The sequence below is a fragment of the Arachis stenosperma genome, chromosome 6 (assembly GCF_014773155.1).
Source record: "Arachis stenosperma cultivar V10309 chromosome 6, arast.V10309.gnm1.PFL2, whole genome shotgun sequence".
NCBI lineage: Eukaryota > Viridiplantae > Streptophyta > Magnoliopsida > Fabales > Fabaceae > Arachis > Arachis stenosperma.
Genome location: NC_080382.1, coordinates 45,675,077 through 45,802,596, shown reverse-complemented (window position 1 = coordinate 45,802,596; position 127,520 = coordinate 45,675,077). Strand labels below are relative to the sequence as shown.

At 43.4% G+C, this 127,520-nt stretch overlaps 1 protein-coding gene, 128 non-coding genes and 5 pseudogenes across 129 annotated transcripts; 131 read left to right on the top strand and 3 right to left on the bottom strand.

The window, feature by feature from the left end:
• Positions 1–12,307: 12,307 nt before the first annotated feature.
• On the bottom strand, positions 12,308–12,411 carry LOC130937103 (small nucleolar RNA R71). Its single transcript, XR_009068337.1, has one exon. It is a non-coding gene; the product is annotated as a small nucleolar RNA R71 (small nucleolar RNA).
• Positions 12,412–28,578: 16,167 nt separating this feature from the next.
• Positions 28,579–29,550, top strand: LOC130934006 (uncharacterized). The gene has a single exon (XM_057863595.1). The coding sequence runs from the start codon at positions 28,579–28,581 to the stop codon at positions 29,548–29,550; it is 972 nt and encodes a 323-aa protein (XP_057719578.1).
• Positions 29,551–32,404: 2,854 nt separating this feature from the next.
• On the top strand, positions 32,405–32,523 carry LOC130938875 (5S ribosomal RNA). The gene has a single exon (XR_009070017.1). It is a non-coding gene; the product is annotated as a 5S ribosomal RNA (ribosomal RNA).
• Positions 32,524–32,707: 184 nt separating this feature from the next.
• LOC130938946 (5S ribosomal RNA) lies at positions 32,708–32,826 on the top strand. The gene has a single exon (XR_009070083.1). It is a non-coding gene; the product is annotated as a 5S ribosomal RNA (ribosomal RNA).
• A 192-nt stretch (positions 32,827–33,018) lies between these two features.
• Positions 33,019–33,137, top strand: LOC130937747 (5S ribosomal RNA). The gene has a single exon (XR_009068949.1). It is a non-coding gene; the product is annotated as a 5S ribosomal RNA (ribosomal RNA).
• Positions 33,138–33,316: 179 nt separating this feature from the next.
• On the top strand, positions 33,317–33,435 carry LOC130938846 (5S ribosomal RNA). Its single transcript, XR_009069990.1, has one exon. It is a non-coding gene; the product is annotated as a 5S ribosomal RNA (ribosomal RNA).
• A 194-nt stretch (positions 33,436–33,629) lies between these two features.
• On the top strand, positions 33,630–33,748 carry LOC130939047 (5S ribosomal RNA). The gene has a single exon (XR_009070179.1). It is a non-coding gene; the product is annotated as a 5S ribosomal RNA (ribosomal RNA).
• A 181-nt stretch (positions 33,749–33,929) lies between these two features.
• Positions 33,930–34,048, top strand: LOC130937568 (5S ribosomal RNA). The gene has a single exon (XR_009068782.1). It is a non-coding gene; the product is annotated as a 5S ribosomal RNA (ribosomal RNA).
• A 185-nt stretch (positions 34,049–34,233) lies between these two features.
• LOC130938818 (5S ribosomal RNA) lies at positions 34,234–34,352 on the top strand. The gene has a single exon (XR_009069963.1). It is a non-coding gene; the product is annotated as a 5S ribosomal RNA (ribosomal RNA).
• Positions 34,353–34,532: 180 nt separating this feature from the next.
• Positions 34,533–34,651, top strand: LOC130937191 (5S ribosomal RNA). The gene has a single exon (XR_009068421.1). It is a non-coding gene; the product is annotated as a 5S ribosomal RNA (ribosomal RNA).
• Positions 34,652–34,842: 191 nt separating this feature from the next.
• On the top strand, positions 34,843–34,961 carry LOC130937889 (5S ribosomal RNA). Its single transcript, XR_009069082.1, has one exon. It is a non-coding gene; the product is annotated as a 5S ribosomal RNA (ribosomal RNA).
• A 189-nt stretch (positions 34,962–35,150) lies between these two features.
• Positions 35,151–35,269, top strand: LOC130938802 (5S ribosomal RNA). The gene has a single exon (XR_009069948.1). It is a non-coding gene; the product is annotated as a 5S ribosomal RNA (ribosomal RNA).
• Positions 35,270–35,452: 183 nt separating this feature from the next.
• LOC130938964 (5S ribosomal RNA) lies at positions 35,453–35,571 on the top strand. The gene has a single exon (XR_009070100.1). It is a non-coding gene; the product is annotated as a 5S ribosomal RNA (ribosomal RNA).
• A 188-nt stretch (positions 35,572–35,759) lies between these two features.
• Positions 35,760–35,878, top strand: LOC130938751 (5S ribosomal RNA). Its single transcript, XR_009069901.1, has one exon. It is a non-coding gene; the product is annotated as a 5S ribosomal RNA (ribosomal RNA).
• A 181-nt stretch (positions 35,879–36,059) lies between these two features.
• Positions 36,060–36,178, top strand: LOC130938783 (5S ribosomal RNA). The gene has a single exon (XR_009069931.1). It is a non-coding gene; the product is annotated as a 5S ribosomal RNA (ribosomal RNA).
• A 185-nt stretch (positions 36,179–36,363) lies between these two features.
• On the top strand, positions 36,364–36,482 carry LOC130938955 (5S ribosomal RNA). The gene has a single exon (XR_009070092.1). It is a non-coding gene; the product is annotated as a 5S ribosomal RNA (ribosomal RNA).
• A 184-nt stretch (positions 36,483–36,666) lies between these two features.
• LOC130938711 (5S ribosomal RNA) lies at positions 36,667–36,785 on the top strand. Its single transcript, XR_009069863.1, has one exon. It is a non-coding gene; the product is annotated as a 5S ribosomal RNA (ribosomal RNA).
• A 180-nt stretch (positions 36,786–36,965) lies between these two features.
• Positions 36,966–37,084, top strand: LOC130937030 (5S ribosomal RNA). The gene has a single exon (XR_009068268.1). It is a non-coding gene; the product is annotated as a 5S ribosomal RNA (ribosomal RNA).
• Positions 37,085–37,268: 184 nt separating this feature from the next.
• LOC130938980 (5S ribosomal RNA) lies at positions 37,269–37,387 on the top strand. Its single transcript, XR_009070115.1, has one exon. It is a non-coding gene; the product is annotated as a 5S ribosomal RNA (ribosomal RNA).
• A 186-nt stretch (positions 37,388–37,573) lies between these two features.
• LOC130937345 (5S ribosomal RNA) lies at positions 37,574–37,692 on the top strand. The gene has a single exon (XR_009068567.1). It is a non-coding gene; the product is annotated as a 5S ribosomal RNA (ribosomal RNA).
• A 185-nt stretch (positions 37,693–37,877) lies between these two features.
• Positions 37,878–37,996, top strand: LOC130938055 (5S ribosomal RNA). Its single transcript, XR_009069237.1, has one exon. It is a non-coding gene; the product is annotated as a 5S ribosomal RNA (ribosomal RNA).
• A 182-nt stretch (positions 37,997–38,178) lies between these two features.
• Positions 38,179–38,297, top strand: LOC130937842 (5S ribosomal RNA). Its single transcript, XR_009069037.1, has one exon. It is a non-coding gene; the product is annotated as a 5S ribosomal RNA (ribosomal RNA).
• A 186-nt stretch (positions 38,298–38,483) lies between these two features.
• On the top strand, positions 38,484–38,602 carry LOC130937180 (5S ribosomal RNA). Its single transcript, XR_009068409.1, has one exon. It is a non-coding gene; the product is annotated as a 5S ribosomal RNA (ribosomal RNA).
• Positions 38,603–38,788: 186 nt separating this feature from the next.
• LOC130937239 (5S ribosomal RNA) lies at positions 38,789–38,907 on the top strand. The gene has a single exon (XR_009068465.1). It is a non-coding gene; the product is annotated as a 5S ribosomal RNA (ribosomal RNA).
• Positions 38,908–39,086: 179 nt separating this feature from the next.
• On the top strand, positions 39,087–39,205 carry LOC130938870 (5S ribosomal RNA). The gene has a single exon (XR_009070012.1). It is a non-coding gene; the product is annotated as a 5S ribosomal RNA (ribosomal RNA).
• Positions 39,206–39,542: 337 nt separating this feature from the next.
• On the top strand, positions 39,543–39,661 carry LOC130938358 (5S ribosomal RNA). The gene has a single exon (XR_009069527.1). It is a non-coding gene; the product is annotated as a 5S ribosomal RNA (ribosomal RNA).
• A 181-nt stretch (positions 39,662–39,842) lies between these two features.
• Positions 39,843–39,961, top strand: LOC130938842 (5S ribosomal RNA). The gene has a single exon (XR_009069986.1). It is a non-coding gene; the product is annotated as a 5S ribosomal RNA (ribosomal RNA).
• A 185-nt stretch (positions 39,962–40,146) lies between these two features.
• On the top strand, positions 40,147–40,265 carry LOC130938936 (5S ribosomal RNA). The gene has a single exon (XR_009070074.1). It is a non-coding gene; the product is annotated as a 5S ribosomal RNA (ribosomal RNA).
• Positions 40,266–40,457: 192 nt separating this feature from the next.
• On the top strand, positions 40,458–40,576 carry LOC130937369 (5S ribosomal RNA). Its single transcript, XR_009068590.1, has one exon. It is a non-coding gene; the product is annotated as a 5S ribosomal RNA (ribosomal RNA).
• A 180-nt stretch (positions 40,577–40,756) lies between these two features.
• Positions 40,757–40,875, top strand: LOC130938126 (5S ribosomal RNA). The gene has a single exon (XR_009069304.1). It is a non-coding gene; the product is annotated as a 5S ribosomal RNA (ribosomal RNA).
• A 185-nt stretch (positions 40,876–41,060) lies between these two features.
• On the top strand, positions 41,061–41,179 carry LOC130938911 (5S ribosomal RNA). Its single transcript, XR_009070051.1, has one exon. It is a non-coding gene; the product is annotated as a 5S ribosomal RNA (ribosomal RNA).
• A 190-nt stretch (positions 41,180–41,369) lies between these two features.
• On the top strand, positions 41,370–41,488 carry LOC130938993 (5S ribosomal RNA). The gene has a single exon (XR_009070127.1). It is a non-coding gene; the product is annotated as a 5S ribosomal RNA (ribosomal RNA).
• A 197-nt stretch (positions 41,489–41,685) lies between these two features.
• On the top strand, positions 41,686–41,804 carry LOC130936872 (5S ribosomal RNA). Its single transcript, XR_009068189.1, has one exon. It is a non-coding gene; the product is annotated as a 5S ribosomal RNA (ribosomal RNA).
• A 203-nt stretch (positions 41,805–42,007) lies between these two features.
• LOC130938915 (5S ribosomal RNA) lies at positions 42,008–42,126 on the top strand. Its single transcript, XR_009070054.1, has one exon. It is a non-coding gene; the product is annotated as a 5S ribosomal RNA (ribosomal RNA).
• A 183-nt stretch (positions 42,127–42,309) lies between these two features.
• On the top strand, positions 42,310–42,428 carry LOC130938799 (5S ribosomal RNA). The gene has a single exon (XR_009069946.1). It is a non-coding gene; the product is annotated as a 5S ribosomal RNA (ribosomal RNA).
• Positions 42,429–42,608: 180 nt separating this feature from the next.
• Positions 42,609–42,727, top strand: LOC130937111 (5S ribosomal RNA). The gene has a single exon (XR_009068344.1). It is a non-coding gene; the product is annotated as a 5S ribosomal RNA (ribosomal RNA).
• Positions 42,728–42,916: 189 nt separating this feature from the next.
• LOC130938820 (5S ribosomal RNA) lies at positions 42,917–43,035 on the top strand. The gene has a single exon (XR_009069965.1). It is a non-coding gene; the product is annotated as a 5S ribosomal RNA (ribosomal RNA).
• A 186-nt stretch (positions 43,036–43,221) lies between these two features.
• On the top strand, positions 43,222–43,340 carry LOC130938231 (5S ribosomal RNA). The gene has a single exon (XR_009069404.1). It is a non-coding gene; the product is annotated as a 5S ribosomal RNA (ribosomal RNA).
• Positions 43,341–43,522: 182 nt separating this feature from the next.
• Positions 43,523–43,641, top strand: LOC130937782 (5S ribosomal RNA). Its single transcript, XR_009068982.1, has one exon. It is a non-coding gene; the product is annotated as a 5S ribosomal RNA (ribosomal RNA).
• Positions 43,642–43,828: 187 nt separating this feature from the next.
• LOC130938793 (5S ribosomal RNA) lies at positions 43,829–43,947 on the top strand. The gene has a single exon (XR_009069940.1). It is a non-coding gene; the product is annotated as a 5S ribosomal RNA (ribosomal RNA).
• A 185-nt stretch (positions 43,948–44,132) lies between these two features.
• Positions 44,133–44,251, top strand: LOC130938219 (5S ribosomal RNA). The gene has a single exon (XR_009069393.1). It is a non-coding gene; the product is annotated as a 5S ribosomal RNA (ribosomal RNA).
• A 183-nt stretch (positions 44,252–44,434) lies between these two features.
• On the top strand, positions 44,435–44,553 carry LOC130938786 (5S ribosomal RNA). The gene has a single exon (XR_009069933.1). It is a non-coding gene; the product is annotated as a 5S ribosomal RNA (ribosomal RNA).
• Positions 44,554–44,745: 192 nt separating this feature from the next.
• On the top strand, positions 44,746–44,864 carry LOC130938986 (5S ribosomal RNA). Its single transcript, XR_009070121.1, has one exon. It is a non-coding gene; the product is annotated as a 5S ribosomal RNA (ribosomal RNA).
• A 182-nt stretch (positions 44,865–45,046) lies between these two features.
• LOC130937664 (5S ribosomal RNA) lies at positions 45,047–45,165 on the top strand. The gene has a single exon (XR_009068871.1). It is a non-coding gene; the product is annotated as a 5S ribosomal RNA (ribosomal RNA).
• Positions 45,166–45,343: 178 nt separating this feature from the next.
• Positions 45,344–45,462, top strand: LOC130938785 (5S ribosomal RNA). Its single transcript, XR_009069932.1, has one exon. It is a non-coding gene; the product is annotated as a 5S ribosomal RNA (ribosomal RNA).
• Positions 45,463–45,650: 188 nt separating this feature from the next.
• Positions 45,651–45,769, top strand: LOC130938985 (5S ribosomal RNA). Its single transcript, XR_009070120.1, has one exon. It is a non-coding gene; the product is annotated as a 5S ribosomal RNA (ribosomal RNA).
• A 184-nt stretch (positions 45,770–45,953) lies between these two features.
• LOC130937651 (5S ribosomal RNA) lies at positions 45,954–46,072 on the top strand. The gene has a single exon (XR_009068860.1). It is a non-coding gene; the product is annotated as a 5S ribosomal RNA (ribosomal RNA).
• Positions 46,073–46,250: 178 nt separating this feature from the next.
• On the top strand, positions 46,251–46,369 carry LOC130937276 (5S ribosomal RNA). Its single transcript, XR_009068499.1, has one exon. It is a non-coding gene; the product is annotated as a 5S ribosomal RNA (ribosomal RNA).
• Positions 46,370–46,554: 185 nt separating this feature from the next.
• Positions 46,555–46,673, top strand: LOC130938781 (5S ribosomal RNA). The gene has a single exon (XR_009069929.1). It is a non-coding gene; the product is annotated as a 5S ribosomal RNA (ribosomal RNA).
• A 182-nt stretch (positions 46,674–46,855) lies between these two features.
• On the top strand, positions 46,856–46,974 carry LOC130938416 (5S ribosomal RNA). The gene has a single exon (XR_009069583.1). It is a non-coding gene; the product is annotated as a 5S ribosomal RNA (ribosomal RNA).
• A 184-nt stretch (positions 46,975–47,158) lies between these two features.
• On the top strand, positions 47,159–47,277 carry LOC130938825 (5S ribosomal RNA). The gene has a single exon (XR_009069970.1). It is a non-coding gene; the product is annotated as a 5S ribosomal RNA (ribosomal RNA).
• A 179-nt stretch (positions 47,278–47,456) lies between these two features.
• On the top strand, positions 47,457–47,575 carry LOC130937580 (5S ribosomal RNA). Its single transcript, XR_009068793.1, has one exon. It is a non-coding gene; the product is annotated as a 5S ribosomal RNA (ribosomal RNA).
• Positions 47,576–47,760: 185 nt separating this feature from the next.
• Positions 47,761–47,879, top strand: LOC130938776 (5S ribosomal RNA). The gene has a single exon (XR_009069924.1). It is a non-coding gene; the product is annotated as a 5S ribosomal RNA (ribosomal RNA).
• A 182-nt stretch (positions 47,880–48,061) lies between these two features.
• Positions 48,062–48,180, top strand: LOC130938913 (5S ribosomal RNA). The gene has a single exon (XR_009070052.1). It is a non-coding gene; the product is annotated as a 5S ribosomal RNA (ribosomal RNA).
• A 210-nt stretch (positions 48,181–48,390) lies between these two features.
• On the top strand, positions 48,391–48,509 carry LOC130938817 (5S ribosomal RNA). Its single transcript, XR_009069962.1, has one exon. It is a non-coding gene; the product is annotated as a 5S ribosomal RNA (ribosomal RNA).
• A 184-nt stretch (positions 48,510–48,693) lies between these two features.
• Positions 48,694–48,812, top strand: LOC130938746 (5S ribosomal RNA). The gene has a single exon (XR_009069896.1). It is a non-coding gene; the product is annotated as a 5S ribosomal RNA (ribosomal RNA).
• A 185-nt stretch (positions 48,813–48,997) lies between these two features.
• Positions 48,998–49,116, top strand: LOC130937984 (5S ribosomal RNA). The gene has a single exon (XR_009069170.1). It is a non-coding gene; the product is annotated as a 5S ribosomal RNA (ribosomal RNA).
• Positions 49,117–49,304: 188 nt separating this feature from the next.
• LOC130938790 (5S ribosomal RNA) lies at positions 49,305–49,423 on the top strand. The gene has a single exon (XR_009069937.1). It is a non-coding gene; the product is annotated as a 5S ribosomal RNA (ribosomal RNA).
• Positions 49,424–49,612: 189 nt separating this feature from the next.
• On the top strand, positions 49,613–49,731 carry LOC130938733 (5S ribosomal RNA). The gene has a single exon (XR_009069884.1). It is a non-coding gene; the product is annotated as a 5S ribosomal RNA (ribosomal RNA).
• A 179-nt stretch (positions 49,732–49,910) lies between these two features.
• Positions 49,911–50,029, top strand: LOC130938845 (5S ribosomal RNA). Its single transcript, XR_009069989.1, has one exon. It is a non-coding gene; the product is annotated as a 5S ribosomal RNA (ribosomal RNA).
• Positions 50,030–50,228: 199 nt separating this feature from the next.
• On the top strand, positions 50,229–50,347 carry LOC130939045 (5S ribosomal RNA). Its single transcript, XR_009070177.1, has one exon. It is a non-coding gene; the product is annotated as a 5S ribosomal RNA (ribosomal RNA).
• Positions 50,348–52,696: 2,349 nt separating this feature from the next.
• LOC130938914 (5S ribosomal RNA) lies at positions 52,697–52,815 on the top strand. Its single transcript, XR_009070053.1, has one exon. It is a non-coding gene; the product is annotated as a 5S ribosomal RNA (ribosomal RNA).
• A 184-nt stretch (positions 52,816–52,999) lies between these two features.
• Positions 53,000–53,118, top strand: LOC130937168 (5S ribosomal RNA). Its single transcript, XR_009068398.1, has one exon. It is a non-coding gene; the product is annotated as a 5S ribosomal RNA (ribosomal RNA).
• A 182-nt stretch (positions 53,119–53,300) lies between these two features.
• LOC130937076 (5S ribosomal RNA) lies at positions 53,301–53,419 on the top strand. Its single transcript, XR_009068311.1, has one exon. It is a non-coding gene; the product is annotated as a 5S ribosomal RNA (ribosomal RNA).
• A 182-nt stretch (positions 53,420–53,601) lies between these two features.
• On the top strand, positions 53,602–53,720 carry LOC130938869 (5S ribosomal RNA). The gene has a single exon (XR_009070011.1). It is a non-coding gene; the product is annotated as a 5S ribosomal RNA (ribosomal RNA).
• Positions 53,721–60,055: 6,335 nt separating this feature from the next.
• Positions 60,056–60,163, top strand: LOC130937321 (small nucleolar RNA R71). The gene has a single exon (XR_009068543.1). It is a non-coding gene; the product is annotated as a small nucleolar RNA R71 (small nucleolar RNA).
• A 3,685-nt stretch (positions 60,164–63,848) lies between these two features.
• On the top strand, positions 63,849–63,967 carry LOC130938839 (5S ribosomal RNA). Its single transcript, XR_009069983.1, has one exon. It is a non-coding gene; the product is annotated as a 5S ribosomal RNA (ribosomal RNA).
• A 182-nt stretch (positions 63,968–64,149) lies between these two features.
• LOC130938979 (5S ribosomal RNA) lies at positions 64,150–64,268 on the top strand. The gene has a single exon (XR_009070114.1). It is a non-coding gene; the product is annotated as a 5S ribosomal RNA (ribosomal RNA).
• A 188-nt stretch (positions 64,269–64,456) lies between these two features.
• LOC130938994 (5S ribosomal RNA) lies at positions 64,457–64,575 on the top strand. The gene has a single exon (XR_009070128.1). It is a non-coding gene; the product is annotated as a 5S ribosomal RNA (ribosomal RNA).
• Positions 64,576–64,763: 188 nt separating this feature from the next.
• Positions 64,764–64,882, top strand: LOC130938844 (5S ribosomal RNA). The gene has a single exon (XR_009069988.1). It is a non-coding gene; the product is annotated as a 5S ribosomal RNA (ribosomal RNA).
• Positions 64,883–65,064: 182 nt separating this feature from the next.
• LOC130938696 (5S ribosomal RNA) lies at positions 65,065–65,183 on the top strand. The gene has a single exon (XR_009069851.1). It is a non-coding gene; the product is annotated as a 5S ribosomal RNA (ribosomal RNA).
• Positions 65,184–65,365: 182 nt separating this feature from the next.
• Positions 65,366–65,484, top strand: LOC130938853 (5S ribosomal RNA). Its single transcript, XR_009069996.1, has one exon. It is a non-coding gene; the product is annotated as a 5S ribosomal RNA (ribosomal RNA).
• Positions 65,485–65,669: 185 nt separating this feature from the next.
• Positions 65,670–65,788, top strand: LOC130938889 (5S ribosomal RNA). The gene has a single exon (XR_009070030.1). It is a non-coding gene; the product is annotated as a 5S ribosomal RNA (ribosomal RNA).
• A 180-nt stretch (positions 65,789–65,968) lies between these two features.
• LOC130937099 (5S ribosomal RNA) lies at positions 65,969–66,087 on the top strand. The gene has a single exon (XR_009068333.1). It is a non-coding gene; the product is annotated as a 5S ribosomal RNA (ribosomal RNA).
• A 186-nt stretch (positions 66,088–66,273) lies between these two features.
• On the top strand, positions 66,274–66,392 carry LOC130938773 (5S ribosomal RNA). The gene has a single exon (XR_009069921.1). It is a non-coding gene; the product is annotated as a 5S ribosomal RNA (ribosomal RNA).
• A 187-nt stretch (positions 66,393–66,579) lies between these two features.
• LOC130936976 (5S ribosomal RNA) lies at positions 66,580–66,698 on the top strand (annotated as a pseudogene).
• A 3,731-nt stretch (positions 66,699–70,429) lies between these two features.
• Positions 70,430–70,537, bottom strand: LOC130937763 (small nucleolar RNA R71). Its single transcript, XR_009068964.1, has one exon. It is a non-coding gene; the product is annotated as a small nucleolar RNA R71 (small nucleolar RNA).
• A 6,535-nt stretch (positions 70,538–77,072) lies between these two features.
• On the top strand, positions 77,073–77,191 carry LOC130937806 (5S ribosomal RNA). The gene has a single exon (XR_009069004.1). It is a non-coding gene; the product is annotated as a 5S ribosomal RNA (ribosomal RNA).
• A 338-nt stretch (positions 77,192–77,529) lies between these two features.
• On the top strand, positions 77,530–77,648 carry LOC130937088 (5S ribosomal RNA). The gene has a single exon (XR_009068322.1). It is a non-coding gene; the product is annotated as a 5S ribosomal RNA (ribosomal RNA).
• A 180-nt stretch (positions 77,649–77,828) lies between these two features.
• Positions 77,829–77,947, top strand: LOC130938707 (5S ribosomal RNA). The gene has a single exon (XR_009069859.1). It is a non-coding gene; the product is annotated as a 5S ribosomal RNA (ribosomal RNA).
• A 191-nt stretch (positions 77,948–78,138) lies between these two features.
• On the top strand, positions 78,139–78,257 carry LOC130938428 (5S ribosomal RNA). The gene has a single exon (XR_009069594.1). It is a non-coding gene; the product is annotated as a 5S ribosomal RNA (ribosomal RNA).
• A 183-nt stretch (positions 78,258–78,440) lies between these two features.
• LOC130939012 (5S ribosomal RNA) lies at positions 78,441–78,559 on the top strand. Its single transcript, XR_009070146.1, has one exon. It is a non-coding gene; the product is annotated as a 5S ribosomal RNA (ribosomal RNA).
• A 2,919-nt stretch (positions 78,560–81,478) lies between these two features.
• Positions 81,479–81,582, bottom strand: LOC130937066 (small nucleolar RNA R71). The gene has a single exon (XR_009068302.1). It is a non-coding gene; the product is annotated as a small nucleolar RNA R71 (small nucleolar RNA).
• A 6,092-nt stretch (positions 81,583–87,674) lies between these two features.
• Positions 87,675–87,793, top strand: LOC130938745 (5S ribosomal RNA). Its single transcript, XR_009069895.1, has one exon. It is a non-coding gene; the product is annotated as a 5S ribosomal RNA (ribosomal RNA).
• A 180-nt stretch (positions 87,794–87,973) lies between these two features.
• LOC130936878 (5S ribosomal RNA) lies at positions 87,974–88,092 on the top strand. The gene has a single exon (XR_009068193.1). It is a non-coding gene; the product is annotated as a 5S ribosomal RNA (ribosomal RNA).
• A 187-nt stretch (positions 88,093–88,279) lies between these two features.
• On the top strand, positions 88,280–88,398 carry LOC130938893 (5S ribosomal RNA). Its single transcript, XR_009070034.1, has one exon. It is a non-coding gene; the product is annotated as a 5S ribosomal RNA (ribosomal RNA).
• A 190-nt stretch (positions 88,399–88,588) lies between these two features.
• Positions 88,589–88,707, top strand: LOC130936899 (5S ribosomal RNA). Its single transcript, XR_009068213.1, has one exon. It is a non-coding gene; the product is annotated as a 5S ribosomal RNA (ribosomal RNA).
• A 181-nt stretch (positions 88,708–88,888) lies between these two features.
• On the top strand, positions 88,889–89,007 carry LOC130937616 (5S ribosomal RNA). Its single transcript, XR_009068827.1, has one exon. It is a non-coding gene; the product is annotated as a 5S ribosomal RNA (ribosomal RNA).
• Positions 89,008–89,189: 182 nt separating this feature from the next.
• Positions 89,190–89,308, top strand: LOC130938370 (5S ribosomal RNA). Its single transcript, XR_009069538.1, has one exon. It is a non-coding gene; the product is annotated as a 5S ribosomal RNA (ribosomal RNA).
• A 180-nt stretch (positions 89,309–89,488) lies between these two features.
• LOC130938534 (5S ribosomal RNA) lies at positions 89,489–89,607 on the top strand. Its single transcript, XR_009069697.1, has one exon. It is a non-coding gene; the product is annotated as a 5S ribosomal RNA (ribosomal RNA).
• Positions 89,608–89,816: 209 nt separating this feature from the next.
• Positions 89,817–89,935, top strand: LOC130938883 (5S ribosomal RNA). Its single transcript, XR_009070024.1, has one exon. It is a non-coding gene; the product is annotated as a 5S ribosomal RNA (ribosomal RNA).
• Positions 89,936–90,117: 182 nt separating this feature from the next.
• On the top strand, positions 90,118–90,236 carry LOC130938933 (5S ribosomal RNA). The gene has a single exon (XR_009070071.1). It is a non-coding gene; the product is annotated as a 5S ribosomal RNA (ribosomal RNA).
• Positions 90,237–90,416: 180 nt separating this feature from the next.
• LOC130938932 (5S ribosomal RNA) lies at positions 90,417–90,535 on the top strand. The gene has a single exon (XR_009070070.1). It is a non-coding gene; the product is annotated as a 5S ribosomal RNA (ribosomal RNA).
• A 185-nt stretch (positions 90,536–90,720) lies between these two features.
• On the top strand, positions 90,721–90,839 carry LOC130938876 (5S ribosomal RNA). Its single transcript, XR_009070018.1, has one exon. It is a non-coding gene; the product is annotated as a 5S ribosomal RNA (ribosomal RNA).
• A 181-nt stretch (positions 90,840–91,020) lies between these two features.
• LOC130938855 (5S ribosomal RNA) lies at positions 91,021–91,139 on the top strand. The gene has a single exon (XR_009069998.1). It is a non-coding gene; the product is annotated as a 5S ribosomal RNA (ribosomal RNA).
• A 190-nt stretch (positions 91,140–91,329) lies between these two features.
• LOC130938836 (5S ribosomal RNA) lies at positions 91,330–91,448 on the top strand. The gene has a single exon (XR_009069980.1). It is a non-coding gene; the product is annotated as a 5S ribosomal RNA (ribosomal RNA).
• A 181-nt stretch (positions 91,449–91,629) lies between these two features.
• Positions 91,630–91,748, top strand: LOC130938874 (5S ribosomal RNA). The gene has a single exon (XR_009070016.1). It is a non-coding gene; the product is annotated as a 5S ribosomal RNA (ribosomal RNA).
• Positions 91,749–91,936: 188 nt separating this feature from the next.
• Positions 91,937–92,055, top strand: LOC130936869 (5S ribosomal RNA). Its single transcript, XR_009068186.1, has one exon. It is a non-coding gene; the product is annotated as a 5S ribosomal RNA (ribosomal RNA).
• Positions 92,056–92,245: 190 nt separating this feature from the next.
• Positions 92,246–92,364, top strand: LOC130938885 (5S ribosomal RNA). Its single transcript, XR_009070026.1, has one exon. It is a non-coding gene; the product is annotated as a 5S ribosomal RNA (ribosomal RNA).
• Positions 92,365–92,549: 185 nt separating this feature from the next.
• LOC130938954 (5S ribosomal RNA) lies at positions 92,550–92,668 on the top strand. Its single transcript, XR_009070091.1, has one exon. It is a non-coding gene; the product is annotated as a 5S ribosomal RNA (ribosomal RNA).
• Positions 92,669–92,857: 189 nt separating this feature from the next.
• LOC130937711 (5S ribosomal RNA) lies at positions 92,858–92,976 on the top strand. Its single transcript, XR_009068915.1, has one exon. It is a non-coding gene; the product is annotated as a 5S ribosomal RNA (ribosomal RNA).
• A 190-nt stretch (positions 92,977–93,166) lies between these two features.
• LOC130938909 (5S ribosomal RNA) lies at positions 93,167–93,285 on the top strand. Its single transcript, XR_009070049.1, has one exon. It is a non-coding gene; the product is annotated as a 5S ribosomal RNA (ribosomal RNA).
• Positions 93,286–93,471: 186 nt separating this feature from the next.
• Positions 93,472–93,590, top strand: LOC130938951 (5S ribosomal RNA). The gene has a single exon (XR_009070088.1). It is a non-coding gene; the product is annotated as a 5S ribosomal RNA (ribosomal RNA).
• Positions 93,591–93,778: 188 nt separating this feature from the next.
• LOC130937699 (5S ribosomal RNA) lies at positions 93,779–93,897 on the top strand. The gene has a single exon (XR_009068904.1). It is a non-coding gene; the product is annotated as a 5S ribosomal RNA (ribosomal RNA).
• A 190-nt stretch (positions 93,898–94,087) lies between these two features.
• LOC130938935 (5S ribosomal RNA) lies at positions 94,088–94,206 on the top strand. The gene has a single exon (XR_009070073.1). It is a non-coding gene; the product is annotated as a 5S ribosomal RNA (ribosomal RNA).
• A 186-nt stretch (positions 94,207–94,392) lies between these two features.
• Positions 94,393–94,511, top strand: LOC130938917 (5S ribosomal RNA). Its single transcript, XR_009070056.1, has one exon. It is a non-coding gene; the product is annotated as a 5S ribosomal RNA (ribosomal RNA).
• A 188-nt stretch (positions 94,512–94,699) lies between these two features.
• Positions 94,700–94,818, top strand: LOC130938774 (5S ribosomal RNA). Its single transcript, XR_009069922.1, has one exon. It is a non-coding gene; the product is annotated as a 5S ribosomal RNA (ribosomal RNA).
• Positions 94,819–95,008: 190 nt separating this feature from the next.
• LOC130936933 (5S ribosomal RNA) lies at positions 95,009–95,127 on the top strand (annotated as a pseudogene).
• Positions 95,128–95,316: 189 nt separating this feature from the next.
• Positions 95,317–95,435, top strand: LOC130938685 (5S ribosomal RNA). Its single transcript, XR_009069841.1, has one exon. It is a non-coding gene; the product is annotated as a 5S ribosomal RNA (ribosomal RNA).
• Positions 95,436–95,625: 190 nt separating this feature from the next.
• On the top strand, positions 95,626–95,744 carry LOC130938393 (5S ribosomal RNA). The gene has a single exon (XR_009069560.1). It is a non-coding gene; the product is annotated as a 5S ribosomal RNA (ribosomal RNA).
• A 5,257-nt stretch (positions 95,745–101,001) lies between these two features.
• Positions 101,002–101,120, top strand: LOC130938996 (5S ribosomal RNA). Its single transcript, XR_009070130.1, has one exon. It is a non-coding gene; the product is annotated as a 5S ribosomal RNA (ribosomal RNA).
• Positions 101,121–101,311: 191 nt separating this feature from the next.
• LOC130936912 (5S ribosomal RNA) lies at positions 101,312–101,430 on the top strand (annotated as a pseudogene).
• A 483-nt stretch (positions 101,431–101,913) lies between these two features.
• LOC130938981 (5S ribosomal RNA) lies at positions 101,914–102,032 on the top strand. Its single transcript, XR_009070116.1, has one exon. It is a non-coding gene; the product is annotated as a 5S ribosomal RNA (ribosomal RNA).
• Positions 102,033–102,222: 190 nt separating this feature from the next.
• On the top strand, positions 102,223–102,341 carry LOC130938195 (5S ribosomal RNA). The gene has a single exon (XR_009069370.1). It is a non-coding gene; the product is annotated as a 5S ribosomal RNA (ribosomal RNA).
• Positions 102,342–102,531: 190 nt separating this feature from the next.
• On the top strand, positions 102,532–102,650 carry LOC130937156 (5S ribosomal RNA). The gene has a single exon (XR_009068387.1). It is a non-coding gene; the product is annotated as a 5S ribosomal RNA (ribosomal RNA).
• A 170-nt stretch (positions 102,651–102,820) lies between these two features.
• On the top strand, positions 102,821–102,939 carry LOC130938743 (5S ribosomal RNA). Its single transcript, XR_009069893.1, has one exon. It is a non-coding gene; the product is annotated as a 5S ribosomal RNA (ribosomal RNA).
• A 190-nt stretch (positions 102,940–103,129) lies between these two features.
• On the top strand, positions 103,130–103,248 carry LOC130938750 (5S ribosomal RNA). The gene has a single exon (XR_009069900.1). It is a non-coding gene; the product is annotated as a 5S ribosomal RNA (ribosomal RNA).
• A 186-nt stretch (positions 103,249–103,434) lies between these two features.
• LOC130938311 (5S ribosomal RNA) lies at positions 103,435–103,553 on the top strand. Its single transcript, XR_009069481.1, has one exon. It is a non-coding gene; the product is annotated as a 5S ribosomal RNA (ribosomal RNA).
• A 184-nt stretch (positions 103,554–103,737) lies between these two features.
• Positions 103,738–103,856, top strand: LOC130938824 (5S ribosomal RNA). Its single transcript, XR_009069969.1, has one exon. It is a non-coding gene; the product is annotated as a 5S ribosomal RNA (ribosomal RNA).
• Positions 103,857–104,046: 190 nt separating this feature from the next.
• On the top strand, positions 104,047–104,165 carry LOC130938796 (5S ribosomal RNA). Its single transcript, XR_009069943.1, has one exon. It is a non-coding gene; the product is annotated as a 5S ribosomal RNA (ribosomal RNA).
• A 191-nt stretch (positions 104,166–104,356) lies between these two features.
• On the top strand, positions 104,357–104,475 carry LOC130938904 (5S ribosomal RNA). Its single transcript, XR_009070044.1, has one exon. It is a non-coding gene; the product is annotated as a 5S ribosomal RNA (ribosomal RNA).
• A 184-nt stretch (positions 104,476–104,659) lies between these two features.
• Positions 104,660–104,778, top strand: LOC130938860 (5S ribosomal RNA). Its single transcript, XR_009070003.1, has one exon. It is a non-coding gene; the product is annotated as a 5S ribosomal RNA (ribosomal RNA).
• Positions 104,779–104,957: 179 nt separating this feature from the next.
• Positions 104,958–105,076, top strand: LOC130939007 (5S ribosomal RNA). The gene has a single exon (XR_009070141.1). It is a non-coding gene; the product is annotated as a 5S ribosomal RNA (ribosomal RNA).
• A 191-nt stretch (positions 105,077–105,267) lies between these two features.
• Positions 105,268–105,386, top strand: LOC130938953 (5S ribosomal RNA). Its single transcript, XR_009070090.1, has one exon. It is a non-coding gene; the product is annotated as a 5S ribosomal RNA (ribosomal RNA).
• Positions 105,387–105,568: 182 nt separating this feature from the next.
• LOC130936932 (5S ribosomal RNA) lies at positions 105,569–105,687 on the top strand (annotated as a pseudogene).
• A 191-nt stretch (positions 105,688–105,878) lies between these two features.
• LOC130938998 (5S ribosomal RNA) lies at positions 105,879–105,997 on the top strand. The gene has a single exon (XR_009070133.1). It is a non-coding gene; the product is annotated as a 5S ribosomal RNA (ribosomal RNA).
• Positions 105,998–106,173: 176 nt separating this feature from the next.
• Positions 106,174–106,292, top strand: LOC130938921 (5S ribosomal RNA). Its single transcript, XR_009070060.1, has one exon. It is a non-coding gene; the product is annotated as a 5S ribosomal RNA (ribosomal RNA).
• Positions 106,293–106,482: 190 nt separating this feature from the next.
• LOC130938317 (5S ribosomal RNA) lies at positions 106,483–106,601 on the top strand. The gene has a single exon (XR_009069487.1). It is a non-coding gene; the product is annotated as a 5S ribosomal RNA (ribosomal RNA).
• Positions 106,602–106,787: 186 nt separating this feature from the next.
• LOC130938749 (5S ribosomal RNA) lies at positions 106,788–106,906 on the top strand. Its single transcript, XR_009069899.1, has one exon. It is a non-coding gene; the product is annotated as a 5S ribosomal RNA (ribosomal RNA).
• A 174-nt stretch (positions 106,907–107,080) lies between these two features.
• On the top strand, positions 107,081–107,199 carry LOC130938734 (5S ribosomal RNA). The gene has a single exon (XR_009069885.1). It is a non-coding gene; the product is annotated as a 5S ribosomal RNA (ribosomal RNA).
• Positions 107,200–107,391: 192 nt separating this feature from the next.
• Positions 107,392–107,510, top strand: LOC130938899 (5S ribosomal RNA). The gene has a single exon (XR_009070039.1). It is a non-coding gene; the product is annotated as a 5S ribosomal RNA (ribosomal RNA).
• Positions 107,511–107,704: 194 nt separating this feature from the next.
• On the top strand, positions 107,705–107,823 carry LOC130936903 (5S ribosomal RNA). Its single transcript, XR_009068217.1, has one exon. It is a non-coding gene; the product is annotated as a 5S ribosomal RNA (ribosomal RNA).
• Positions 107,824–108,004: 181 nt separating this feature from the next.
• On the top strand, positions 108,005–108,123 carry LOC130937428 (5S ribosomal RNA). Its single transcript, XR_009068649.1, has one exon. It is a non-coding gene; the product is annotated as a 5S ribosomal RNA (ribosomal RNA).
• Positions 108,124–108,308: 185 nt separating this feature from the next.
• LOC130936968 (5S ribosomal RNA) lies at positions 108,309–108,427 on the top strand (annotated as a pseudogene).
• Positions 108,428–127,520: the final 19,093 nt, after the last annotated feature.

Genomic DNA, 127,520 nt, shown 5'->3' with positions numbered 1-127,520 from the left:
ATGATCTAAGGCTAGCTATCTTGATTCTTGCAGGAGAAAAAGATCAAGATAAACGCAAGGAGGGGCCACGGCTAGGAGAAGCTATGTGAGGGAGGTCACATGTGCCTAGGAGAACGCGCTCATGGGGAACAAAATCTGCATGCATGCAACATTGAACACCTAAATGCATGCAACCAATGGAAGAAGGATCCTCGTCAAGCCTCAACAAAGCATGCAGACCGTCCACTCCATGAGTCCTCTAGATGAACAATTCAATCTCAGCCCTTCATGAGCACAAACGGATTCTTCATACATTCATTCATTGTGGTTTCGTTGGGAAGCTTGAAGACTTGGCCTATAAGTAGCCGTTGGCACCAACACGGCATACACATTCTCATTCAAGCCACTTTCATATGAAAACCATACTCTCTTCCACTTTCAAAGCCAACATAACTCCCTCACCTCACAACAGAACCGAACCAAAAACTCTTCCCAAACACAACACACATTTCTTCTACTCTCATTTTTTCTTTCTTCTTACCTCAAATCTGATGGCCTCTTCAAGTTCAAAAAGAAGGCCGGGAAAGGAACCTATGGTAACCGAACCTCCATCCTTTGATGCAACCAAGTTTAGATCCCAATTCCATGAAGGGAGATATCATAGGTTCATGGAGGCAAAGAATGTCATCTATGAGAAAGGTCTTGATTTAAGGAAAGAAGAATACCCCATCATGGGGCAGATTACTAAAGAAAGAAGGTGGGAGCTCTTGTGTGCTCCTCTAACTGACATCAGTGCAGTTATGATTAGGGAGTTCTATGCTAATGCTGTGAAGGAAAATAAAGATAGTGCTCCTTACACAAGTTATGTCAGAGGAGTCGAAGTAAGCTTTAGCCCAGCAGCCATCACAAGAGCCCTCAAGTTGAGAACCATTACCTATGCAGAGCCTAGTTATGAAGCTAGATTGCAAAGGGAAAATAATCCTGATGAAATTTTGCAAGGGTTATGTGTGGAGAACACTGATTGGGAAAGAGATTCAAAGGGAGTTCCAAGTCACATAAGGAGGATAAATCTCACTCCTGTGGCTAAGGGATGGTATGAAATAGTGAGAAGATCTATCCTTCCTACTGGAAATGCTTCTTGGGTCACAATCAAACGAGCACTCTTGACATACTGCATCTTGCATGGAGGTGAGATCAACCTCGCACAACTCATAGCTGACAGTATTCAAGAAATGGCCGATAACACAAGCAAATCAAAGGGTCTTGGACATCCAAGTACCATCCTCAGGCTATGTGACAAAGCTGGAGTAATCTTTGAAGATGAGGGTACAGAAAAAGTGAAAAAGGGAAAATGGATTACCAAGAAGAGCATGGAGGGAACGAATGAAGAAGAAAATCAAGAAGGGGTAGTAGCTCCTAGACAAAGGAGATCACAAAGAGAGGAAGGACGAAATCAAGCTTATGACGCCATAGATATGAGCTAATTGCAAAGATCAATTGAAGAACTATCTCAGCAACTCATGCAGGCTCAACAAGGTCAAAATCAACTCATGCAGGCCCAACAAGGCCAAAATCAGGAGGGCCAAGAGAAATATCTAAAGCCCCATCCTGAACTTATGGAGCAATTTTTGAAAGAAAAAGAGGAACGAGAAGCTTGGCAGCATCAAATGGAGGAAAAACAAGAGAGATGGCAACAACAAATGATGACTCAGCAGCAAGAATTTCAAGCACAGATTCTTGAAGGACAAAAAGAGCAATACAAAGAATTCAAAGAATCATATGATAAGCTGTATTTTAGTCAAGCTAAAGCAGAGGAATATAGTCACAACCTGTATCAATGGAAGAATGTTCATCATACCATGGGAGAAGTTAGACACGTACAAAGAATGGAGTATGATGAAAACATGCAAGCAAGGTTGGAGTACTTGACCCACAGTTTGCCAACACTCAATCCTGAGATCAAGCCATTTGAGCAATGCCCTGAATTTTTAGCCAAGCAACAAGCAAGATCTCATCACTACACTGAGTCAACCTTTAAAAGATTGGAAGATTTTGGGCTCAAAGGACTCTTAGATTCTGTTTGGGGTAGAAGATGTCCTAGTGAAGAGATCCGAGATTATTCCAAGACAGAAAAGAGGAAGAAAAGAAAGGGAGAATCAAGCAGCAGCCATGACCATTAGAAGGTGGCAAAGTTCTTTCATATTTCCTCTTTCATGTCTTTAATAAGGAGATGCATGTCTGAAACATGATATGCCTCCATCAATTATTACTTTTATTCTATGCAATTTTTGTTCTTTGCTTTTCATTTTAGTTAGTTAATAAATAGCTTGTTAAAAATGCTAAACCTGCATATTGCTTGTATCCATCACTTAGCTTTAAATATTGTTTTGTTTCCCATATGCTTAAATAAAAGAGTTTGGTTTGAATTGAAAAGTAAAATATCCAATGTTGCATAAGTATGAATGGAAGTTGGTGGTGGTATATGTGTTTGATTAAATGCATAACTCATGAAATAATTGTTGCATAATATCATTCTCATTCAATTGTGAGTTAGCTTGCTGCTACAAAGACTCTTATCAAGAATAAAACAACCCTTGGTAACAAAAACAGAAAGAAAAGGAAGAAAGAAAAAGCCAAAATGGCAAAGAAAACAAAGAATAAAGGTTGGACACCAATAGCTTGAACCTTAGGACATATGCCTGTGGTGTTCTTGTACTAAGATCTGCTTGGATGAGTAAATTCTAAGGGGTATTTTAAAACCCGGTCACTTAGATCAACTGATTTGGGATGGCCAATTGAAAATCCACAATAAAGAGCAACTTAGATACAAAACATTTAGTTATCCAAAGAGATGCTGGGCATCAATGATCCTAGGAAGAATTAATGAGCCATGTGTCTGTGGTGGAAAGATGTTGAGCAAAAGAAAAGAAAATAAAGCCAAAGGCTATGCTGCAGCATTTGACACCCAACCTCTAAAAGAATAATAAGCTTGTTAAAGCATTAAAAGCCAAGAAAAGTTAGCAAGGGAGTGAGTAAAAAGTGAGTCTTATAACAGCAAGTTTAGCAAACCTTTGATGCAAAATATATATTATGTAACAGCAACAACAATAAATGAGTTGTCATTGTCTGCATAAATGCCCCATGGATCAAGTTCTGCTATCTGCATAATAAGGATAATATCCTTTTCTTATTCATTTCATGTACTCTTAGTTTTTATGCTTGCTTGGGGACAAGCAAGATTTAAGTTTGGTGTTGTGATGACAAGTCATCATATACCCATTTTTCAAGCTAATTTTACTTGTTTTGTTAGCATTTATGCACTTTCTTGTATCCTAAGTAAGTGATTTGGAGTGAAAATGCATAACTTCTTTAAATCAAGCAACCACCATGAAATTAATGTTAATCCATGAGGTTTGAGCTAATTTTAATTGAATTTTAATTGATTTATAAGCCTCTTGAATTTAGTGATACTTGGAGTGGTTGTTTTGGTTTATTGTAGGTGAAGAAAAGAAAAGAAAAGGAAAAGCGTGGCCTAAGAAGTGTAGCCTAAGGAAAGGAAAGCGTGGTCAAAGCCCAAGGAAGTGTGCCGCATGCAAAGGGGGAGGCAACATTGCCCTCCACAAGGGCACACTGCCCTTTAGGAGGGCAACATAAAGGAACCAACCAAGGAAGGCAACTCTGCCCTGCCCACTACAAGGGCAGAGCACAAAATGTGCCTTGAGACCAAGAGGAAGAGAACATTGCCCTGCCCTTGTGGAGGGCAGAATCGGGCTCTCCAAGGAAGAAATTCAAGGGAAAAATGTCACCCATGCATGCCACAAGACTCGAACAAGGAACCATGAGGAAGCCAAGAACTAAGGTTGATTGCCGTGCGAAGAAACCAAGGAAATTATTGTAGCGTGTGCCTCCTCCGTGTTTCGAACACGGGACAAGCAATGTGAGAACTCTGCCCTGCCCTTGGCGCGGGCAGGGCAGCATTTGGATTGGCGCACGATCCTGGCACGCCACACACAAATCTGGCGCACCAAATCCTTCCCTGGCAGCACCAGCGCGCACCACGATCCTCTCCTGGCAGCACCAATTTTTCTGCCCTGCCCTCCGCGAGGGCAGGGCAGCATCCTATGCACCAAGCTCAATTCTGGCGCACCAACTTTTGATTCTGGCGCACCAATTCCTGATTCTGGCAGCACCAAGGAAATTCTGGCGCACCAACTTTTCCTGCCCTGCCCTTGGCGCGGGCAGGGCAGCACCTTGCGCACCAAGGCCGCGCCCAGCTCGCACCAACCGTCCGCACCATGCATCAATTTTCTGCCCTGCCCTCCATAAGGGCAGGGCAGCCTCCTGGGAGTGACTTTTAATGGGCCAAAAATTCAAATTAAAAATCCATTTGAATTCATTTCTTCACCAAATCAAAAGCCCATCCAAATCCCAAAATCTAAGAATAGAAAGTGTATAAATAGAAGCTAGTTTGATGTAATTAGGACTTTTGAACTGGGAACCTTTACACACACACTTTTACCTTCACTTTTAAATTTTACTTTCCTTTTGAGCTTTGGCACTTGTTCTTGGTGACTTCACTGAGATTTCTGAGAATTGGGGAGGAGAATTGATCTCTCTTCTTCCTCATTCTTGCCTAAGCATTTCTAATCTTCTGTTTTTGAGTTTTGGGTGTGAGAAATTGAGGAAATTCTGTCTCAATTCCCATTCAAACTCTCTTTAAATCTTCTCTGCATAATTCAATTCAATTTCAATTTCCCTTATTGCTTCTTCTTTAATTTTCTGTCAATTGCTTTGTTAACTTGGATCTAGGAAGGCAAATAGAGATCTAGGCTCTGCTACCTAGTCTCTTGAGACCTGAGACCCAATTTTACTTTTGGCTCCTCTGTGAACCTCTGCTGCACCTTATTTCTTTTCTGTTTGAATGCTCATTGCTTCTAATTCAATTTCTGCTCAATCAATTGTTGCAATTTACTTTCTCTTTGTTTAGATTCTGCAATCCCATTCCTCAAACCCCTTTTACATTCAAGCAATTTATCTTTCTTGCCATTTAAGTTACTGCAGTTTAAGTTTCTTGCACTTTAAGTTTCAGTCATTTATTTTCTTGTTCTTTAAGTTTCTGCAAATTTACTTTCCTGTTCTTTAATTTACTGCACTTCCCCCTTCCCCCTTTACATTTACTGTCATTTACTTCTTGTTAAACACAAATCACTCAACCAAAACTTGATTCGCTTGACTAAATCACCCACTAAACTAAAATTGCTTAATCCTTCAATCCCTGTGGGATCGACCTCACTCATGTGAGTTATTATTACTTGATGCGACCCGGTACACTTGCCGGTGAGTTTTATGTTGGATCGTTTTCCACACATCAGTTGTCAGTCACCTTGTTCATGAGTGAGAATGATGATGAGTGTCACGGATCATCACATTCATCAAGTTGAAGAACAAGTGATATCTTGGACAAAGAACAAGCGGAATTGAATAGAAGAACAATAGTAATTGCATTAATACTCGAGGTACAGCAAAGCTCCACACCTTAATCTATGGTGTGTAGAAACTCCACCGTTGAAAATACATAAGAACAAGGTCTAGGCATGGCCGAATGGCCAGCCTCCCAAATTGAGTTCAATCATAAAACATGATCAAAAGCTCTCCAATACAATAGTAAAAGGTCCTACTTATAGAAGACTAGTAGCCTAGGGTGTACAGAGATGAGTAAATGACATAAAAATCCACTTCCGGGCCCACTTGGTGTGTGCTTGGGCTGAGCAATGAAGCAATTTCGTGTAGAGACGCTTCTTGGAGTTAAACGCCAGCTTTTATGCCAGTTTGGGCGTTTAACTCCCATTTGGGTGCCAGTTCCAGCGTTTAACGCTGGGATTTCTTGAGGTGACTTTGAACGCCGGTTTGGGCCATCAAATCTTGGGCAAAGTATGGACTATCATATATTGCTGGAAAGCCCAGGATGTCTACTTTCCAACGCCGTTGAGAGCACGCCAATTGGGCTTCTGTAGCTCCAGAAAATCCACTTCGAGTGCAGGGAGGTCAGAATCCAACAGCATCTGCAGTCCTTTTGAGTCTCTGGATCAGATTTTTGCTCAGATCCCTCAATTTCAGCCAGAAAATACCTGAAATCACAGAAAAACACACAAACTCATAATAAAGTCCAGAAAAGTGATTTTTAACTAAAAACTAATAAAAATATACTAAAAACTAACTAGATCATACCAAAAACATACTAAAAACAATGCCAAAAAGTGTATAAATTATCCGCTCATCACAAAGACAATTGAAGAAGCAAGCTTTGTCTTCATTCATCCTTACATGCACACCTTTGATTCACATAGTATCTAATTGCATCCTAGCCCTTCATTGTTCATTTAAATAACACACCACCTTCAAGCCATGCATAGGACCGAATCCTTGCACTCCATCCTTTTAAACTTCATTCCCTTCATCACTTCTCAACATAATAAGCTCAGCCTCGAACTTTCTCTTGCTCCATACACACATCAAAATCTCCAACATTCTTCACTCCTTCTAACTTCAAGAAGCTCAATCGATCAAGTGATCATGGCCTCTTCCTCAAGAACCAAACGAAGAAAAGGAAAAGAGCCTGTGGTGGAGGAGAGCACCCCTGAATATGACCGATGGAGATTCAAATCTTGGTACCATCAAATGCAAATTGAATGGATGAACGAGAAAAAGATCTATCCTGAAATTCCACTCTTGTTGCCGGATGATGAATGCCAAGAAATGAAGAAGAAAATTCGAAAGAGGAGGTGGGAGGAACTTGTATCACCAGCCACCCGAATCAATGCCAATATCATAAGAGAGTTTTATGCAAATATCTCAAGGCTTGACATGCGTGAGCCCCCAACGTACAAGAGCTATGTGCGGGGAGTGGAAGTAGACTTTAGCTCGGATGCAATCAAGAAAGTCTTGAGACTAAAGTCAGTCCGCTTTAGTGAACCGGGATACCAACAAAGATTGAATGAAGATCAGGATTATGATGAGATTGCTAGAGATATTTGTATGGAGAACTCAGAGTGGGAAGGAGATGACAAGAACAAGTATAAGTATTTGAAGAGATGTAACCTCACTGACAAACCCCAATTTGACGGTTTGTCTTGTATTGAATTTAGAGCATCTTGATAGCCTTTTGTCACATTTAGCCTAGGAATTAGCATGATTTTGTTATCTCTCCCGTATTTGTGCTTAAGTGTAAAAACATGCTTTTTAACCCTTATTTTGATGAATTCTATTTCCTCTTTGATTCCATAAGATGCCTTGATATGTTTGTTAGTAATCTCAGGATGAAATAGGCTAGGCATGGATCAAAGGAAGCAAGGAAGGAAGCATACAAATGGAGAGAAGCATAAAAAGTCAAAGAAGCAAAGTCAGCCATGCACGCGCACGCGCACAAGGCGCTCGCGCGCACATTGCGAAACAGGCCAAGGACGCGCACGCGTACCATGCGCGCACGCGCCGATGATAGCACATGACCTCACTAATGCAACACATGCCTGGCGATTTTGGGAAGGTTTCAGCAACCAACTTTGGCGCCAAAATGCATATAAGGGCCAAGGATTGAAGGGGATTGACAACACATTAACACATTAACACATTAACACATTAACACATTAACACATTCACATCCATAGACTAATTGGAGATAATTAGTTAGATAGTTTTAGTTTCTAGAGTTTAGAGAGAGAAGCTCTCACTTCTCTCTAGAATTAGGATTAGGATTAGGGTTAGTTCTTAGATTTAGATTTAGATTCATCTTCTCCTACTTCTATCTTCTCAATTCCTTGTTGTTACATTCATTCTTCTTCCATTCTTTTATTGCAATTTCCTTTATGTTGTTCTTATATTTTGTTGTAGATCTAGTATTGTTCCTTCTACTTTCTTCCAATTCAATAAAAGGTAATTCATAATAAATGTGTTTCTTTTGATTGTTGTTGTTAATTCCTTTCAATAAATGTTGTTAGATTCTATTCTTGTTGTCAATTTGCTTTGCTTTTCTTTTGTGCCTTCCAAGTGTTTGATGAAAGGCTTGGTTGGATTTTAGTGTAGGTTTTGTTTCTCTTGGCCTAGGTAGAGTAATTAGTGATTCTTGAGTTATCTAATTCCTTTGTTGATTGATAATTAGAGATTGCTAATTAATTTGAATGCCTCTAAAGCTAGTCATTCCTTTAGGAGTTGATTAGGACTTGAGGAATCAAATTGATTCATCCACTTGACTTTCCTCCATAGTTAGAGGTTAACTAAGTGGGAGCAATGGACAATTTGTTATCACAATTGAAGAGGATAACTAGGATAGGACTTCTAGTTCTCATACCTTGCCAAGAGCTTTGTTAGTTGTTAGTTTATTTCCTTTGCCATTTTATAATTCTTGGCTATAATCTCAAAAACCCCAAAATAACTCACAACCAATAACAAGACACTTTATTGTAAATCCTAGGGAGAACGACCCGAGGTTTAAATACTTCGGTTTATAGATTTTAGGGGTTTGTACTTGTGACAAACAAATTTTTGTATGAGAGGATTATTGTTGGTTTAGAGACTATACTTCGACGAGATTTCATTTGTAAAATTCTAAACCGTCAAAAATCCAATCGTCAAAATGGCGCCGTTGCCGGGGATTAGCAATGGTGTTATGTTATTGGTTATTGTACATATGTGAATATTGTGAATAGGTTTATCTTTTGTTTGTTTCTTAATTTTTGTTAGTTTTATTTTGCTCTCTCACTATGAATTCTCACTTTGGCTATGAGTTTGGCTCTAATTGTGTTGTAGGAAATGTGGACTTTAATGGCAACATGTACCATGGATGGAACCAACAAAGATGGGAGGAGACTCAAGGAATTGCTCACTCCTATTGGCAACAACCTCCGGATACTTATAGGTATAATTCCCATCCTAATGCATGTCAACTTAACGGCTATGATGATTCTTTTTGTGACACTCAACAATCACCATCATATGCCTATGAATCTCATCCTCAACATGAACCTCAACCATTCTCACAAGCCTTTCCATACCAAGCACCTTCCTATGATCCATACTCATCATACAACCAACCATCCATCCCATATTTTTATGACCATTATGAGCAAGAACCCTTAGAACCACCACAACCCTATCAAGATCACTACCAAGAACCACCTCAATACACACAATCTCCACAACCTTACCAAGAAGAACCACCTTCCTATCATGAACCCTCTCTCCAAAACGATGAACCTTCCTTCCCACCACAAGCCCCAATAGACGATTCTCTCACTTTGTTACTTCAAGGACAAGAAGCTATGAAGCGGGATACACTTGAGTTCGTGACTGATGCCAAGGCATCTTAGGCTAGTTTCACTAGCATTTTTCTGTTAAGTTTTAGTTGTTTTATGCATTTTCTTGAGCTTAAAGTAACCAAGAATGGTTAAATGAATAACAAAGCAATAAACCATCCAAACAGTATGATTTTGATGCAAATTTCATGAGTTTTTAGTTATATTACTTGAATGCTATGAATGAAAGATTTCTCATGAAATTTTGCAAGACTTTGATGCAGTTGTTTGGATGATTTCATGGAAGAAGAGGCTAGGCAAGGAAGCAACAAAATCAATAAAGGAAGCTTGAATATCACATGTGGAGTTTAAGCTCCAGTTTAAGCTTAAACTGGAGCTTAAACGCCAAAAATCATGAAAGCTGAGGAAAGGCTGAAAGTGGCGTTTAACCTCCAGTTTAACCTTAAACTGGAAGTTAAACGCCAGAATTGAAAGCACCAGGGAGCCATTTCCACGTTTAAGCTCCAGTTTAACCTTAAACTGGAGCTTAAACGTGTTCGACCATTCTCCTCCAGGGTTGCGTTTTGCATTTCCACGTTTAAGCTCCAGTTTAAGCTTAAACTGGAGCTTAAACGTGTTCGACCTTTACCCTCCAGGATGGCTTTCATCCATTTCCATGTTTAAGCTTCAGTTTAACCTTAAACTGAAGCTTAAACGTGTTCGACAATTCCACACTCCAGGGTTGCCTTCTTCCATTTCCACGTTTAAGCTTCAGTTTAACCTTAAACTGAAGCTTAAACGTGTTCGACTTATATCACCTCCAAGAGTGTCCAACGTTTGAGTTGCAGTTTAAGCTTAAACTACAACTTAAACGCCACTAATTGAAAAGGTTTCTGGACCAAAGATATTGCAGTTTAAGTTAGCATTTGAGCACAAACATTAACTTAAACGTACTCTGGTACGAAATCCAATTGAATATCATGGTTTATGGGATTGGGCCTGAAGAATTGATGAGTCTGGAATTTCAATTTGTTGAGTCATGTGTCATTACTTGATTATCACTAAGTTGGCTCAATGAATGTTACAGAATTGGATCAGCAGCCTCATCAGGATTATGGATCATAAACCCAAGGCAAAAGGAAATCAGGAAAAGGCCTCAAAGCCCAAGAAACACAACAGAAGCTCAATTTAGAAAGTGTATAAATAGGATAGAATTTAAGTTTGAGAATCTTTTATCGGAGAACTTTTGATCATTTTGCTAGTTTTCATCTTTTTGTAATTGAATTCAGAGCTATGACTCACTAAACCCCTTTCATTGGGTTAGGGAGCTCTATTGTAATTCAATGAATCAATAATAGTTTTTATCTTCTTCCTCAATCTTTTCTCTTGAATTTTTGTTAGAAAGCTTCTCGATCTAATTCCATTGGTTAGTTGTCTTGGGAAAGAAACTATCCATAATTGGAATCCTTCGGAACCTTGGGAAAGGAATGGAGGATTCATGCTAGAGAAGCTTTCTCACAGTGAATTGGACTGGGGTTTGGATGGATATTGTGACATGTAATCCTACCAAATTGTGGTTCATGAAACTGTGTGGTATAATCAGTGATCGAGCATTATCTCTTCTTATGAACATTTAAACCAAGGGATTGGGAATTTGTTTGTTTTTAGAGAGAATTGGTGAGCCAAGGGATTGGGATCCAATCATATAAGATTGCCAAGCAAAATTCAATGAACGCATTGGTTGAGGAAGGGATAAAAATGTTTTGATTCGGAGATCTCAATATCTCCTGAAACCCAATGAATTCCCCATTTCTGATCTACCACTTTCTCTTTACATTCTGCAATTAAATTCATGCAATCACCCCGATCCCCTTTTAATTTCAGCAATTTAGCTTCTCGCTCTTTAATTCATGCAATTTAAGATTCCGCACTTTCAATTTCTTGCCATTTACGTTTCCCGCCAATTTTACATTCCGCAATTCTCATCTAAATCTTGATTCCGCTCAACTAGAACACACTTCTAATCCAAATTGCTCACTCAACCAATCCTTGTGGGATTCGACCTCACTCTATTGTGAGTTTTTACTTGACGATAACCGGTGCACTTGCCGGAAGGAATTTTTGCCGATCATGCAATTTCCTAAAATCGTAGCTATCAAGTTTATAGCACATCAAGTTTATGGCGCCGTTGCCGGGGATTGGTTTTCGATTGACAATTCTCAAATTAGAAGTTAACTAGATTGAGCATTTTTCTTGTTTTGTTAATTCAGTTCAAGTTACTTGTTGAATTTTAATTTCTGCACTCTGTTACTTGCTTTCTTTCTTTATGCCTTTAAATTCAAGCAAATAACTCACTGACTCACTAACTATTTGAATTAATTCCTCAACTGCTCTAACCATACTCTTCCATTAACCAAGAGTATTTCACTTGTTTGTTGCCTGTGCTGTGTTCGTGTATGACAGGTAGGAGAGGAGAGACATCAACTCCTCCATATACCGAACCAGAGAGGACCCTTCATAAACTTAGAAGGGAAGCAAGAGGGAAGAGAGTATTGAGAGAAGAAGAATCTGAAGGAGAATCTGAGGACAATTTTGAGGAAGCTCTAGATCTCAACATGGATAGAGAAGTTCACAACCATGAGAGAGCTGATGGAAACAATGCCATTCCCGAGAGGAGGGTTCTTGGTTCATACATAAACCCAACCTCTGGGAATTGTGGTAGCAGCATTCAGAAACCACCCATTCAGGCCAACAATTTTGAACTCAAACCACAGCTAATATCACTGGTGGAGGATCATTGTTCATTTGGTGGGAGTGCTAATAAAGATCCAAACCAACATCTCACAAAATTCCTGAGAATTTGCGACACTGTGAAGTCCAATGGAGTCCAGGAAGATGCCTATAAACTGCTCTTGTTCCCATTTTCACTTAGGGACAAGGCAGCTAAGTGGCTGGAATCATTCCCAAGGGGGAGCCTAACCACCTGGGATGAGGTGGAAAGCAAGTTTCTGGCACGTTTCTACCCCCCACAAAAGGTCAATAGGCTTCGATCTGAGGTTCAGACTTTTAGACAACAAGATGGTGAAACTCTCTACGAGGTATGGGAGAGGTTCAAGGAGTTGACAAGGAAATGCCCACCAGACATGTTCCATGACTGGGTGCAATTGCATATTTTCTATGATGGACTTTCTTATGAATCAAGGAAGGCTGTAGACCATTCATCAGGAGGTTCATTGAACAGGAAAAAGACTGTGGAAGAAGCCATTGAAGTGATTGAGACAGTGGCTGAGAATGAGTACTACTATGCTTCAGAGAGACACAACACTAAGGGAGTCATGGAACTGAACCAGGTTGATACAATTCTAGCCCAAAACAAGGTGTTTGCCAAGCAACTAGCAGAGCTCACCAGGAAATTAGGAACAAATCAAGTGGCTGCAATACACACACAAGATCAAGAGGAAGTAAGCACTGAAGGAGGTGATTGGGAAGAGGCCAACTATGTGGGAAATCAACAAAGGCAACCATATGATCCACATTCCAACACTTACAACCCAGGCTGGAAAAACCACCCAAACTTTGGGTGGGAAAACCAGCAAACCCAACCACAAAACCACAAACCTTACAACCCCAACCAACATAACAATTCCACATACCAAAACTCCAACCAAAGATCATACCAAGCCACACAAAACACTTACTCCCAACCACCATATCATGGCCAAAATAATCAACCTGCCCAACCTAATCCGAATCAACAATTTCAAGATCAATTAAACAGGATAGAAAGAATGCTTGCAACCATGGGTCAGGACATAAGTGAGTTGAAAGGCTTTAGGGATGATGTGAGATCTACCTTAAGGAACCATGGTGAAAAACTCAAGAGGATGGAGTCTCGAGTAGGAGAGCTATCTCAACAGGCCCCCAAGTCAACTGCAGTGTTCCCTAGTGACACAGAAAAGAATCCTAAAGGGGAACAAAAGGGAGTGAGATGGGAAGAATGCAAGGCCATCACCATATTGAAGGAAGTCTCAGAAGAAGAAGGAATCAGACCCTCAGAACAGGAGCCAGAAATCTTGAAGGAAGGTGTGCAAGAAGCTAAGCAGGAAAGTGAAACTGAGCAAGCCAAGGAACTGCAAAATAAAGGCATGCTGGAAACATACCAACCAAAAGCACCATTTCCTTAGAGGTTAGGAGGAGGTGAAAAAGGGAAAACATATTCAAGGTTTTTAGAGACATTTAAGTCTCTCCATATCAATATTCCCTTTCTTGAGATTCTCCAGCAGATGCCTACACATATCAAGTATTTGAAGGAATTGCTGAGCAAGAAAAGAGTTTTGAAGGGAGGACAAACTGTAATAATGAACAAAGAATGCAGTGCCCTCATCAAGAAGGACATAGTCTCTAAGAAAACAGACCCAGGAAGTTTTCATATTCCCTGTATCATAGGGGAAACAAAAATTGACAGAGGATTCTGTGATCTAGGAGCTAGCATAAATGTGATGCCTCTGACTCTTATGAAGAGGCTACAACTGAATGAGGTGAGATCCACTGATGTAATCATACAACTGGCTGACAAAACTCAGAAGCAAGCTGAAGGGGTAGTTGAGAATGTGCTGGTGAAAGTGGGAAATTATTTCTTCCCCACAGACTTTGTCATTTTGGACATAGAGGAAAGCTACCTACACCCTATCATTCTGGGAAGGCCATTTCTAGCCACTGCTAGAGCTCTCATAGATGTAGAACAAGGAGAGCTAATTTTGAGAATACATGATGAACAGCTCATTTTCCATGTGTTCAAACCTGCATCGGAGCCTGAACCAGAACCTGAAAGGCCTAAGGATGATAGTAGCCATCTGTGTTTGGAGGAAAGCAACCCAGCAGCTGAAACTCTGAAACAGTCCTCGGAAGGCAAACAAGAATTGCAAGAGTTAAAGCCACAAGAATCAATAGAAACAGCTCAGAAGAATCCTCCTGGCATAAGGGTCAATGAAGAAATCCTCAAGAGAGAGGGAAGAATTGTAAAGAAATTGCCAAGAAGATGGAGGAACAAGAAAATTCCCACTGAAGGTTTCTCTCCGGGAGATAAAGTGATATCAAGTCATTATCTGCCAATCCCACCTGGCCTCAAAACCATTCCTTCCCAGCTCCCTCAAGTGTTCACAATCAGGAAAGTTCTTTCTATGGAACATTTGGAAATCATGAAGGAATCAAATGGGGACGTTTTCATAGTGAGAGGAGAGGACATCAAGCACTACAATCCACCCTAACAAGGGACAACCGTCAAGCTAGTGACGTTAAAGAAGCGCTTCATGGGAGGCAACCCATGTTTTAGTATCCTTACTCTTTATTGTTTTGCTTTGCATTTAATAAAGCATGGTTTCTTATGCATGAACTTGAATCCTCAGGACAACTGTTGATAAGGTGCACTAAACATTGCATGTAAAATACAATTGATCTCTAAGTTTGGTGTGCCTGAAGGCACCCCAAATCTTATTCAAATTGTATTCAATCTTTCATTCAAGGTGCACAACCAAACATTAAGTTTGGTGTTCCTCTTTGAACACAGTTAATGAAAAGCAAGAAGTTCCTCTGGATTTAGAAATTCATGACAAGTATACCATTTGCATGTTTTAATACTTTGATTTCAATTACTTTAGGTAGTAAAATTGTTTAGGATCAAAGAGCCAAAGTGACTATGATTTATTAGAATTATGCACATTCATTAAGGACAACCAACATGATTTCATGTCATCAGGAGACATTACCAAACACTAAGTTTGGTGTCCAGTAATAAGTGTGCATACATACAAGAGTCACGGCTATAAGCTCGTAAAGTCAATCATTGATTTACAATTCAAAAAGAATGAAAGACATGTGCAAGTACTATTCATTATTCACATGGACCGAAAAAAAATGATAGCAAAGTTGTTTGTTTGTGCAGGTACAAAAGGAAGGATAAGAATGGATGAAAAAGACAAAGGGGGAGGTACGGGTTTGGTCAAAAAGGGAGTTCACAAGTCTTGAAACTAACACATGGGAAAAGGAAATTCTGCATGAAAAGATAGCTACATGTACAACTTAATACACCCAGAATACTTCCAAGAAAGTGAAAAGCAATTCGTCTTTCTCCCTAATTCATATATTTACCATCAAGCCATCCTTCACAACTCACCCTAGCCGTCCATTTTTCACTTGCATGCACTATAAAGAACCACTTGGGGAACGAGTTCCACACCACCAAATCTCCTTCTTGCACATATTCTTTCATCATAGCATAACTACCTCTTGCCGAAAACAACCTCACCACACTTCTAACAACAATTTCTTACTTCACCTTGTCAACCTTAGCTTGTCACTTGCCAAAACTAAAGAACCAATGGCAGCCTCATCTAGCCACAAAAGAAGAAAAGACAAGCAGCCAATGGAGGAGGAAAGGGAATTTGATGCATGGAAATACAAATCAGTTTTCCATGAGATTCAGGCCGAATGGATGAGACCTAAAAAGATACTAGCTGAGATTCCCTTTGACCTTGGAAAGGAGGAGTTCCCAAGTATTTGGGAGAAGATCAAAAAGAGGAAGTGGGAGCTTCTGACTAAGCCAATCACTAAAATCAACATCAACCTGGTGAAGGAGTTTTATGCAAATGCAGTGAGGGAGGATCCAACTGAGGAACCTACATACAAAAGCTATGTGAGAGGGGTGGAAGTTGACTTCAGCCCCAAAGCAATCATGAAAACTCTTGGCCTGAAAAATATACGTTTCAGCCAAGCAAGTTATGAGGATAGGATGATAGGAGAACCTGACTATCAGACTATTGCTGAAGACCTTTGTGCCATCAGAGCTGAATGGGTGAGAAAAACAAAAGGGGCTCCAAGAATCTTGAGAAGGGGAGACCTAACACCTAAAGCTAAAGGGTGGTATGCAATAGTTAGGAGATCCATCCTACCCACTGCAAACTCTTCAGAAATAACCCCTAAAAGAGCCGTCTTGCTACATTGCATTATGGTGGGAGGAGAGATCAAAGTTCATAAACTCATTGCTGAACAGATACAAGAGTTTAGTGAGAAAAGTGAAGCTGACTCCTGGCTCCACTTCCCTAGCACCATCATCAGACTATGCATCGAGGCCCAAGTACCACTTGAAGATGCAAGACCTAATTGGCTACATCCTGGAATGGCCATGACTGCTCACAGAATGACTCTTGGCCCAATTGCTCCAAGACATACAAAAAGAAGAAATGAAGAAGGGCAACAAGAAGAAGCAGAGCAAGAAGCAGAGCAAGAAGCAGAGCAAGAAGAGCAAGAAGAGCAAGGAAATCCAGAAAGAAGGCAACAAGTTCCCAGAGACCCCATGGATATGAGCAGAATGCAGGAAATCATAGAAGGAATGTCTCAACAATACATGAGGTCTCAAGAGAGGCAAGAGGACTTTCACCTAAAAATGATGGACATGCAAAGGAACTTTGAATCAAGATTCCTAGATCAGCAAAGGGAACAGAATTTACAATTACAGGAATCCCTCAGCCACATATGCCAACACCAAGATGACAATATCTTGGCAATCAAGGAAGCCACCACTTTGCAGAATGCAAGATATGCAGTTCAAGCTGATTACAACATCAGTTCTCAAATCAAGCTTAACTACATAGGGGAACATCTACACAAGATGGACCCAGCATTCCCAGCTTTTGATGAGTATTTCAAGGGGAGGAAAGAAGGAGAAATAAACAAGGCAGTGATCCTTGAAAAAGGAGTGGAAGAAACAATGAAAAAAGCTGGATTCTGGACAAAGCTCATAAGAAAAGACAAAGGAAGTACAAGTGGTCAAAGAGAGACAAAAAGCAAGAAGAAACAGGACCCCAAGAATCAAGAAGAACCAAGCAACAAATGAGAGGTGGTCTTGTTCCTTAATAATCAAATAATAGTTTGTGAATTGTCTTTATGAGCTTTCTTTCATTTTAAGTCATTTAAGTTTTATGTGAAATTTCTAGTATGTTTGTCTGTTTACTGCTTTGAATAAAGTGAATGCCTAGATGTTTGGATATAACTTCACCTTCTTAAACAAATGCTTGCCATGCTTGTTCTGTTTCCAAAAATAAAAGAAAAGTTTGAACAAAAGTAACTTGGCTCAATTAGTGACAAATCAAGTAGAATTAAGTGGTGGTATGCATGCTTGATTGTTTAGTCAGATCACTGGAAATTGAGTGTAGAATTATCATTTTTGTGTAGAAGTTTGAATACTGTCTATGGATCTTGATGAATAAATGTCTTTGGCCATGAAAAAGAAAGAAGAAGAAGAAGAAAAAGCCACTAAAAAAGGGCAACCAAAAAGCAAAAAAAAAAAATTGAGAAAATAAGCTAGGCACCAATGGTTTGAACTTCTGAGACAAATGCCTGTGGTGTTTATGTATTAAGGATATGCTTGGATGAATAGGTTCTGAGGAGTGTTTCAACACTTGGTAACTTGGGTTAACTAACCCGGGATTATCAACCAAAAGTCCATTATCAAGAGCAACCTAAATACAAAACATTTAGACACACAAAGAGGTGCTGGGCACCAATGTCTCAAGAAGAAATGTGAACTAAAATGCCTGTAGTGGATATGTGTAGTGCACTGATAAGAAAAAGAAAATGGCAAAGGCTTGTGCAACACATGACACTGAGCAAACAAGGAGCAAAGGAGCTCTAAGAAAAAGAAAAACAAAGAAGAGAAAAGTGCCAAGGACATAAGAATAACAAGAGGCCATAGCAGTGTTTGATGGATGCAATGAAAAAGTGATAATCTTACCTGATCAGAATGAAAAAGTGATGCTGCAACTTTCTGCATAAAACCCTTCTGATGAACTTCAAATGCTTGCTAATATAGCCAATGTAATTGCTTTCTGTTTCATACTTTCTTCTCAAATAACTCAGGACTTGCTTAGGGACAAGCAAGTATTAAGTTTGGTGTTGTGATGCCAAGGCATCTTAGGCTAGTTTCACTAGCATTTTTCTGTTAAGTTTTAGTTGTTTTATGCATTTTCTTGAGCTTAAAGTAACCAAGAATGGTTAAATGAATAACAAAGCAATAAACCATCCAAACAGTATGATTTTGATGCAAATTTCATGAGTTTTTAGTTATATTACTTGAATGCTATGAATGAAAGATTTCTCATAAAATTTTGCAAGACTTTGATGCAGTTGTTTGGATGATTTCAGGGAAGAAGAGGCTAGGCAAGGAAGCAACAAAATCAATAAAGGAAGCTTGAATATCACATGTGGAGTTTAAGCTCCAGTTTAAGCTTAAATTGGAGCTTAAACGCAAAAAATCATGAAAGCTGAGGAAAGGCTGAAAGTGGCGTTTAACCTCCAGTTTAACCTTAAACTGGAAGTTAAACGCCAGAATTGAAAGCACCAGGGAGCCATTTCCACGTTTAAGCTCCAGTTTAACCTTAAACTGGAGCTTAAACGTGTTCGACCATTCTCCTCCAGGGTTGCGTTTTGCATTTCCACGTTTAAGCTCCAGTTTAAGCTTAAACTGGAGCTTAAACGTGTTCGACCTTTACCCTCCAGGATGGCTTTCATCCATTTCCATGTTTAAGCTTCAGTTTAACCTTAAACTAAAGCTTAAACGTGTTCGACAATTCCACACTCCAGGGTTGCCTTCTTCCATTTCCACGTTTAAGCTTCAGTTTAACCTTAAACTGAAGCTTAAACGTGTTCGACTTATATCACCTCCAGGAGTGTCCAACGTTTAAGTTGCAGTTTAAGCTTAAACTACAACTTAAACGCCACTAATTGAAAAGGTTTCTGGACCAAAGATATTGCAGTTTAAGTTAGTATTTGAGCACAAACATTAACTTAAACGTACTCTGGTATGAAATCCAATTGAATATCATGGTTTATGGGATTGGGCCTGAAGAATTGATGAGTCTGGAATTTCAATTTGTTGAGTCATGTGTCATTACTTGATTATCACTAAGTTGGCTCAATGAATGTTACAGAATTGGATCAGCAGCCTCATCAGGATTATGGATCATAAACCCAAGGCAAAAGGAAATCAGGAAAAGGCCTCAAAGCCCAAGAAACACAACAGAAGCTCAATTTAGAAAGTGTATAAATAGGATAGAATTTAAGTTTGAGAATCTTTTATCGGAGAACTTTTGATCATTTTGCTAGTTTTCATCTTTTTGTAATTGAATTCAGAGCTATGACTCACTAAACCCCTTTCATTGGGTTAGGGAGCTCTATTGTAATTCAATGAATCAATAATAGTTTTTATCTTCTTCTTCAATCTTTTCTCTTGAATTTTTGTTAGAAAGCTTCTCGATCTAATTCCATTGGTTAGTTGTCTTGGGAAAGAAACTATCCATAATTGGAATCCTTCGGAACCTTGGGAAAGGAATGGAGGATTCATGCTAGAGAAGCTTTCTCACAGTGAATTGGACTGGGGTTTGGATGGATATTGTGACATGTAATCCTACCAAATTGTGGTTCATGAAACTGTGTGGTATAATCAGTGATCGAGCATCATCTCTTCTTATGAACATTTAAACCAAGGGATTGGGAATTTGTTTGTTTTTAGAGAGAATTGGTGAACCAAGGGATTGGGATCCAATCATATAAGATTGCCAAGCAAAATTCAATGAACGCATTGGTTGAGGAAGGGATAAAAATGTTTTGATTCGGAGATCTCAATATCTTCTGAAACCCAATGAATTCCCCATTTCTGATCTACCACTTTCTCTTTACATTCTGCAATTAAATTCATGCAATCACCCCGATCCCCTTTTAATTTCAGCAATTTAGCTTCTCGCTCTTTAATTCATGCAATTTAAGATTCCGCACTTTCAATTTCTTGCCATTTACGTTTCCCGCCAATTTTACATTCCGCAATTCTCATCTAAATCTTGATTCCGCTCAACTAGAACACACTTCTAATCTGAATTGCTCACTCAACCAATCCTTGTGGGATTCGACCTCACTCTATTGTGAGTTTTTACTTGGCGATAACCGGTGCACTTGCCGGAAGGAATTTTTGCCGATCATGCAATTTCCTAAAATCGTAGCTATCAAGTTTATAGCACATCAGTGACCAACTTGACCAAGGTAGTGTCCACCTTAGCCTACCAATGTTTGAATGCTCAAGGTACTTCTGTGACCCCATGTGGAACGTCAAGAGAAGAACAAAGCATGAAGGAGAAATTGGAAAGTTCGGTGGAAAAGGAGGAGTCGAACTTTATGTTGGAACAATTGGAGAAGCCTATGATCATTGAAGAAAAGGAAGAAGCGGTTGAAGATTTAGGAGATGTTGAAAGTCCATGGGAATGTAGCATCATGGAGCACTCTTCCAAGAAGCTTGATATTGATGTTGAGGAGGGTGCGCAACCTCCAAGGCATACCATCATTGAAGACTTAGAAGAGGCTTATCAAGAGATGGACTCAATCATGGATGAATTTCTCTCTACAATGGAATCCTCACCCGTTGAACGTGGAGCTCAAATTGTAGAAGAGTGTGCACAACCTCCCAAGGAAGACGAAAATGGCATGGTGTATATTGAAATTGAAGAATATGAAGAGGTTGATCAAGAGATGAACTCATTCATCAATGAATTTCTATCCAAAATTGAATCGCCTCTCATTAGACAAGATGAAGTTCTTGAAGATAACACCAAGCCACGTAACAAAGACGATGAGGTTGAAATTGAAGAAAATTATGAAGAGGTGGAAACAATTAAAGAAGAGCACAAGGAAGTGGACCTTGCGTTGTCTAAGTGTGGGGACGCCTCCCTTCCCAAATTGCCATCCAATACAACATTTAAGTGGGTAAAATCTCTATCCCTAAGCTTTAATTTCTCACTTGAATAAGGTTTGATTGAAAATGATGGTCAACTTAGAACTCTTTGTGGAATTAAAAGTAAGAATGAGTTGTGTAGTGGTTGGAAAGTAGGTGTTAAGCTCATCAAGGTCAAGGCCTCAAAGTATAGGGATGATGTTGGGACAAGGATCACTTTGTATGGATCTAGAAGGAAGCATTGGTGGAATAAAGAGAATTCTATGTGTCGACCACATTTATGCCATCCAACCATCCGTCAAAATCATGAAACTCAACTAACGGATGGATGCGAAAATAAGATATGGGATCCCGGTTCGCTATGTGAAGACCAAATAGAGGAACTCGTATTTTGGGTAGAACTCTGCCCAAACTTAATAAAAATGGTTGGAAATTCTGTCAACCAATTGAGAAGCAAAGATCCTTGGAAATTCAAGGATGAGTACAAGCATAAGCCACCATGACAAGGAGCTTCTCAAAATGTCCAACTTAAGGACTTAAACTAAAAGTGCTAGGTGGGAGACACCCCACCATGGTAAACTCTTTCCAATCTTTTAAATTTACTTAATAAGTGATTTGAGTTACCATTGTAGGTAGATATTTCATACAAATTTGTTTGTACAACTTAATTGTTAGCTTAGTCACATGCATGATGTGTTTAGTAGTAGATGAATAATATCAAAAATTGTATTTTTGTGAATTGTATGATGGTTGAGTGAATAAGAGTTGTGAACACTAAAGGGGAGCACAAAAAAAAAAGAAGGGGGTGGACGCGAGCGCACCATGTACGCGCACGCGTCCCTGTGTGGACGCACCATGAGCCACACACCCGAGAGTTGGGCTTACCTTGGGCAAACATTATGCCTTGAGCCCAACACGATCCACGCGGACGCGCACAACGTGCGTGCGCGCCGTTTTTAAGCACATGGACATTCGCGCGGACGCGCACTTGCCGCGCCCGCGCCGATTTGCTGCTGCAACAATTGAGCCAATCCACAGAGAGTTGAGCCAGTTCTGGGCCAACCTTCAGCCCCTGGCCCAACTTGCTTCGCGCGGACGCGCACAGGCCGCGTGCACGCCATCTTGTCATCAATCATCAACTTACGCGGACGCGCACCTGCCGCGCGCGCGTCCCTTGCGTGCTGCCACCAATCTTGGCCACGGACCCGAGAGTTGGGCGTGCCTCAAGCCCATCCTAAGCCTCAGGCCCAATCTATTGTACGCGTGCGCGCGCTGTACGCGCACGCGCCCGTACCTATTTTGCCACCCACGCTAGAGCGCACTGCACGCTCACGCGTGGACCTCCAATTTTCTCACGGCGTGCAGACACGTACATGCCGCGTGCGCGCCGATCTGATTGCGCGACTTCCAGGCCATTCTCCAGAGAGTTAGGCCTGCGTTGGGCCAACTCTAAGCCCCTAGCCCAACCCCATGCACGCGTGCGTGCACTGTACGCGCACGCGTCCCTTCCTATTTTGCTCATCCACGCTCAGGCGCGTTGTACGCGCACGCGTAGGCACCCGGTTTCATCAATGGACGCGGACGCGCAGGGTGCGCGCGCGCGTCGATTCTAAATAAGGATAACCCTAGCACGCGTAGCACACTGCGCAGTCGCGCGACCCTTCCCCCCTCCCAACCTCCATCTTCTTCTTCCTCCTCTCAACCTCCATACCGCCGCGGCAGCAGCGACAGCCACCACCATCTCCACCGCCTCCTTTCTTTTTCTCTCTCTCTTTCATCACCACTCACCACATTCTCTCTCTCGTCCATCCGCCTCCGCCCGAACACCAACCACCACCGCACCACCATCTCCGCCGCCACACTGTCACCACTGCCGGCGGCTCGCTCCATCTCTACCCCTCCTTCACATTCTTCTATCACTACCCTCTTTCACCGTCACCGACCCCCCTCGGTTCCTCATTCTTCCAATCACCCCCGCCGCCGCTCATCTTTCCGGCCACCGTTCACGGCGGTGCCAGTTCCTGTTCCTGGCACTATTACCCCCCAAGCTTCCTTTCCATTCTTACTTCTTCTCTGCTCCCAGGTTCCTGCTCCATTTCTGTATTTTTTTCCGTTTTTCCTCTTTTTTTTGTTCATGTATGCTAGTACTGTATTGCTTGTTAGTTAGTTTACATTCAACCTTTGCATGTTAGGTTAGATAGAAATAATTGCGGTTAGGTAGCTAGGGCTGGATAGAGGATTCTAGGCCTGATAAGTGCTCCGTATGTGCTTACTTGCTGTCTGTCTATTTGGAAATTGTATGCTGCTTTTGGACTGTTCTTATGCAATTCTTATTGCCTGAATACTATACCACTGCTGCTGTACCTAATTGATGTTGTTTCTGTGCTAATTGTGCCAATTTGCTATCCGGGAACGTCCAATTTTAAGCCGGAATGCTGCCCGATTTTCAAGGAAATCAGTTCATTTTGGTCTTTAATTCAATTTTGGGCAAAATTCCGCTTCTTTTTGACTTCCCAGATTTGCATTATTCACTGTGAACATGAACCACAACTTTCCTTTTCATTGCGCATAAATATCATCATATCACTAATCTACTTTTCTAACTTACTAATTTCTTTAACCATCTAACTTCCACTCACCTTTACCCATCTTTAACAATTCTTTCAATTATATGATGATATTATTGCCCTTTGAATATGAGTTGTTGATTTTAATGAAGTTTGCAATTTCTTTTGGTTTACTTGTTCACTTTTGCATATTCATTGCAACATCATGATTATTCTTTGATAATTGTATCCTGAACATGCCTTCTTTGCTACATGCTAAATGTTTTATATATTCTATCATATTTTTTTCAGGATGTCGGATAAAGGCAAAGCCATAGCCACTGCCTCCAAGAAGAGAAAACACTCTACCCCCTCCATTCCGTCCATCTACAAGCATTATGCTAAGAACCCATTGAATGATGAGGAAAAAGAAAACCAGTTATTGCCTTCCACCAACCCGGACAAATTCCCCAACCTATACTGTGAGCTCCGGTTTTCTAGATATCGAACCACAAAGCTAAACATTGAGAAGAAGTTACTTCTACTTAATGATGTGAGACGGTCCATTACCGGTCGGATCCTTGATTTGGGCATTGACTTTGTTGACCGGGAATTGGGTGATATCAATATATCTTGGGTGAAGGAATTCTACTGCAACTTCTTCCGCCCAACTTTAGATTCGGTTCAGGTGAGGGGTAGGGAGGTTATGATTACTGAGACTGCGATTGAGGAGGCGCTACAGTGCCGCCATGTCCCCGATGAGCTGTGTGCCCATCAGCAGGCTGAGTTAGCCATACACAGCATGACTTTTGATTATGAGGCACTCAGGACTGTTATTGGGATACCAGATGCCACATGGGTTATGGATGCCAACAACACCAAGCCGAAAGGATTGCTATTTACTCATCTGACTCGTGAGGCCAAGACTTGGCAGATGATATTCGCTTGCTATGTCCTACCCACCACCCACTTTTCTGAGATCCCTATGGAGATGCTCCTGCTGATTGGGTGTGTTATGGAGGGGAAGGAGGTCTCTTTCCCTAGGCTTATCCGATAGTGTATGTGGCGGGCGCATATTCGTGGCCTACTCCCATTTCCTACATTGGTCACGAGTATGGCGGCCCTGGCAGAGGTCCCATGGCTGGACGATGATGTGCGACCACCACCCCCTGATGCTGATGACAGGGAGGTTACTATCCCCTGGGGTGGTTGGGTGCACGAGAGACCACCTGCGAGACGCCGCTCTCGGGCTAGAGCTGTCACTGGGACACCTTCACCATCAGCCCCTACAGCTGCCCCATCATCCTCCACAGCAGCTCCTTCATCATCTACAGATCCTCCAGCAGCACCTGAGCCTACCTATCTCCTGGTTCAGCGTCTATTCCGATTCCTAGAGCGCGAGCGACGCCATGTTAGACGCCGATTAGATCGGATGGACCAGGCTCTTATTTCTTTGGGTGCTGAGCTACCTCCGCTTCCCGATTCTCCAGCCTCCGATGAGCAGGATCATCAGGAGGAGGATGCGGAGGCACCGGTTCAGCAGGATATCCCTGACACTACAGAGCAGCCACAGACTCAGGAGGAGCCAGTCCCACAGCCACAGTCAGAGCTGGTACCTATCGTTGTACCTCCCACTGATCCTCCGGTTTAGCATCGAGGACGATGCTTGATTTTAAGTGTGGGGAGGGCACCGGTAGCATTATTTGGGAACCGGTGAACTTTTCAGCCTAGTATCTTATTTTCCACATTTTGTATATATTTTGAAGCATTTCTAGTTATTTTGGATACTTCTATTGCTTATTTTGGATTTTAGACATTTTGATGTTTGGATATTTTTTTTAGATGTTTTTTATGATAGATTTCGTACTTTTAGTTGAATTTTTCTTTATACATTTTGTTTATCTTTATTTTTAGTTGTGGTTGTGATTAGAAATCATACTTTGAATTGCAATTACTTAGTCACCCTTTTGCATAAGAAATTGGTTTTAAGTGAAAAAGGAAAGGGTGAACTAAGAAAATTTTTGAACTTTTCAATCACAACAATGCTTAGTCAAACATTGGGATTTTTCAAGAAGCTTAAATAGAGGGCATTAACCCAATTGATTGAAAGAAAATTTTTGGTGAAACTTGCTTGAATTCATACCTTGTGAAGCATGTATTGAATCGAGAACACAAGCTTGTGAGACTTGAGCCTATTGATGTGGTTACATTTTATAACCACTTATTTTCCATTCTTGTGTGAAATTGTTCTCTTTCTATGATTGTGATCCTTGATTTGCTTGATTCTATATATCCATTTACTTCTTGTATTCATGCATTTATATAATTGAGGCCATCACTTCATTAGCCACTTATCCAAATAGCCAACCCTTTTATACTCCTTTGATTAGCCAATTTTGAGCCTATACTTAACCAACTTATTCTCAATTTAGCTCATTACAAGCCCAAGGCGGAAAACCAATGAAAAGTCCTTGTTTGGATCTTTGATTAGCCTAGGCTAGTGAGAGTGTTTATTATTCAAGTCTGGTGAGGTCTGGGAACATTGGATGGGATAAAAGGGATAGTACACTTTTATGTTTAGGAATTGGGCACATATTCATGTATAAATTGAATGTAGAAACCTTATGCATTGATGTTCTTGTATTTAGTTTGAAAGGAAAAAAAAAGAGGAAAATATATAAAGAAAAAAAAATGATGAAAAGAAAAGAAAAAAAATGAAAAAAATGATGATGGAAAAGAAAAAAAATAATAACACAATAAAGAAGGGACAAAATGCCCCAAAGTGAAGTCAATGAAAAGGAATCAATGCATAGGTGTTGTGAAATTAAAAAAAAAAAGGAATACATGAGTATGTGAAAAAGTGAAGAATGGGTAGTTAGAGTAGTTTGAACTTGTATAGGTCATTATATAGTTAGGTGAGAAAGTCTATGTTAATCAAAGATTCAATCCTAGTCCACTTAACCATAAATGACCCTACCTTGACCCTAACCCCATTACAACCTAAATGAAAGACCTCATGATGAATGTATGCATGCATTGAATAAGTGTTGATTGTTAGAAGAAAATCAATTTTTGGAAAACATGATTAGAAGAGAATTGAGTGAATTAACCCTTAAACACTTGAGTGAATAGAGCGGATACATATCCGGTGAGGGTTCAAAAGTTCAATCACATGTATTCACCCATATTATCTATATTCTTGCAAGTTTGAACTCTTTTTGATAATTCAATACAATTGTGGTTTGGACTTAATTCCTATTGCCTAGCTCTTGTGCTTAAACGTGCTCTCTTGGGAATTGATTTGTTTGACTTAAGCACTTCCAATTGCTTTAGATAGTTGCATTTAGATAGGATTCATGTAGTTTAGTTGCATTCAAATGTCATGACCCTTAGTTCCTTCTTATTTTAGCATGAGGACATGCTAAGGCTTAAGTGTGGGGAGGTTGACAAACCCCAATTTGACGGTTTGTCTTGTATTGAATTTAGAGCATCTTGATAGCCTTTTGTCACATTTAACCTAGGAATTAGTATGATTTTGTTATCTCTCCCGTATTTGTGCTTAAGTGTAAAAACATGCTTTTTAACCCTTATTTTGATGAATTCTATTTCCTCTTTGATTCCATAAGATGCCTTGATATGTTTGTTAGTAATCTCAGGATGAAATAGGCTAGGCATGGATCAAAGGAAGCAAGGAAGGAAGCATACAAATGGAGAGAAGCATAAAAAGTCAAAGAAGCAAAGTCAGCCATGCACGCGCACGCGCACAAGGCGCTCGCGCGCACATTGCGAAACAGGCCAAGGACGCGCACGCGTACCATGCGCGCACGCGCCGATGATAGCACATGACCTCACTAATGCAACACGTGCCTGGCGATTTTGGGAAGGTTTCAGCAACCAACTTTGGCGCCAAAATGCATATAAGGGCCAAGGATTGAAGGGGATTGACAACACATTAACACATTAACACATTAACACATTAACACATTCACATCCATAGACTAATTGGAGATAATTAGTTAGATAGTTTTAGTTTCTAGAGTTTAGAGAGAGAAGCTCTCACTTCTCTCTAGAATTAGGATTAGGATTAGGGTTAGTTCTTAGATTTAGATTTAGATTCATCTTCTCCTACTTCTATCTTCTCAATTCCTTGTTGTTACATTCATTCTTCTTCCATTCTTTTATTGCAATTTCCTTTATGTTGTTCTTATATTTTGTTGTAGATCTAGTATTGTTCCTTCTACTTTATTCCAATTCAATAAAAGGTAATTCATAATAAATGTGTTTCTTTTGATTGTTGTTGTTAATTCCTTTCAATAAATGTTGTTAGATTCTATTCTTGTTGTCAATTTGCTTTGCTTTTCTTTTGTGCCTTCCAAGTGTTTGATGAAAGGCTTGGTTGGATTTTAGTGTAGGTTTTGTTTCTCTTGGCCTAGGTAGAGTAATTAGTGACTCTTGAGTTATCTAATTCCTTTGTTGATTGATAATTAGAGATTGCTAATTGATTTGAATGCCTCTAAAGCTAGTCATTCCTTTAGGAGTTGATTAGGACTTGAGGAATCAAATTGATTCATCCACTTGACTTTCCTCCATAGTTAGAGGTTAACTAAGTGGGAGCAATGGACAATTTGTTATCACAATTGAAGAGGATAACTAGGATAGGACTTCTAGTTCTCATACCTTGCCAAGAGCTTTGTTAGTTGTTAGTTTATTTCCTTTGCCATTTTATAATTCTTGGCTATAATCTCAAAATCCCCAAAATAACTCACAACCAATAACAAGACACTTTATTGTAAATCCTAGGGAGAACGACCCGAGGTTTAAATACTTCGGTTTATAGATTTTAGGGGTTTGTACTTGTGACAAACAAATTTTTGTATGAGAGGATTATTGTTGGTTTAGAGACTATACTTCGACGAGATTTCATTTGTAAAATTCTAAACCGTCAAAAATCCAATCGTCACTCACCCCGGAAGCAAAAGGATGGTATGAGTTGATGAAAAGATCAATTCTGAGCACAGTGAACACCTCAGAAGTTAACAGGGAAAGAGCTGTGATGCTGCATTGCATCATTGTGGGAGGAGAGATAAGAGTTCATGAAATCCTTGCAAAAGATATTCAAAGGCTTGCTGAGAAGAATTCGGCCGGGTCTTGGCTATACTACCCAAGTACCATTTGGAGGTTGTGTGCAAAGGCTAAAGTGCCAATGGAAGATGAGAATCCAATGTGGTTAAGCCAAGGCATGCCCATAACCATTGAAAGAATGACAATGGCTCCCGAAGCACATCAAGGCCGAAGGCCACATGGAAGAAGGCAAAGAGAAGAACCAATGGAAGAAGATGAGCTACACATAGAAGAAAAGCCACAAGAGAAGGAGGAACAGCCGCATTTTTTCCCACATGGCAATATGGATATGACTCAAATGCAAGAAGCAATTGGAAGATTATCACAACAGTACATGAGAATTCAAGAAAGGCAAGAGGAGTACCATTCACAATACATGAAACATCAACAAGAGCAAGAAGAATGGCAGCGGAAAATGATGAACCAACAAAGTGAGTTTGAGTCAAAATTCCTTGTGATGCAAGAAGAGCATGCCTTTCAATCTCACGAAGCATTTGGGAAGTTGGCACAAATGCAAGCCGAAACTATGAGGGCTCTCAATGAGTTTACAACCCTCCAAGATGCAAGATATGAAGTCCAAGCCGATTACAACATTAATAGTCAAATCAAACTGAACTATATTGGAGAACATCTGCACAACATGGATCCGGCATTCCCAATTTTTGATGAGTTCTTCAAAAAGAAAAGTGAGGTAGAAGTAAACAAAGCTATGAGCCTTGAAGATAGAGTAGAGGAGGCGATGAATAAAGCTGGGTTCTGGCGGGGTCAACAGACAACAAACATGGACACAGGGAACACCAGCAACCAAGTATATGAAAGAAGAAAGAAAAAGCATGACAAATGAAAGGTGGAATTGCTCTTTATTCATCACTACAAAGAAAAAGCATGCATTCTATCTGTTTGAAGTGTCTTTGCATCTTTAAGTAGTTATTTTAATTAATAGTCTTTGCATTATGTTTGTTTATCTTAAAATAAGTAAGCTAGTTTAAGTATGTGCTTGTGTGTTTACTTCCACTTGACTAAAAGCATGTTTTGCCCCCTGCATCTTTAATTCAATAAAAGAAATGTTTGAATGTGAAGTAAGATAGTCTCTGTCAGATAGAAGTATAATAAAAGTAAGTGGTGGTATGTGTGTGATTGTATAATAGCTCACTTTTAGTGAATAAAGAGCTAGGATATCTCCTTCTAAGAATAGAGTGGCCTACTGTCTATGAATCTCAATTAAATAAAAAAAAATTCCTTGGTTAGAAAGAAAAAAAAAACAAAAAGAAAGAAAGAAAAGAGATAGCCAAAAAGTGGCAGAAAAAAAAAAAGGAAACAAAAAGAAACAAAGTTGGACACCAATAGCTTGAACCTTAAAATATATGCCTGTGGTGTCTTTGTACTAGGATCTGCTTGGATTAGTAAGCTCTTTGGAGTGCATCAACACTTGGTGACTTGGATTAACTAATCCGGAATCATCAGCTGAAAGTCCACTATCAAGAGCAACCTAACTACAAGGCATTTAGTAACCCAAAGAGGTGCTGGGCATCAATGTTTTAAGAAGGAATGTAAGCCAAGTGTCCATGGTGAATAATGTGTCAAGTATACAGAAAAGAAAATGAACTTGCTACACATGACACTCAAATAAAGCTTTTGAACAAAGTAATAGCCAAGGATAAAGGAATAATGAGAGGTCATAGCAGTATGGTACTTGAAGCTTGAAGGAGACTTTCTAGGCCTAAGAGTCAATAAGAAGTGAGTGTTTGCATATCCACACAAAACCCCATGAATTACCAATAATACTCTGCTAGCATGAACATCCTCTTCCATTTCATTCTTTCTTCTTAATAATTCATTTCTTGCTTGGGGACAAGCAAGCTTTAAGTTTGGTGTTGTGATGACAAGTCATCTTAGCCTAGTTTCACTAGTCTTTTTCTTTTGTTTTCACTTGAATTATGCACTTTCTTGAGGTCTAAGCAAGCCAATTTGGGCAGATTTTCATGCTTCCTTTGATTGAATCAACCATAGATGAATTAATGCAATTTCATGAGGTTTTATGCTATATTTGTTACATATTGTGAAAGAATGAATATCTCATGATTTTGAGCATAGCTTTGATGTGTTTGGTTGATTAATGATAGGTGAAGAAGGCTTGGAGAAAGGTTGAAGCAAGAAGGAATGGCTAGGAGGAAGAGAGGACAAAAAGTTTGAGCAAAAGTTTGCCTCAAACTTTAGCTCAAACTTTTGGAATAAGTGAAAATGAACCAGGAAGAAAAAAGCTGGACCAAAAGTTAGCCTCAAACTTTTGCACAAACTTTTGGGTGAAAAGTTTGCCCCAACGTTAGCCCCTAACTTTTGGGCTAACGTTGGCGCATGAAAATCACTCCCTGGCCACCAAAAGTTTGCGCCAACGTTAGCCTCTAACTTTTGGGCTAACGTTGGCGCCATAAGTGCACTAAGGAAGGCCAACGTTGGAGCAAAAGTTAGACCCCTAACTTTTGCACCAACGTTGGTATCAGCAAAAACATGGAGGCTGATATGAAAAGTTGGAGTAAAAGTTTGCCTCAAACTTTTACTCAAACTTTTGCAACATTCAAACCCGGTTCACTTGGTTCACTTTGGTTCCTCTCCAAACTCCAAGAGCAATCAACCAAGGCCTCTCTCAACCCAATTCCACCAAGAGCAAAGGCCCAACTCAAGGCTTGAAGATCATTTGAAGAAAGTGTATAAATAGGATAGAATTCAAGTTATTCGGGAGCTTTTCTTTTTAGTTCTCATAGGGAGCTTTCCCTTTTAGTTTTTAGAATAGTTTTCGGAGAGCCTTTGGTATTGAGTGATCTTTAATTTCTTAGTCTCGGGGAAGGAGAATCCATTTCTCTTCCTCTTAGTTTTATTGCTTTCAATTTCAATTACAATTGTCTTGGATCTTGGGTTGGAGAATTGAAGAAATTCTGTTTCAATCTCATCCTTGGATCTCTCTGTTTATTTACTGCTTAATTGAATTTCAGTTACGGTTAATTGCTCTTCATCTACTTTCTTTGCAATTTACATTTCCCTTGCAATTGTTCTTGTTAGATCTAGGAAGGCATTGAGATCTAGACTTGGTTTTCTAGTCTCTGGGTCCGGAGATCTAATTCCAAAGTTTACATTCTGTTTTTGCTTTTCATGTTCATTTACTTGTTTTGCTTCAGATCCGATTCAACCCAAACCCTCTTTTACTCTTCTGTTTGATGCAATTTAATTTTCCTTGTTTAAATTCAGCAAATCCAATCCCCAATCCCCTTTACAATTCCAGCCGTTTACATTCCTTGCACTTTAAGATTCCGCAATCTACATTTCTTGCATTCTAAGTTTTAGCCATTTAATTTCTTGTTCTTTAAGATTCAGCACTTTAATTTCTTGCCCTCTTTAATTTCATGCAATTTACACATTCCCTTTACTTTTAATGCAATTTAATTTCTGCAAATCACAAATCACACAACCAAATCTTTATTCGCTTGACTAAATCAACCACTAAACCGAAATTGCTCAATCCTTCAATCCCTGTGGGATCGACCTCACTCCCGTGAGTTTTTATTACTTGATGCGACCCGGTGCACTTGCCGGTGAGTTTTGTGTCGGATCGTTTTCTGCACATCATACCCGCAAGGCTTCGTGGATAGTGTTATGCTCTCTCGCGCCGCATGGTTAAGAAAATTGTGTGTGCGAACTATACTAGGTGCGATCATACCAGCACTAATCCACCGGATCCCATCAGAAGTCCACAGTTAAGCGTGCTTGGGCTAGAGTAGTACTAAGATGGGTGACCTCCTGGGAAGTTCTCGTGTTGCACCTCTTTATTTTTTTTTACGTCGTGCCGACCCTCATTCTCTAAATGACGCTATCCCGAGTAGGACACCTAAGGGCGAGCCGCAATGGCCTCATTCTCGGCATGCACCTACAGTACCCGCAAGGCTTCGCGGATAGTGTTATGCTCTCTCGCGCCGCATGGTTAAGAAAATTGTGTTGCGAACTATAATAGGTGCGATCATACCAGCACTAATGCACCGGATCCCATCAGAACTCCGTAGTTAAGCGTGCTCGGGCGAGAGTAGTGCTAGGATGGGTGACATCTTGGGTAGTCCTCGTGTTGCACCTTTTTTCTTTTTTTTTTTTTTTACGTCGTGCCGACCCTCATTCTCTAAATGACGCTATCCCGAGTAGGACACCTAAGGGCGAGCCGCAATGGCCTCATCCTCGGCATGCACCTACAGTACCCGCAAGGCTTCGCGGATAGTGTTATGCTCTCTCGAGGCGCATGGTTAAGAAAATTGTGTGTGCGAACTATAATAGGTGCGATCATACCAGCACTAATGCACCGGATCCCATCAGAACTCCGTAGTTAAGCGTGCTTGGGCGAGAGTAGTTCTAGGATGGGTGACCTCATGGGAAGTCCTCGTGTTGCACCTTTTTTTTTACGTCGTGCCGACCCTCATTCTCTAAATGACGCTATCCCGAGTAGGACACCTAAGGGCGAGCCGCAATGGCCTCATCCTCGGCAGGCACCTACAGTACCTGCAAGGCTTCGCCGATAGTGTTATGCTCTCTCGCACCACATGGTTAAGAAAATTGTGTGTGCGAACTATAATAGGTGCGATCATACCAGCACTAATGCACCGGATCCCATCAGAACTCCGCAGTTAAGCGTGCTTGGGTGAGAGTAGTTCTAGGATGGGTGACCTCCTTGAAAGTCCTCGTGTTGCACCTCTCTTTTTTTTTTTTTTTTTTTTTACGTCGTGCCGTCCCTCATTCTCTAAATGACACTATCCCGAGTAGGACACCTAAGGGCGAGCCGCAATGGCCTCATCCTCGGCATGCACCTACAGTACCCGCAAGGCTTCGCGGATAGTGTTATGCCCCTCGCGCCGCATGGTTAAGAAAATTGTGTGTGCAAACTTTAATAGGTGCGATCATACCAGCACTAATCCACCGGATACCATCAAAACTCCGCAGTTAAGCGTGCTTGGACGAGAGTAGTACTAGGATAGGTGACCTCCTGGAAAGTCTTCGTGTTGCACCTCTTTTTTTTTACGTCGTGCTGACCCTCATTCTCTAAATGACGCTATCCCGAGTAAGACACCTAAGGGCGAGCCGCAATGGCCTCATCTTCGGCAGGCACCTATAGTACCCGCAAGGTTTCGCGGATAGTGTTATGCTCTCTCGTGCCCTAAGGTTAAGAAAATTGTGTGTGCGAACTATAATAGGTGCGATCATACCAGCACTAATGCACCGAATCCCATCAGAACTCCGCAGTTAAGCGTGCTTGGGCGAGAGTAGTACTAGGATGGGTGACCTCCTGGGAAGTCCTCGTGTTGCACCTCTTTTTTTTTTTTTACGTCGTGCCGACTCTCATTCTCTAAATGACGTTATCCCGAGTAGGATACCTAAGGGCGAGCAGCAATGGCCTCATCCTCGGCAGGCACCTACAGTACCTGCAAGTCTTCGCGGATAGTGTTATGCTCTCTCGCGCCGCATGGTTAAGAAAATTGTGTTTGCGAACTATAATAGGTGCGATCATACCAGCACTAATGCACCGGATCCCATCAGAACTCCGCAGTTAAGCGTGCTTGGGCGTTAGTAGTACTAGGATGGGTGACCTCCAGGGAAGTCCTTGTGTTGCCCCTCTTTTTTTTTACGTCGTGCCGACCCTCATTCTCTAAATGACGCTATCCCGAGTAGGACACCTAAGGGCGAGCCGCAATGGCCTATCCGCGGCATTCACCTACAGTACCCGCAAGGCTTCGCGGATAGTATTTTTCTCTATTGCGTCGCATGGTTAAGAAAATTGTGTGTGCGAACTATAATAGGTGCGATCATACCAGCACTAATGCACCGGATCCCATCAGAACTCCGTAGTTAAGCGTGCTTGGGCGAGAGTAGTACTAGGATGGGTGACCTCCTGGAAAGTCCTCGTGTTGCACCTCTTTTTTTTTTTTTTTTTTTACGTCGTGCTGACCCTCATTCTCTAAATGACGCTATCCCGAGTAAGACACCTAAGGGCAAGCCGCAATGGCCTCATCCTCGGCATACACCTACAGTACCCGCAAGGCTTCGCGGATAGTGTTATGCTCTCTCGCGCCGCATGGTTAAGAAAATTGTGTGTGCAAACTATAATAGGTGCGATCATACCAGCATTAATGCACCGGATTCCATCAGAACTCCGCAGTTAAGCGTGCTTGGGCGTGAGTAGTACTAGGATGGGTGACCTCCTGGGAAGTCCTTGTGTTGCACCTCTTTTTTTTTTTTTTTTTACGTCGTGCCGACCCTCATTCTCTAAATGACGCTATCCCGAGTAGCACACCTAAGGGCGAGCCGCAATGGCCTCATCCTCGGCATGCACCTACAGTACCCGCAAGGTTTCGCAGATAGTGTTATGCTCTCTCGAGCCGCATGGTTAAGAAAATTGTGTGTGCGAACTATAATAGGTGCAATCATACCAATACTAATGCACCGGATCCCATCAGAACTCCGTAGTTAAGCGTGCTTGGGCGAGAGTACTACTAGGATGGGTGACCTCATGGGAAGTCCTCGTGTTGCACCTTTTTTTTTTTTTACGTCGTGCCGACCCTCATTCTCTAAATGACGCTATCCCGAATAGGACACCTAAGGGCGAGCCGCAATGGCCTCATCCTCGGCAGGCACCTACAGTACCTGCAAGGCTTCGCCGATAGTGTTATGCTCTCTCGCGCCACATGGTTAAGAAATTTGTGTGTGCGAACTATAATAGGTGCGATCATACCAGCACTAATGCACCGGATCCCATCAGAACTCCGCAGTTAAGCGTGCTTGGGTGAGAGTAGTTCTAGGATGGTTGACCTCCTTAAAAGTCCTCGTGTTGCACCTCTTTTTTTTTTTTTTTTACGTCGTGCCGACCCTCATTCTCTAAATGACACTATCCCGAGTAGGACACCTAAGGGCGAGCCGCAATGGCCTCATCCTCGGCATGCCCCTACAGTACCCGCAAGGCTTCGCGGATAGTGTTATGCTCTCTCGCGCCGCATGGTTAAGAAAATTGTGTGTGCAAACTATAATAGGTGCGATCATACCAGCACTAATCCACCGGATCCCGTCAGAACTCCGTAGTTAAGCGTGCTTGGGCGAGAGTAGTACTAGGATGGCTGACCTCCTGGGAAGTCCTCGTGTTGTACCTTTTTTTTTTTACGTCGTGCCGACCCTCATTCTCTAAATGACGCTATCCCGAGTAGGCCACCTAAGGGCGAGTGGCAATGGCCTCATCCTCGGCTGGCACCTACAGTACCCGCAAGGTTTCGCGGATAGTGTTATGCTCTCTCGCGCAGCATACTTAAGAAAATTGTGTGTGCGAACTATAATAGGTGCGATCATACCAGCACTAATGCACTGGATCCCATCAGAACTCCACAGTTAAGCGTGCTTGGGCGAGAGTAGTACTAGGATGGGTGACCTCTTGGGAAGTCCTCGTGTTGCACCTCTTTTTTTTTTTTTACGCCGTGCCGACCCTCATTCTCTAAATGACGCAATCCCGAGTAGGCCAACTAAGGGCGAGCAGCAATGGCCTCATCCTCGGCTGGCACCTACGGTACCCGCAAGGCTTCGCGGATAGTGTTATGCTCTCTTACGCCGCATGGTTAAGAAAATTATGTGTGCAAACTATACTAGGTGCGATCATACTAGCACTAATCCACCGGATCCCATCAGAACTTCACAGTTAAGCGTGCATGGGCGAGAGTAGTACTAGGATGGGTGACCTCCTGGGATGTCCTCGTGTTGCACCTCTTTTTTTTTTTTACGTCGTGCCGACCCTCATTCTCTAAATGACGCTATCCCGAGTAGGCCACGTAAGGGCGAGCCGCAATGGCCTCATCCTCGGCTGGCACCTACAGTACCCGCAAGGCTTCGCGGATAGTGTTATGCTCTCTCGCACCGCATGGTTAAGAAAATTGTGTTTGCAAACTATAATAGGTGCGATCATACCAGCACTAATGCACCGGATCCCATCAGAACTCCGCACTTAAGCGTGCTTGGGCGAGAGTAGTACTAGGATGGCTGACCTCCTGGGAAGTCCTCGTGTTGCACCTTTTTTTTTTACATCATGCCGACCCTCATTCTCTAAATGACGCTATCCCGAGTAGGCCACCTAAGGGCGAGTCACAATGGCCTCATCCTCGGCTGGCACCTACAGTACCCGCAAGGCTTCGCGGATAGTGTTATGCTCTCTCGCACAGCATGGTTAAGAAAATTGTGTGTGCGAACTATAATAGGTGCGATCATACCAGCACTAATGCACTGGATCCCATCAGAACTCCACAGTTAAGCGTGCTTGGGCGAGAGTAGTACTAGGATGGGTGACCTCTTGGGAAGTCCTCGTGTTGCATCTCTTTTTTTTTTTTACGTCGTGCCGACCCTCATTCTCTAAATGACGCAATCCCGAGTAGGCCACCTAAGGGCGAGCAGCAATGGCCTAATCCTCGGCTAGCACCTACGGTACCTGCAAGGCTTCGCGGATAGTGTTATGCTCTCTCACGCCGCATGGTTAAGAAAATTGTGTGTGCAATCTATACTAGGTACGATCATACCAGCACTAATCCACCGGATCCCATCAGAACTTCACAGTTAAGCGTGCTTGGGCGAGAGTAGTACTAGGATGGGTGACCTCCTGGGATGTCCTCGTGTTGCACCTCTTTTTTTTTTTTTTACGTCGTGCCGACCCTCATTCTCTAAATGACGCTATCCCGAGTAGGCCACCTAAGGGCGAGCCGCAATGGCCTCATCCTCGGCTGGCACCTACAGTACCCGCAAGGCTTCGCGGATAGTGTTATGCTCTCTCGCGCCGCATGGTTAAGAAAATTGTGTTTGCGAACTATAATAGGTGCGATCACACCAGCACTAATGCACCGGATCCCATCAGAACTCCGCAGTTAAGCGTGCTTGGGCGTGAGTAGTACTAGGATGGGTGACCTCCTGGGAAGTCCTTGTGTTGCACCTCTTTTTTTTTTTTTACGTCGTGCCGACCGTCATTCTCTAAATGACGCTATCCCGAGTAGGACACCTAAGGGCGAGCCGCAATGGCCTCATCCTCGGCATGCACCTACAGTACCCGCAAGACTTCGCGGATAGTGTTATGCTCTCTCGCGCCGCATGGTTAAGAAAATTGTGTGTGCGAACTATAATAGGTGCGATCATACCAGCACTAATGCACCGGATCCCATCAGAACTCCGTAGTTAAGCGTGCTTGGGCGAGAGTAGTACTAGGATGGGTGACCTCCTCGAAAGTCCTCGTGTTGCACCTCTTTTTTTTTTACGTCGTGCCGACCCTCATTCTCTAAATGACGCTATCCCGAGTAAGACACCTAAGGGCGAGCCGCAATGGCCTCATCCTCGGCTGGCACCTACAGTACCCGCAAGGCTTCGCGGATAGTGCTATGCTCTCTCGCGCCGAATGGTTAAGAAAATTGTGTGTGCGAACTATAATATGTGCGATCATACCAGCACTAATGCACCGGATCCCATCAGAACTCCGTAGTTAAGCGTGCTTGGGCGAGAGTAGTACTAGGATGGGTGACCTCCTGGAAAGTCCTCGTGTTGCACCTCTTTTTTTATTTTTTATGTCGTGCCGACCCTCATTCTCTAAATGACGCTATCCCGAATAGGACACCTAAGGGCGAGCCGCAATGGCCTCATCCTCGGCAGGCACCTACAGTACCTGCAAGGCTTCGCCGATAGTGTTATGCTCTCTCGCGCCGCATGGTTAAGAAAATTGTGTGTGCGAACTATAATAGGTGCGATCATACCAGCACTAATGCACCGGATCCCATCAGAACTCCGTAGTTAAGCGTGCTTGGGCGAGAGTAGTACTAGGATGGGTGACCTCCTGGAAAGTCCTCGTGTTGCACCTCTTTTTTTATTTTTTACGTCGTGCCGACCCTCATTCTCTAAATGACGCTATCCCGAGTAAGACACCTAAGGGCGAGCCGCAATGGCCTCATCCTCGGCTGGCACCTACAGTACCCGCAAGGCTTCGCGGATAGTGCTATGCTCTCTCGCGCCGCATGGTTAAGAAAATTGTGTGTGCGAACTATAATAGGTGCGATCATACCAGCACTAATGCACCGGATCCCATCAGAACTCCATAGTTAAGCGTGCTTGGGCGAGAGTAGTACTAGGATGGGTGACCTCATGGGAAGTCCTCGTGTTGCACCTTTTTTTTTACGTCGTGCCGACCCTCATTCTTTAAATGACGCTATCCCGAGTAGGACACCTAAGGGCGAGCCGCAATGGCCTCATCCTCGGCAGGCACCTACAGTACCTGCAAGGCTTCACCGATAGTGTTATGCTCTCTCGCGCCACATGGTTAAGAAAATTGTGTGTGCGAACTATAATAGGTGCGATCATACCAGCACTAATGCACCGGATCCCATCAGAACTCCGCAGTTAAGCGTGCTTGGGTGAGAGTAGTTCTAGGATGGGTGACCTCCTTGAAAGTCCTCGTGTTGCACCTTTTTTTTTTTTACGTCGTGCCGACTCTCATTCTCTAAATGACGCTATCCCGAGTAGGACACCTAAGGGCGAGCCGCAATGGCCTCATCCTCGGCATGCACCTACAGTACCCGCAAGGCTTCGCGGATAATGTTATGCTCTCTCGCGCCGCATGGTTAAGAAAATTGTCTTGCGAACTATAATAGGTGCGATCATACCAGCTCAAATGCACCGGATCCCATCAGAACTCCGCAATGGCCTCATCCTTGGCATGCACCTACTGTACCCGCAAGGCTTCGCGGATAGTGTTATGCTCTCTCGCGCCGCATGGTTAAGAAAATTGTGTGTGCAAACTATAATAGGTGCGATCATACCAACACTAATGCACCGGATCCCATCAGAACTCCGTAGTTAAGCGTGCTTGGGCGAGAGTAGTACTAGGATGGGTTACCTCATGGGAAGTCCTCGTGTTGCACCTTTTTTTTTTTACGTCGTGCCGACCCTCATTCTCTAAATGACGCTATCTTGAGTAGGACACCTAAGGGCGAGCCGCAATGGCCTCATCCTCGGCAGGCACCTACAGTTCCTGCAAGGCTTCGCCGATAGTGTTATGCTCTCTCGCGCCACATGTTTAAGAAAATTGTGTGTGCGAACTATAATAGGTGCGATCATACCAGCACTAATGCACCGGATCCCATCAGAACTCCGCAGTTAAACGTGCTTGGGCGAGAGTAGTACTATGATGGGTGACCTCCTGGGAAGTCCTCGTGTTGCACCTCTTTTTTTTTTTTTTACGTCGTGCCGACCCTCATTCTCTAAATGACGCTATCCCGAGTAGGACACCTAAGGGCGAGCCGCAATGGCCTCATCCTCGGCATGCACCTACAGTACACGCAAGGCTGCGCGGATAGTGTTATGCTCTCTCGCGCCGCATGGTTAAGAAAATTGTGTTGCGAACTATAATAGGTGCGATCATACCAGCACTAATGCCCCGGATCCCATCAGAACTCCGCAGTTAAGCGTGCTTGGGTGAGAGTAGTTCTAGGATGGGTGACCTCCTTGAAAGTCCTCGTGTTGCACCTCTTTTTTTTTTTTTTTTTTTTACGTCGTGCCGTCCCTCATTCTCTAAATGACACTATCCCGAGTAGGACACCTAAGGGCGAGCCGCAATGGCCTCATCCTCGGCATGCACCTACAGTACCCGCAAGACTTCGCGGATAGTGTTATGCTCTCTCGCGCCGCATGGTTAAGAAAATTGTGTGTGCAAACTATAATAGGTGCGATCATACCAGCACTAATGCACCGGATCCCATCAGAACTCCGTAGTTAAGCGTGCTTGGGCGAGAATAGTACTAGGATGGGTTACCTCATGGGAAGTCCTCGTGTTGCACCTTTTTTTTTTACGTCGTGCCGACCCTCATTCTCTAAATGACGCTATCTTGAGTAGGACACCTAAGGGCGAGCCGCAATGGCCTCATCCTCGGCAGGCACCTACAGTACCTGCAAGGCTTCACCGATAGTGTTATGCTCTCTCGCGCCACATGTTTAAGAAAATTGTGTGTGCGAACTATAATAGGTGCGATCATACCAGCACTAATGCACCGGATCCCATCAGAACTCCGCCGTTAAGCGTGCTTGGGCGAGAGTAGTACTATGATGGCTGACCTCCTGGGAAGTCCTCGTGTTGCACCTCTTTTTTTTTTTTTTACGTCGTGCCGACCCTCATTCTCTAAATGACGCTATCCCGAGTAGGACACCTAAGGGCGAGCCGCAATGGCCTCATCCTCGGCATGCACCTACAGTACACGCAAGGCTGCGCGGATAGTGTTATGCTCTCTCGCGCCGCATGGTTAAGAAAATTGTGTTGCGAACTATAATAGGTGCGATCATACCAGCACTAATGCACCGGATCCCATCAGAACTCCGTAGTTAAGCGTGCTCGGGCGAGAGTAGTGCTAGGATAGGTGACCTCCTGGAAAGTCTTCGTGTTGCACCTCTTTTTTTTTTTTTTTTTTACGTCGTGCCGACCCTCATTCTCTAAATGACGCTATCCCGAGTAGGACACCTAAGGGCGAGCCGCAATGGCCTCATCTTCGGCAGGCACCTATAGTACCCGCAAGGCTTCGCGGATAGTGTTATGCTCTCTCGTGCCGCAAGGTTAAGAAAATTGTGTGTGCGAACTATAATAGGTGCGATCATACCAGCACTAATGCCTCGGATCCCATCAGAACTCCGCAGTTAAGCGTGCTCGGGCGAGAGTAGTGCTAGGATAGGTGACCTCCTGGAAAGTCCTCGTGTTGCACCTCTTTTTTTTTTTTTTTTTTTTTTTTTACGTCGTGCCGTCCCTCATTCTCTAAATGACGCTATCCCGAGTAGGACACCTATGGGCGATCCGCAATGGCCTCATCCTCAGCAGGCACCTACAGTACCTGCAAGGCTTCGCCGATAGTGTTATGCTCTCTCGCGCCACATGGTTAAGAAAATTGTGTGTGCGAACTATAATAGGTGCGATCATACCAGCACTAATGCACCGGATCCCATCAGAACTCCTCAGTTAAGCGTGCTTGGGTTAGAGTAGTTCTAGGATGGGTGACCTCCTTGAAAGTCCTCGTGTTGCACCTCTTTTTTTTTTTACGTCGTGCCGTCCCTCATTCTCTAAATGACACTATCCCGAGTAGGACACCTAAGGGCCGAGTAGGACACCTAAGGGCGAGCCGCAATGGCCTCATCCTCGGCATGCACCTACAGTACCCGCAAGGCTTCGCGGATAGTGTTATGCTCTCTCGCGCCGCATGGTTAAGAAAATTGAGTGTGCAAACTATAATAGGTGCGATCATACCAGCACTAATACATCGGATCCCATCCGAACTCCGCAGTTAAGTGTGCTTGGACGAGCGTAGTACTAGGATGGGTGACCTCCTGGAAAGTCTTCGTGTTGCACCTCTTTTTTTTTTTACGTCGTGCCGACCCTCATTCTCTAAATGACGTTATCCCGAGTAGGATACCTAAGGGCGAGCAGCAATGGCCTCATCCTCGGCAGGCACCTACAGTACCCGCAAGGCTTCGCCGATAGTGTTATGCTCTCTCGCGCCACATTGTTAAGAAAATTGTGTGTGCGAACTATAATAGGTGCGATCATACCAGCACTAATGCACCGGATCCCATCAGGACTCTGCAGTTAAGCGTGCTTGGGTGAGAGTAGTACTAGGATGGGTGACCTCCTGGGAAGTCCTCCTGTTGCACCTTTTTTTTTTACGTCGTGCCGACCCTCATTCTCTAAATGACGCTATGCCGAGTAGGCCACCTAAGGGCGAGCCGCAATGGCCTCATCCTCAGCTGGGACCTACAGTACCCGCAAGGCCTCGCGGATGGTGTTATGCTCTCTCGCACCGCATGGTTAAGAAAATTGTGTGTGCGAACTATAATAGGTGCGATCATACCAGCACTAATGCACCGGATCCCATCAGAACTCCACAGTTAAGCGTGCTTGGGCGAGAGTAGTACTAGGATGGGTGACCTCTTGGGAAGTCCTCGTGTTGCACCTCTTTTTTTTTTTTTTTTTACGTCGTGCCGACCCTCATTCTCTAAATGACGCTATCCCGAGTAGGCCACCTAAGGGCGAGCAGCAATGGCCTCATCCTCGGCTGGCACCTACAGTACCCGCAAGGCTTCGCGGATAGTGTTATGCCCTCTCACGCCGCATGGTTAAGAAAATTGTGTGTGCAAACTATACTAGGTGCGATCATACCAGCACTAATCCACCGGATCCCATCAGAACTTCACAGTTAAGGGTGCTTGGGTGAGAGTAGTACTAGGATGGGTGACCCCCTGGGAAGTCCTCGTGTTGCACCTCTTTTTTTTTTTTTTACGTCGTGCCGACCCTCATTCTCTAAATGACGCTATCCCGAGTAGGCCACCTAAGGGCGGTCCGCAATGGCCTCATCCTCGGCTGGCACCTACAGTACCCGCAAGGCTTCGCGGATAGTGTTATGCTCTCTCGCGCCGCATGGTTAAGAAAATTGTGTTTGCGAACAATAATAGGTGCGACGATACCAGCACTAATGCACCGGATCCCATCAGAACTCCGTAGTTAAGCGTGCTTGGGCGAGAGTAGTACTAGGATTGGTGACCTCCTGGGAAGTCCTCGTGTTGCACCTTTTTTTTTTTTACGTCGTGCCGACCCTCATTCTCTAAATGACGCTATCTCGAGTAGGACACCTAAGGGCGAGCCAAAATGGCCTTATCCTCGGCAGGCACCTACAGTACCCGCAAGGCTTCGCGGATAGTGTTATGCTCCCTCGCGCCGCATGGTTAAGAAAATTGTGTGTGCGAACTATACTAGGTGCGATCATACCAGCACTAATCCACCGGATCCCATCAGAACTCCACAGTTAAGCGTGCTTGGGCGAGAGTAGTACTAGGATGGGTGACCTCTTGGGAAGTCCTCGTGTTGCACCTCTTTTTTTTTTTTTTTACGTCGTGCCGACCCTCATTCTCTAAATGACGCTATCCCGAGTAGGCCACCTAAGGGCGAGCAGCAATGGCCTCATCCTCGGCTGGCACCTACAGTACCCGCAAGGCTTCGCGGATAGTGTTATGCCCTCTCACGCCGCATGGTTAAGAAAATTGTGTGTGCAAACTATACTAGGTGCGATAATACCAGCACTAATCCACCGGATCCCATCAGAACTTCACAGTTAAGGGTGCTTGGGCGAGAGTAGTACTAGGATGGGTGACCCCCTGGGAAGTCCTCGTGTTGCACCTCTTTTTTTTTTTTTACGTCGTGCCGACCCTCATTCTCTAAATGACGCTATCCCGAGTAGGCCACCTAAGGGCGGTCCGCAATGGCCTCATCCTCGGCTGGCACCTACAGTACCCGCAAGGCTTCGCGGATAGTGTTATGCTCTCTCGCGCCGCATGGTTAAGAAAATTGTGTTTGCGAACAATAATAGGTGCGACGATACCAGCACTAATGCACCGGATCCCATCAGAACTCCGTAGTTAAGCGTGCTTGGGCGAGAGTAGTACTAGGATTGGTGACCTCCTGGGAAGTCCTCGTGTTGCACCTTTTTTTTTTTTTACGTCGTGCCGACCCTCATTCTCTAAATGACGCTATCTCGAGTAGGACACCTAAGGGCGAGCCGCAATGGCCTTATCCTCGGCAGGCACCTACAGTACCCGCAAGGCTTCGCGGATAGTGTTATGCTCTCTCGCGCCGCATGGTTAAGAAAATTGTGTGTGCGAACTATACTAGGTGCGATCATACCAGCACTAATCCACCGGATCCCATCAGAACTCCACAGTTAAGCGTGCTTGGGCGAGAGTAGTACTAGGATTGGTGACCTCTTGGGAAGTCCTCGTGTTGCACCTCTTTTTTTTTTTTTTTTTTTTACGTCGTGCCGACCCTCATTCTCTAAATGACGCTATCCCGAGTAGGCCACCTAAGGGCGAGCCGCAATGGCCTCATCCTCGGCTGGCACCTACAGTACCGGCAAGGCTTCGCGGATAGTGTTATGCTCTCTCGCTCCGCATGGTTAAGAAAATTGTGTGTGCGAACTATAATAGGTGCGATCATACCAGCACTAATGCACCAGATCCCATCAAAACTCCGTAGTTAAGCGCGCTTGGGCGAGAGTAATACTAGGATGGGTTACCTCATGGGAAGTCCTCGTGTTGCACCTTTTTTTTTTTTACGTCGTGCCGACCGTCATTCTCTAAATGACGCTATCCCGAGTAGGATACCTAAGGGCGAGCCGCAATGGGCTCATCCTCGGCAGGCACCTACAGTACCTGCAAGGCTTCGCCGATAGTGTTATGCTCTCTCGCGCCACATGGTTAAGAAAATTGTGTGTGCGATCTTTAATAGGTGCGATCATACCAGCACTAATGCACCGGATCCCATCAGAACTCCGCAGTTAAACGTGCTTGGGCAAGAGTAGTACTAGGATGGGTGACCTCCTGGGAAGTCCACGTGTTGCACCTTTTTTTTACGTCGTGCCGACTCTCATTCTCTAAATGACGCTATCCAGAGTAGGACACCTAAGGGCGAGCCGCAATTGCCTTATCCTCGGCAGGCACCTACAGTACCCGCAAGGCTTCGCGGATAGTGTTATGCTCTCTCGCGCCGCATGGTTAAGAAAATTGTGTGTGCGAACTATACTAGGTGCGATCATACCAGCACTAATCCACCGGATCCCATCAGAACTCCACAGTTAAGCGTGCTTGGGCGAGAGTAGTACTAGGATTGGTGACCTCTTGGGAAGTCCTCGTGTTGCACCTCTTTTTTTTTTTTTTTTACGTCGTGCCGACCCTCATTCTCTAAATGACGCTATCCCGAGTAGGCCACCTAAGGGCGAGCCGCAATGGCCTCATCCTCGGCTGGCACCTACAGTACCGGCAAGGCTTCACGGATAGTGTTATGCTCTCTCGCTCCGCATGGTTAACAAAATTGTGTGTGCGAACTATAATAGGTGCGATCATACCAGCACTAATGCACCAGATCCCATCAAAACTCCGTAGTTAAGCGCGCTTGGGCGAGAGTAATACTAGGATGGGTTACCTCATGGGAAGTCCTCGTGTTGCACCTTTTTTTTTTTTTTACGTCGTGCCGACCGTCATTCTCTAAATGACGCTATCCCGAGTAGGATACCTAAGGGCGAGCCGCAATGGGCTCATCCTCGGCAGGCACCTACAGTACCTGCAAGGCTTCGCCGATAGTGTTATGCTCTCTCGCACCACATGGTTAAGAAAATTGTGTGTGCGATCTTTAATAGGTGCGATCATACCAGCACTAATGCACCGGATCCCATCAGAACTCCGCAGTTAAACGTGCTTGGGCAAGAGTAGTACTAGGATGGGTGACCTCCTGGGAAGTCCACGTGTTGCACCTTTTTTTTACGTCGTGCCGACTCTCATTCTCTAAATGACGCTATCCAGAGTAGGACACCTAAGGGCGAGCCGTAATTGCCTTATCCTCGCCAGGTACCTACAGTACCCGCAAGGCTTCGCGGATAGTGTTATGCTCTCTCGCGCCGCATGGTTAAGAAAATTGTGTGTGCGAACTATACTAGGTGCGATCATACCAGCACTAATCCACCGGATCCCATCAGAACTCCACAGTTAAGCGTGCTTGGGCGAGAGTAGTACTAGGATGGGTGACCTCCTGGGAAGTTCTCGTGTTGCACCTCTTTATTTTTTTTTTACGTCGTGCCGACCCTCATTCTCTAAATGACGCTATCCCGAGTAGGACACCTAAGGGCGAGCCGCAATGGCCTCATTCTCGGCATGCACCTACAGTACCCGCAAGGCTTCGCGGATAGTGTTATGCTCTCTCGCGCCGCATGGTTAAGAAAATTGCGTTGCGAACTATAATAGGTGCGATCATACCAGCACTAATGCACCGGATCCCATCAGAACTCCGTAGTTAAGCGTGCTCGGGCGAGAGTAGTGCTAGGATGGGCGACCTCTTGGGTAGTTCTCGTGTTGCACCTTTTTTTTTTTTACGTCGTGGCGACCCTCATTCTCTAAATGATGCTATCCCGAGTAGGACAACTAAGGGCGAGCCGCAATGGCCTTATCCTCGGCAGGCACCTACAGTACCCGCAAGGCTTCGCGGATAGTGTTATGCTCTCTCGCGCCGCATGGTTAAGAAAATTGTGTGTGCGAACTATACTAGGTGCGATCATACCAGCACTAATCCACCGGATCCCATCAGAACTCCACAGTTAAGCGTGCTTGGGCGAGAGTAGTACTAGGATGGGTGACCTCCTGGAAAGTTCTCGTGTTGCACCTCTTTATTTTTTTTTACGTCGTGCCGACCCTCATTCTCTAAATGACGCTATCCCGAGTAGGACACCTAAGGGCGAGCCGCAATGGCCACATTCTCGGCATGCACCTACAGTACCCGCAAGGCTTCGCGGATAGTTTTATGCTCTCTCGCGCCGCATGGTTAAGAAAATTGTGTTGTGAACTACAATAGGTGCGATCATACCAGCACTAATGCACCGGATCCCATCAGAACTCCGTAGTTAAGCGTGCTCGGGCGAGAGTAGTGCTAGGATGGGTGACCTCTTGGGTAGTTCTCGTGTTGCACCGTTTTTTTTACGTCGTGCCGACCCTCATTCTCTAAATGACGCTATCCCGAGTAGGACACCTAAGGGCGAGCCGCAATGGCCTTATCCTCGGCAGGCACCTACATTACCCGCAAGGCTTCACGGATAGTGTTATGCTCTCTCGCGCCGCATGGTTAAGAAAATTGTGTGTGCGAACTATACTAGGTGCGATCATACCAGCACTAATCCACCGGATCCCATCAGAACTCCACAGTTAAGCGTGCTTGGGCGAGAGTAGTACTAGGATGGGTGACCTCTTGGGAAGTTCTCGTGTTGCACCTCTTTATTTTTTTTTTACGTCGTGCCGACCCTCATTCTCTAAATGACGCTATTTCGAGTAGGACACCTAAGGGCGAGCCGCAATGGCCTCATTCTCGGCATGCACCTACAGTACCCGCAAGGCTTCACGGATAGTGTTATGCTCTCTCGCGCCGCATGGTTAAGAAAATTGTGTTGCGAACTACAATAGGTGCGATCATACCAGCACTAATGCACCGGATCCCATCAGAACTCCGTAGTTAAGCGTGCTCGGGCGAGAGTAGTGCTAGGATGGGTGACCTTTTGGGTAGTTCTCGTGTTGCACCTTTTTTTTTTTTACGTCGTGCCGACCCTCATTCTCTAAATGACGCTATCCCGAGTAAGACACCTAAGGGCGATCCGCAATGGCCTCATCCTCGGCAGGCACCTACAGTACCTGCAAGGCTTCGCCGATAGTGTTATGCTCTCTCGCGCTACATGGTTAAGAAAATTGTGTGTGCGAACTATAATAGGTGCGATCATACCAGCACTAATCCACCGGATCCCATCAGAACTCCGCAGTTAAGCGTGCTTGGGTGAGAGTAGTTCTAGGATGGGTGACCTCCTTGAAAGTCCTCGTGTTGCACCTCTTTTTTTTTTTTTTTTTTTTTTTTTTTTTTTTTTTTTTACGTCGTGCCTTCCCTCATTCTCTAAATGACACTATCCCGAGTAGGACACCTAAGGGCGAGCCGCAATGGCCTCATCCTCGGCATGCACCTACAGTACCCGCAAGGCTTCGCGGATAGTGTTATGCTCTCTCGCGCCGCATGGTTAAGAAAATTGTGTGTGCAAACTTTAATAGGTGCGATCATACCAGCACTAATCCACCGGATCCCATCAGAACTCCGCAGTTAAGCGTGCTTGGACGAGAGTAGTACTAGGATGGGTGACCTCCTGGAAAGTCTTCGTGTTGCACCTGTTTTTTTTTTTTACGTCGTGCTGACCCTCATTCTCTAAATGACGCTATCCCGAGTAAGACACCTAAGGTCGAGCCGCAATGGCCTCATCTTCGGCAGGCACCTATAGTACCCGCAAGGCATCGCGGATAGTGTTATGCTCTCTCGTGCCGCAAGGTTAAGAAAATTGTGTGTGCGAACTATAATAGGTGCGATCATACCAGCACTAATGCACTGAATCCCATCAGAACTCCGTAGTTAAGCGTGCTTGGGTGAGAGTAGTACTAGGATGGGTGACCTCCTGGGAAGTCCTCGTGTTGCACCTCTTTTTTTTTTTTTACGTCGTGCCGACCCTCATTCTCTAAATGACGTTATCCCGAGTAGGATACCTAAGGGCGAGCAGCAATGGCCTCATCCTCGGCAGGCACCTACAGTACCCGCAAGTCTTCGCGGATAGTGTTATGCTCTCTCGCGCCGCATGGTTAAGAAAATTGTGTGTGCGAACTATAATAGGTGCGATCATACCAGCACTAATGCACCGGATCCCATCAGAGCTCCGTAGTTAAGCGTGCTTGGGCGAGAGTAGTACTAGGATGGGTGACCTCCTGGAAAGTCCTCGTGTTGCACCTCTTTTTTTTTTTTTTTTACGTCGTGCTGACCCTCATTCTCTAAATGACGCTATCCCGAGTAAGACACCTAAGGGCGAGCCGCAATGGCCTCATCCTCGGCATACACCTACAGTCCCCGCAAGGCTTCGCGGATAGTATTATGCTCTCTCGCGCCGCATGGTTAAGAAAATTGTGTGTGCGAACTATAATAGGTGCGATCATACCAGCACTATTGCACCGGATTCCATCAGAACTCCGCAGTTAAGCGTGCTTGGGCGTGAGTAGTAATAGGATGGGTGACCTCTTGGGAAGTCCTTGTGTTGCACCTCTTTTTTTTTTTTTTTTTACGTCGTGCCGATCCTCATTCTCTAAATGACGCTATCCCGTGTAGCACACCTAAGGGCGAGCCGCAATGGCCTCATCCTCGACATGCACCTACAGTACCCGCAAGGTTTCGCGGATAGTGTTATGCTCTCTCGAGCCGCATGGTTAAGAAAATTGTGTGTGCGAACTATAATAGGTGCAATCATACTAGTACTAATGCACCGGATCCCATCAGAACTCCGTAGTTAAGCGTGCTTGGGCGAGAGTACTACTAGGATGGGTGACCTCATGGGAAGTCCTCGTGTTGCACCTTTTTTTTTACGTCGTGCCGACCCTCATTCTCTAAATGACGCTATCCCGAGTAGGACACCTAAGGGCGAGCCGCAATGGCCTCATCCTCGGCAGGCACCTACAGTACCTGCAAGGCTTCGCCGATAGTGTTATGCTCTCTCGCTCCACATGGTTAAGAAAATTGTGTGTGCGAACTATAATAGGTGCGATCATACCAGCACTAATGCACCGGATCCCATCAGAACTCCGCAGTTAAGCGTGCTTGGGTGAGAGTAGTTCTAGGATGGGTGACCTCCTTGAAAGTCCTCGTGTTGCACCTCTTTTTTATTTTTTTTTTATTTTTTTTTACGTCGTGCGGTCCCTCATTCTCTAAATGACACTATCCCGAGTAGGACACCTAAGGGCGAGCCGCAATGGCCTCATCCTCGGCATGCACCTACAGTACCCGCAAGGATTCGCGGATAGTGTTATGCTCTCTCGCGCCGCATGGTTAAGAAAATTGTGTGTGCAAACTTTAATAGGTGCGATCATACCAGCACTAATCCACCGGATCCCATCAGAACACCGCAATTAAGTGTGCTTGGACGAGAGTAGTACTAGGATGGGTGACCTCCTGGAAAGTCTTCGTGTTGCACCTCTTTTTTTTTTTTTACGTCGTTGATGATTCTTTTCTTGCTTGGGGACAAGCAAGGTTTAAGTTTGGTGTTGTGATGACATGTCACCATGTCATGTTTTTCTATGCTTTTTTCTTTGTTTTCAATAGGTTTTATGCACTTTCTTGAGCCATAAGCAAGCCAATTTGGTAGATTTTCATGCTTCCTTTGATTTAATCAACCATGTGTGAATTCATGCTATTTCATGAGGTTTTATGCTATAATTATCACATATTATGAAAGAATGAATATCTCATGATTTTGAGCATAGCTTTGATGTGTTTGGTTGATTAATGATAGGTGAAGAAAGCTTGGAGAAAGGTTGAAGCAAGAAGGAATGGCTAGGAGGAGAGGACAAAAAGCTTGACCAAAAGTTTGCCTCAAACTTTTGGGCAAACTTTTGGGTGAAAAGTTTGAGCCAACGTTAGCCCCTAACTTTTTGGCTAACGTTGGCATGAAAAACACACCATGGGAGCAAAAAGTTTGCGCCAACGTTAGCCTCTAACTTTTGGGCTAATGTTGGCGCCACACACCACAACAGCTTGAAGGGGTATACTTCCAACAAGAATAACTTGAGCTACAGTGCTCCAAATGAGGTGATTCAAGAAGCATTGGAAAGTAGGAATCAAGAGCTTTCCAAGCATATATGGCACTGCATGGTGGACACTAAAATTGAGGGAGAAAACTGCCCCGCAATGTGCATAAACGAACATGGTGGCAACCTGCAGTGAGGCCAACTGACCTCTGCACCTTCAACGGAGTATAACTCGAGCTGTAGAGCTCCAATTGATGCGCTTCCAACGGAAATGGAAAGTAGACATTCAGGGCTTTCCAACAATATATAATAGTATGGGGTGGACAATACGTTTGAGCCTCCAGAACTGGCTTTTTCACCAACGTTTGAGGCAAACTTTACCTCAAACGCTGCACACCAAAGCCAGCAACCATGCCCTCTTCAAATGATCATAACTTGAGTTGTAGATGTCCAATTGAAGTGATTCCAAGTGGGTTAGAAAGCTGACATTTAGAGCTTTCCAACCATATATGATAGTCTATATTGGGCATAAAATTGGCAACATGACAAGAGGACAAAGTTGGCGCCATAAATGTGCATAAGGGAGGCCAACGTTGGAGCAAAAGTTAGACCCCAAACTTTTGCCCCAACGTTGGTATCAGCAAAAGAGGGTGGCTGATGTGAAAAGTTGGAGTAAAAGTTTGCCTCAAACTTTTACTCAAACTTTTACTCAAGCTTTTGCAAATTCAAACCCGGTTCACTTCGGTTCCTCCTCAAACTCCAAGAGCAATCAACCAAGGCCTCTATCAACCCAATTCCATCAAGAGCAAGGGCCCATGATCATCACTCAAAGGCACAAGAAATAGATAAAATAGGAATTTCATTTAATTGTAATTTGTTTTTAATTTCATTTTCATTTTCATTTTGTAAAGCCTATATAAGGCATCATTTTCATATTTGTGAGTAGGCGAGCTCCACTAGGGAGCATTAGGATTAGAAAACTCTCTCTTTAGTTTCATTTCTGTTTTGAATCTTGGGTTGAGCATTGAAGGAATTCTGTTTCAATCTCACCTTGAGAATTCTCTCTGTTTTCTTCTTCTGCGATTTTAATTTCTCCTTTACTACAAGTTCCTTTGCTGCAAGTTTACAATTTAATTTACATTGAGCTTGATTTTGATCTTTGGTTCTCATTGCTTTCTGTTCTCACTGAATTCAATTTACTTTCAAGCAATTTAATTCTTCTGCAAGTGCTCTGCATTTTACATTTCTGTTCATGATCTGATTTACTTTTTCTGCAAGTTTCTCTAAGCTTTGATCTATTGCTCTCCTTAATTTCCAGCACCCACTCCCATTTACATTTAATGCATTTTATATTTCTTGTAATTTAAGATTCTTGCAATTTACATTTCTTGCCCTTTAAGTTACTTGCCCATTTACATTCTGCAACTTTAAATTCATTGTCATTTACTTTCTTTTGGCTACAATTTCACACAATTCTCTAAATGTTAGCTTGACTAAACTAATCACCCACTAAAATTGCTTGATCCATCAATCCCTGTGGGATCGACCTCACTCCAGTGAGTTTTACTACTTGATGCGACCCGGTATACTTGCCGGTGAGTTTTGTGTCGGATCGTTTTCCGCACATCAGTCGTGCCGTCCCTCATTCTCTAAATGACACTATCCCGAGTAGGACACCTAAGGGCGAGCCGCAATGGCCTCATCCTCGGCATGCCCCTACAGTACCCGCAAGGCTTCGCGGATAGTGTTATGCTCTCTCGCGCCGCATGGTTAAGAAAATTCTGTGTGCAAACTATAATAGGTGCGATCATACCAGCACTAATCCACCGGATCCCGTCCGAACTCCGCAGTTAAGCGTGCTTGGGCGAGAGTAGTACTAGGATGGGTGACCTCCTGGGAAGTCCTCGTGTTGCACCTCTTTTTTTTTTTTACGTCGTGCCGACCCTCATTCTCTAAATGACGCTATCCCGAGTAGGACACCTAAGGGCGAGCCGCAATGGCCTCAACCTCGGCATGCACCTACAGTACCCGCAAGGCTTCGCGGATAGTGTTATGCTCTCTCGCGCCGCATGGTTAAGAAAATTGTGTGTGCGAACTATAATAGGTGCGATCATACCAGCACTAATGCACCGGATCCCATCAGAACTCCGTAGTTAAGCGTGCTTGGGCGAGAGTAGTACTAGGATGGGTGACCTCCTGGAAAGTCCTCGTGTTGCACCTCTTTTTTTTTTACGTCGTGCTGACCCTCATTCTCTAAATGACGCTATCCCGAGTAAAACACCTAAGGGCGAGCCGCAATGGCCTCATCCTCGGCATACACCTACAGTACCCGCAAGGCTTCGCGGATAGTGTTATGCTCTCTCGAGCCGCATGGTTAAGAAAATTGTGTGTGCGAACTATAATAGGTGCGATCATACCAGCATTAATGCACCGGATCCCATCAGAACTCCGTAGTTAAGCGTGCTTGGGCGAGAGTAGTACTAGGATGGGTGACCTCATGGGAAATCCTCGTGTTGCACCTTTTTTTTTTTTACGTCGTGCCGACCCTCATTCTCTAAATGACGCTATCCCGAGTAGGACACCTAAGGGCGAGCCGCAATGGCCTCATCCTCGGCAGGCACCTACAGTACCTGCAAGGCTTCGCCGATAGTGTTATGCTCTCTCGCGCCACCTGGTTTAGAAAATTGTTTGTGCGAACTATAATAGGTGCGATCATACCAGCACTAATGCACCGGATCCCATCAGAACTCCGCAGTTAAGCGTGCTTGGGTGAGAGTAGTTCTAGGATGGGTGACCTCCTTGAAAGTCCTCGTGTTGCACCTTTTTTTTTTTTTACTTCGTGCCGTCTGGTGCACGAAATTGTGATCATCAATGGCGCCATCAACATGGTATGCTCATTGCAATCTCAACTCTTCATCACAACTCCGCACAACTAACCAGCAAGTGCACTGGGTCGTCCAAGTAATAAACCTTACGCGAGTAAGGGTCGATCCCACGGAGATTGTTGGTATGAAGCAAGCTATGGTCACCTTGTAAATCTTAGTTAGGCAGACTCAAATGGTTATAGATGATGAATGAAACATGAAGATAAGGATAGAGATACTTATGTAATTCATTGGTGGGAATTTCAGATAAGCGCATGAAGATGTTGTGTCCCTTCCGTCTCTCTGCTTTCCTACTGTCTTCATCCAATCCTTCTTACTCCTTTCCATGGCAAGCTTATGCAAGGGTTTCACCGTTGTCAGTGGATACCTCCCATCCTCTCAGTGGAAATGTTCAACGCACCCTGTCACGGCACGGCTATCCATCAGTCGGTTCTCGATCAGGCCGGAATAGAATCCATTGATTCTTTTGCATCTGTCACTAACGCCCCGCCCTCAGGAGTTTGAAGCACGTCACAGTCATTCAATCATTGAATCCTACTCAGAATACCACAGACAAGGTTAGACCTTCCGGATTCTCTTGAATGCCGCCATCAGTTCTAGCCTATACCACGAAGACTCTGATCTCACGGAATGGCTGGCTCGGTTGTCAGGCGAGCACTCGGTTGTTAGGCGATCAACCATGCATCGTGTATCAGGAATCCAAGAGATATTCACCCAATCTAAGGTAGAACGGAAGTGGTTGTCAGGCACACGTTCATAGGTGAGAATGATGATGAGTGTCACGGATCATCACATTCATCAAGTTGAAGAACAAGTGATATCTTAGAACAAGAACAAGCGGAATTGAATAGAAGAACAATAGTAATTGCATTAATACTTCGAGGTACAGCAGAGCTCCACACCTTAATCTATGGTGTGTAGAAACTCCACCGTTGAAAATACATAAGAACAAGGTCTAGGCATGGCCGAATGGCCAGCCTCCCAAAGAGGGTTCAATCATAAAAACATGATCAAAAGATGAAAATACAATAGTAAAAGGTCCTATTTATAGAAAACTAGTAGCCTAAGGTTTACAAAGATGAGTAAATGATATAAAAATCCACTTCCGGGCCCACTTGGTGTGTGCTTGGGCTGAGCAATGAAGCATTTTCGTGTAGAGAATCTTCTTGGAGTTAAACGCCAGCTTTTGTGCCAGTTTGGGCGTTTAACTCCCACTTTGGTGCCAGTTCCGGCGTTTAACGCTGGAATTTCTGAAGGTGACTTTGAACGCCGGTTTGGGCCATCAAATCTTGGGCAAAGTATGGACTATCATATATTGCTAGAAAGCCCAGGATGTCTACTTTTTAACGCCGTTGAGAGTGCGCCAATTGGGCTTTTGTAGCTCCAGAAAATCCACTTCGAATGCAGGGAGGTCAGAATCCAACAGCATCTACAGTCCTTTTCAGTCTCTGAATCAGATTTTTGCTCAGGTCCCTCAATTTCAGCCAGAAAATACCTGAAATCACAGAAAAACACACAAACTCATAGTAAAGTCCAGAAAAGTGAATTTTAACTAAAAACTAATAAAAATATACTAAAAACTAAACCAAATATACTAAAAACATACTAAAAACAATGCCAAAAAGCGTACAAATTATCCGCTCATCACAACACCAAACTTAAATTGTTGCTTGTCCTCAAGCAACTGAAAATCAAATAAGATAAAAAGATGAAAATATGCAATGAATTCCAAAAACATCTATGAAGATCAGTATTAATTAGATGAGCGGGGCTTTTAGCTTTTTGCCTCTGAACAGTTTTGGCATCTCACTTTATCCTTTGAAATTCAGAATGATTGGCTTCTTTAGGAACTCAGAATCCAGATAATGTCATTGATTCTCCTAGTTAAGTATGATGGTTCTTGAACACAGCTACTTATTGAGTCTTGGCCGTGGCCCAAAGCACTCTGTCTTCCAGTATTACCACCGGATACATTCATGCCACAGACACATAATTGGGTGAACCTTTTCAGATTGTGACTCAGCTTTGCTAAAGTCCCCAATTAGAGGTATCCAGGGTTCTTAAGCACATTCTTCTTGCCTTGGATCACAACTTTATTTCTTTCTTTTTCTTTTCTTTTTCTTTCTCTCTCTCTCTTTTTTTTCGTCTCTTTTCTCTCTTTTTTTTGTATTCACTGCTTTTTCTTGCTTCAAGAATCATTTTTATGATTTTTCAGATCCTCAGTAACATGTCTCCTTTTTCATCATTCTTTCAAGAGCCAACATTCATGAATCACAAATTCAAAAGACATATGCACTGTTTAAGCATGCATTCAGAAAACAAAAGTGTTGCCACCACATCAAAATAATTAAACTGTTATAAAATTCAAAATTCATGCAATTCTTTTTCTTTTTCAATTAAGAACATTTTTTTTTATTCAAGAAAGGTGATGGATTCATAGGACATTCATAACTTTAAGGCATAGACACTTAAGACACTAATGATCATAAGACACAAACATGGATAAACATAAGCATGAAAATTCGAAAAACAAGAAAATAAAGAACAAGGAGATTAAAGAACGGGTCCACCTTAGTGATGGCGGCTTGTTCTTCCTCTTGAAGGTCTTATGGAGTGCTTGAGCTCCTCAATGTCTCTTCCTTGTCTTTGTTGCTCCTCTCTCATGATTTTTTGATCTTTTCTAATTTCATGGAGGAGGATGGAATGTTCTTGGTGCTCCACCCTTAGTTGTCCCATGTTGGAACTCAATTCTCCTAGGGAGGTGTTCAGTTGCTCCCAATAGTCTTGTGGAGGAAAGTGCATCCCTTGAGGCATCTCAGGGATCTCATGATGAGAAGGGTCTCTTGTTTGCTCCATCCTTTTCTTAGTGATGGGCTTGTCCTCATCAATGAGGATGTCTCCTTCTTTGTCAACTTCTACTGAATAACAGAGGTGACAAATGAGATGAGGAAAGGCTAACCTTGCCAAGGTAGAGGACTTGTCCGCCACCTTATAGAGTTCTTGGGCTATAACCTCATGAACTTCTACTTCTTCTCCAATCATGATGCTATGAATCATGATGGCCCGGTCTAGAGTAACTTCGGACCGGTTGCTAGTGGGAATGATTGAGCGTTGGATAAACTCCAACCATCCTCTAGCCACGGGCTTGAGGTCATGCCTTCTTAGTTGAATCGGCTTCCCTCTTGAATCTCTCTTCCATTGGGTACCCTCTTCACAAATGTCAGTGAGGACTTGGTCAAACCTTTGATCAAAGTTGACCCTTCTAGTGTAAGGATGTTCATCTCCTTGCATCATAGGCAAGTTGAATGCCAACCTTACATTTTCCGAACTAAAATCCAAGTATTTTCCCCGAACCATAGTAAGCCAATTCTTTGGATCCGGGTTCACACTTTGATCATGGTTCTTGGTGATCCATGCATTGGCATAGAACTCCTGAACCATTAAGATTCTGACTTGTTGAATGGGGTTGGTAAGAACTTCCCAACCTCTTCTTCGGATCTCATGTCGAATCTCCGGATATTCACTCTTTTTGAGTGAAAAAGGGACCTCGGAGATCACCTTCTTCAAGGCCACAACTTCATAGAAGTGGTCTTGATGCACCCTTGAGATGAATCTCTCCATCTCCCATGACTCGGAGGTGGAAGCTTTTGCCTTCCCTTTCCTCTTTCTAGAGGTTTCTCCGGCCTTGGATGCCATAAATGGTTATGGAAAAACAAAAGGCAATGTTTTTACCACACCAAACTTAAAAGGTTTGCTCGTCCTCGAGCAAAAGAAGAAAGAAGAGAGTAGAAGAAGAAGAAATGAGAAAGAAGGGAATGGCTTAGTGTTCGGCCAAAAAGGGGAAGAAGTGGTGTTTAGGTTGTGGGAAAATGAAGGAGTGAAGATGGGTATATATAGGAGTGGGGGAAGGGTTATGGTTCGGCTATGGGAGGGTGAGTTTGGGAGGGAAAGTGGTTTGAATTTGAATGGTGAGGTAGGTGAGGTTTTATGAAGGATGGATGTGAGTGGTGAAGAGAAAGATGGGATTTGATAGGTGAGGGGTTTTGGGGAAGAGGTATTGAGGTGATTGGTGAATGGGTGAAGAAGAGAGAGGGTGGTGGGGTTGGTGGGGTTGGTGGGGATCCTGTGGGGTCCACAGATCCTGAGGTGTCAAGGAAAAGTCATCCCTGCACCAAATGGCATGAAAAAATGCGTTTTGAGCCAATTCTGGCGTTAAACGCCGGGCTGGTGCCCATTTCTGGCGTTTAACGCTAGGTTCTTGCCCTTTCCTGGCATTTAACGCCAGTCTGGTGCCCCTTTCTGGCGTTAAACACCCAGAATGGTGCCAGACTGGGCGTTAAACGCCCACCTGCTAGCCTTACTGGCGTTTAAACGCCAGTAAGTTCTTCCTCCAGCGTGTGCTGTTTTTCTTCCTGTTTTTCATTCTGTTCTTGCTTTTTCAATTGATTTTGTGACTTCTCATGATCATCAACCTACAGAATAAAATAAAATAACAAAGGAAAATATGTAAAATATAACATTGGGTTGCCTCCCAACAAGCGCTTCTTTAATGTCAGTAGCTTGACAGAGGGCTTTCATGGAGCCTCACATTTTCTCAGAGCAATGTTGGAACCTCCCAACACCAAACTTAGAGTTTAAATGTGGGGGTTCAACACCAAACTTAGAGTTTGGTTGTGGCCTCCCAACACCAAACTTAGAGTTTGACTGTGGGGGCTCTGTTTGACTCTGATTTGAGAGAAGCTCTTCATGCTTCCTCTCCATGGTGACAGAGGGATATCCTTGAGCCTTAAACACAAAGGATTCTTCATTCACTTGAATGATCAGTTCACCTCCATCAACATCAATCACAGCCTTTGCTGTGGCAAGGAAGGGTCTGCCAAGGATGATGGATTCATCCATGCACTTCCCAGTCTCTAGGACTATGAAATCAGCAGGGATGTAATGGCCTTCAATCTTTACCAGAACATCTTCTACAAGTCCATAAGCTTGTTTTCTTGAATTGTCTGCCATCTCTAGTGAGATTCTTGCAGCTTGTACCTCAAAGATCCCTAGCTTCTCCATTACAGAGAGAGGCATGAGGTTTACACTTGACCCTAAGTCACACAGGGCCTTCTTGAAGGTCATGGTGCCTATGGTACAAGGTAGTGAAAACTTCCCAGGGTCTTGTCTCTTTTGAGGTAATTTCTGCCTAGACAAGTCATCCAGTTCTTTGGTGAGCAAAGGAGGTTCGTTCTCCCAAGTCTCATTTCCAAATAACTTGTCATTTAGCTTCATGATTGCTCCAAGGTATTTAGCAACTTGCTCTTCAGTGACATACTCATCCTCTTCAGAGGAGGAATACTCATCAGAGCTCATGAAAGGCAGAAGTAAGTCCAATGGAATCTCTATGGTCTCATTTTGAGCCTCAGATTTCCATGGTTCCTCATTAGGGAACTCATTGGAGGCTAGTGCACGCCCATTGAGGTCTTCCTCAGTGGCGTTCACTTCCTCTCCTTCCTCTCCAAATTCGGCCATGTTGATGGCCTTGCACTCTCCTTTTGGATTTTCTTCTGTATTGCTTGGAAGAGTACTAGGAGGGAGTTCAGTAATTTTCTTGCTCAGCTGTCCCACTTGTGCCTCCAAATTCCTAATGGAAGACCTTGTTTCAGTCATGAAACTTTGAGTAGTTTTGATTAGATCAGAGACCATGGTTGCTAAGTCAGAGTTGTTCTGCTTAGAATTCTCTGTCTGTTGCTGAGAAGATGATGGAAAAGGCTTGCCATTGCTAAACCTGTTTCTTCCACCATTATTGTTGTTGAAACCTTGTTGAGGTCTCTGTTGATCCTTCCATGAGAAATTTGGATGATTTCTCCATGAAGAATTATAGGTGTTTCCATAGGGTTCTCCTAGGTAATTCACCTCTTCCATTGAAGGGTTCTCAGGATCATGGGCTTCTTCTTCAGATGAAGCATCCTTAGTACTGCTTGGTGCATTTTGCATTCCAGACAGACTTTGAGAAATCAAATTGACTTGTTGAGTCAATATCTTGTTCTGAGCCAGAATGGCATTCAGAGTATCAATCTCAAGAACTCCTTTCTTCTGATTTGTCCCATTGTTCACAGGATTCCTTTCAGAAGTGTACATGAATTGGTTATTTGCAACCATTTCAATTAGTTCTTGAGCTTCTATAGGCGTCTTTTTCAAATGAAGAGATCCTCGAGCAGAGCTATCCAAAGACATCTTGGACAGTTCAGAGAGACCATCATAGAAAATACCTATGATGCTCCATTCAGAAAGCATGTCAGAAGGACATTTTCTGATCAATTGTTTGTATCTTTCCCAAGCTTCATAGAGGGATTCTCCATCCTTCTGTCTGAAGGTTTGGACTTCCACTCTAAGCTTACTCAATTTTTGAGGTGGAAAGAACTTTGCCAAGAAGGCATTGACTAGCTTTTCCCATGAGTCCAGGCTTTCTTTAGGTTGTGAGTCCAACCATGTCCTAGCTCTGTCTCTTACAGCAAAAGGGAATAGCATAAGTCTGTAGACCTCAGGTTCAACCCCATTAGTCTTGACAGTGTCACAGATTTGCAAGAATTCAGCTAAGAACTGATGAGGATCTTCCAATGGAAGTCCATGAAACTTGCAATTCTGTTGCATTAGAGAAACTAATTGAGGCTTAAGATCAAAGTTGTTTGCTCCAATGGCAGGGATAGAGATGCTTCTCCCATAGAAGTCGGGAGTAGGTGCAGTAAAGTCACCAAGCACCTTCCTTGCATTGTTGTTGTTTTCGGCTGCCATGTGTTCTTCTTCTTTGAAGATTTCTGTTAGGTCCTCTGCAGAGAGTTGTGCCTTAGCTTCTCTTAGCTTTCGCTTCAAAGTCCTTTCAGGTTCAGGGTCAGCTTCAACAAGAATGCCTTTGTCTTTGTTCCTGCTCATATGAAAGAGAAGAGAACAAGAAACTATGGAATCCTCTATGTCACAGTATAGAGATTCCTTGAGGTGTCAGAGAAAAAGAAAATTAGAAGGAAGAGGTAGAAGAATTCGAACTTAGTCAGATAGAGTTCGAATTGTGCATTGAGGAGGAGTGGTACTCCATAAATAGAAGGATGCGAGAAGAGGGGAAGAAATTTTGAAAATTTAAATTAAAAAGATTTTAAAAAAACATTTTGAAAAACTTTAATTGATTTTCGAAAACTAAGAGTGGAAAAGAAATTAAGTGATTTTTGAAAAAGATTTTGAAATTAGAAATCAAAAAGATATGATTGAAAACTGTTTTGAAAAAGATGTGATTAAAAAGATATGATTGAGAAGATATGATTTGAAAACAATTTTAAAAAGATTTGATTTTAAAAATTAATGACTTACCTAACAAGAAAAGATATGATTCAAACATTAAACCTTTCTCAACAGAAAAGGCAGCATACTTGAAATGTTGAATCAAATCATTAATTGATAGCAAGTATCTTTGAAAAAGGAAAGAAATTGATTTTGAAAACATTTGATTGAAAAGATACGATTTGAAAAAGATTTGATTTTGAAAAACTTTGAAAACTTGAAAAAATTGATTTGAAAACAAAATCCTCCCCCTTGTGCCATCCTGGCATTAAACGCCCAGAATGGTGCACATTCTGGCGTTTAACGCCCAATGCACTACCTTTTTGGGAGTTAAACGCCCAACCAGGTACCCTGGCTGGCGTTTAAACGCCAGTCTGTCCTTCTTCACTGGGCGTTTTGAACGCCCAGCTTTTTCTGTGTAATTCCTCTGCTGCATGTTCTGAATCTTCAGTTCCCTGTACTATTGACTTGAAAATAGAACCAAGATCAAATAAACAATGCATGCAAGACACCAAACTTAAAATTAGACACTAGACTCAAACAAGAAACATAAAATATTTTTGGTTTTTATGATTTTGAAAATTTTTTTTTTGGATTTTCCGAAAATTAAGTGGAAGAAGAAAATAAAGGTATCAAAATTCTTAATGAGAATTCCAGGAATCATGCAATGTTAGTCTAAGGCTTCAGTCTAAAGGAATTAGACATGGCTAGCCAAGCTTCAGCAGGACATTACATTCAAGAGCTAAATTGATGATAATCAATCAGCTTTGGTCATGATAAGAACATCACCTTGAAACACTAGAATTCATTCTTAAGAACTCTGAAAAATACCTAATCTAAGCAACAAGATGAACCGTCAGTTGTCCATATACGAAACAATCCCCAGCAACGGCGTCAAAAACTTGGTGCACGAAATTGTGATCATCAATGGCGCCATCAACATGGTATGCTCATTGCAATCTCAACTCTTCATCACAACTCCGCACAACTAACCAGCAAGTGCACTGGGTCGTCCAAGTAATAAACCTTACGCGAGTAAGGGTCGATCCCACGGAGATTGTTGGTATGAAGCAAGCTATGGTCACCTTGTAAATCTTAGTTAGGCAGACTCAAATGGTTATAGATGATGAATGAAACATGAAGATAAGGATAGAGATACTTATGTAATTCATTGGTGGGAATTTCAGATAAGCGCATGAAGATGCTGTGTCCCTTCCGTCTCTCTGCTTTCCTACTGTCTTCATCCAATCCTTCTTACTCCTTTCCATGGCAAGCTTATGCAAGGGTTTCACCGTTGTCAGTGGCTACCTCCCATCCTCTCAGTGGAAATGTTCAACGCACCCTGTCACGGCACGGCTATCCATCTGTCGGTTCTCGATCAGGCCGGAATAGAATCCATTGATTCTTTTGCGTCTGTCACTAACACCCCGCCCTCAGGAGTTTGAGGCACGTCACAGTCATTCAATCATTGAATCCTACTCAGAATACCACAGACAAGGTTAGACCTTCCGGATTCTCTTGAATGCCGCCATCAGTTCTAGCCTATACCACGAAGACTCTGATCTCACGGAATGGCTGGCTCGGTTGTCAGGCGAGCACTCAGTTGTCAGGCGATCAACCATGCATCGTGTATCAGGAATCCAAGAGATATTCACCCAATCTAAGGTAGAACGGAAGTGGTTGTCAGGCACACGTTCATAGGTGAGAATGATGATGAGTGTCACGGATCATCACATTCATCAAGTTGAAGAACAAGTGATATCTTAGAACAAGAACAAGCGGAATTGAATAGAAGAACAATAGTAATTGCATTAATACTTCGAGGTACAGCAGAGCTCCACACCTTAATCTATGGTGTGTAGAAACTCCACCGTTGAAAATACATAAGAACAAGGTCTAGGCATGGCCGAATGGCCAGCCTCCCAAAGAGGGTTCAATCATAAAAACATGATCAAAAGATGAAAATACAATAGTAAAAGGTCCTATTTATAGAAAACTAGTAGCCTAAGGTTTACAAAGATGAGTAAATGACATAAAAATCCACTTCCGGGCCCACTTGGTGTGTGCTTGGGCTGAGCAATGAAGCATTTTCGTGTAGAGACTCTTCTTGGAGTTAAACGCCAGCTTTTGTGCCAGTTTGGGCGTTTAACTCCCACTTTGGTGCCAGTTCCGGCGTTTAACGTTGGAATTTCTGAAAGTGACTTTGAACGCCGGTTTGGGCCATCAAATCTTGGGCAAAGTATGGACTATCATATATTGCTGGAAAGCCCAAGATGTCTACTTTCTAACGCCGTTGAAAGCGCGCCAATTGGGCTTCTGTAGCTCCATAAAATCCACTTCGAGTTCAGGGAGGTCAGAATCCAACAGCATCTACAGTCCTTTTCAGTCTCTGAATCAGATTTTTGCTCAGGTACCTCAATTTCAGCCAGAAAATATCTGAAATCACAGAAAAACACACAAACTCATAGTAAAGTCCAGAAAAGTGAATTTTAACTAAAAACTAATAAAAATATACTAAAAACTAAACCAAATATACTAAAAACATACTAAAAACAATGCCAAAAAGCGTGCAAATTATCCGCTCATCACCGTCCCTCATTCTCTAAATGACACTATCCCGAGTAGGACACCTAAGGGCGATCCGCAATGGCCTCATCCTCGGCATGCACCTACAGTACCCGCAAGACTTCGCGGATAGTGTTATGCTCTCTCGCGCCGCATGGTTAAGAAAATTGTGTGTGCAAACTATAATAGGTGCGATCATACCAGCACTAATCCACCGGATCCCATCAGAACTCCGCAGTTAAGCGTGCTTGGACGAGAGTAGTACTAGGATGGGTGACTTCCTGGAAAGTCTTCGTGTTGCACCTCTTTTTTTTTTACGTCGTGCTGACCCTCATTCTCTAAATGACGCTATCCCGAGTAAGACACCTAAGGGAGAGCCGCAATGGCCTCATCTTCGGCAGGCACCTATAGTACCCGCAAGGCTTCGCGGATAGTGTTATGCTCTCTCGTGCCGCAAGGTTAAGAAAATTGTGTGTGCGAACTATAATAGGTGCGATCATACCAGCACTAATGCCCCGGATCCCATCAGAACTCCGCAGTTAAGTGTGCTTGGGTGAGAGTAGTTCTAGGATGGGTGACCTCCTTGAAAGTCCTCGTGTTGCACCTCTTTTTTTTTTTTTTTTACGTCGTGCCGTTTCTAATTCTCTAAATGACACTATCCCGAGTAGGACACCTAAAGGCGAGCCGCAATGGCCTCATCCTCGGCATGCACCTACAGTACCCGCAAGGCTTCACGGATAGTGTTATGCTCTCTCGCGCCGCATGGTTAAGAAAATTGTGTGTGCAAACTATAATAGGTGCGATCATACCAGCACTAATGCACCAGATCCCATCAGAACTCCGCAGTTAAGCGTGCTTGGGTGAGAGCAGTTCTAGGATGGGTGACCTCCTTGAAATTCCTCGTGTTGCACCTCTTTTTTTTTTTTTTTTACGTCGTGCCGTCCCTCATTCTCTAAATGACACTATCCCGAGTAGGACACCTAAGGGCGATCCGCAATGGCCTCATCCTCGGCAGGCACCTACAGTACCTGCAAGGCTTCGCCGATAGTGTTATGCTCTCTCGCGCCACATGGTTAAGAAAATTGTGTGTGCGAACTATAATAGGTGCGATCATACCAGCACTAATGCACCGGATCCCATCAGAACTCCGCAGTTAAGCGTGCTTGGGTGAGAGTAGTTCTAGGATGGGTGACCTCCTTGAAAGTCCTCGTGTTGCACCTCTTTTTTTTTTACGTCGTGCCGTCCCTCATTCTCTAAATGACACTATCCCGAGTAGGACACCTAAGGGCGAGCCGCAATGGCCTCATCCTCGGCATGCACCTACAGTACACGCAAGGCTTCGCGGATAGTGTTATGCTCTCTCGCGCCGCATGGTTAAGAAAATTGAGTGTGCAAACTATAATAGGTGCGATCATACCAGCACTAATACACCGGATCCCATCAGAACTCCGCAGTTAAGCGTGCTTGGACGAGAGTAGTACTAGGATGGGTGACCTCCTGGAAAGTCTTCGTGTTGCACCTCTTTTTTTTTTACGTCGTGCCGACCCTCATTCTCTAAATGACGTTATCCCGAGTAGGATACCTAAGGGCGAGCAGCAATGGCCTCATCCTCGGCAGGCACCTACAGTACCCGCAAGGCTTCGTCGATAGTGTTATGCTCTCTCGCGCCACATTGTTAAGAAAATTGTGTGTGCGAACTATAATAGGTGCGATCATACCAGCACTAATGCACCGGATCCCATCAGAACTCCGTAGTTAAGCGTGCTTGGGTGAGAGTAGTTCTAGGATGGGTGACCTCCTTGAAAGTCCTCGTGTTGCACCTCTTTTTTTTTTTTTACGTCGTGCCGTCCCTCATTCTCTAAATGACACTATTCCGAGTAGGACACCTAAGGGCGAGCCGCAATGGCCTCATCCTCGGCATGCACCTACAGTACCCGCAAGGCTTCGCGGATAGTGTTATGCTCTCTCGCGCCGCATGGTTAAGAAAATTGTGTGTGCAAACTATAATAGGTGCGATCATACCAGCACTAATCCACCGAATCCCGTCAGAACTCCGTAGTTAAGCGTGCTTGGGCGAGAGTAGTATTAGGATGGGTGATCTCCTGGGAAGTCCTCGTGTTGCACCTTTTTTTTTTACGTCGTGCCGACCCTCATTCTCTAAATGACGCTATGCCGAGTAGGCCACCTAAGGGCGAGCCGCAATGGCCTCATCCTCGGCTGGCACCTATAGTACCCGCAAGGCTTCGCGGATAGTGTTATGCTCTCTCGCACCGCATGGTTAAGAAAATTGTGTGTGCGAACTATAATAGGTGCGATCATACCAGCACTAATGCACCGGATCCCATCAGAACTCCACAGTTAAGCGTGCTTGGGCGAGAGTAGTACTAGGATGGGTGACCTCTTGGGAAGTCCTCGTGTTGCACCTCTTTTTTTTTTTTTTACGTCCTGCCGACCCTCATTCTCTAAATGACGCTATCCCGAGTAGGCCACCTAAGGGCGAGCAGCAATGGCCTCATCCTCGGCTGGCACCTACAGTACCCGCAAGGCTTCGCGGATAGTGTTATGCTCTCTCACACCGCATGGTTAAGAAAATTGTGTGTGCAAACTATACTAGGTGCGATCATACCAGCACTAATCCACCGGATCCCATCAGAACTTCACAGTTAAGGGTGCTTGGGCGAGAGTAGTACTAGGATGGGTGACCTCCTAGGAAGTCCTCGTGTTGCACCTCTTTTTTTTTTTTTTTACGTCGTGCCGACCCTCATTCTCTAAATGACGCTATCCCGAGTAGGCCACCTAAGGGCGAGCCGCAATGGCCTCATCCTCGGCTGGCACCTACAGTACCCGCAAGGCTTCGTGGATAGTGTTATGCTCTCTCGCGCTGCATGGTTAAGAAAATTGTGTTTGCGAACAATAATAGGTGCGACGATACCAGCACTAATGCACCGGATCCCATCAGAACTCTGCAGTTAAGCGTGCTTGGGCGTGAGTAGTACTAGGATGGGTGACTGATGAGCGGATAATTTGTACGCTTTTTGGCATTGTTTTTAGTATGTTTTTAGTATATTTGGTTTAGTTTTTAGTAGATTTTTATTAGTTTTTAGTTAAAATTCACTTTTCTGGACTTTACTATGAGTTTGTGTGTTTTTCTGTGATTTCAGGTATTTTCTGGCTGAAATTGAGGGACCTGAGCAAAAATCTGATTCAGAGACTGAAAAGGACTGCAGATGCTGTTGGATTCTGACCTCCCTGCACTCGAAGTGGATTTTCTGGAGCTACAGAAGCCCGATTGGCGCGCTCTCAACGGCGTTGGAAAGTAGACATCCTGGGCTTTCCAGCAATATATGATAGTCCATACTTTGTCCAAGATTTGATGGACCAAACCGGCGTTCAAAGTCACCTTCAGATTTCCCAGCGTTAAACGCCGGAATTGGCACCAAAATGGGAGTTAAACGCCCAAACTGGCATAAAAGCTGGCGTTTAACTCCAAGAAGAGTCTCTGCACAAAAATGCTTCACTGCTCAGCCCAAGCACACACCAAGTGGGCCCGGAAGTGGACTTTTATGTCATTTACTCATCTTTGTAAACCTTAGGCTACTAGTTCTCTATAAGTAGGACCTTTTACTATTGTATTTTCATCTTTTGATCATGTTTTGATGATTGAACCCTCTTTGGGAGGCTGGCCATTCGACCATGCCTAGACCTTGTTCTTATGTATTTTCAACGGTGGAGTTTCTACACACTATAGATTAAGGTGTGGAGCTCTGCTGTACCTCGAGTATTAATGCAATTACTATTGTTCTTCTATTCAATTCCGCTTGTTCTTTGTCCAAGACATCACTTGTTCTTCAACTTGATGAATGTGATGATCCGTGACACTCATCATCATTCTCACCTATGAACGTGTGACTGACAACCATCTCCGTTCTACCTTAGATTGGGTGAATATCTCTTGGATTCCTGATACACGATGCATGGTTGATCGCCTGACAACCGAGTGCTCGCCTGACAAACGAGCCAGCCATTCCGTGAGATCAGAGTCTTCGTGGTATAGGCAAGAACTGATGGCGGCATTCAAGAGAATCCGGAAGGTCTAACCTTGTCTGTGGTATTCTGAGTAGGATTCAATGATTGAATGACTGTGACGTGCTTCAAACTCCTGAGGGCGGGGCGTTAGTGACAGACGCAAAAGAATCACTGGATTCTATTCCGGCCTGATCGAGAACCGACAGATGGATAGCCGTGCCGTGACAGGGTGCGTTGAACATTTCCACTGAGAGGATGGGAGGTAGCCACTGACAACGGTGAAACCCTTGCATAAGCTTGCCATGGAAAGGAGTAAGAAGGATTGGAAGAAGACAGTAGGAAAGCAGAGAGACGGAAGGGACCAAGCATCTTCATACGCTTATCTGAAATTCCTACCAATGAATTACATAAGTATCTCTATCTTTATCTTTATGTTTTATTCATCATCTATACCCGTTTGAGTCTGCCTGACTAAGATTTACAAGGTGACCATAGCTTGCTTCATACCAACAATCTCCGTGGGATCGACCCTTACTCGCGTAAGGTTTATTACTTGGACGACCCAGTGCACTTGCTGGTTAGTTGTGCGAAGTTGTGTTTATGCCATGGTATTGAACACCAAGTTTTTGGATTCATTACCGGGGATTATTTGAGTTGTGAAAAGTATTGATCACAATTTCGTGCACCAAGTTTTTGGCGCCGTTGCCGGGGATTGTTCGAGTATGGACAACTGACGGTTCATCTTGTTGCTTAGATTAGGTATTTTTCTTCAGAGTTCTTAAGAATGAATTCTAGTGTTTCAAGGTGATGTTCTTATCATCACCAAAGCTGATTGATTATCATCAATTTAGCTCTTGAATGCAATGTCCTGCTGAAGCTTGGCTGGCCATGTCTAATTCCTTTAGACTGAAGCTTTAGACTAACATTGCATGATTCCTGGAATTCTCATTAAGAATTTTGATATCTTTATTTTCTTTTCCACTTAATTTTCGAAAAATCCAAAAAAATTACAAAATCATAAAAACCAAAAAAAATATGTTATGTTTCTTATTGAGACACTAGTCTCATTTTAAGTTTGGTGTCAATTGCATGCATTCATTCATGTGTCTTAAGGATCTTCAAGATGTTATTGATGATTTCTTACTCTAATCTTTAAATTCTCTTGACTTGAGTGTTTTGTGTGTCTCATATGCATTCTCATTAGTGTCAGTAGTATACAAACTGCTAAGTTTGGTGTCTTGCATGCATTGTTATTTGATTTTAATTGCATTTTGATTATTAAAAATCCAAAAATATTTTTAATTTGTGTCCTCTCAAGTCAATAATACAGAGAATTGAAGATTCAGAACATACAGCAGAGGAATTGCACAGAAAAAGCTGGGCGTTCAAAACGCCCAGTGAAGAAGGACAGACTGGCGTTTAAACGCCAGCCAGGGTACCTGGTTGGGCGTTTAACGCCCAAAAAGGTAGTGCATTGGGCGTTAAATGCCAGAATGTGCACCATTCTGGGCGTTTAACGCCAGGATGGCACAAGGGAGAGGATTTTGTTTTCAAATCAATTTTTTTTCAAGTTTTCAAAGTTTTTCAAAATCAAATCTTTTTCAAATCATATCTTTTCAATCAAATGTTTTCAAAATCAATTTCTTTCCTTTTTCAAAGATACTTGCTAACAATTAATGATTTGATTGAACATTTCAAGTATGTTGCCTTTTCTGTTGAGAAAGGTTTAATGTTTGAATCATATCTTTTCTTGATAGCCAAGTTATTAATTTTTAAAATCAAATCTTTTTAAAATTGTTTTCAAATCATATTTTCTCAATCACATTTTTTTAAAACCAATCATATCTTCTTAACCACATCTTTTTCAAAATAGTTTCAATCAAATCTTTTTGCCTTCTAATTTCAAAATCTTTTTCAAAAATCACTTGACTTCTTTCCCACTCTTATTTTCGAAAATTAATTAATGTTTTTCAAAATGTTTTCAAAATTCTTTTACTTAATTTTCGAAAATTACCTTCCCTCCTCTCACATCCTTCTATTTATGGACTAACACTATTCCTTAATGCAAAATTCGAACTCCATCTTCTTTGATAAGTTCGAATTTTCTACTTCTGTCTTCTACTTTTCTTTTCCTCTGACACCTCAAGGAATCTCTATACTGTGACATAGAGGATTCCACATTTTCTTGTTCTCTTCTCTTTCATATGAGCAGGAACAAAGACAAAAGCATTCTTGTTGAAGCTGACCCTGAACCTGAAAGGACCTTAAAGCGAAAGCTAAGAGAAGCTAAGGCACAACTCTCTGCAGAGGACCTAACAGAAATCTTCGAAGAAGAACACATGGCAGCCGAAAACAACAACAATGCCAACAATGCAAGGAAGGTGCTGGGTGACTTTACTGCACCTACTCCCGACTTCTATGGGAGAAGCATCTCTATCCCTGCCATTGGAGCAAACAACTTTGAGCTTAAGCCTTAATTAGTTTCTCTAATGCAACAGAATTGCAAGTTCCATGAACTTCCATTGGAAGATCCTCATCAGTTTTTAACTGAATTCTTGCAAATCTGTGACACTGTCAAGACTAATGGGGTTGACCCTGAGGTCTACAGACTTATGCTATTCCCTTTTGCTGTAAGAGACAGAGCTAGGACATGGTTGGACTCACAACCTAAAGAAAGCCTGGACTCATGGGAAAAGCTAGTCAATGCCTTCTTGGCAAAGTTCTTTCCACCTAAAAAATAGTAAGCTTAGAGTGGAAGTCCAAACCTTCAGACAGAAGGATGGAGAATCCCTCTATGAAGCTTGGGAAAGATACAAACAATTGATCAGAAAATGTCCCTCTGACATGCTTTCTGAATGGAGCATCATAGGTATTTTCTATGATGGTCTCTCTGAACTATCCAAGATGTCTTTGGATAGCTCTGCTGGAGGATCTCTTCATCTGAAGAAGACGCCTACAGAAGCTCAAGAACTAATTGAAATGGTTGCAAATAACCAATTCATGTACACTTCTGAAAGGAATCCTGTGAACAATGGGACTAATCAGAAGAAAGGAGTTCTTGAGATTGATACTCTGAATGCCATATTGGCTCAGAATAAAATATTGACTCAACAAGTCAATTTGATTTCTCAAAGTCTGTCTGGAATGCAAAATGCACCAAGCAGTACTAAGGATGCTTCATCTGAAGAAGAAGCTTATGATCCTGAGAACCCTTCAATGGAAGAGGTGAATTACCTAGGAGAACCCTATGGAAACACCTATAATTCTTCATGGAGAAATCACCCAAATCTCTCATGGAAGAATCAAGAGAGACCTCAGCAAGGTTTCAACAACAATAATGGTGGAAGAAACAGGTTTGGCAATGGCAAGCCTTTTCCATCATCTTCTCAGCAACAGACAGAGAGTTCTAAGCAGAGCCACTCTGACTCAGCAACCATGGTCTCTGATCTAATCAAAACCACTCAAAGCTTCATGACTGAAACAAGGTCCTCCATTAGGAATTTGGAGGCACAAGTGGGACAGCTGAGCAAGAGAATTACTGAACTCCCTCCTAGTACTCTTCCAAGCAATACAGAAGAAAATCCAAAAGGAGAGTGCAAGGCCATCAACATGGCCGAATTTGGAGAGGAAGGAGAGGAAGTGAATGCCACTGAGGAAGACCTCAATGGGCGTGCACTAACCTCCAATGAGTTCCCTAATGAGGAACCATGGGAATCTGAGGCTCAAAATGAGACCATAGAGATTCCATTGGACTTACTTCTGCCTTTCATGAGCTCTGATGAGTATTCTTCCTCTGAAGAGGATGAGTATGTCACTGAAGAGCAAGTTGCTAAATACCTTGGAGCAATCATGAAGCTAAATGACAAGTTATTTGGAAATGAGACTTGGGAGAATGAACCTCCTTTGCTCACCAAAGAACTGGATGACTTGTCTAGGCAGAAATTACCTCAAAAGAGACAAGATCCTGGGAAGTTTTCAATACCTTGTACCATAGGCACCATGACCTTCAAGAAGGCTCTGTGTGACTTAGGGTCAAGTGTAAACCTCATGCCTCTCTCTGTAATGGAGAAGCTAGGGATCTTTGAGGTGCAAGCTACAAGGATCTCATTAGAGATGGCAGACAACTCAAGAAAACAAGCTCATGGACTTGTAGAGAATGTTTTGGTGAAGATCGAAAACCATTACATCCCTGCTGATTTCATAGTCCTAGAGACTGGGAAGTGCATGGATGAAACCATCATCCTTGGCAGACCCTTCCTAGCCACAGCAAAGGCTGTGATTGATGTTGATAGAGGCGAACTGATCATTCAAGTGAATGAAGAATCCTTTGTGTTTAAGGCTCAAGGATATCCCTCTGTCACCATGGAGAGGAAGCATGAAGAGCTTCTCTCAAATCAGAGTCAAACAGAGCCCCCACAGTCAAACTCTAAGTTTGGTGTTGGGAGGCCACCACCAAACTCTAAGTTTGGTGTTGAACCCCCACATTCAAACTCTAAGTTTGGTGTTGGGCGGTTCCCACATTACTCTGATCATTTGTGAGGCTCCATGAGAGCCATCTGTCAAGCTACTGACATTAAAGAAGCGCTTGTTGGGAGGCAACCCAATGTTATATTTTATCTATTTTCTTTTGTTATTTTATGTTTTTTTTTGTAGGTTGATGATCATCAGAAGTCACAAAATCAATTGAAAAAGCAAAAACAGAATGAAAAACAGCACACCCTGGAGGAAGAACTTACTGGCGTTTAAACGCCAGTAAGGCTAGCAGGTGGGCGTTTAACGCCCAGTCTGGCACCATTCTGGGCGTTTAACGCCAGAAAGGGGCACCAGACTGGCGTTAAACGCCAGAAAAGGGCAAGAACCTGGCGTTAAACGCCAGAAATGGGCACCAGCCCGGCGTTTAACGCCAGAATTGGCTCAAAACGTGATTTTGCATGCCATTTGGTGCATGGATGACTTTTCCTTGACACCACAGGATCTGTGGACCCCACAGGATCCCCACCAACCCCACCACTCTCTCTCTTCTTCACTCATTCACCAATCACCTCAACACCTCTTCCCCAAAAACCCTTCACCTATCAAATTTCATCTTCCTCTTCACCACTCACATCCATCCTTCATAAAACCCCACCTACCTCACCATTCAAATTCAAACCACTTTCCCTCCCAAACCCACCCTCACTTGACCGAACCTTACCCTTCCCCCTCCCCTATATATACCCTTCTTCACCCCTTCATTTTCACACAACCTAAACACCACTTCTCCCCCTCTTTGGCCGAACACAAAAGCCATTCCCTTCTTCCTCATTTCTTCTTCTTCTACTCTCTTCTTTCTTCTTTTGCTCGAGGACGAGCAAACCTTTTAAGTTTGGTGTGGTAAAAGCGTTGCTTTTTCATTTTTTCATAACCATTTATGGCATCCAAGGCCGGAGAAACCTCTAGAAAGAGGAAAGGGAAGGCAAAAGCTTCCACCTCCGAGTCATGGGAGATGGAAAGATTCATCTCAAGGGTGCATCAAGACCATTTCTATGAAGTTGTGGCCTTGAAGAAGGTGATCCCCGAGGTCCCTTTTTCACTCAAAAAGGGTGAATATCCGGAGATCCGACATGAGATCCGAAGAAGAGGTTGGGAAGTTCTTACCAACCCCATTCAACAAGTCGGAATCTTAATGGTTCAAGAGTTCTATGCCAATGCATGGATCACCAAGAACCATGATCAAAGTGTGAACCCGAATCCAAAGAATTGGCTTACTATGGTTCGGGGAAAATACTTGGATTTTAGTCCGAAAAATGTAAGGTTGGCATTCAACTTGCCTATGATGCAAGGAGATGAACATCCTTACACTAGAAGGGTCAACTTTGATCAAAGGTTGGACCAAGTCCTCACTGACATTTGTGAAGAGGGCGCCCAATGGAAGAGAGATTCAAGAGGGAAGCCGGTTCAACTAAGAAGGCATGACCTCAAGCCCGTGGCTAGAGGATGGTTGGAGTTTATCCAACACTCAATCATTCCCACTAGCAACCGGTCCGAAGTTACTCTAGACCGGGCCATCATGATTCATAGCATCATGATTGGAGAAGAAGTGGAAGTTCATGAGGTTATAGCCCAAGAACTCTATAAGGTGGCGGACAAGTCCTCTACCTTAGCAAGGTTAGCCTTTTCTCATCTCATTTGTCACCTCTGTTATTCAGTTGGAGTTGACATAGAGGGAGACATCCCCATTGATGAGGATAAGCCCATCACTAAGAAAAGGATGGAGCAAACAAGAGACCCCTCTCATCATGAGATCCCTGAGATGCCTCAAGGGATGCACCTTCCTCCACAAAACTATTGGGAGCAACTGAACACCTCCCTGGGAGAATTGAGTTCCAACATGGGACAACTAAGGGTGGAGCACCAAGAACATTCCATCCTCCTCCATGAAATTAGAGAAGATCAAAGAATCATGAGAGAGGAGCAACAAAGACAAGGAAGAGATATTGAGGAGCTCAAGCACTCCATAGGATCTTCAAGAGGAAGAAAGAGCCACCATCACTAAGGTGGACCCGTTCTTTAATCTCCTTGTTCTTTATTTCCCTGTTTTTCGAATTTTAGTGCTTATGTCTATTTATGTTTGTGTCTTATGATCATTAGTGTCTTAGTGTCTATGCCTTAAAGTTATGAATATCCTATGAATCCATCACCTTTCTTAAATGAAAAATGTTCTTAATTGAAAAAAAAAAAGAATTGCATGAATTTTGAATTTTATAACAGTTTGATTATTTTGATGTGGTGGCATTTCTTTTGTCTTCTGAATGTATGCTTAAACAGTGCATATGTCTTTTGAATTTGTGATTCATGAATGTTGGCTCTTGAAAGAATGATGAAAAAGGAGACATGTTACTGAGGATCTGAAAAATCATCAAAATGATTCTTGAAGCAAGAAAAAGCAGTGAATACAAAAAAAAAGAAAAAAAAAAAAAAAAAAGAAAAAAAAAAGGAAAACGAAAAAAAAAGGGAGAGAAGAAAGAAAGAAATAAAGTGTGATCCAAGGCAAAAAGAGTGTGCTTAAGAACCCTGGACACCTCTAGTTGGGGACTTTAGCAAAGCTGAGTCACAATCTGAAAAGGTTCACCCAATTATGTGTCTGTGGCATGTATGTATCCGATGGTAATACTGGAAGACAGAGTGCTTTGGGCCACAGCCAAGACTCAATAAGTAGCTGTGTTCAAGAATCATCATACTTAACTAGGAGAATCAATAACACTATCTGGATTCTGAGTTCCTAAAGAAGCCAATCATTCTGAGTTTCAAAGGATAGAGTGAGATGCCAAAACTGTTCAGAGGCAAAAAGCTAAAAGCCCCGCTCATCTAATTAATACTGATCTTCATAGATATTTTTGGAATTCATTGCATATTCTCTTCTTTTTTATCTTATTTGATTTTCAGTTGCTTGAGGACAAGCAACAATTTAAGTTTGGTGTTGTGATGAGCGGATAATTTGTACGCTTTTTGGCATTGTTTTTAGTATGTTTTTAGTATATTTGGTTTAGTTTTTAGTAGATTTTTATTAGTTTTTAGTTAAAATTCACTTTTCTGGACTTTACTATGAGTTTGTGTGTTTTTCTGTGATTTCAGGTATTTTCTGGCTGAAATTGAGGGACCTGAGCAAAAATCTGATTCAGAGACTGAAAAGGACTGCAGATGCTGTTGGATTCTGACCTCCCTGCACTCGAAGTGGATTTTCTGGAGCTACAGAAGCCCAATTGGCGCGCTCTCAACGTCGTTGGAAAGTAGACATCCTGGGCTTTCCAGCAATATATGATAGTCCATACTTTGCCCAAGATTTGATGGCCCAAACCGGCGTTCAAAGTCACCTTCAGATTTCCCAGCGTTAAACGCCGGAACTGGCACCAAAATGGGAGTTAAACGCCCAAACTGGCATAAAAGCTGGCGTTTAACTCCAAGAAGAGTCTCTACACGAAAATGCTTCACTGCTCAGCCCAAGCACACACCAAGTGGGCCCGGAAGTGGACTTTTATGTCATTTACTCATCTTTGTAAACCTTAGGCTACTAGTTCTCTATAAGTAGGACCTTTTACTATTGTATTTTCATCTTTTGATCATGTTTTGATGATTGAACCCTCTTTGGGAGGCTGGCCATTCGGCCATGCCTAGACCTTGTTCTTATGTATTTTCAACGGTGGAGTTTCTACACACTATAGATTAAGGTGTGGAGCTCTGCTGTACCTCGAGTATTAATGCAATTACTATTGTTCTTCTATTCAATTCCGCTTGTTCTTTGTCCAAGATATCACTTGTTCTTCAACTTGATGAATGTGATGATCCATGACACTCATCATCATTCTCACCTATGAACGTGTGACTGACAACCACCTCCGTTCTACCTTAGATTGGGTGAATATCTCTTGGATTCCTGATACACGATGCATGGTTGATCGCCTGACAACCGAGTGCTCGCCTGACAAACGAGCCAGCCATTCCGTGAGATCAGAGTCTTCGTGGTATAGGCAAGAACTGATGGCGGCATTCAAGAGAATCCGGAAGGTCTAATCTTGTCTGTGGTATTCTGAGTAGGATTCAATGATTGAATGACTGTGACGTGCTTCAAACTCCTGAGGGCGGGGCGTTAGTGACAGACGCAAAAGAATCACTGGATTCTATTCCGGCCTGATCGAGAACCGACAGATGGATAGCCGTGCCGTGACAGGGTGCGTTGAACATTTCCACTGAGAGGATGGGAGGTAGCCACTGACAATGGTGAAACCCTTTCATAAGCTTGCCATGGAAAGGAGTAAGAAGGATTGGAAGAAGACAGTAGGAAAGCAGAGAGACGGAAGGGACCAAGCATCTTCATACGCTTATCTGAAATTCCTACCAATGAATTACATAAGTATCTCTATCTTTATCTTTATGTTTTATTCATCATCTATACCCGTTTGAGTCTGCCTGACTAAGATTTACAAGGTGACCATAGCTTGCTTCATACCAACAATCTCCGTGGGATCGACCCTTACTCGCGTAAGGTTTATTACTTGGACGACCCAGTGCACTTGCTGGTTAGTTGTGCGAAGTTGTGTTTATGCCATGGTATTGAACACCAAGTTTTTGGATTCATTACCGGGGATTATTTGAGTTGTGAAAAGTATTGATCACAATTTCGTGCACCAGTGACCTCCTGGGAAGTCGTTGTGTTGCAACTCTTTTTTTTTTTTTACGTCGTACCGACCCTCATTCTCTAAATGACGGTATCTCAAGTAAGACACCTAAGGGCGAGCCGCAATGGCCTCATCCTCGGCATGCACCTACAGTACCCGCAAGGCTTCGCGGATAGTGTTATGCTCTTTCGCGCCGCATGGTTAAGAAAATTGTGTGTGCGAACTATAATAGGTGCGATCATACCAGCACTAATGCACCGGATCCCATCAGAACTCCGTAGTTAAGCGTGCTTGGGCGAGAGCAGTACTAGGATGGGTGACCTCCTGGAAAGTCCTCGTGTTGCACCTCTTTTTTTTTTACGTCGTGCCGACCCTCATTCTCTAAATGACGCTATCCCGAGTAAGACACCTAAGGGCGAGCCGCAATGGCCTCATCCTCGGCTGGCACCTAGAGTACCCGCAAGGCTTCGTGGATAGTGCTATGCTCTCTCGCGCCGCATGGTTAAGAAAATTGTGTGTGCGAACTATAATAGGTGCGATCATACCAGCACTAATGCACCGGATCCCATCAGAACTCCGCAATGGCCTCATCCTCGGCATGCACCTACTGTACCCGCAAGGCTTCGCGGATAGTGTTATGCTCTCTCGCGCCGCATGGTTAAGAAAATTGTGTGTGCAAACTATAATAGGTGCGATCATACCAGCACTAATGCACCGGATCTCGTCAGAACTCCGTAGTTAAGCGTGCTTGGGCGAGAGTAGTACTAGGATGGGTGACCTCCTGGGAAGTCCTCGTGTTGCACCTTTTTTTTTTACGTCGTGCCGACCCTCATTCTCTAAATGACGCTATCTCGAGTAGGACACATAAGGGCGAGCCGCAATGGCCTTATCCTCGGCAGGCACCTACAGTACCCGCAAGGCTTCGCGGATAGTGTTATGCTCTCTCGCGCCGCATGGTTAAGAAAATTGTGTGTGCGAACTATACTAGGTGCGATCATACCAGCACTAATCCACCGGATCCCATCAGAACTCCACAGTTAAGCGTGCTTGGGCGAGAGTACTACTAGGATGGGTGACCTCCTGGGAAGTCCTCGTGTTGCACCTCTTTTTTTTTTTTTTTTTTTACGTCGTGCCAACCCTCATTCTCTAAATGACGCTATCCCGAGTAGGCCACCTAAGGGCGAGCCGCAATGGCCTCATCCTCGGCTGGCACCTACAGTACCCGCAAGGCTTCGCGGATAGTGTTATGCTCTCTCACGCCGCATGGTTAAGAAAATTGTGTGTGCGAACTATAATAGGTGCGATCATACCAGCACTAATGCACCGGATCCCATCAGAACTCCACAGTTAAGCGTGCTTGGCCGAGAGTAGTACTAGGATGGGTGACCTCTTGGGAAGTCCTCGTGTTGCACCTCTTTTTTTTTTTACGTCGTGCTAACCCTCATTCTCTAAATGACGCTATCCCGAGTAGGCCACCTAAGGGCGAGCAGCAATGGCCTCATCCTCGGCTGGCACCTACAGTACCCGCAAGGCTTCGCGGATAGTGTTATGCTCTCTCCCGCCGCATGGTTAAGAAAATTGTGTTTGCGAACTATAATAGGTGCGATCATACCAGCACTAATGCACCGGATCCCATCAGAACTCCGCAGTTAAGCGTGCTTGGGTGTGAGTAGTACTAGGATGGCTGACCTCCTGGGAAGTCCTTGTGTTGTGATGCCAAGGCATCTTAGGCTAGTTTCACTAGCATTTTTCTGTTAGTTTTAGTTGTTTTATGCATTTTCTTGAGCTTAAAGTAACCAAGAATGGTTAAATGAATAACAAAGCAATGAACCATCCAAACAGTATGATTTTGATGCAAATTCCATGAGTTTTTAGTTATATTACTTGAATGCTATGAATGGAAGATTTCTCATGAAATTTTGCAAGACTTTGATGCAGTTGTTTGGATGATTTCAGGGAAGAAGAGGTTAGGCAAGGAAGCAACAAAATCAATAAAGGAAGCTTGAATATCACATGTGGAGTTTAAGCTCCAGTTTAAGCTCCAGTTTAAGCTCCAGTTTAAGCGCCAGTTTAAGCTTAAACTGGAAGTTAAACGCCAAAAATGAGAAATGCACCAGGGAGCCATTTCCACGTTTAAGCTTCAGTTTAACCTTAAACTGAAGCTTAAACGTGTTCGACCAAAATTCTCCTCCAGGGTTGCTTTCTTCATTTCCACGTTTAAGCTTCAGTTTAACCTTAAACTGAAGCTTAAACGTGTTCGACAATTCCACACTCCAGGGTTGCCTTCTTCCATTTCCACGTTTAAGCTTCAGTTTAACCTTAAACTGAAGCTTAAACGTGTTCGACTACTTTACCCTCCAGGGTTGCTTTCTTCCATTTCCACGTTTAAGCTTCAGTTTAACCTTAAACTGAAGCTTAAACGTGCTTGAATTATACCACCTCCAGGAGTGTCCAACGTTTAAGTTGCAGTTTAAGCTTAAACTGCAACTTAAACGCCAATATTTGAAAAGGTTTCTGGGCCAAAGATATTGCAGGTTAAATTAGCATTTGAGCACAAACATTAACTTAAACGTACTCTGGTATGAAACCCAATTGAATATCATGGTTTATGGGATTGGGCCTGAAGAATTGATGAGTCTGGAATTTCAATTTGTTGAGTCATGTGTCATTACTTGATTATCACTAAGTTGGCTCAATGAATGTTACAGAATTGGATCAGCAGCCTCATCAGGATTATGGATTATAAACCCAAAGCAAAAGGAAATCAAGGAAAGGCCTCAAAGCCCAAGAAACACAACAGAAGCTCAATTTAGAAAGTGTATAAATAGGATAGAATTTAAGTTAGTAAAAGAAACTTGGGATCAATTTTTCGAGTTTTCATACTTTTTGTAATTGAATTCAGAGCTATGACTCACTAAACCCCTTTCATTGGGTTAGGGAGCTCTATTGTAATTCAATGAATCAATAATAGTTTTTATCTTCTTCTTCAATCTTTTCTCTTGAATTTTGTTAGAAAGCTTCTCGATCTAATTCCATTGGTTAGTTGTCTTGGGAAAGAAACTATCCATAATTGGAATCCTTCGGAACCTTGGGAAAGGAATGGAGGATTCATGCTAGAGAAGCTTTCTCACAGTGAATTGGATTGGGGTTTGGATGGATATTGTGACATGTAATCCTACCAAATTGTGGTTCATGAAACTGTGTGGTATAATCAGTGATCGAGCATCATCTCTTCTTATGAACATTTAAACCAAGGGATTGGGAATTTGTTTGTTTTTAGAGAGAATTGGTGAGCCAAGGGATTGGGATCCAATCATATAAGATTGCCAAGCAAAATTCAATGAATGCATTGGTTGAGGAAGGGATAAAAATGTTTTGATTCGGAGATCTCAATATCTCCTGAAACCCAATGAATTCCCCATTTCTGATCTACCACTTTCTCTTTACATTCTGCAATTAAATTCATGCAATCACCCCGATCCCTTTTTAATTTCAGCAATTTAGCTTCTCGCTCTTTAATTCATGCAATTTAAGATTCCGCAATTTCAATTTCTTGCCATTTACGTTTCCCGCCAATTTTACATTCCGTAATTCTCATCTAAATCTTGATTCCGCTCAACTAGAACACACTTCTAATCCGAATTGCTCACTCAACCAATCCTTGTGGGATTCGACCTCACTCTATTGTGAGTTTTTACTTGACGATAACCGGTGCATTTGCCGGAAGAAATTTTTGCCGATCGTGCAATTTCCTAAAATCGTAGCATCAAGTTTATGGCGCCGTTGCCGGGAATTGGTTTTCGATTGACAATTCTCAAATTGGAAGTTAACTAGATTGAGCATTTTTCTTGTTTTGTTAATTCAGTTCAAGTTACTTGTTGAATTTTAATTTCTGCACTCTGTTACTTGCTTTCTTTCTTTATGCCTTTAAATTCAAGCAACTAACTCACTGACTCACTAACTATTTGAATTAATTCCTCAACTGCTCTAACCATACTCTTCCATTAACCAAGAGTATTTCACTTGTTTGTTGCCTGTGCTGTGTTCTTGTATGACAGGTAGGAGAGGAGAGACATCAGCTCCTCCATATACTGAACCAGAGAGGACCCTTCATAAACTTAGAAGGGAAGCAAGAGGGAAGAGAGTACTGGGAGAAGAAGAATCTGAAGGAGAATCTGAGGACAATTTTGAGGAAGCTCTAGATCTCAACATGGATAGAGAAGTTCACAACCATGAGAGAGCTGATGGAAACAATGCAATTTCCGAGAGGAGGGTTCTTGGTTCATACATAAACCCAACCTCTGGGAATTGTGGTAGCAGCATTCAGAAACCACCCATTCAGGCCAACAATTTTGAACTCAAACCACAGCTAATATCACTGGTGGAGAATCATTGTTCATTTGGTGGGAGTGCTAATGAAGATCCAAACCAACATCTCACAAAATTCCTGAGAATTTGCGACACTGTGAAGTCCAATGGAGTCCAGGAAGATGCCTATAAACTGCTCTTGTTCCCATTTTCACTTAGGGACAAGGCAGCTAAGTGGCTGGAATCATTCCCAAGGGGGAGCCTAACAACCTGGGATGAGGTGGAAAGCAAGTTTCTGGCACGTTTCTACCCCCCACAAAAGGTCAAGAGGCTTCGATCTGAGGTTCAGACTTTTAGACAACAAGATGGTAAAACTCTCTACGAGGCATGGGAGAGGTTCAAGGATTTGACAAGGAAATGCCCACCAGACATGTTCCATGACTGGGTGCAATTGCATATTTTCTATGATGGACTTTCTTATGAATCAAGGAAGGCTGTAGACCATTCATCAGGAGGTTCATTGAACAGGAAAAAGACTGTGGAAGAAGCCATTGAAGTGATTGAGACAGTGGCTGAGAATGAGTACTACTATGCTTCAGAGAGACACAACACTAAGGGAGTCATGGAGCTGAACCATGTTGATACAATTCTAGCCCAAAACAAGGTATTTGCCAAGCAACTAGCAGAGCTCACCAGGAAATTAGAAACAAATCAAGTGGCTGCAATACACACAAAAGATCAAGAGGAAGTAAGCACTGAAAGAGGTGATTGGGAAGAGGCCAACTATGTGGGAAATCAACAAAGGCAACCATATGATCCACATTCCAACACTTACAACCCAGGCTGGAAAAACCACCCAAACTTTGGGTGGGGAAACCAGCAAACCCAACCACAAAACCACAAACCTTACAACCCCAACCAACATAACAATTCCACATACCAAAACTCCAACCAAAGATCATACCAAGCCACACAAAACACTTACTCCCAACCACCATATCATGGCCAAAATAATCAACCTGCCCAACCTAATCCGAACCAACAATTTCAAGATCAATTAAACAGGATAGAAGGAATGCTTGCAAACATGGGTCAGGACATAAGTGAGTTGAAAAGCTTTAGGGATGATGTGAGATCTACCTTAAGGAACCATGGTGAAAAACTCAAGAGGATGGAGTCTCGAGTAGGAGAGCTATCTCAACAGGCCCCCAAGTCAACTGCAGTGTTCCCTAGTGACACAGAAAAGAATCCTAAAGGGGAACAAAAGGGAGTGAGATGGGAAGAATGCAAGGCCATCACCATATTGAAGGAAGTCTCAGAAGAAGAAGGAATCAGACCCTCAGAACAGGAGCCAGAAATCTTGAAGGAAGGTGTGGAAGAAGCTAAGCAGGAAAGTGAAACTGAGCAAGCCAAGGAACTGCAAAATAAAGGCATGCTGGAAACATACCAACCAAAAGCACCATTTCCTCAGAGGTTAGGAGGAGGTGAAAAAGGGAAAACATATTCAAGGTTTTTAGAGACATTTAAGTCTCTCCATATCAATATTCCCTTTCTTGAGATTCTCCAGCAGATGCCTACACATATCAAGTATTTGAAGGAATTGCTGAGCAAGAAAAGAGTTTTGAAGGGAGGACAAACTGTAATAATGAACAAAGAATGCAGTGCCCTCATCAAGAAGGACATAGTCTCTAAGAAAACAGACCCAGGAAGTTTTCATATCCCCTGCATCATAGGGGAAACAAAAATTGACAGAGGATTCTGTGATCTAGGAGCTAGCATAAATGTGATGCCTCTGACTCTTATGAAGAGGCTACAACTGAATGAGGTGAGATCCACTGATGTAATCATACAACTGGCTGACAAAACTCAGAAGCAAGCTGAAGGGGTAGTTGAGAATGTGCTGGTGAAAGTGGGAAATTATTTCTTCCCCACAGACTTTGTCATTTTGGACATGGAGGAAAGCTACCTACACCCTATCATTCTGGGAAGGCCATTTCTAGCCACTGCTAGAGCGCTCATAGATGTAGAACAAGGAGAGCTAATTTTGAGAATACATGATGAACAGCTCATTTTCCATGTTTTCAAACCTGCATCTGAGCCTGAACCAGAACCTGAAAAGCCCAAGGATGATAGTAGCCATCTGTGTTTGGAGGAAAGCAATCCAGCAGCTGAAACTCTGAAATAGTGCTTGGAAGGCAAACAAGAATTGCAAGAGTTAAAGCCACAAGAATCAATAGAAACAGCTCAGAAGGATCCTCCTGGCATAAGGGTCAATGAAGAAATCCTCAAGAGAAAGGGAAGAATTGTAAAGAAATTGCCAAGAGGGTGGAGAAACAAGAAAATTCCCACTGAACGTTTCTCTCCGGGAGATAAAGTGATATCAAGTCATTATCTGCCAATCCCACCTGGCCTCAAAACCATTCCTTCCCAGCTCCCTCAAGTGTTCACAATCAGGAAAGTTCTTTCTATGGAACATTTGGAAATCATGAAGGAATCAAATGGGGACGTTTTCATAGTGAGAGGAGAGGACATCAAGCACTACAATCCACCCTAACAAGGGACAACCGTCAAGCTAATGACGTTAAAGAAGTGCTTGTTGGGAGGCAACCCAACCTGAGGTAATACTCCTTTGCTGTTTCTTTTAATTGTTTCAATAAAAAGGTGAAGTAGTTTCTGTGCATTGCAAAGAATTAAGTTTGGTGTTTCACACCAAACAATGAATTCGTGGATCAATAATTCAAAGGGGAATGTGTGACTCTAAGTTTCGTGTTCCACCATACAGATCAACTGAACACAACAACCTTTGAATTATATGAAAGGAACAACCATTCTAAGCAATCACAGAAATGCTTAAAATCCTTAGCAGCAACTTCATTCCAAGGAGAATTCAAGGATTCAAGGAGCAGAGGAGTAAGTAGGAGACTAAGTTTGGTGTTCACACACCAACTTAAGACTCAGACACTTGCCCATACATAGTTGAGCTAACCACTCAAGTGCTTGAGAAGCAAGCAACTTCATCACTCTTTGCAGGAAAGGAAACAAGGATCTTAGAAAGAACATGAAGCAACAACTAGGAGAAGAAGGAGAAATCAAATTGTTTCCTGGCAACAAAGAGAAAACAAGAAATTTCACAAGGTGGTATTGTTCCTTGACCATTCTTTAAAAGGCAAACAAAAGCATGCTTGTTCTGGTTAAACTGTAATTGTTGAATCTTTCTGGAATGTGAAGTTTTTAGTATGAGTGTTGGTTTACTGCTTTGAATAGAGTGAATGCCTAGATGTTTGGATATAACTTCACCTTCTTAAACAAATGCTTGCCATGCTTGTTCTGTTTCCAAAAATAAAAGAAAAGTTTGAACAAAAGTAACTTAGCTCAATTAGTGACAAATCAAGTAGAATTAAGTGGTGGTATGCATGCTTGATTGTTTAGTCAGATCACTGGAAATTGAGTGTAGAATTATCATTTTTTTTTGTAGAAGTTTGAATACTGTCTATGGATCTTGATGAATAAATGTCTTTGGCCATGAAAAAGAAAGAAAAAGAAGAAGAAAAAGCCACTAAAAAAGGGCAACCAAAAAGCAAAAAAATTGAGAAAATAAACTAGGCACCAATGGTTTGAACTTCTGAGACAAATGCCTGTGGTGTTTATGTATTAAGGATATGCTTGGATGAATAGGTTCTGAGGAGTGTTTCAACACTTGGTAACTTGGGTTAACTAACCCGGGATTATCAACCAAAAGTCCATTATCAAGAGCAACCTAAATACAAAACATTTAGTCACACAAAGAGGTGCTGGGCACCAATGTCTCAAGAAGAAATGTGAACTAAAATGCCTGTAGTGGATATGTGTAGTGCACTGATAAGAAAAAGAAAATGCCAAAGGCTTGTGCAACACATGACACTGAGCAAACAAGGAGCAAAGGAGCTCTAAGAAAAAGAAAAACAAAGAAGGGAAAAGTGCCAAGGACATAAGAATAACAAGGGGCCATAGCAGTGTTTGATGGATGCAATGAAAAAGTGATAATCTCACCTGATAAGAATGAAAAAGTGATGCTGCAACTTTCTGCATAAAACCCTTCTGATGAACTTCAAATGCTTGCTAATATAGCCAATGTAATTGCTTTCTGTTTCATACTTTCTTCTCAAATAACTCAGGACTTGCTTAGGGACAAGCAAGTATTAAGTTTGGTGTTGTGATGCCAAGGCATCTTAGGCTAGTTTCACTAGCATTTTTCTGTTAGTTTTAGTTGTTTTATGCATTTTCTTGAGCTTAAAGTAACCAAGAATGGTTAAATGAATAACAAAGCAATGAACCATCCAAACAGTATGATTTTGATGCAAATTCCATGAGTTTTTAGTTATATTACTTGAATGCTATGAATGGAAGATTTCTCATGAAATTTTTCAAGACTTTGATGCAGTTGTTTGGATGATTCCAGGGAAGAAGAGGTTAGGCAAGGAAGCAACAAAATCAATAAAGGAACCTTGAATATCACATGTGGAGTTTAAGCTCCAGTTTAAGCTCCAGTTTAAGCTTAAACTGGAGCTTAAACGCCAAAATCATGAAAGCTGAGGAAAAGCTGAAAGTGGCGTTTAACCTCCAGTTTAACCTTAAACTGGAAGTTAAATGCCAGAAATGAGAAATGCACCAGGGAGCCATTTCCACGTTTAAGCTTCAGTTTAACCTTAAACTGAAGCTTAAACGTGCTCGACCAAATTCTCCTCCAGGGTTGCTTTCTTCATTTCCACGTTTAAGCTTCAGTTTAACCTTAAACTGAAGCTTAAACCACACTCCAGGGTTGCCTTCTTCCATTTCCACGTTTAAGCTTCAGTTTAACCTTAAACTGAAGCTTAAACGTGTTCGACTACTTTACCCTCCAGGGTTGCTTTCTTCCATTTCCGCGTTTAAGCTTCAGTTTAACCTTAAACTGAAGCTTAAACGTGCTTGAATTATACCACCTCTAGGAGTGTCCAACGTTTAAGTTGCGGTTTAAGCTTAAACTGCAACTTAAACGCCACTATTTGAAAAGGTTTCTGGGCCAAAGATATTGCAGTTTAAGTTAGCATTTGAGCACAAACATTAACTTAAACGTACTCTGGTATGAAACCCAATTGAATATCATGGTTTATGGGATTGGGCCTGAAGAATTGATGAGTCTGGAATTTCAATTTGTTGAGTCATGTGTCATTACTTGATTATCACTAAGTTGGCTCAATGAATGTTACAGAATTGGATCAGCAGATCAGGATTATGGATCATAAACCCAAAGCAAAAGGAAATCAAGGAAAGGCCTCAAAGCCCAAGAAACACAACAGAAGCTCAATTTAGAAAGTGTATAAATAGGATAGAATTTAAGTTAGTAAAAGAAACTTGGGATCAATTTTTCGAGTTTTCATACTTTTTGTAATTGAATTCAGAGCTATGACTCACTAAACCCCTTTCATTGGGTTAGGGAGCTCTATTGTAATTCAATGAATCAATAATAGTTTTTATCTTTTTCTTCAATCTTTTCTCTTGAATTTTGTTAGAAAGCTTCTCGATCTAATTCCATTGGTTAGTTGTCTTGGGAAAGAAACTATCCATAATTGGAATCCTTCGGAACCTTGGGAAAGGAATGGAGGATTCATGCTAGAGAAGCTTTCTCACAGTGAATTGGATTGGGGTTTGGATGGATATTGTGACATGTAATCCTACCAAATTGTGGTTCATGAAACTGTGTGGTATAATCAGTGATCGAGCATCATCTCTTCTTATGAACATTTAAACCAAGGGATTGGGAATTTGTTTGTTTTTAGAGAGAATTGGTGAGCCAAGGGATTGGGATCCAATCATATAAGATTGCCAAGCAAAATTCAATGAATGCATTGGTTGAGGAAGGGATAAAAATGTTTTGATTCGGAGATCTCAATATCTCCTGATACCCAATGAATTCCCCATTTCTGATCTACCACTTTCTCTTTACATTCTGCAATTAAATTCATGCAATCACCCCGATCCCTTTTTAATTTCAGCAATTTAGCTTCTCGCTCTTTAATTCATGCAATTTAAGATTCCGCAATTTCAATTTCTTGCCATTCACGTTTCCCGCCAATTTTACATTCTGCAATTCTCATCTAAATCTTGATTCCGCTCAACTAGAACACACTTCTAATCCGAATTGCTCACTCAACCAATCCTTGTGGGATTCGACATCACTCTATTGTGAGTTTTTACTTGACGATAACCGGTGCACTTGCCGGAAGGAATTTTTGCCGATCGTGCAATTTCCTAAAATCGTAGCATGCACCTACAGTACCCGCAAGGCTTCACGGATAGTGTTATGCTCTCTCGCGCCGCATGGTTAAGAAAATTGTGTTGCGAGCTATAATAGGTGCGATCATACCAGCACTAATGCACCGGATCCCATCAGAACTCCGCAATGGCCTCATCCTCGGCATGCACCTACTGTACCCGACAGGCTTCGCGGATAGTGTTATGCTCTCTCGCGCCGCATGTTTAAGAAAATTGTGTGTGCAAACTATAATAGGTGCGATCATACCAGCACTAATGCACCGGATCCCGTCAGAACTCCGTAGTTAAGCGTGCTTGGGCGAGAGTGGTACTAGGATTGGTGACCTCCTGGGAAGTCCTCGTGTTGCACCTTTTTTTTTTACGTCGTGCCGACCCTCATTCTCTAAATGACGCTATCTCGAGTAGGACACCTAAGGGCGAGCCGCAATGGTCTTATCCTCGGCAGGCACCTACAGTACCCGCAAGGCTTCGCGGATAGTGTTATGCTCTCTCGCGTCGCATGGTTAAGAAAATTGTGTGTGTGAACTATACTAGGTGCGATCATACCAGCACTAATCCACCGGATCCCAGCAGAACTCCACAGTTCAGCGTGCTTGGGCGAGAGTAGTACTAGGAATGGTGACCTCCTGGGAAGTCCTCGTGTTGCACCTCTTTTTTTTTTTTTTTACGTCGTGCCGACCCTCATTCTCTAAATGACGCTATCCCGAGTAGGCCACCTAAGGGCAAGCCTCAATGGCCTCATCCTCGGCAGGCCCCTACAGTACCCGCAAGGCTTCGCGGATAGTGTTATGCTCTCTCGCGCCGCATGGTTAAGAAAATTGTGTGGGCGAACTATACTAGGTGCGATCATACCAGCACTAATCCACCGGATCCCATCAAAACTCCACAGTTAAGCGTGCTTGGGCGAGAGTAGTACTAGGATGGGTGACCTCCTGGGAAGTGCTCGTCTTGCACCTCTTTTTTTTTTTTTTTTTTACGTCGTGCCGACCCTCATTCTCTAAATGACGCTATCCCGAGTAGGACACCTAAGGGCGAGCCGCAATGGCCTCATCCTCGGCTGGCACCTACAGTACCCACAAGGCTTCGCGGATAGTGTTATGCTCTCCCGCGCCGCATGGTTAAGAAAATTGTGTGTGCGAACTATAATAGGTGCGATCATACCAGCACTAATGCACCGGATCCCATCAGAACTCCGTAGTTAAGCGTGCTTGGGCGAGAGTAGTACTAGGATGGGTTACCTCATGGGAAGTCCTCGTGTTGCACCTTTTTTTTTTTACGTCGTGCCGACCCTCATTCTCCAAATGACGCTATCCCGAGTAGGACATCTAAGGGCGAGCCGCAATGGCCTCATCCTCGGCAGGCACCTACAGTACCTGCAAGGCTTCGCCGATAGTGTTATGCTATCTCGCGCCACATGGTTAAGAAAATTGTGTGTGCGAACTATAAAAGGTGCGATCATACCAGCACTAATGCACCGGATCCCATCAGAACTCCGCAGTTAAGCGTGCTTGGGCGAGAGTAGTACTAAGATGGGTGACCTCCTAGGAGGTCCTCGTGTTGCACCTTTTTTTTTTTTACGTCGTGCCGACCCTCATTCTCTAAATGACGCTATCCCGAGTAGGACACCTAAGGGCGAGCCGCAATGGCCTCATCCTCGGCATGCACCAACAGTACTCGCAAGGCTTCGCGGATAGTGTTATGCTCTCTCGCGCCGCATGGTTAAGAAAATTGTGTGTGCGAACTATAATAGGTGCGATCATACCAGCACTAATGCACCGGATACCGTCAGAACTCCGTAGTTAAGCGTGCTTGGGCGAGAGTAGTACTAGGATGGGTGACCTCCTGGGAAGTCCTCGTGTTGCACCTTTTTTTTTTACGTCGTGCCGACCCTCATTCTTTAAATGACGCTATCGCGAGAAGGACACCTAAGGGCGAGCCGCAATGGCCTGATCCTCGGCAGGCACCTACAGTTTCCACAAGACTTCGCAGATAGTGTTATGCTCTCTCGCGCCGCATGGTTAAGAAAATTGTGTGTGCAAACTATAATAGGTGCGATCATACCAGCACTAATCCACCGGATCTCATCAGAACTCCGCAGTTAAGCGTGCTTGGCCGAGAGTAGTACTAGGATGGGTGACCTCCTGGGAAGTCCTCGTGTTGCACCTCTTTTTTTTTTTTTTTTTTTTTACGTCGTGCCGACCCTCGTTCTCTAAATGACGCTATCCCGAGTAGGCCACCTAAGGGCGAGCCGCAATGGCCTCATCCTCGGCAGGCACCTACAGTACCCGCAAGGCTTCGCGGATAGTGTTATGCTCTCTCGCGCCGCATGGTTAAGAAAATTGTGTGTGCGAACTATAATAGGTGCGAACTATAACAGGTGCGATCATACCAGCACTAATGCATCGGATCCGATCATAACTCCGCAGTTAAGCGTGCTTGGGCGAGAGTAGTACTAGGATGGGTGACCTCCTGGGAAGTCCTCGTGTTGCACCTCTTTTTTTTTTATGTCGTGCCGACCCTCATTCTCTAAATGACGCTATCCCGAGTAGGACACCTAAGGGCGAGCCATAATGGCCTCATCCTCGGCATGCACCAACAGTACTCGCAAGGCTTCGCGGATAGTGTTATGCTCTCTCGCGCCGCATGGTTAAGAAAATTGTGTGTGCGAACTATAATATGTGCGATCATACCAGCACTAATGCACCGGATACCATCAGAACTCCGTAGTTAAGCGTGCTTGGGCGAGAGTAGCACTAGGATGGGTGACCTCCTGTGAAGTCCTCGTGTTGCACCTTTTTTTTTTACGTCGTGCTTACCCTCATTCTCTAAATGATGCTATCCCGAGTAGAACACCTAAGGGCGAGCCGCAATGGCCTCATCCTCGGCAGCCACCTACAGTACCCGCAAGGCTTCGCGGATAGTGTTATGCTCTCTCGCGCCGCATGGTTAAGAAAATTGTGTGTGCGAACTATAATAGGTGCGATCATACCAGCACTAATGCATCGGATCCCATCATAACTCCGCAGTTAAGCGTGCTTGGGCGAGAGTAGTACTAGGATGGGTGACCTCCGGGAAAGTCCTCGTGTTGCACCTCTTTTTTTTTTTTTACGTCGTGCCGACCCTCATTCTCTAAATGACGCTATCCCGAGTAGGACACCTAAGGGCGAGCCGCAATGGCCTCATCCTCGGCAGGCACCTATGGTACCCGCAAGGATTCGCGGATAGTGTTACGCTCTCTCGCGACGCATGGTTAAGAAAATTGTGTGTCCGAACTCTAATATATGCGATCATACCAGCACTAATGCACCGGATCCCATCAAAACTCCGCAGTTAAGCGTGCTTGGGCGAGAGTAGTACTAGGATGGGTGACCTCCTGGGAAGTCCTCGTGTCGTACCCTTTTTTTTTTACGTCGTGCCGACCCTCATTCTCTAAATGACGCTATCCCGAGTAGGACACCTAAAGGCGAGCCGCAATGGCCTCATCCTCGGCAGGCACCTACAGTACCCGCAAGGCTTCGCGGATAGTGTTATGCTCTCTCGTGCCGCATGGTTAAGAAAATTGTGTGTGCGAACTATAATAGGTGCGATCATACCAGCACTAATGCACCGGATCTCATCAGAACTCCGCAATTAAGCGTGCTTGGGCGAGAGTAGTACTAGGATGCGTGACCTCCTGGGAAGTCCTCGTGTCGCACCCTTTTTTTTTCTTTTTTTTTACGTCGTGCCGACCCTAATTCTTTAAATGACGCTATCCCGAGTAGGACACCTAAGGGCGAGCCGCAATGGCCTCATCCTCGGCAGGCACCTATGGTACCCGCAAGGATTCGCGGATAGTGTTACGCTCTCTCGCGACGCATGGTTAAGAAAATTGTGTGTCTGAACTATAATATATGCGATCATACCAGCACTAATGCACCGGATCCCATCAGAACTCCGCAGTTAAGCGTGCTTGGGCGAGAGTAGTACTAGGATGGGTGACCTCCTGGGAAGTCCTAGTGTTTCACCTCTTTTTTTTTATGTCGTGCCGACCCTCATTCTTTAAATGACGCTATCCCGAGTAGGACACTTAAGGGCAAGCCGCAATGGCCTCATCCTCGGCAGGCACCTACAGTACCCGCAAGGCTTCCCGGATAGTGTTATACTCTCTCACGCCCCATGGTTAAGAAAATTGTGTGTGCAAACTATAATAGGTGCGATCATACCAGCACTAATGCACCGGATCCCATCAGAACTCCGCAGTTAAGCGTGCTTGGACGAAAGTAGTTCTAGGATGGGTGACCTCCTGGGAAGTCCTCACGTTGCACCTCTTTTTTTTCTTTTTTTACGTCGTGCCGACCCTCATTCTTTAAATGACGCTATCCCGAGTAGGACACTTAAGGGCGAGCCGCAATGGCCTAATCCTCGACAGGCACCTACAGTACCCGCAAGGCTTCGCGGATAGTGTTATACCCTCTCACGCCGCATGGTTAAGAAAATTGTGTGTGCGAACTATAATAGGTGCGATCATACCAGCACTAATGCACCGGATCCCATCAGAACTCCGAAGTTAAGGGTGCTTGGGCGAGAGTAGTACTAGGATGGGTGACCTCTTGGGAAGTCCTCGTGTTGCACCTCTTTTTTTTATTTTTTTTTACGTCTTGCTGACCCTCATTCTTTAAATGATGCTATCCCGAGTAGGACACCTAAGGGCGAGCCGCAATGGCCTCATCCTCGGTAGGCACCTACGGTACCCGCAAGGATTCGCGGATAGTGTTACGCTCTCTCGCAACGCATGGTTAAGAAAATTGTGTGTCCGAACTATAATATATGCAATCATACCAGCACTAATGCACCGGATCCCATCAGAACTTCGCAGTTAAGCGTGCTTGGGCGAGAGTAGTACTAGGATGGGTGACCTCCTGGGAAGTCCTCGTGTTTCACCTATTTTTTTTTTTTTACGTCATGCCGACCCTTATTCTTTAAATGACGCTATCCCGAGTAGGACACTTAAGGGCGAGCCGCAAAGGACTTATCCTCGGCAGGCACCTACAGTACCCGCAAGGCTTCACGGATAGTGTTATACTCTCTCACGCCGCATGGTTAAGAAAATTGTGTGTCCGAACTATAATATATGCGATCATACCAGCACTAATGCACCGGATCCCATCAGAACTCCGCAGTTAAGCGTGCTTGGGCGAAAGTAGTTCTAGGATGGGTCACCTCCTGGGAAGTCCTCGCGTTGCACCTCTTTTTTTTTCTTTTTTTACGTCGTGCCGACCCTCATTCTTTAAATGACGCTATCCCGAGTAGGACACTTAAGGGCGAGCCGCAATGGCCTCATCCTCGACAGGCACCTACAGTACCCGCAAGGCTTCGCGGATAGTGTTATACTCTCTCACGCCGCATGGTTAAGAAAATTGTGTGTGCGAACTATAATAGGTGCGATCATACCAGCACTAATGCACCGGATCCCATCAGAACTCCGAAGTTAAGGGTGCTTGGGCGAGAGTAGTACTAGGATGTGTGACCTCTTGGGAAGTCCTCGTGTTGCACCTCTTTTTTTTATTTTTTTTTACGTCTTGCTGACCCTCATTCTTTAGATGACGCTATCCCGAGTAGGACACCTAAGGGCGAGCCGCAATGGCCTCATCCTCGGCAGGCACCTACGGTACCCGCAAGGATTCGCGGATAGTGTTACGCTCTCTCACGATGCATGGTTAAGAAAATTGTGTGTCCGAACTATAATATATGCGATCATACCAGCACTAATGCACCGGATCCCATCAGAACTCCGCAGTTAAGCGTGGTTGGGCGAGAGTAGTACTAGGATGGGTGACCTCCTGGGAAGTCCTCGTGTTTCACCTCTTTTTTTTTTTTTTACGTCGTGCCAACCCTCATTCTTTAAATGACGCTATCCCGAGTAGGACACTTAAGGGCGAGCCGCAATGGCCTCATCCTCGGCAGGCACCTACAGTACCCGCAAGGCTTCGCGGATAGTGTTATACTCTCTCACGCCGCATGGTTAAGAAAATTGTGTGTGCAAACTATAATAGGTGCGATCATACCAGCACTAATGCACCGGATCCCATCAGAACTCCGCAGTTAAGCGTGCTTGGGCGAAAGTAGTTCTAGGATGGGTCACTTCCTGGGAAGTCCTTGCGTTGCACCTCTTTTTTTTCTTTTTTTACGTCGTGCCGACCCTCATTCTTTAAATGACGCTATCCCGAGTAGGACACTTAAGGACGAGCCGCAATGGCCTCATCCTCGACAGGCACCTACAGTACCCGCAAGGCTTCGCGGATATTGTTATACTCTCTCACGCCGCATGGTTAAGAAAATTGTGTGTGCGAACTATAATAGGTGCGATCATACCAGCACTAATGCACCGGATCCCATCAGAACTCCGAAGTTAAGGGTGCTTGGGCGAGAGTAGTACTAGGATGTGTGACCTCTTGGGAAGTCCTCGTGTTGCACCTCTTTTTTTATTTTTTTTTTACGTCTTGCTGACCCTCATTCTTTAAATGACGCTATCCCGAGTAGGACACCTAAGGGCGAGCCGCAATGGCCTCATCCTCGGCAGGCACCAACGGTACCCGCAAGGATTCGCGGATAGTGTTACGCTCTCTCACGATGCATGGTTAAGAAAATTGTGTGTCCGAACTATAATATATGCGATCATACCAGCACTAATGCACCGGATCCCATTAGAACTCCGCAGTTAAGCGTGGTTGGGCGAGAGTAGTACTAGGATGGGTGACCTCCTGGGAAGTCCTCGTGTTTCACCTCTTTTTTTTTTTTTTTACGTCGTGCCGACCCTCATTCTAAAAGGACGCTATTCTGAGTAGGACACTTAAGGGCGAGCCGCAATGGCCTCATCCTCGGCAGGCACCTACAGTACTCGCAAGGCTTCGCGGATAGTGTTATTCTCTCTCACGCCGCATGGTTAAGAAAATTGTGTGTGCAAACTATAATAGGTGCGATCATACCAGCACTAATGCACCGGATCCCATCAGAACTACGCAGTTAAGCGTGCTTGGGCGAAAGTAGTTCTAGGATGGGTGACCTCCTGGGAAGTCCTCGCGTTGCACCTCTTTTTTTTCTTTTTTTACGTCGTGCCGACCCTCATTCTTTAAATGACACTAACCCGAGTAGGACACTTAAGGGCGAGCCGCAATGGCCTCATCCTCGACAGGCACCTACAGTACCCGCAAGGCTTCGCGGATAGTGTTATACTCTCTCACGCCGCATGGTTAAGAAAATTGTGTGTGCGAACTATAATAGGTGCGATCATACCAGCACTAATGCACCGGATCCCATCAGAACTCCGAAGTTAAGGGTGATTGGGCGAGAGTAGTACTAGGATGGGTGACCTCTTGGGAAGTCCTCGTGTTGAACCTCTTTTTTTTATTTTTTTTTACGTCTTGCCGACCCTCATTCTTTAAATGACGCTATCCCGAGTAGGACACCTAAGGGCGAGCCGCAATGGCCTCATCCTCGGCAGGCACCTACGGTACCCGCAAGGATTCGCGGATAGTGTTACGCTCTCTCGCGACGCATGGTTAAGAAAATTGTGTGTCCGAACTATAATATATGCTATCATACCAGCACTATTGCATCGGATCCCATCAGAACTCTGCAGTTAAGCGTGCTTGGGCGAATGTAGTTCTAGGATGGGTGATCTCCTGGGAAGTCCTCGCGTTGCACCTCTTTTTTTTCTTTTTTTTACGTCGTGCCGACCCTCATTCTTTAAATGACGCTATCCCGAGTAGGACACCTAAGGGCGAGCCGCAATGGCCACATCCTCGGCAGGCTCCTACGGTACCCGCAAGGCTTCGCGGATAGTGTTACGCTCTCTCGCGCCGCATGGTTAACAAAATTGTGTGTGTGAACTATAATAGGGGCGATCATACCAGCACTAGTGCACCGGATCTCATTAGAACTCCGCAGTTAAGCGTGCTTGGGCGAGAGTAGTACTAGGATGGGTGACCTCTTGGGAAGTCCTCGTGTTGCACCTCTTTTTTTTATTTTTTTTTACGTCTTGCCGACCCTCATTCTTTAAATGACGCTATCCCGAGTAGGACACCTAAGGGCGAGCCGCAGTGGACTCATCCTCGGCAGGCACCTACGGTACCCACCAGGCTTCGCGGATAGTGTTATGCTCTCTCGCGCCGCATGGTTAAGAAAATTGTGTGTGCGAACTATAATAGGTGCGATCATACCAGCACTAATGCACCGGATCCTATCAGAACTCCGCAATTAAGCGTGCTTGGGCGAGAGTAGTACTAGGATGGGTGACCTCCTGGGAAGTCCTCGTGTTGCACCTCTTTTTTTTTTTTTTACGTCGTGCTGACCCTCATTCTCTAAATGACGCTATCCCGAGTAGGAAACCTAAGGGCAAGCCGCAATGGCCTCATCCTCGGCAGGCACCTACGGTACTCGCAAGACTTCGCGGATAATGTTTTGCTCTCTCGCGCCGCATGGTTAAGAAAATTGTGTGTGCAAACTATAATAGGTTCGATCATACCAGCACTAATGCACCAGATCCCATCAGAACTCTGCAGTTAAGCGTGCAGTACTAGGATGGGTGACCTTTTGAGAAAGAAAAAGAAAGAAGATCCAAAGGGCAAAGGAAAGCAAGGAGAATCGAGCAAAGAAATAGGGACATGAAGACTAAAGGTGGTGAAGTTCCTTTGTTTTTTTTATGCTTTATTAAATAAAGAAGATGTATGTCTGAAATATGGTATACCTTCTAGGTCGCTCTCTTGTATGCATTTTCTTTTATGTTTCCCATTCCATGCATCACCACTCACAGGTTTGGAATAGTTGCTTGTCTTAAGTACTTTCACTTGTCAATGGAATAAAAGATGTAGTTTGAGCAAGAACAGAGAGAAATCTAGCTTAAAAAGAAGCATGTTGTCCCATAGAAAAGTGCTAGTATTTATACATTCATTGTGAAAGAATCAGGGCTCAAGAAATTCAAAAGGATGCTTGCTTATACAAGACTAGTTGGTTAAGGGCTACAAGACTTTAGAAGTAAAAGCACAAATAACCTTGACAACAAAGAAAACAAAGAACAAAGAATGAAAGGATAGGCATCAATGACAAAATTTGGATATGTGTCTGTGGTGATTGGTGTTAAGAGACATACTTGGGCTAGTAAATCCGAGAGGTGCTTTATCACCCGATAACTTGAGTTAACTAACTCGGGATTATCGGTTGAAAACTCACAATCAAGAGTAGCTCTACAACAGAACATTTAGCAACCCAAAGAGGTGCTGGACACCACTATCCAAATAAAATTTCAATGTTATATGCCTGTGATTGAATGTGTTAAGGAGAGAGGCTTGAGTTAGTAAATCTTTAAGAGTGTCTCAACACTTAACAACTTAAACCAACTGGTTTGGGATTGTTGATTGAAAGCTTATGCTAAAGAGCCGCCTTAAGACAAGATTTCGAGCTCAAATGAAATAAGAAGAAATACACAAAAAAAAGAGAAGCAAAGAAAAGAATGGTTCAAGGATCATGTGCTACGGTATAGAAAAAGAAGTCTAGTGAAGTTAACCAATTTAGTATTAAAGCAAGCATTTTAATTGAAAAAGTTGATTAGCCGTGTTCATTTGCAATAAATTAATGACTACACAAATGAGGATGACATGTTCAATGAAAAAATTCCTCTCTAATAAAACATTCAAGTCTAGCATCTTAGATTCTTGTGACAAAGTCTTTTATCTTTTGCTTGAGGACAAGCAACACTTTAAGTTTGGTGTTGTGATGCATTTGCATATTTACTATATTAGCTAGTTAGTTTAGTTGGTTTTAGCTTAGTTTCACTCATTTTCTTTAAATAAACAAGTATTTTTATGAGGTTTGTCTTCATGCATGAGAATACCAAGGAACATGTTGATTGTAGCCAAAGTCATGCAAATGATTTAAGGAATACATAAATGAATGAGTATGAATGAATCTCATGAAATTAATTGCATGGATTGGTAAGACTTTGAAGCTATTTCCCTTGTTAATGATAGGTGATGAAACAAGAAAGCATTGAAGCAAGAATGAAGCAAACTGGGCAAGAAGAAGAGGAGTTGTTGGCGTTGCCAACTTGGAGAAAAGGTGAGTGTTTGAAGGCAACGCCAGGCAACTTGGAAAGCTCATTTGGGCGTTGCCAACTTGGAGAAAAGGTGAGTGTTTGAAGGCAACGCCAGGCAACTTGGAAAGCTCATTTGGGCGTTGCCAACTTGGAGAAAGGGTGAGTGTTTGAAGGCAACGCCAAGCAACCTTGGAGTGCACATTTGGGCGTTGCCAACTTGGGCCAGGAAGGAGCTTCGAGGGCGTTGCCAACGTGGGGAGTATAGGCGTTGTTCAAGGCAACGCTAAGCTAGAAGAATTTGCCCAGCCAAGAAGCTCGAGCACGTTGCCAACGTGCTACTTCATTGGCGTGTTTCAAGGCAACGCCAGGAAGGAAAGCTTGGCAGGCACCACACCTTGGATCTCCACCCATCGAGCACGTTGCCAACGCCACTCTTCATTGGCGTGTTTCAAGGCAACGCCAGGCTTGGCAGGCACCACACCTTGGATCTCCACCCATCTAGCACGTTGCCAACGCCACTTTTCATTGGCGTGTTTCAAGGCAACGCAGCAAGCCTTAGACCTCCACCCAAAGGCGTGTTCAAGGACAACGCCAAGCAACAAGCATGGAGCCTTGAGGAAGGCTCGAGCACGTTGCCAACGCCAGCTTCCAAAGGCGTGTTTGGTGACAACTCCAGCAGCAAGAAGGCTTGGGTAGGAAGGGTGTGAAGCACGTTGCCAACGCCAAATTCTGAAGGCGTGTTCCTTGGCAACGCAGCAAGCAACCTTGGGGAGCTAGTCCAAAGCCTCGAGCACGTTGCCAGCCTAGAGATGAGGGGCGTGTTTGAGGACAAGGCAGGCAAACAACGCTGAATAGAAGACTTGGCCCAGGAAAGGGAGATGCACGTTGCTAACTTGAAATTATAAGGGCGTGTGTGGCAACAACGCAGCAAGCTTAGAGCTAAGAGACAGAGAGAGAGCACGTTGCCAACTTGGGATTGCATGGGCGTGTTCATCAACAACGCAGCAACCCTGGCAGCCTGACCTTTCCCTCTTCCATGGAGTATATCTTGAGTTGTAGACCTTCAAATGATGCACTCTTAACGGCATTGGAAAGTAGACATCCAGAGCTTTCCAACCATATATCATAGTATGGGATTGACATTCGTTTAAACCTTCAAAAACGGGCTTCATTTAGAGCTTCAGAATCTGAAGGCGTTGGCAACTTGGAAATACAAAGGCGTGTTTGCCAAAAACGCCTGCGATTTTAGCAGCCTGACCATGTCCCTTTCAATGGAATATATCTTGAGTTACAGAGATCCAAATTGAGTGCTTTCAGTTGCGTTGGAAAGCTAACATTCAGAGCTTTCCAACCATATATAATAGTCTATGGTGGAGCACAAAATTGAAGCCAAATCAGAATCATCTTTAGGCCCCAAAAACATGAACATGAAGTTGAAATTCAAGAAGGCTAGAAGGCAGCCCATGAGGAAGCAACGAGCACATTGCCAACGTGCCAACAAGGGGGCGTGTTCAGCAACAACGCCAGCCCCATGTCTCAGCCTTGGGAGGTTTGGCACGTTGCCAACTTGGAAGAGAGGGGCGTGTTCAGCATCAACTTCAACAAACTTGGCAGCCGAACCTTACCCTCTTTGAGGAAGCATAACTTGAGCTAGAAAATTCCAATTGAGATGATTCCAAGTGCATTAGAAAGAAGACACTCTGAGCTTTCCAATGATGTATAATAGTCCATATTGAAGCAGAGGATGGACACTCAAATTCTGGGCAACATTAAGCATGAAAGTAGAGTCAAGAAGAAGAAAAACAAGTTGTTAGCAACAACTTGGGCTAGCAACGCCCAAGTCTCAAAGCTCACTCCCAGGAAAACACAATGCACGTTGCCAACGTGCATTAAGGCTAGCGTTATTGGCAAAAACGCCAAGCCATTGGGCCAGAAGCATCATGAATGAACTCCTCCTTCCATGTCTAGCAACACTTCTTCCATTGAGCCAAGAATTCAACAAAGAGGAAGCCCACATTGCTAGCCCAATTAAAGATCTTTGAAGGAGTTTTAGGACTAATATAAATAGAGAAGGAGTTTGTACTTTAGGAGGACTTTTTGACACTTAGATTTCTAGATTTTTAGCACTTACTAGCACTTTTACTTGGAGAACTCTCTAGCACTTCCGGGAGGATATCCGGAGAGCTATTTTGGTTCTTCTTGGAACTTTTCTTCTTCATTTTTGAGTTTTTAAGCATTTTCTTCTTCCTCTTCATCTTTCTTCACACTTAGTTTAATTTTCATTTATGGCAATTGTTGTTGAAATTGAGGCTATGATTCACTAAACCCCACTTTCATTAGGGGGAAGAGCTCTGCTTGTTTGAATGCATTGATAAATCATCTTCTCCTTCTCAATTCAAGTGGTTAATTCAAGAGGAAATTCTTGTTCTTCAAAGATTCAACCACCATCGAGAGAGGGGTTAATCTATATGAATTATGTGGTGAATTTGAGAAATGAACCACATAGTTCAGTTTAGAGTTCATCCTTTCATAATCTCCTTAATCAATACACTTTGGTTGGTATGTGAGATGTAACCTCCCTAAGTTGAGATTCTGGAAATTGTGTGGCTTGGATTTGAAATTGAGCTTCATCTCTTCTCATGAACAATTAGATCACGAGAGTGGCAATTGGCTATGTTGAGAGAAATTGGATTACCAAGAGATTGGGATTCAATTACCTACTTGCCATGGATCTATACCCATGATTGAGAAGGAATTGATCAACATCAATTCATGAGAATTTGCATCTCTGATCCCTAATGATCATTTCCATCATCAATTCTTATTTCTTTTGCTCTTAGTTGTTTGAACACCCATTACCCCATTTCCCTTCTACATTCATGCAATTTATTATTCTTGTCATCTACATTCTGTCTCTTTATTTCTTGCTCTTGCTCTTATGCTCTTTAAATTTCTGCAACCTTTAATTCCTTGCAATTTATCTTTGATGTCATTTAAGTTTCTTGCATTTTAAGTTTCAGTTATTTACTTTCATTTTATTTCTATATTCCAGTTCTTTAAATTCCTTGCCATTTAAATTCCTGCAATTATATTCAAAAGTCACAATGCTCAAAAAATCAAAACCATGTTTGCTTGACTAAATCCATCATTAAACTAAAGTTGCTTAATCTACCAATCTCCGTGGGATCGACCTCACTCTTAGTGAGTTTTATTACTTGATACGACTCGGTATACTTGCCGGTTGTACGTGAAATCAAATTTTTACGTATCAGTGACCTCCTGGAAAGTCCTCGTGTTGCACCTCTTTTTTTTTTTTTTTACGTCGTGCCGACCCTCATTCTCTAAATGACGCTATCCCGAGTAGGAAACCTAAGGGCGAGCCGCAATTGCCTCATCCTCGGCAGGCACCTACGGTACCCGCAAGGCTTCGCGGATATTGTTATGCTCTCTCGCGCCGCATGGTTAAGAAAATTGTGTGTGCGAACTATAATAGGTACGATCATACAAGCATTAATGCGCCGGATCCCATCAGAACTCCGCAGTTAAGCGTGCTTGGACGAGAGTAGTACTAGGATGGGTGACCTCCTCGGAAGTCCTCGTGTTGCACCTCTTTTTTTTTCTTTTTTTTTACGTCGTGCCGACACTCATTCTTTAAATGATGCTATCCCGAGTAGCACACCTAAGGGCAAGCCGTAATGGCCTCATCCTCGGTAGGCACCTACGGTACCCGCAAGGCTTCGCGGATAGTGTTACGCTCTCTCGCGCCGCATGGTTAAGAAAATTGTGTGTGCAAACTATAAGAGGTGCGATCATACCAGCCTTAACGCATTGGATCCCATCAAAACTCCGCAGTTAAGTGTGCTTGGGTGAGAGTAGTACTAGGATGGGTGACATCCTGGGAAGTCCTCGTGTTGCACCTCCTTTTTTTTTTTTTTTTTTTTACGTCGTGCCGACCCTCATTCTCTACATAACGCTATCCCGAGTAGGAAACCTAAGGGCGAGCCGCAATGGCCTCATCCTCGGCAGGCACCTACGCTACCCGCAAGGCTTCGCGGATAGTGTTACGCTCTCTCGCGCCACATGGTTAAGAAAATTGTGTGTGCAAACTATAATAGGTCCGATCATACCAGCAGTAATGCACCGGATCCCATCAGCACTCTGCAGTTAAGCGTGCAGTACTAGGATGGGTGACCTTCTAGGAAGTCCTCGTTTTGCACCTCTTTTTTTTTTTACGTCGTGCCGACTCTCATTCTTTAAATGACGCTATCCCGAGTAGGACACCTAAGGGCGAGCGGCAATGGCCTCATCCTTGGCAGGCACCAACGGTACCCGCAAGGATTCGCGGATAGTGTTACGCTCTCTCGCGACGCATGGTTAAGAAAATTGTGTGTCCGAACTATAATATATGCGATCATACCAGCACTAATGCACCGGATCCCATCAGAACTCTGCAGTTAAGCGTGCTTGGGCGAAAGTAGTTCTAGGATGGGTGACCTCCTGAGAAGTCCTCGCGTTGCACCTCTTTTTTTTTCTTCTTTTTACGTCGTGCCGACCCTCATTCTTTAAATGACGCTATCCGGAGTAGGACACCTAAGGGCGAGCCGCAATGGCCTCATCTTCGGCAGGCACCTACGGTACCCGTAAGGATTCACGGATAGTGTTACGCTCTCTCGCGACGCATGGTTAAGAAAATTGTGTGTCCAAACTATAATATATGCGATCATACCAGCACTAATGCACCGGATCCCATCAGAACTCTGCAGTTAAGCGTGCTTGGGCGAGAGTAGTACTAGGATGGGTGACCTCCTGGGAAGTCCTCGTGTTGCACCTCTTTTTTTTTCTTTTTTTTACGTCGTGCCGACACTCATTCTTTAAATGACGCTATCCCGAGTAGGACACCTAAGGGCGAGCCGCAATGGCCTCATCCTCGGCAGGCACCTACGGTACCCGCAAGGATTCGCGGATAGTGTTACGCTCTCTCGCGACGCATTGTTAAGAAAATTGTGTGTGTGAACTATAATAGGTGCGATCATACCAGCACTAATGCACCGGATCCCATCAGAACTCTGCAGTTAAGCGTGCTTGGGCGAGAGTAGTACTAGGATGGGTGACCTCTTGGGAAGTCCTCGTGTTGCACCTTGTCGTGCCGACCCTTATTCTATAAATGACGCTATCCCGAGTAGGACACCTAAGGGCGACCCGCAATGGCCTCATCCTCGGCAGGCACCTACGGTACCCGCAAGGCTTAGCGGATAGTGTTATGCTATTTCGCGCCGCATGGTTAAGAAAATTGTGTGTGCGAACTATAATAGGTGCGATCATACCAGCATTAATGCATCGGATCCCATCAGAACTCCGCAGTTAAGCGTGCTTGGGCGAGAGTAGTACTAGGATGGGTGACCTTCTTGGAAGTACTCGTGTTGCACCTCTTTTTTTTTTCTTTTTTTACGTCGTGGCGACCCTCATTCTTTAAATGACGCTATCCCGAGTAGGACACCTAAGGGCAAGCCGCAATGGCCTCATCCTCGGCAGGCACCTACGGTACCCGCAAAGCTTCGCGGTTAGCGTTACGCTCTCTCGCGCCACATGGTTAAGAAAATTGTGTGTGGGAACTATAATAGGTGCGATCATACCAGCATTAATGCACTGGATCCCATCAGTACTCCGCAGTTAAGCGTGCTTGGGCGAGAGTAGTACTAGGATGGGTGACCACCTCGGAAGTCCTCGTGTTGCACCTCTTTTTTTTTTTTTTACGTCGTGCCGACCCTCATTCTCTAAATGACGCTATCCCGAGTAGGAAACCTAAGGGCGAGCCGCAAAGGCCTCATCCTCGGCACGCACCTACGGTACCCGCAAGGCTTCGCAGATAGTGTTATGCTCTCTCGCGCCGCATGGTTAAGAAAATTGTGTGTGCGAACTATAATAGGTGCGATTATACCAGCACTAATGCACCGGATCCCATCAGAAATCCGCAGTTAAGCGTGCTTGGACGAGAGTAGTACTAGGATGGGTGACCTCCTGGGAAGTCCTCGTGTTGCACCTCTTTTTTTTTTTTACGTCGTGCGGACCCTCATTCTCTAAATGACGCTATCCCGAGTAGGATACCTAAGGGCGAGCCGCAATGACTTCATCCTCGGCAGGCACCTACGGTACCCGCAAGGCTTCGCGGATAGTGTTATACTCTCTCGCGCGGCATCGTTAAGAAAATTGTCTGTGCGAACTATAATAGGTGCGATCATACCAGCATTAATGCACCGGATCCCATCAGAACTCCGCAATTAAGCGTTCTTGGGCGAGAGTAGTACTAGGATGGGTGACCTCCTCGGAAGTCCTCGTGTTGCACCTCTTTTTTTTCTTTTTTTTTACGTCGTGCCGACCCTCATTCTTTAAATGACGCTATCCCGAGTAGGACACTTAAGGGCAAGCCGCAATGGCCTCATCCTCAGCAGGCACCTACGGTACCCGCAAGGCTTCGCGGATAGTGTTACGCTCTCTCGCGCCGCATGGTTAAGAAAATTGTGTGTGCGAACTATAATAGGTGCGATCATACCAGCACTAATGCACCTGATTCCATCAGAACTCCGCAGTTAAGCTTGCTTGGGCGAGAGTAGTACTAGGATGGGTGACCTCCTGGGAAGTCCTCGTGTTGCACCTCTTTTTTTTTTTTTTTTTTTACGTCGTGCCGACCCTCATTCTCTAAATGACGCTATCCCGAGTAGGACACCTAAGGGCGAGCCGCAATGGCCTCTTCCTCGGCAGGCACCTACGGTACCCGCAAGGCTTCGCGGTTAGTGTTAGGCTCTCTCGCGCCGCATGGTTAAGAAAATTGTGTGTGCGAACTATAATAGGTGCGATCGTACCAGCACTAATGCACCTGATTCCATCAGAACTCCGCAGTTAAGCTTGCTTGGGCGAGAGTAGTACTAGGATGGGTGACCTCTTGGGAAGTCCTCGTGTTGCACCTCTTTTTTTTTTTTACGTCGTGCCGACTCTCATTCTCTAACTGACGCTATCTCGAGTAGGACACCAAAGGGCGAGCCGCAATGGCCTCATCCTCGGCAGGCACCTACGGTACCCGCAAGGCTTCGTGGATAGTGTTATGCTCTCTCGCGCGGCATGGTTAAATAAATTGTGTGTGCGAACTATAATAGGTACGATCATACCAGCACTAATGCACTGGATCCCATCAGAACTCCGCAGTTAAGCGTTCTTGGGCGAGAGTAGTAGTAGGATGGGTGACCTCCTGGGAAGTCCTCGTGTTGCACCTCTTTTTTTTTTTCGTGCCGACCCTCATTCTCTAAATGACGCTATCCCTAGTAGGACACCTAAGGGTGAGCCGCAATGGCCTCATCCTCGGCAGGCACCTACGGTACCCGCAAGGTTTCGCGGATAGTGTTAGGCTCTCTCGCACCGCATGGTAAGAAAAATTGTGTGTGCGAACTATAATGGGTGCGATCATACCAGCACTAATGCACCAGATCCCATCAAAACTTCGCAGTTAAGCGTGCTTGGGCGAGAGTAGTGTTAGGATGGGTGACCTCCTGGGAAGTCCTCGTGTTGCACCTCTTTTTTTTTTCTTTTTTTTACGTCGTGCCGACCCTCATTCTTTAAATGACGCTATCCCGAGTAGGACACCTAAGTGCAAGCCGCAATGGCTTCATCCTCAGCAGGCACCTACGGTACCCGCAAGGCTTCGCGGATAGTGTTGCGCTCTCTCGCGCCGCATGGTTAAGAAAATTGTGTGTACGTACTATAATAGGTGCGATCATACCAGCACTAATGCACCAGGTCCCATCAGAACTCCGCAGTTAAGCGTGCATGGGCGAGAGTACTACTAGAATGGGTGACCTCCTGGGAAGTCCTTGTGTTGCAACTCTTTTTTTTTTACGTCCTGCTGACCCTCGTTCTTTAAATGACGCTATCCCGAGTAGGACACCTAAGGGCGAGCCGCAATGGCCTCATCCTCGGCAGGCACCTACGGTACCTGCAAGGCTTCGCGGATAGTGTTACTCTCTCTCGCACCGCATGGTTAAGAAAATTGTGTGCGCAAACTATAATAGGTGCGATCATAACAGCACTAATGCACCGGATCCTATCAGAACACTGCAGTTCACCGTGCTTGGGCGAGGGTAGTACTAAGATGGGTGACCTTTTGGGAAGTCCTCGCGTTGCACCTCTTTTTTTTCTTTTTTTTTTACGTCGTGCTGACCCTCGTTCTTTAAATGACGCAATCCCGAGTAGGACACCTAAGCGCAAGCCGCAATGGCCTTATCCTCGGCAGGCACCTACGGTACCCGCAAGGCTTTGCGGATAGTGTTACCCTCTCTCGCGACGCATGGTTAAGAAAATTGTGTGTGCGAACTATAATAGTTGCGATCATTCCAGCACTAATGCATCGGATCCCATCAGAACTCCGCAGTTAAGCGTTCTTAGGCGTGGGTAGTACTAGGATGGGTGACCTCCTGGGAAGTCCTCGTGTTGCACGTCTTTTTTTTTTCATTTTTTTTACCTCGTTAAATGACGCTATCTCGAGCAGGACACCTAAGGGCGAGCCGAAATGGCCTCATCCTCAGCAGGCACCTACGGTACCTGCAAGGATTCGCGGATAGTGTTACGCTCTCTCGCGCCGCATGGTTAAGAAAATATATTGTGTGAACTATAGTAGGTGCGATCATACCAGCACTAATGCACCGGATCCTATAAGAACTCCGCAGTTCACCGTGCTTGGGCAAGGGTAGTACTAGGATGGGTGACCTCCTGGGAAGTCCTCGTGTTGCACCTCTTTTTTCTCATTTTTTTTACGTCGTGCCGACCCTCGTTCTTTAAATGACGCTATCCCGATTAGGACACCTAAGGGCAAGCCGCAATGGCCTTATCCTCGGCAGGCACCTACGGTACCCGCAAGGCTTTGCGGATAGTGTTACGCTCTCTCGTGCCACATGATTAAGAAAATTTTTTGTGTGAACTATAATAGGTGCGATCATACCAGCACTAATGCACCGGATCCCATCTGAACTCCGCAGTTAAGCGTGCTTGGGCGAGAGTAGTACTAGGATGGGTGACCACCTGGGAAGTCCTCGTGTTGCACCTCTCTTTTTTTTTTTTACGTCCTGCGGACCCTCGTTCTTTAAATGACGCTATCCCGAGTAGGACACCTAAGGGCGAGCCGGAATGGCCTCATCCTCTGCAGGTACCTACAGTACCCGCAAGGCTTCACGGAGAGTGTTACGCTCTCTCGCACAGCATGGTTAAGAAAATTGTGTGCGCGAACTATAATAGGTGCGATCTTACCAGCACTAATGCACCGGATCCCATCAGAACTCCGCAGTTCAGCGTGCTTGGGCGAAGGTAGTACTAGGATGGGTGACCTCCTGGGAAGTCCTCGTGTTGCACCTCTTTTTTTTTTACGTCGTGCCGACCCTCGTTCTTTAAATGACGCTATCCCGAGTAGGACACCAAAGGGCGAGCCGCAATGGCCTCATCCTCGGCAGGCACCTACGGTACCCGCATGGCTTCGCGGATAGTGTTACTCGCGCCCTAGTTAAGAAAATTGTGTGTGCGAACTATAATAGGTGTGATCATACCAGCACTAATGCGCCGGATCCCATCAGAACTCCGAAGTTAAGCGTGATTGGGCGAGAGTAGTACTAGGATGGGTGACCACCTGGGAAGTCTTCGTGTTGCACCTCTTTTTTTTTCTTTTTTTTTTACGTCGTGCCGACCCTCGTTCTTTAAATGACGCTAGCCCTAGTAGGACACCTAAGGGCAAGCCGCAATGGCCTTATCCTCGGCAGGCACCTACGGTACCCGTAAGGCTTTGCGGATAGTGTTACCCTCTCTCGCGTCGCGTGGTTAAGAAAATTGTGTGTGCAAACTATAATAGTTGCGATCATACAAGCACTAATGCACCGGATCCCATCAGAACTCCGCAGTTAAGCGTTCTTGGGCGAGGGTAGTACTAGGATGGGTGACCTCCTGGAAAGTCCTCGTGTTGCACCTCTTTTTTTTCTTTTTTTTTTTTTACGTCGTGTCGACCCTCGTTCTTTAAATGACGCTATCCCGAGTAGGACACCTAAGGGCGAGCCAAAATGGCCTCATCCTCGGTAGGCACCTACAGTTCCTGCAAGGCTTTGCGGATAGTGTTACGCTCTCTCGCGCCGCATGGTTAAGAAAATTTTTTGTGCGAACTATAATAGGTGCGATCATACCATAACTAATGCACCTGATCCCATCAGAACTCCGCAGTTAAGCATGCTTGGGCGAGAGTAGTACTAGGATGGGTGACCTTCTGGGAAGTCATCGTGTTGCAACTCATTTTTTTTACGTCCTGTTGACCCTCGTTCTTTAAATGACGCTATCCTGAGTAGGACACCAAAGGGCGAGCCGCAATGGCCTCATCCTCGGTAGGCACCTACGGTACCTGCAAGGCTTCACGGATAGTGTTACGCTCTCTCACGCCGCATGGTTAAGAAAATTGTGTGTGCGAAGTATAATAGGTGCGATCATACCAGCACTAATGCACCGGATCCCATCAGAACTCCGCAGTTCAGCGTGCTTGGGCGAGAGTAGTACTAGGATGGGTGACCTCCTGGGAAGTCCTCGTGTTGCACCTCTTTTTTTTTTTTTACGTCGTGCCGACCCTCGTTATTTAAATGACGCTATCCCGAGTAGGACACCTAAGAGCGAGCCGCAATGGCCTCATCCTCGGTAGGCACCTACGGTATCTGCAAGGCTTCGCGGATAGTGTTACGCTCTCTCGCGCCACATGGTTAAGAAAATTGTATGTGCGAAGTATAATAGGTGCGATCATACCAGCACTAATGCACCAGATCCCATCAGAACTCTGTAGTTCAACGTGCTTGGGCGAGAGTAGTACTAGGATGGGTGACTGGTGCACGAATTTGTGATTCGCACAACTAACCAGCAAGTGCACTGGGTCGTCCAAGTAATACCTTACGTGAGTAAGGGTCGATCCCACGGAGATTATTGGCTTGAAGCAATCAATATTTATTTTATTTGTCTTAGTCAGGATACCAATAGGATTCTTTAGCCTCGTATTTTAATAAAGAAAAAGGGCATAAAATAAATAGTTATTACTTGAACAATAGAGTTATTTGTTTATAAAGGACTGTGGAATATGTTGGAGTTTTGGAGATGCTTTGTCCTTTGACTTCAACTCTTCCTTGAAATCCTCTTCCCACACGCAAGGCTCCTTCCATGGCAAGCTCTATGTAGGGTGTTACCGTTGTCAATGGCTACTTCCCATCCTCTCAGTGAAAACGTTCCTATGCTCTGTCACAGCACGGCTAATCATCTGTCGGTTCTCAATCAGGTTGGAATAGAATCCATTGATCCTTTTGCGTCTGTCACTAACGCCCAGCCCTCAGGAGTTTGAAGCACGTCACAGTCATTCAATCCCAGAATCCTACTCGGAATACCACAGACAAGGTTTAGACTTTCCGGATTCTCATGAATGCCGCCATCAATCCAGCCTATACCACGAAGATTCTGATTAAGGAATCTAAGAGATATTCATTCAGTCTAATGTAGAACGGAGGTGGTTGTCAGGCACACGTTCATGGATTGAGGAAGGTGATGAGTGTCACGGATCATCACCTTCTTCACAATTAAGCGCGAATAAACATCTTAGATAAGAACAAGCGTGTTTGAATGGAAAACAAAGGAATTGTGATAAATCATCGAGACGCTGCAGAGCTCCTCACCCCCAACAATGGAGTTTAGAGACTCATGCCGTCAAAAGTATGTAATTCAGATCTGAAAATGTCATGAGGTACAAGAAATGTCTGTAAAAGTTGTTTAAATAGTAAACTAGTAACCTAGGTTTACAGAAAATGAATAAACTAAGATAATTGGTGCAGAAGTCCACTTCTGGGGCTCACTTGGTGTGTGCTGGGGCTGAGATTAAAGCTATCCACGAGTAGAGGCCTTTCTTGGCGTTAAACTCCAGGTTATGACGTGTTTTGGGCGTTCAACTCCGGATCATGACGTTTTTCTGGCGTTTAACTCCAGACAGCAGCATGAACTTGGCGTTCAACGCCAAGTTACGTCGTCTATCCCTGCGCAAAGTATGGACTATTATATATTGCTGGAAAGCCCTGGATGTCTACTTTCCAATGCCGTTGAGAGCGCGCCAATTGGACTCCTGTAGCTCCAGAAAATCCATTTCGAGTGCAGGGAGGTCAGGATCCAACAGCATCAGCAGTCCTTTTTCAGCCTAAGTCAGATTTTTGCTCAACTCCCTCAATTTCAGCCAGAAAATACCTAAAATTACAGAAAATACACACACTCATAGTAAAGTCCAGAAATATGATTTTTGCTTAACAACTAATAAAATTCTATTAAAAACTAATTAAAACATACTAAAATCTACATGAAATTACCCCCAAAAAGCGTATAAAATATCCGCTCATCAGTGACCTCCTGGGAAGTCCTCGTGTTGCACCTCTTTTTTTTTTTACGTCGTGCCGACCCTCGTTTTCTTTAAATGACTGATGAGCGGATAATTTATACGCTTTTTGGCATTGTTTTTAGGTAGTTTTTAGCAAGGTCAAGCTACTTTTAGGGATGTTTTCATTAGTTTTTATGTTAAATTCACATTTCTGGACTTTAATATGAGTTTGTGTGTTTTTCTGTGATTTCAGGTAATTTCTGGCTGAAATTGAGGGACTTGAGCAAAACTCTGAAAAAGGCTGACAAAAGGACTGCTGATGCTGTTGGAATCTGACCTCCCTGCACTCGAAATAAATTTTCTGGAGCTAAAGAACTCCAAATGGCGCGCTCTCAACGGCGTTGGAAAGTAGACATCCAGAGCTTTCCAGAAATATATAATAGTCCATACTTTATTCGGAAATTGACGACGTAACTTGGAGTTGAACGCCAAGTACATGCTGCTGTCTGGAGTTAAACGCCAGAAAAACGTCATGATCTGGAGTTGAACGCCCAAAACACGTTATAACTTGGAGTTCAACTCCAAGAGAAACCTCAATGGAATAAAAAAAACCATTTATAGCTACAACATGTTTTGTAGATAAACGAAAACAAGAATGAAAATTCACATAATAGCAAAGAAGATAAACAGCTTTTACACATAAATTAAAGTTCATGTTAATTTTGAAAATAAAATGAAAATAAGAATATTAACACCTTCAATGGCTAACTTCAGATTGTGCAGAGAAAAAAGTTATTTGAGTAAATATGACGTGAATTCATGGAAACTAAATATCAACTTATTATATTATTTGATTAAACCCAACTAGCTTCTTTTATATATATATATATATATATATATATATATAGTTTTTCTTATTTGTTAGAAATAAGATTTATTTATTTGAAAAAGAAAAGCCATCACTGCTTAAAGATTACCGAAATGTTTGATTGAGAAATATATCCATAGAAGAGGTGAATTGTATTATAAATTTATGTACCAAAGATTTATTTAGATTCACCAAATATTTAATTAATTAATGTAGAGATTTATATAATTCCACCACAAAGTTGAGGGCCTACATTTAATGTGGCAAGGATTGATTAAGAAACAAATACACACAAAAACCAAAGATGGGTCAGTTCAACTCATTTAGGCCCATGTCGATTAAATTTGTGGACCGGGCTAAATTTATTTATAGTTTTTAAAATGTATGTTTCTTCATCACCAAAAAAAAAAATGTATATTTCTTCTGCACAATATACGTTTTCAGAACAAAAAAAATGGCTTGATTCACTTGAATAATGTATTATTTGTCCAAACCAATTTGGGTTGGTCAGCTCACTCATTCGCTTAAACAAGTATCGAAGATTCAGATCTCACTTTATGCATATAGCAATTCATTGGCCGGCAGCAAACCCTTAAATGAAGTTCAGATCCGCGACGGATTAATTCTTAACATGTCGAACTACGCTAGAGGATATCGTGGGGCAACAAAAAAAACACATTATTTGTCCACTAATATTATGAGCTAAAAATCAATTATAGTTATAAAAAGTGATAAAAGAATAATTAAAAAATTCTTTTGGATGAGCGATGGAACTTGAAACAAAAATTACAAAGTGTAGCAAAATAAAAATGGTTCATTTTTTTACGTATTTAATATTGTAAAAAAAATTAGCCACCAAAGTCAGCTATCAGTATAAGAGAAGGTAACATTAATGATTACGACTATGTTACGTGTACACCAAAACCAGCCACCAAAGTCAGCTATCAGTATAAAATACATATTGGAATACAAATATATATTAAAAATAAAGGGTAAAATACTTAAATAATCTAAAGAGAGAACAAAACTACGTAAAAGTCTAAAAATAAAATATACGACATGCAAACCCCCATGCATATTTATATACAAATCGAATTGATTTAATTTGAATTAGCCATTTCAATACTAAATCGAATTAATAAGATTCGAATTAGCATGGAGTCAAAAGTTGGAAGCATTCCCACTCTTCATATAAATCGAATTGATTTAATTCGAATTAGTCATTCTGGCACTAAATCTAATCAACAAGATTCGAATTAGTATGGTGCTAAGAGTTGGAAGTATTCTCTCCAAGTACACTACAAGAAAAAAGGCCTATGGCCACGCTTTAAAAGCGTGGCGAAAGGGGTCTATAGCCACGCTTTTATGAGGGTGGCAATTGATTAGAGATTTGGATACGCTTTTTCTTGACACACTTAAAAAGCGTGGCCATAGGGAGAAATAGAGACACTTTTAAAGCGTGGTGAAAAGTTTTTGATCTTGGCACGTTTTTAAAGCGTCCCCATTTCTAATAACTCTATTGGCACCCTAGAAAAGCGTGCTGAAAAGGTTCCACTAAAAAAAAAAAGAAACTCCCTCCCAAACGCGCTACACTAAGTCACTAACTCATCAGACTTATACTCTTCTCCCCTATTACACACTAGCTCTGAAAACCCTAACACTCAGACAAAGCTCATCTATGGTGCTTGCACTCTCTCATCTGTCGGGGCTCGCTCCGTCGTCTCCCCTAACCTGTCTCTGCTGGTGCTCGCACTCCCTCGGTGCTCACTACTCACCGCGTCGGTTAGCGAATGGAAGTCGTCTTTCCTTCCTCTCTGCGTCGGTTAGAATATGTCTTGTTTGTTAGTTATTACATTGAAACTTCATACTCTCATGCTAGATAATTAATTTGAATATCAACTAACAACAATTAACTATTAGTTGAATTATAAACAAGTAAAACAAATATTTAAAATCAAATGAAAAAAACCTCCAAAGCTAAATTAAAAAAATCTAAAATTTAATAAAAAAAATTTTAAAACCAAACAAAAATAAATATCTAAAATTATTGTATGAAAAATATCTAAAATTAACAAAAAAAAAATTCAAAGTCACTGCAAATGAATATCTAAAACCTAACAAAAAAATTTAAAATTTGAACGCAATAAAATTTTTTTTAATTATAATAAAAAACGCATCACTTTTAGATGTGTTTACTATATTTAGATTTTGGATGTTTAAATTTTAGTGGCTTCAGATTTTTTTGCGAATATACAATAAAAATAAATAAAATATATGGTTTGCTTCAAAATAGTGAAAAGATCTTGACTTTGAATATATTACACTATCATCAAAATATAATTTTTGGTCGAAATCATAAGTATTTATATAAATGAGTCAAAGTCAGCTCTAAGATAATAACATACTTGGTAAATTAAGAGAATATAAACAGATAAAAAGAACAAAACAGAACCCTAGAACCATAGCTATTTCAATTTGCAACTCTAGTCTACTTTATTTACATGTTGAATGGCTGAAATTGGTGGTCATTGTTATTCTCATCAGCCAAAAATCCATCAATTGTTATTGGTGGTAAGACTTGCAAAGATTGTAACAAATTCTGAGATTAATGAGAAAGAAAATCCTTCAAAGTAGTCTCATATAGTTGATTAATCCAATTCTCAGCCTCAACAAGATTATCCCAATTAATAAGATCTCTATCTTAACCAATTTAATTTTTAGAATTCACAACAACACTCTTTTCTTTATAATTCATAACCCCAAGTTGGTTTGTAGTGGAATAACCTAGAGGCACATTAACTTGGCTAGTAGAATCCAAGATCACCTCATTATTGTTTGCCACAAGATGAGTAACAGTTGGATCAAAATTAGAGTTTTGGGTTTGATATACCAAATTATCATGATCAATAGCATAATCATGATTAGGAATGTTGTTCATGAAATTGAGTTGACTTTGACTTTGGTCAACATTGAAATTGCTACCATTATCTTGATTATCCTATGATGAGTTTGGAAAACTCTAAATTAATATTTGTAATGACTAAACATTATTAAAATAATTAATTACAAAATTATTAATTTGATTTTCAATTAACATATATTAATTAATAATTTTGTGTTGCAGGTTTTATAAATGGGCCGAAATAAAAAGAAAATGTTGCTAGCCCAATGTTAAATATTCAGCATTGATATGAAGTTAGTCTCTTATGGCTGAATGGGAGAAATGTCACTTGGGCCAGAATGAATTTTATTACTCCAAGCCCAATGATGATCTATGCTAAGTGATCCAATGCTTGATCCAAAAATCCATTAGGAAAGCAAATGTTATCATTTGCTTTGAAGCCTTCCAACGGATTCCATTTCCTCATTAAGGATGGATTTCAAAATTTAACTTGGTAACATTGGAAACATAAATGAGAGAGAGAACATAAGTGACATGATTGATGTGTTCAAGCTACATGCCACTCTAGCAAGGGAAGTGTTCCGAGGGTTACCTGAAACTGTAGGTCAATCTCGGACGAGATCTTCTGTGTGGGTCGAAGCTGTTGTGTCCGACTTGTTTGGACTTGGTGAGGGTGCTGATCCTTCGTCCCCGGAGGGTGGGGGGTACCTGCAAGGGACTCCGATGCTTAAGTTAGCAAGGGTATTAAGCAAATATTGAGTAGAATCAAAGTATGAGTTATACCTGGGTGCTCTAGTGTATTTATAGTAGTGTGGAGTGACCTTCTTTAGATAAGAAAAGTTAGTTATCTTATCTTATCTTTATCTTATCTTCAAGTGAGGTCATCTTATCTTCAAGGGGACCGCCCTTCTCTCTGTAGGCTTTGGGATGCCTTAGGATTTGGGGCGTGCTCCTCTATTTGGGCCCTTCTTTGGGCTTTCCTGGTGACTTGGCCGACCTCTTTGAGAAGAGGTCGGGTTGTCCTGACCTGAAGAGGTCGGTCGCCTTGTCTGTCGAACATCCCGGGTCGGACAACTCGATCCAGGGTATGAACAGTGCCCCTGCTCGAGCTCGGTCTTTATTTGGAGGTCGAGTCTTGGACCTCGGGCCTGCTCGGGTAAAGCCGAACTCGAGCATTTCGTCGCTTTATCTTTGTAGAGCTTCTTTTGAATGCGGAACGTTTCTGCTTCTTTAAAAGCGCGCGCTTTTGCATTTAGCGCTCTAGCTTTGGAAACGTGCGAGGGTTTTAACACCCTCAATAATGGGCCTTTAATGCTCTGCTTTCTCTGGGTCTCTTTAATTTTAAACTTCGCATTTGAAAAACGGTTTCTCTTCTTCGTAACCTTCTTTCTCTCTTTTTCTATTTTCTCGGTGATTTTCTCATTTCCTCCTGTAACGTTTGCTTGGCGATCGTTTGGTGTTGCTCTTGGAGTGCGATTCTGGTTTCCTTCTTTCTTCACTTTCCTTAGTGCTTTCTCCTTTTCTCAGGTTGGTTCTTTTCCCTACTTCTTTATGTGATTCTTCAATAAAGTTTTGATTTTTGCCTGCATCTATGTTGGAAAGCTTGAATCTTTTCATATTGCCATTCTTGACTGCCGCTGTGATGTACATTTTTTGGTCTTCCTTTCGCCCTTCCGTTTAGTGTCTCTAGGGTTTTGCATGTTGTCGCTGCTTGAAAAAGGTCGCTCCTTTAGTGATTTTGTTTGCTCTGTTGATGGTTTTTCTTTGATAGGGATGATGATTTTTGATGACTTTCTTTTGACTTCCGCTTTTTTCTTCTCGGGACGTTGTCTGTTGGAAGGGAGTAGATTTTCTTTTTCTGATATTTTACTCTATCATTACCTCCAAAGGATGCCCCTGGACCTTGGGCTGTGTCCTGGGATTTTCCTTTTTGTACCGCGTTGGATTATGCTGTCCGAGTTGTTTTGGTTTCTTCTGGGATGTTTTTACCTTTTTAGTAATCCAATATTTTTTCTTATTTGTAGGATTAGTTGGCCATGTCTTCCCGAAAAAATGTTGTCGAGGCATCTTCTAAGGTTCCCGAAGGGATGTCCGATTGGCTAGACTCCTTTGTTTTGATGTGTGTTTCTTTGGCTGATTTGGAATTTTGTGTGACGCTAAGAAAGCATCATCATGTCTGTGGCAGCGAGGATCAGGAGGGAAATTATGAGTTGGTAGCACCTGATTCTGATGATAGAGTTTGCTTCCCCGTTCTGATCCAGGGGGAGCGTCCCTTCTTCTATGCTTATGATTTTTTTTAGCCAAATGAACATCACCTTCCCTTTTACTTCTTTTGAAACCGACCTGTTATGGTCTTGTAACGTAGCCCATTCGCAGCTCCATCCAAATTCATGGGGCTTCATCAAGATTTTTCAACTTGTTTGTCAGGAATTTGGTGTTACGCCGAGCCAAACTCTTTTTCTGTATCTTTTTGTATTGACCAAGCCTGGGACTACCAAGAAGAAGGCTTCTTGGGTTTCTTTTAGGTCTGCCCAGGGGCATAAGGTTTTTTCCATGTCTGACGAGTCTTTCCGTGATTTTAAGAACTACTTTTTTAAGGTCTGGGCTATTGAAGGAGTCCGACCTTTTCTTCTGGATGAAAATAATAAGCCTTGCTTTCCCTTAGAGTGGCAAAAAAACATAGTGGTATCCCGATATACGGGGGAGATGCTGGATGAGGTTGAGCAGGCCTTGGTGAATGTCCTGGAGGATATTTGGGGGGAACCTCCTCACTTGGATACTAAAAAATCTTTTGGAGACCCGTCGCTTATTCGAACTGCCTTGGGTATTTGTCTTGATATATTTTGACTTCTTTCTGCTTTCTTCCTGGCATGATAAATTGTTGTTTTCCATTTTTCAGAGATGGCCAAGAACAATGATGCAATGAAGGTTTTCAAGAAGGCAAGGAAAGCTACTGCAGCCCAAAACATCTCGGCTCGGGCCGAGGGGGAGGGAACTTCTCAGGCTCCTTCGAAGCCACCCGTGCCGAGCTCTCCTGGCCCTCAGAGAATGATCGCTACTCCTCGGGTCCGTTTAGTAGATCCCCCTTAATCTTCTACTGCTGCTGTGGTTTCCTCCTCGGCTGCTTCTCCTCCTAAAAGACCTCGAACCGTCGAACCTTTCAATCTGGATGCCCTAGATTTTGATCCCATTGGCTTCGTGGACCAGCAGATTGCCCCTTATGGTGCCTTTTCTATGGATGATGTATCTCTCCTTCATCACTTGGATTTCATAACTCGGAATAGTGTTAAGATGGCTCATATGGGAGGTGCTTTGTACCGGACTGCCCAAAATCTGCCCCTGCATGCTACTAAAGCTTTTTTGGAGGAGGCTAAGCAAGAGTTTGATCGGATGAAGGGTCTGAAGGAGGAGTTTGAGGCAGAGGTGGCTAAGCTGAAGAAACAATTGGAGGCGGAGAAAGCTAGTTCAGTTGCTTTGGCAGCTTCTGTGCGGTTGGCTGAGGACACGGCTCTGAGGCACAAAGAGAGCTATGTCACCTCCTACCGGGAAGTGATGCGCCTTCGGGAAGAGTTAGAGTCGACCCGGGTTGACTATTCTGAGGTCCAGGGTCATCTTGTGGGCAGCGTAACTGCTGCTTATGAGAACCTGAAGAAACAGGTTCGGGTTATTGCCCCGGAGGCTGATCTTGCCCTGCTTAGTTTGGATAATATTGTGAAGGATGGCAAAATCATTCCCGAGGACCCTAATGATGATGACGTCGAGACTCCTCCTGTTCCTTCTACCAAAGTCTCAGTTGTGCCGCCCTCTTCTTCTCAGGCAGCTGAAGTCGTTCAGCTTGAGTCCGATCTTGATGTCCAGATCCTGAACCGGGATGATGGGATGGTAGATGCAGTGCCTCTTCAGACTCGTCCTCCTTCACCCCGGGATGCTGCTACCAGGAAACCTTTAGACTCTCTTTGAATTTTGATGTATTTTGTGTATAGCCCGGCTTGTGGGTCTTTGAACTCTTTTATTTTGTAAAGGTTGTTTTTCTTTTGACTGTTGATACTTCTGTTGCTTGTTTAGCAACTTGTTTTGAAAAACAAAGTGGCTTTCGAGCTTCCTAGGCTGATTTTGGTGGCCCTTAACGCTCGCTGTTATCATAACTTAGTCATTTTTATATCCCGTCTACTTTGCACTCGTCTTAGTGCCTTCGTAGGTTTTTGTCTGACATGATCAGCTTGATTCTTTGGTCTAACGCTGCTCTCATCAATCCTAAACTGTTGTTTTTCTTTCGAAATCATAATACTAAGATTGCCAATTTTTCAACTTGGTTTTTGTTCGTTTGTAGCCCTCCTTTTTACTTAAGGTTTCTTCCAAGGGTAGCTTTATCATGTTGGATCTTGTCAAATCACTCGGTAATCCTCTTTCTTGGACTTTGTTCAGGTCTCTTTCAGGGATTACCTTTGTAGCTTTGGACCGACTTTGTCATGTCGGGATTTTGTCGAGTCGCTTGGTAATCCTCTTTTTTGGACCTTGTTTAGGTCTCTTTCGGGGACTACCTTCTATCGCTTTTACATTTTGGGCCGACTTCGTCGTGTCGGATCCTGTCGAGTTACTTGGTAATCCTCTTTCTTGGACCTGGTTCGGGTCTCTTTCAGGGATCACCTTTTGTAACGTATCTTTCTGGGCCGACTTTGTCACATTGGGCCCTGTCGAGTTACTTGATAATCCTCTTTCTTGGACCTTGTTTTAGGTCTCTTTCAGGGATTATATTTTGTAACTTATCTTTCCGGGCCGACTTTATCACGTCGGGCCCTATCGAATTACTTAATAATCCTCTTTCTTGGACCTTGTTCAGGTCTCTTTCAAGGATTATCTTTGTAACTTTTTGTAGGAGTCCGACCTCCTCCTGTCGGGCTCTTCGAAGTTATAGTAATCCTTTTTTATAGGGTTGGGCAGACCTTTTTCCAGGGCTTTACTTATAACTTGGGTTGTTGTGGCTGGTCCGACTTTTTGTGCCGGCCAGTCTTTAAGTTATTTTATAGCAATCCATTTTATTAGGTCTTCGTCAGGTCCTTTCTATGGATCACTTTCTATAACTTCTTGCATTATTCTGTTTTCACCTTTGCCGATTTTGTAGAATTTGGGTTTTTAGCCTTCGTTTTTATCGTGATCGCGCAGTGAATTCGATTTTCACTTTTTGTCGATCTGTAGCTTTATAATCGGGCGATGAATGTTTTTAGAATAATACGACTTGAGCGTTTGTAGAGAATCTGAGCAAATTTTATTAAAGAAGAATGCAAATATACGTGAATTAATTTCCTAAGTCGGGTGATTTGTAGGTCTTGGCGGGGCATCTCGTTAAAAAACCTTTTTCAGGAAAAAGAGTACGCCTTGTCCAAGATCTTTTATCATCCCTAGCTATAGTACCTTCTTAGGTTGCAGGCGTGCCATGATCTAGGCAGCTCTCGCCCGTCGAGTTCAGAAAGTTTGTAGTAGCCCTTTCCCAAGACTTCTGTGACTCGGAATGGTCCTTTCCAGTTTGCAGCTAGCTTTCCTTCTCCCGGTCGAGTTGTTCCTATATCGTTTCGGATTAGGATAAGGTCGTTTTCAAAAAAGGCCCATTGTATTACCTTTCGGTTGTATCTGGAGGCCATTCGTCGTTTCAATGCTTCTTCCCTTATCCGAGCTCTTTCTCGAATTTCTGGAAGTAAATCGAGCTCTTCTCTTTGGAGTTGGGAATTGGCTTTTTCACTATAATGGATTACTCTTGCTGATCTTTCGTTGACCTCCACTGGGATCATCACCTCCATTCCGTAAGCTAATCGGAAGGGTGATTCCTTTGTCGTGGAATGTGGAGTCGTTCGATATGCCCATAGGACTTGTGGGAGCTCTTCAGCCCAGGCTCCCTTCGCATCCTGTAATCTCCACTTTATCCATGCTAATATAACTTTGTTAGCAGCTTCGGCTTGCCCATTGGCTTGGGGATGCTTAACAGAGGTGAATTGTTGTTTTATATTCAGGTCGGCCGCTAGTTTTCTGAAGCCTGCGTCTGTGAACTGGGTACCATTGTCTGTAATAATAGAGTATGGAACTCCAAACCTTGTGACGATATTTCGATACAGGAATTTCCGACTTCTTTAGGCTGTGGCATTGGCTAGGGGTTCTGCCTCGATCCCTTTTGTGAAGTAGTCTATTCCTACTATGAGGAATTTGACTTGTCTTGATCCTTGAGGAAAAGGTCCGAGGAGATCGAGTCCCCATTTTGTGAACGGCCAAGGTGAGGTTACGCTGATGAGTTCTTCTGGCGGAACAATGTGGAAATTGGCATGCTTTTGACATGGTGAACATGTCCTTACGAATTCTGTGGCTTCTTTTTGTAGGGTTGGCCAATAAAATCCTGCCCGTAGTACTTTTTTGGCGAGTGCTTGCGCTCCGAAGTGATTGCCACAGATGCCACTGTGTACTTCTTCTAAGATGTCCTTAGTGTTGGAAGTCGGCACACATTTTAGTAATGGTGTTGAAATCCCTCTTTTGTATAAAGTATTATTTATGATGGTGTAGTATTGTGCTTCCCGTTTTAACCTCTTTGCCTCCTTCTCATCTGTAAGGAGGGCCTCTGTTGTGAGGTAATTGATTATGGGGGTCATCCATCCCTGATCGCGACTTGTTATGGCTAGGACCTTTTCTTCTTCTGAGATTGACGGCCTTTGTAAAATTTCTTGGATAAGGCTTCTATTGTTGCCTCCTGGTTTGGTGCTGGCTAGTTTTGAGAGGGCATCGGCCCGGACATTCTGTTCTTGGGGTATGTGTCGAATCTCGTACTCTCCGAGTTGTCCGAGCTGTTCCCTGATTTTGTCCAGGTACTTTTTCATAGTGGGATTTTTGGCTTGGTAGATGCCTGTTATTTGTGATGTGACTACCCCTGAGTCGCTGAAGATGATAAGTTTTTGAGCTCCAACTTCCCTAGCCAGCTTCAAACCAGCTAGTAGTGCCTTATATTCCACTTGATTATTTGAGGCAGGGAACCCAAATTTGAGGGAGAGTTCGATCTGGGTCCCCTGGTTACTTTCAATTATTACACCTGCGCCACTTCCCGTTTTATTTGAGGAGCCGTCCACGTATAGATTTCATTCTGTGGGGATTTCCAGGGTGTCCATAAATTTTGCAATGAAGTCGGCCAGATATTGAGATTTGATGGCCGTCCGAGCTTCGTACTGAAGATCAAACTCAGACAACTCAACTGCCCATTGCAAAAGACGCCCCGCCAAGTCTATTTTCTGTAAGATTCCTTTTGTGTGCTGGTTGGTCTGAATTTTAATGGTGTGAGACTGGAAATATGGGCAAAGTCATCGAGATGTTATTATGAGAGTGTAAGCGAACTTTTCTATTTTCTGGTAGTTCAGCTCGGCTCCTTGTAATGCTTTACTTAATAAGTATATGGGTTGTTGCCCGCTGTTGTCTTCTCGGACCAGTGCTGAGGCTATTGCCTGATTTCCCACCGCGAGGTACAAGATGAGTGGTTCCTCTTCCTGTGGTCGACTTAATATAGGTGGCTGTCCCAGAAATTTTTTGAAGTCTTGGAAGGCTTGTTCGCATTCAACTGTCCATTCAAATTCCTTTCCCTTCCTTAGAGTGGCGTAGAAGGAGAGAGATCTTATTGCGAATCCCGCCAGGAACCTGGACAATGCTGCCAGCCGTCCGTTGAGTTGTTGTACCTTTTTGATACAAGTCGAGCTTTTCATGTTAAGTACGGCCTTACACTTGTCCGGGTTTGCCTCGATTCCTCTCTGTGTGATCATAAAACCCAAGAATTTACTTGCTTCTACTGCGAAGGTACATTTTTTGGGATTAAGTCTTATGCCGTGTCATCTTATGGTGTTGAATACTTGTGTCAAGTCGGATAATAACATCTCTTCATTTTGCATCTTCACTAGCATGTCGTCTATGTAGACTTCCATGACTTTTCCGATGTGATCCGAGAAGACTTTGTTCATTAATCTTTGGTAAGTGGCTCCCGCATTTTTGAGACCGAAAGGCATAACAATGTAGCAGTAGTTTTCCTTTGGGGTTAAGAAAGAGGTTTTTTCTTGGTCGGGTGGGTACATTGGTATTTGGTTATATCCCGAGTATGCGTCCATAAAGGAAAGGTATTTGTATCCAGAGGAGGCATCTATCAGTGCGTCAATGTTTGGGAGCGGGTAAGGATCTTTCGGGCAAGCTTTGTTGAGATCGGTATAGTCGGTGCACATTCTCCACTTCCCATTTGACTTTTTTACCAAAACGACGTTTGCAAGCCATAGCAGGTATTTGACTTCTCTTATGAAGCCTGCCTCCAGTAGAGCTCGTACCTGTTCTTCCACCGCTTGAGAGCGTTCTGGTCCTAGCTTTCTGCGCCTTTGTTGTACCGGCCGAGATCTTGGGTAGACTACTAGCTTATGGCACATTAGTTTGGGATCTATACCTGGCATGTCTGCGGCCTTCCACACAAAAAGGTCGGCATTGTCGCGTAGGAACTATATGAGTGATTCTTTTGTGTCCCCTTTTAGGAGTGTGTCAATGTTGGTTATTTGGTCCGGGGCGTTCCCGATCTGGATTTTCTCTATTTCTCCCTCAGGTTGTGGGCGAAGCTCCTCCCGCCTCCGAACTCCATCAAGCTCGATTGTGTGGAATTCTTCACCTCTGCCTCTGAGGTTTAGACTTTCGTTGTAACAGCGGCACGCCATTTTCTGGTCTGCCTTTACTGTGGCTATTCCTTCTGCGGTTGGGAACTTCATGCATAGATGCGGAGTCGAGACTATTGCGCCGAGTTGATTTAACGTTGTCCGACCTATTAGGGCATTGTAGGCTGAGCTTACGTCAACGACGATGTAGTCTATTTTGAGTGTCCTTGACTGACTTTCCCTTCCAAAAGTTGTGTGGAGCGGAATGTATCCCATTAGTTGAACCGTGGTATCTCCTAACCCGAACAGGCTGTCCGGATATGCTCTGAGTTTTTTTTCTTCCAAGCCGAGTTTGTCGAAGGTGGTTTTGAACAGGATATCGGCAGAGCTCCCCTGGTCTATCAGTGTGCGATGAAGATTTGCGTTTGCCAGTATAATAATGATGACCATGGGATCGTCATGTTCTGATGTGATGCCAGATGCGTCTTCTTTAGTAAAAGTGATTGCTGGGATGTCGGGTGCTTCCTTTCTTTCTGCGACGTGATATATGTCTTTGAGATGTCTTTTGCGGGATGACTTGGAGATTCCTCCTCCGGCGAATCCGCCGTGTATCATGTGGACGTGTCTTTCTGGTGTCCGGGATGATCCCATAGTTGGTCCAACATCTTCTGCTCTTCTTCTTTTCCTTTGTTCATCTTCGTGGGTGGCTAGGAACCGATCTAACCTTCCTTCTTGTACGAGCTTTTCTATGACGTTTTTTAAGTCAAAATACTCATTGGTGGAGTGCCCGTGGATCCGATGATATTCACAGTATTCCGCCCGGTTTCCTCCTCCTTTTTTGCCTTTGAGTGGTCGAGCTGGTGGTATTTTTTCTGTGTTGCAAACTTCTCTATAGACATCCACAAGAGACACCCGAAAAGGGGTGTAATTGTGGTACTTTTTGATTTTCTCTCCATGTCGATCTTCCTTTTTTCTGGAATCTTTGTCTTTATCCTGAGGGGTGAACCATGTTTTTGAAGTCTCTCTTAATCGGGAGTTTTCCTCCATGTTGATGTACTTTTCTGCTCGCTCCTGCACCTCGTTCAGAGATGTGGGATACTTCTTTGATATGGATTGACTAAAAGGCCCTTCGTGCAGACTGTTAATGAGACCCATGATGGCAGCTTCTGTTGGAAGGTTTTGTATATCCATGCATGTTTTGTTGAATCTCTCCATGTAGTTTCGCAGGGTTTCCCACTCCCCTTGTCTGATTCCTAGTAAGCTTAGAGCATGTTTTGCTTTGTCCTTTTGGATGGAGAATCTGGCCAGGAATTCTTTAGCCAAGTCATCGAAACTTGAGATGGACCTAGGAGGGAGATCGTTAAACCATCTAATTGCTATTTTTGTTAGAGTGGTTGGAAAGGCTTTGCAACAAACTGCATCTGAGGCATCGGTGAGGTACATTCTGCTTCTGAAGTTGCTGAGATGATGGCTGGGATCCGTTGTGCTGTCGTACAAGGTCATGCCTGGGAGTTTGAAGTCTTTTGGGATTCTTGTTTTCATGATTTCCTTGGTGAATAGATCTTGTTCCTTGCGGGTGCTATCTTCGGGGGTGGGTTGGCTGGCTTTATTCTAGACATCGGCTTCAAGTTTTAGGAGTTTGTTCTCCAATTCCCGGCGTTGTCTTATTTCTCTTTGTAGATCCTTTTCGGCCTCTCGTTGACGTAGAGCGTCTTCCTCGAGTTGTTTTAACCGGTCTTGAAGTGCCTCCAGGGCTCCCTCGTTCGGGGAGTCCTTATTGTTGATTCGGGGAGTGTCTTTCGGTCTAGTATCCACATTTTTATGCGGCGTTCTCTCCTCTAGATCTGAGCCGTGGTTGTTGTCATGGTCGTCCGCCATGGTGCTGGGAATGACTTCGAGGTTCCCCAGCAATGACGCCAATGTTCCAAGGGTTACCTGAAATTGTAGGTCGATCTCGGACGAGATCTTCTGTGTGGGTCGGAGCTGTTGTGTCCGACTTGTTTGGACTTGGTGATGGTGCTGATCCTTTGTCCCCGGAGGGTGGGGGGTACCTGCAAGGGACTCCGATGCTTAAGTTAGCAAGGGTATTAAGCAGGTATTGAGTAGAATCAGAGTATGAGTTATACCTGGGTGCTCCAGTGTATTTATAGTAGTGTGCAGTGACCTTCTTTAGATAAGATAAGTTAGTTATCTTATCTTTATCTTATCTTCAAGTGAGGTCATCTTATCTTCAAGGGGACCGCCCTTCTCTCTGTAGACTTTGGGCTGCCTTAGGATTTGGGGCATGTTCCTCTATTTGGGCCCTTCTTTGGGCTTTCCTGGTGGCTTGGCCGACCTCTTTGAGAAGAGGTCGGGTTGTCCTGACCTGAAGAGGTCGGTCGCTTTGTCTGTCGAACATCCCGGGTCGGACAGCTCGAACCAGGGTATGAACAGGAAGTAAAAGCAACTTTTTATTCAATAGTTTAACTCATTTAATTGTTTTCCTTCCAAATTGTTTATTCTCTCTCATCTCTTTCTTCTTCTTGTTTCGGTCATTATCCAGGAAGCCATGGAAGCTACACATACTCACCGAAAAGAAGATGAAGCAAGCATCAAGACCATCATGATGATGGCAAGAAAACATAACAAAATAAAGTATGTGATGAGCGGATAATTTGTACCCTTTTTGGCATTGTTTTTAGTATGTTTTTAGTAGTTTTAGTTGAGTTTTTAGTATATTTTTATTAGTTTTTAGTTAAAATTCACTTTTCTGGACTTTACTATGAGTTTGTGTGTTTTTCTGTGATTTCAGGTATTTTCTGGCTGAAATTGAGGGTCCTGAGCAAAAATCTGATCCAGAGACCAAAAAGGATTGCAGATGCTGTTGGATTCTGACCTCCCTGCACTCGAAGTGGATTTTCTGGAGCTACAGAAGCCCAATTGGCGCGCTCTTAACGGCATTGGAAAGTAGACATCCTGGGCTTTCCAGCAATATATGATAGTCCATACTTTGCCCAAGATTTGATGGCCCAAACTGGCGTAGCAATTCGGCCTCAGAAATTCCAGCGTTAAACGCCGGAACTGGCATAAAACTTGGAGTTAAACGCCCAAACTGGCATGAAAGCTGGCGTTTAACTCCAGAAAAGGTCTCTACACGAAAATGCTTCATTGCTCAGCCCAAGCACACACCAAGTGGGCCCGGAAGTGGATTTTTCTGTCATTTACTCATTTCTGTAAACCTTAGGATACTAGTTTACTATTAATAGGACCTTTTGACATTGTTCCTGTACCTCATGACATTTTTACACGTTTCTTTGTGTACATTCCACGGCATGAGTCTCTAAACCCCATGGTTGGGGGTGAGGAGCTCTGCTGTGTCTTGATGGATTAATGCAATTACTACTGTTTCTTATTCAATCATGCTTGCTTCCGTTCTAAGATATCACTTGTTCTTAACCCGGATGAATGTGATGATCCGTGACACTCATCATATTCTCAACTATGAACGTGTGCCTGACAACCACCTCCGTTCTATCTTAGATTAAGTAGATATCTCTTGGATTCTTTAATCGGAATCTTCGTGGTATAAGCTAGAACTGATGGCAGCATTCGAGAGAATCCGGAAGGTCTAAACCTTGTCTGTGGTATTCTGAGTAGGATTCAATGATTGAATGACTGTGATGTGCTTCAAACTCCTGAAGGCGGGGCGTTAGTGACAGACGCAAAAGAATCACTGGATTCTATTCCGGCCTGATTGAGAACCGACAGATGGATAGCCGTGCCGTGACAGGGTGCGTTGAACATTTCCACTGAGAGGATGGGAGGTAGCCACTGACAACGGTGGAACCCTACATACAGCTTGCCATGGAAGGAGCCTTGCGTGTTTGAAGAAGAAGACAGTAGGAAAGCAGAGATTCAGATGATGGAGCATCTCCAAACCTCAACCTATTCTCCATTACTGCAATACAAGTAACCATTTCATGTTCTTTTACTTTTTACAATCAATCCTGATAATTTCTGATATCCTGACTAAGATTTACAAGATAACCATAGCTTGCTTCAAGCCGACAATCTCCGTGGGATCGACCCTTGCTCACGCAAGGTATTACTTGGACGACCCAGTGCACTTGCTGGTTAGTTGTGCGGGATTGCAAAAGTGTGATTGCAATTTCGTGCACCAAGTTTTTGGCGCCGTTGCCGGGGATTGTTCGAGTTTGGACAACTGACGGCTTATCTTGTTGCTTAGATTAGGACTGTTTTATTTTGTTGGTTTAGAGTCTTTTAGTTGAGTCTAGTTTCATATTTTAAGTTTGGTGTCAAGTGCATGCTTTTGCTTTTATTTTAATTTTCGATTTTTAGTTCCTTTTTGATTCATAAAAATTCTAAGTTTGGTGTCCTCTTTGTGTTTTTCTTTTAAAATTTTCGAAAATTAGTGTTTGATTTTCTAAAAATTTTAAGTTTGGTGTCTTTTTGTTGTTTTTCTCTTTCCTCTTTTCAAAAATCAAATCTTTTTCATAAAAATTTTTCAATCATATCTTTTTAAATTGCTATTTTCAAAATCTTTTTAATTAACTAATTGATTCAGTTCTCAATTGCTTTGATCTTATTTTATTTTTAATTTTCGAATTTTTATTTTAGTTTTCTTTTGTTTTATTTTATTTTATTTTATTTTATTTTCGGTTAATTCAAAAAAAAAAAAACAAAATTTATCTATTTGCAATCATTATCATTTCCCTCTTGTCCATTATGGACTCAAGTGGGATTGATCAGTCCAAAAGGACACTGGGGTCATATGCTAACCCCATTACAGCTGCATATGGGAGTAGCATCTGTACACCTCCCATCAAAGCAAGCAGCTTTGAGCTAAACCCTCAACTCATTATCATAGTGCAGCAAAATTGCCAGTATTCCGGTCTTCCACAGGAAGAACCTACTGAGTTTCTGGCACAGTTCTTACAGATTGCTGACACAGTACATGATAAAGAGGTGGATCAGGATGTCTACAGACTATTACTGTTTCCATTTGCTGTAAAGGATCAAGCTAAAAGGTGGTTGAATAACCAACCTACAGCAAGCATAAAGACATGGAAACAGTTGTCAGACAAATTCCTGAATCATTTTTACCCTCCAAAGAGGATGACACAGCTAAGGCTGGACATCCAAGGCTTTAAACAAGAGGATAATGAATCCCTTTATAATGCCTGGGA

What these genes read in the sequence shown, in the direction of transcription:
- LOC130934006 (XM_057863595.1), top strand. Translation starts at nt 28,579, where the DNA reads ATGAAAAGATCAATTCTGAGCACAGTGAACACCTCAGAAGTTAACAGG.